Here is a 144179-nt window from a genome sequence, read left to right on the forward strand (position 1 = left end):
GGCCGATGGCGCGGTTAATGGAGGCCGACCTCCTGAGAGGATTTTGCTCTGCCCAGATGGAGGCAGTGACCTTGGCGGCTGTCCTGATGAATAAAGTAGCGCGCGTGAAGATGGAGGTTGAGCCGCTAAGTGCCAAGCTGGAAGGAGTGAAGGCGCAGCTGTAGAAACTAAGAGTTAAGACAACAGGTTGGAAGAAGGCCGCTCGGAGTACATGCACAAAGGGGCTGGAGTGTGTGCAAAGAGCAAAGAAGATGGAAGTATTAGCGGTGGTGCAGAGTTACTCAACAGAGCGTGCTGGTGCCGAGCTTCTCGCGACCAAATTAGAGCTAGAAGTGGAACGCCGCAAGACGATATCGTTAGAGTTCGAGCTGGAGGGCAAGAAGAGGAAGCTAGAGCTAGTTCAATAAGCCTGCACCATCGCCAATGAGAGGTGGGAAAAGGCCCTTACCAACAATGAGGAACTACGTGACCAGTCGATCAAAGACAAAGAAGAGGCAGATCTTCGAATCGCAGAGTTAGAGAAGGCCTTGGCAGAGAAGAGGTCCAAATTGGCATCTGAGTGGGTAGCGTACCCCGACTTATGTATGGCGGCCGTAAAACAATTTAAGGGGTCCGCCGAATTCCAAATGACCATTGATGCTGTGGTCGCCAGGAGCTTGGCGAAAGAGGGGGATGGTGGGGCTGGGCCGTAGAGAGCGGCCGCTGAAGGTAGGAGTGAAGAGGAAGTGATCCAAAGTTTCCAGCGGTCTGACTTCTACAAGCACAAGATGAGCCAGTTCTGGGACAACAGCTGGATGACTTTCAAGTATAAGGCGCAAGAGCTGTTCCCGGACGTGGACTTCAGCCTCGTGAAGGTAGGAGAAGACGACGTTGCCTAGACCCCCCTAGATGAGGGGTTTGAAGAGGAAGATCTCGGGTCGAGCGAAGGAGATTAATTGTATAAAATTATTTGTTTTTGTTTGTTTGTTTTTGTTGTTTTTTTTTTCTTTTTGTAATAGAGGTAGTTTCTGTAATGAATTTGTATAAAAATGCAAGTTTGTTAATCAAACGATGAGTTTTCTTACGTATTGTTGTTGTTATTATTTCTCTAATTTGTAAATTTGGAATGGTGAAAATGGCTGAGCAAAATTCAATAAAAAGTAGGTGTAAAAATGAAACTTGTGCGTAAATTGTGATGTAAAAATGGTCAAAATGAGCAAACAGGCTAACTTGTATGACTAGTGAAAATGGATGGTTATGAACTTGGATTTTAACTAAGTATGGCAACAGCTGAGACTAGCTTTGATTTAGACCGGCTGAATTCTTCATGTTAGTTCTGACTAAGACTTAGAGGGCTCTGTGGAGCTGAAGCTTTAATTAACTCAGTCTGGCTGAGCTCTTCGTGTCCAGTCTGGCTGAGGCTTAAGTTAACTCAGTCTGGCTGAGGCTTAAGTTAACTCAGTTTGGCTGAGCTCTTCGTTCTCAGTCTGACTGAGGCTTAAGTTAACTCAGTCTGGCTGAGTTTTTCGTGCTTAGTCTGGCTGAGGCTTTTATTGACTCAGTCTGGCTGAGCTCTTCGTGCTTAGTCTGGCTGAGGCTTAAGTTAACAAGTTGTTATTGAAATACAATGCAGATAATGGAGATATAAAGTCATTGTCATTTAAGGCACAACCTGTTGATCATAAGTTTACACCATGTATGGGAAGGGCAAAAAATGAACAAGTGAGCAGATCGTCGAAAGGAACATACAACAATTGATCAATACAAAAATAGGAGATGCCATTTTACTGGAAATAACGCTTCAAGTGCTCGACGTTCCATGGATGGGGGAGGTCTCTGCCTTCTATGTCTTGGAGTCGGTAAGTGCCTGGGTGGGGTCTAGCCTTAGCAACGTAAGGTCCTTCCCATTTGGCTGCTAGCCTCGGTGGGATTTTTGGTGGCAAGGGTTGCTTCGCGCAAGACTAGGTCCCCTACTGCGAACTCTCTCGATCGGACTTTGCGGTTGTAATGTGTTCTCATTTTCTACTGATATGACGCCGTCTGACAGCAGTGGTTTCTCGGAGCTCTTCAATCAGGTCCAAGTCAGCCCGATGCAATTCTTAGGTTAGTTATGGATCCAGGTGCAAAACCCTCGGGGTCGGCAGGCTGATTTTCATTGGGATGACCGCCTTAGCGCCGTATGTTAAGTAAAAGGGGGTCTTCCCGGTAGGGTTCGGGCAGTAGTTCGATAAGCCCAAAGTACGTTTGGTAGTTCCTCAGGCCAAAGTCCTTTAGCGACTTCTAACTTAGTCTTGATGATCTTCAAGAGAGAGCGATTGGTGACTTCGACTTGCCCATTGGCTTGGGGATGACCTGGGAAGAGAAACATGGTTTAATGTGGAGCTCTGTACAGAATTTCCTGAACTTGGCATTGTCGAATTGTTTGCCGTTGTCTGAGACGATGGCTTGAGGGATTCCAAATCGGCATACGATCGATTGCCAGATAAACCTGGTTGTGTTCCGCTCAGTGATTGTAGCAAGGGGTTCCACTTCCACCCATTTAGTGAAGTAGTTAATGGCAACTACAACGAACTTGGTTTGGCCCCTTCTGATGGGCAATGGACCAACTAAGTCGATGCCGCACTTGGCAAAGGGGTAGGGAATGTAGAGTGTAATCAGTTCTGTTGGCGGGGCATGAGGGATGTTGATAAAGCACTAGCATATATCACACTTAAGCACAAAATCGGTGGCATCTTGGTGGAGAGTAGGCCAGAAGTAACCGGTGTGGAGGATTTTGTGGGCTAGAGATCTTGCACCCGAATGATTACCACATACGCCCTCGTGGACTTCCCTCATCACATAGGTTGCTTGAGCAGGACTGAGACACCTAAAGTATGGCCGCGAGAATCTGCGTTTGTACAGTAGGCCGTTGATGAGAATGTAATTGAACGATCGGGCTCTGACTTTGGCAGCCTGCTGTTTATCGTCTGGCAACTCCCCACTTGTCAAAAATAGAAGGATGTCTGCAACCCATGGGATAGGTTCGTTTTGGAGGAAGTGAACCTCCTGCTGGTTTGGCGAAGTAGCCGGATGGGCCAGGTATTCAAGGCGGACACCATGGCTAAGGTCTGACTGGTTGGCCGAGGCTAATTAGGCCATTTCATCTACCTTGGAATTTTCTGACCATGTGATGTTTTGATATGGAAAGTATTGAAAAGGCGGACAAGAGGGAGTGCAATGTCCTTGTAAAACCGTATCGTGTCTTCCTTCGCGTCGAATTCCCCTATAATCTGCCTGATGATCAATTGGGAATCACTAAACACTTGGATATGGCTTACACCATTGTCTCTGGCTAGGCGAAGACCTGCTATCAAGGCCTCATATTCGGCTTCATTATTTCTTGCGTCAAACAGGAAATAGAGGGCACACTTGAAATAATTGCCCTCGGGAGCGGTGAGGATGAGACAAGTCCCACTGCCTTCTTTGCGAGATGATCCATTAACATTGAGGGTCCAGGAATGGGGGTTTTCTGCCTCAGTGTTGAATTGCCTTGGCGGAGGGGGCGCGGTTGGAGTCGAATTGGTGAATTCCAAGATAAAATCGGTGACGACCTGTCCTTTGATCGCCGTTCGAGGTTGGTAAGAGATTTCAAATTGGCTGAGCTCGACGGACCATTGCATAAGTCTGCCAGACAACTCTAGCTGTTGTATGACCTTCTTCAAAGGTTGATCAGTGAGGACCATTATGGAGTGAACTTGGAAATAAGGTCGGAGTCGCCTTGAGGCTATGACCAAGGTAAGGGCCATTTTTTCCAACAGAGGGTAGTTTTGTTCTGTCCCCCTGAGAGCTCGACTAATGTAGTAGACTGGACGCTGTACTGAGCTGTCTTCCCTGATGAAGGTCGCACTGACTGCGGTGTTTGATACAGCTAAGTAGAGAAAGAGGGTTTCACCTGGGAGCGCCTGAGAGAGGAGGAGGGGTTGGCCATGCACTGCTTCAATTGTTAAAAGGCCTCTTCAGATTTGGTGGTCCATTCAAAAGCCTGTCGGAGGACTTTAAAAAAGGGAAGGCACTTGTCTGTTGCGCGAAAAATAAAACGGTTGAAGGCGATGACTCTGTCGGTAAGCCGTTGAACCTCTTTGATTGTTCTGGGAGACTGCATTTCTATCAGGGCCTTGATCATTTCGGGGTTGGCCTCGATGCCCCGCTGACTGACCATAAAGCCCAAGAATTTCCCAAATCCTACGTTGAAGGTGCACTTCTCCAGATTTAGCTTCATTTGATACTTGCGTAGGGTTTCGAAGGTCCTTCGCAGGTTTGTCAGATGATCAGAGGAGAGTTTGCTCTTGACAAGTATGTCATTGACGTAGACTTCCATGTTCCGACCTATCTGGTGGTGAAAGACGGCATTGACCAACCGTTGGTAAGTTGCTCCGGCATTTTTCAAGCCGAACGGCATAACACGATAGTGGTAAGTTCCTCTATCTATGATAAATGAGGTGTGTTCCTGGTCAGCCGAGTGCATCAAAATTTGATTGTAGCCAGAGAAGGCGTCCATGAAATTGAGCATTTGATGTCCGGCAGTGGTGTTGACAAGCAAATCTATGCGGGGGAGAGGATAACTATCTTTGGGGCAAGCTCGATTAAGGTCAGAGTAGTCGATGCAGAGCCGCCATTTACCGTTATTTTTACAGACTAGGACCACATTTGACAGCCATCTGGGGTAGTTTACATTCTTGATGAATCGTGCCTCCAGTAGTTTGTCTACCTTTGAGGCAATGAGGGCATTACGTTCCGGTGAAAGACACGCTGCTTCTAGCGGAAAGGTCAGAAGTGGGGCTCGATACTGAGATGATAAGTGATGAATAGGGATCGATACCCGGCATGTCGGAATGGGTCCAGGCAAATACATCATTGTGCTTGGTTATGAGGGCTGTAAAGTCAGCCTTGGCCTGGGGGGATAGTTGGCTGCTGATCTTGGCTGTTTTTGTTGGGTTGGTAGAGTCGATGGGGACTTCAACAAGTTCTTCCACTAGTTCCCCTTTGACGTCATCGTCTCTAATGTCGAGTCCTTCGATGATCATAGCCTCCTTCAGCTTGACCTCTTTGAGTGAAGCGATGTAGCATTCTCTGGCCACCGTTTGCTCTCCCCTCACGGTGCTGACCCCGAGGTCGGTGGGAAATTTCACAGCCAAATGGTATGTGGATGTGACAGCTTGAAAAGCATTAAGGGCTGTGCGGCCGAGGATTATGTTATAAGTAGAGGGACAACTGACGATGAGGAAAGTGAGTAACCTAGTGGTCTATCGTGGAGACTCTTCGATGGTGATGGGGAGATCGATGGAGCCTATGGAGGTCACCCGATCCCTCGTGAAGCCGACCAGCGGGGTTTGGAGAGGGGACAATCTTTTTTCCCCGACCTTGAGCTGGCGATAGGCGTTCAGGAAGATGATGTCTGAAGAGCTGCCGTTGTCGACAAACACCCGTTTGACTTTGTAATTGGATAGGAGAACGGAGATGACGAGGGGGTCGTTATGAGGGTAACAGATACCTGTGCAATCAGCCTCCGTAAATGTGATGGGTTCCATCCACTGTTTGAATTGTTTGAAGGGGCGATCCAATGTTGCGATTTCTTTGTCGGAGCCCTGCCTGATTTTTCTGAGTGCGACTTGCTGGGCCAAACGGGATGGTCCTCCGCATGTAAGCCCGTCAACAACGACTCTGATCTTTCCAACCGGGGGAGCAGGGTTGCCTTATGCTCGGGGTTGTGGTGGGGACTGATCATTGCCTTGCTTAGGTTGTGCGGGTTGTCTGGGTGGGGTGCGTCGGCGGTTGCCCCTTGTAGGTTCGGTCCTTGGTCGTTGATGGGGACTGAGGCGCCCCTGGCGTATCAAGCTCTCTACCTGGGCTTTAAGGTTAATACATTCCTCAGTGTTGTGGCCGTGGTCCTGATGGAAACGGCAGTATTTGGATTGATCTCGTCGGTTGAAAGGAGACCGCGAGGGTTGTGGCCATTTCAAGTTGTAATCTCATTGGATCTGGTTCAAGACTTGTTCCATGGGAGAATTGAGGGGAGTATACCGTTCGAACCGACCGGGTGGTCGGGTAGGTGCCGATCAGTCGGCTCGAGCAGTTTGGTTAGTATACTGAGGGGCTTGCTATGTATATTGGGTGGTTATGGTTTCAGATTCCTTTCTCTTCTCTCTGGGGGTTGGGTTTTTGGTTGTAGAATCTTGGCGGGTGGCCAGAGAATCTTCGGCATTCATATATTTTTCGGCTTTGGAAATGAGGGTTGCCATGGAGGTTGGAGGGTTTTTAGAGAGGGAGAAAAGGAAGTCGGATGATCGTAAACCAGCCATGAAAGCCGTGAGAATAACCTTGTCGTCATTTTCCGCCACCTGCAAGGCCTCGGTATTGAAACGGGTGATGAAGCTACGTACCGATTACCCCTCCGTCTGACGGATATTGAGGAGCTGAGTTGCCTGGCGCCGCTGGCGCTGGGCACCAATGAAATGGCTAAGAAAGGACACTCAGGTGTTGAAAAATAGAGATGGAGTCCGTCGGTAGCTAACTAAACCACAGTCGAGCCGACCCCTTAAGCGTTACGAGAAAAGCCCGACACATGATCTCATCAGGAAAAGCATGGAGGATCATTAGGGTCCTGTAAGTCTCCAAGTGGTCGATTGGGTCCATGGTGTCATCGAAAGAGTCGATCGAGGGCATTTTGAACTTAAGAGGTAGGGGTTTGTCCCTGATAGAGGCGACAAATGGTGAATTGGCTGTTGTGGAGGGTTTATTCTGTATATTCTGCATGACTCCTTGAAGCTGGGGTTTCATGGCTCGGAGTTCCACATTCCAAATAGGAACGTTGTCATCACCAGAATGCAATGGAGGCTGGACACTACTGGCCTTTCCCTCGGGAGTAGGTGTTTGGACTGATGGATGTAGACCCCGAGGTGGTGGGTTCATGTCTTGGGGTGGGGGTCACAAACCCTCCAGGTTGGAGAGATGGGTTTGTTGGAAGGGATGGCTCGGGGTTCGTTCTCAGTTAGGTGGGATATCTTGTGGTGGTGGAGGAGGCACATTGAGGTCTCGCTGAAGCAAAGCATTGATCAAGGCTTGGTTTTGTTCGGCTAAGTGGTTGATGCTGTTGGTGAGTTCTGCGAAATACTGAGGTGGGTTGTTTGGGTTAGGAGGGTCGGCTTGGGGGTCGGCAACGATGTGTTGAGAAATCATGGATCTCGTTGTGACCATCCACCTTGGCGGGTGGCAATGAGGAATTATCGGGAACGGGTCTCTGGCAACAATGAGCACAATTGTCACGCGGAGTGAAAGTTTCCCACAGACAGCGCCAACTGATGATACTACTTGTCCCTGAGGGCGAGTCGGGCTGATCCACGCCTCATACACCGTTGTCCGGTCGCTAGGCCCATTGAGAAACCTGCACAAGAGTCCAACGGGGAACGGGAGTCCCCTAGCGAACCCTCCGACGAGCAAGTTAGAAAAGAGAGACTAATGGAATGCAGAGATAGGGTGGTGATAAAGAACTTAACTTTCTTTTTGTCTTAGAAACCTGTTTATATCCTTTGTTCATCATTTCCTTGTCTACTCCGACTTGTCATGTTGGCTGAAAGTCTATGCTCTAGCTTGCCTTGTTCATGGTGAGGCTGTTCTGTTTGGACGTGAAAGGGTTATCGCATAAAATGCTACAGGGGACCTCATTAATGGCTGATGTGTGGTGCAATAACTCTGCAGGATCTTTGTCTGCTTACGTGGCTGGTTCTTCTCTTGACAAGTGTTTAAATGTCATTGGTTCTTGGTGCAACGTTGGGTTCCAGTAATGTTAGGCTTTAGTGTTTAAATCGTGCATTGGGCTCTAAGTGGTGGGCCAAAAACCCCTATGGGCCCACCTGTGTCACCTTTCTTTGTCCTTGAGAAAGTAGGTTGATTTGTTATTTCACTGAGGCAAAATCTTTTGTATTTGAGTCTTTGACTCATTATTTATGAATTTCATCTTCGTTTTTGAATCACCAGTAAAGTAAAAATAAAAAATTGGAAAATTGAAAAAAAAATTCATTAAAGATAATAAAAAAGTTATAGGGTAGGTTGGCTTACTTGTCAAAATCAAATATAAAATAAATATAATTTGCATCATGTGTTTGTATGTATATTTCACATGCAAGCAACCTTCATGATTTGGTCATAATAGTAAACACCAACATTACAAATACAATTTATTAATTTTTTTTCTTTTCAAAAACAAAAATCCATAAAATATCAACAAGCCGTTTGCTTGATCCCAAAAGAAAAAAAAAAAACCATTTGCAGTAGAAAATATTTTTTATATTTAGTTGTGCCAGAAAAAACGAAAATCATTTTTCAAAAAAATGTTTTCTTCTAAAATAAACTAAGCCTGCATTCATTTTGGGTACGAGATTATCCGATTTTTTTTTTTCCAAAATCTTTATGGTCATTGAATAATAAATCGAGATTTTCACATTTTAAAATTCTTGTAAGATCCAATGAATGTTTCGGAAAAAACAAAAAGATTTGGTTTCATTCAAATATAAGCAATACTATATTGTTGGCTGTATAATTTGTAAAAGCCAATTGCAATTCAACACGTGGCATGAAAAGGGTAATTTAGGGAGTTAATACAAGTTGTCAACTATAGTCAGACACGCGTCAGCCCGTATTGATAATAATGGATCTGCGTAGCACTAGAACAATCGAGGGATATAAGGTGATGTGGCCTAACGGTTACTCACAAAGTTTAAATTCAAAATCAGGAGAGAAGCCTAACTACAAAGGTGGCGTAGTGGGACTGACTGTGAGAGAGCATGTTCAGCAATCATGGGAGGACATTTCGTCGGATAGAAGCCCACTTCAACGGTTATCATTGAGAAGTATAATTAGCAAAGAAGGCCCCAGAATAAAGGATCCGGATTTCGATCAAAAAACCAGTTTATTTACTTTGTAGTTCCTTCCAGTTTTTTTACAGTTCTTTACATTTCTGTTCTTCAATTCTTGTACTGCACTTAATTCCTAGGAGTAGTTTCAAATAGCTTGTTGCTGTAAACCTCTACGAGACTAGGTCAAATCATTATAAGTGTTTCATTTTTACTTAATGAAATTCAGATTCTAGAATTATTCACTTGTTGTTATTTACTAAATTCTCCTAAAACAAGCCACCAGTAAAAGTCCTCTTCATTGAGGCTGAGAGAACTAAAATATAATCGTCTGATAATTAGTTGGCAATTAAATATTTTTTAAGGACTAATTGATCCTTGCGGGCGTGCTTAAAATTACATTATTAACCTTCGAAAGCCAAAAAAGCTAACACATATTTTTGGCACGCCCAGTGGGACACATTGAAATGGCTAGACGTAGGAGACAAGGAGAAAATGAACGCCTAGAAAAAGGTGTGGAGGAGAGGTAGAAGTACCTAATCTAGAGGATGATATGATAACACATCCTATGGAAGCACTTATCTCATCAGAACCTATGGTCTAACAGACTAGTAATTCAGAACATGCACTACATGTTCAAAATATTAGATGAGGCCATGGAATTGGACCATCCACTATTCTATCTACTCAACCAATGAATCCGTGGAGAGGCCTGGTAGATGCCACGGGACAATAGTTAATGAATACAATGGAAAGATGGAAAATATCTTTTACGGATCGGATGAATTCCTATCAACCAATTAACACAAGACATATGGAGGAAAATTCAAATGTTCCTCAGCAAAGATTGGTTAGAGATAAACAACCTATGCAAAGTAATGGACATACTAATGGTCAGACTAGTAATCAAAATTATGAAAGACCATCACCTATACCTCAGTCATGATATGAGCCTCTTTCGAGGTCTATGGTAAATCAAAATGCCTCATTACCTAACAACGAAGCCATACAAATTGGTGGATCTGGGCCAACATAAGAAAATGGCATAAGAATGTTTCCAAATCCCATGTTCGAAGCCATACTTGGCATAAGGGGGTTCACTAATCCTCTCTTCGAATTCATACTTGGGGGGTCGGAAGGGTTTCTTGCGGCTAGGAGAGAAACAACACTTGTTCCTCTTATTGTAGCCCCTTTCACAGCTCCTTTCACAGGACAGGTTTAGAGAGGTCAACCATACCCTCAACAATAGCCAATACCACAGGGACAACCAATCCCAAACATACCTCCATATGGACCAAGAGGACCTCAAGCACAAGGGTTTCCACCAAATCCTGTATTTGTTCCTCTAGTGGTAGTCCAACAAGCACAAAATATGGTTCCTAGGGACCAAATCGCTGATATTGTCAGAGAAATGTGTGAATCTATGGCTCGGGGGTTCAAACTCCTGTGTATAGGAAGCCATACCTAGAATGGGTAGATAGGGTGCATGAATACCCAAGGGGGTTTAAAATACTAGACTTTGCTCTTTTTTATGGAAATGGAAACCAGTCAACAGTAGAACACATTGCTACGTTTGCAGCCCAATGTGGTGAATTTACCAATAATGAATACATGAAGTTAGATTTTTTCCAAATTCTCTAATTGGGGCAGCTTTTGTATGATATATTAACCTTACACCTGGTCTATCCAAACTTGACAGCAAATGGAGGAGGCATTTCATGCCCAATTCATCCAAACAGAGCCAGAAGTTTCCATGGTAGACTTGGCAAGGTTGAGTCAAAGGCCTGATCAGAAGGCTGTTCAATTTATTGCTAGATTTAAAAGAGCACGAAACAAGTGTAAGGTCATTATACCAGAGCCTAAATTTGTGAGATTGGCTCAAAATGGTTTAGAGTTTAGGCTTCGAAAGAAATTCAACTCAACCGAGTTTTGAGACTTGGTGGAATTAACCTACAAGGTGTCTACATATGAATCATTACTTGAGAAAGAACAAGATTGAAGTAATGCATCATACAAGACTTATTATAAAGACCCTAATTACGAGATTGATGCAGTAGAGATCGTAGGGAAATAGCCTGTGATCTGTGAGGCATTAATTCATAAAGACACCACAATAGACTAGCAGTTTAAAAAGAAAGACCTTCATAGAAAATACTCTTTTGATTTAACAAAGTCATATGACATTTTTGATCATTTGCTTGCTGCAAATTTCCTAAAGTTACCAACAGGAGTTAAAATTCCTTCCCCAAAAGAACTTAAAGGGAAAATGTATTGTAAATGGTCACAATTCTTGGTCTCATTTAATTAAAAACTGTATTATTTTTCGGGACAAGATCCAAGAACAGATTCGAAAGGGGAGTTTAAAATACCCAACTAAAGCAGAGAAAGGTATAGGGATAGACACTAATCCATTCCTAGAGATTGGAGAAGTTACAGCCAATGTTGTTGTGCCAGACTTCCAGAACCTATCCTTAAAGGAATTTGAGGAGGTTAATGTGTGGATGTATGTTGCCAACCAGACTACTATCAAGAAAGATACCAAAAGCTCACTAGCGAATGAGCAGAGCTTTGCAGACCAAATGGAGGACTCTAGTGAGAAGGCACTAGATGATGTCTCCCTAGAGGCAGCTATCATGCAAAAGATGTGTCCCAGATGCAGGTAAAGTTATAAATGGTTGAAAGGGCTCCCAATTGATGGGAAACAGTATTACAAGGATATACATAAACATCCTAAACCAACAAGTACCTATAATAAGAGGCCATACCCAACTGGTCCCAGACAGCAGCCATTCTTGGTTGGACCATCAGCCACTAGAGTACATTCCAAGGACAACAGACCTTTACATGAGTTCAGACCTCCCAACTATTACAGGATGGAAGGCAATTATCCTGAGAAGAAGCCTAAAGTGGGCTCAAGTTATGGAATCAAAGCCAAAGATTGGCCTCTAAGGTCAGCCTCAAACAAGATGGAAGGTAACCACTCTGGAAGAAGGCCTGAATTAGGCTCAAGACAGGGGATCAGGGCCAAGCAGTGGCCTCTACATGCAGCTTCAAAGGCAAAAAGAGCTAGTTCAGCAACTGAACTAGTGAGTTCATGGGTACCTGGGGTTCCAGATTGGTTTGTCATGCAGCACAAGCCTAAGGAAATGCCTACCCAGAGAAGTATTTTTGGAGACCAGGGTAGAATGGTTAAACCTCCTTTGGTGGCTCCAAATAATTGCGTGTTACTAAAGCACCCAAAAACAAAGGAACCAAATATGGTTCTAGTAATTTCTAGGTCGCAGAGGAGGAAGATCCAGTGAAGGTACACTCAGTACCAAAAAGATCTGAAGAAAAGTGGAGAGAGTTCTTTATTGGCCCAGCCAAAAGGCCAAACAGAGGAAAAAGAAAGTCCAAAATTGGATCATAGTCCAAAATTTACTCCTCAGAACAAAAGAAGTTTTAGCAAAGAGCAGTTGGCTAAAGTTCACTCTGAACTGAAAGCCAAGGAAAGATCCAGCTTAGCAAGTCTTGAAAAGACCTTGATAGAAAGTGACAATAAGACAGAATAAGAAGTTGACCTAAGCCACAGGAAAGAAATGGCTGAGGATGAGATGTTTGAAGCCTTCATGGCTGAACAGACATTTTTGGTCGAAAAACCAGCAATAACAGACCATTCGAAGAAAGTTACTAGTACTGAAGTGCCAGAATGCAGCATGGAAGACGCTTTTGAAATAACTGAACAAGTTAGCCTGGAAAAGAAACAAGTGCAACCAGTAGTTTAGCTTGGCTCATTTCCTCCAATGTCAGTAAATATGGTGCATATACTACCACAGGAGTTCCAGGCTGAAGATAGAAACCAAGAAGGTCAGGAGATTGACCCTATTCCAGTTTCTAGTGAAGATTCACAGGTCAGCATGGTTCAAGATAAATCTGAAGTGGCCACACCAATGAAAACTGAGGACGAAAGTGAGGAAGTGAGTATTAATCTCTTGTATCCTTTTGAGAATCCTACAACATCCATGACACAACATGTCAAGCCCTTGTATATCAAGGCTTTTTTTGATGGGATACAAATGACTAAGGTATTAGTGGATAATAGGGCAGCAGTGAACCTACTTCTGAAATCCTCTTTGAAGAAACTGGAAAAGAACCCCAGATTAATCCCAACCAGCACAACCATTGCTGGTTTTGCTGGGGATAAGCAAATGACTCAGGGTATTTTGCCCATCAACCTGAGTGTGGGAACTGGAGATTGCATGACGGCATTCTTTGTTATTGAGAGTAATGCTAAGTATAATGCTTTACTTGGCAGGGATTGAATTTACACCAATAAATGTGTGCCTTCCTCTCTACATCAGAAGATAATGATGGCCTTGTGCAATGGAGATACAGAGGAGATCAATGCATATCCTCAACCTTTTATTGCTTATGCTGACTTTGCAGAGGCCAAGTTGTATACTGAAAGAGTGACACCACTCAGTATATTGAGAAAACCTGATGGTTCAGCCAAAGTGATGGCTGATGTGAAAGTAGCACACCTGATGCACTTAGCATAGGAGAGTGCTGATGAAGAATTTGTCATCAAAGATGATAATGATGCCTGGTTGTACAAAAAAAAGATGAAACCCAAGAAGCCAGACCCTTGGCTTTAATTAATTTTTCAATATTGGACATAAAATCAATAGTCCAGAAGGCTCAAGAACAAGAGAAAGAAGCCATGATAATTAGCTGTGAGCAAGAGTAACAACAGGTCAGGTCTTTGACCTTTGATAAATATTGTGCATTAGACATCAAAAAAAAAGTTCAAGAATTATAGGAAAAAGAAGCCTTATGGACAGACTTTTTCTATGAGGAAGAAGACATAGATGTTGAACCAGAGAAAGGGGGAGCAGAACAAAACCAAGAAGTTGCTTCAAAGGGAAATGAAGTCAAGAGAGAAGCATTAGTAAGTGCTCGAGTACAAGACCCCTTGGAAGAAGTCAATTTAGGGGAAGGTTTTGCACAACAACCTACTTATATCAGTCCTTGGTTAAGTTCTTTTGACAAGAACCAGTTATTGGTTGTCTTGAAGAATTATAGGGATTGCTTTGCATGGTCTTATAATGAACTGCCAAGATTGGACAGGTCATTAGTAGAGCACAGGCTCCCTATGAAGCCTAACTTCAGACCACACAAATAGAAACCAAGATGGATGAGCCCTGAGGTGGTTCAGAAAGTGAAGGAAGAAATTCTCAGACTCCTTAAAGCAGACTTCATTAGAACATCCATGTATGTTGAGTGGTTGTCTAATATTGTACCTGTGGTTAAGAAAATGGCAAGATGAGGGTATGCATCAATTTTAAAAACCGGAACTTAGCAACTCCAAAAGATGAGTACCCCATGCCCATAGCAGACTTGTTGGTGGACAGTTCAGCAGGATACAAGATTTTGTCTATGATGGATGGGTATTCTAGTTACAACCAAATTTGCATTGCAGAGGAAGATGTCCATAAGACAACATTCAGATGTCCAGGAAACATTGGCATATTCGAATGGGTCAAAATGCCATTTGGTCTGAAGAATGCTGGGGCTACATATCAAAGGGCAATGAACACTATTTTTCATGATCTCATTGGAGGATATTTGGAGTGTTACATTGATGACATTGTAGTAAAATCTCAGTCCATGGAAGAACACTTGGTTCACTTGAAAGCAGCTTTCAAAAGAATGAGAAAGTTCAAGTTGAAGCTTAATTCTCTCAAATGTGCTTTCGGTGTATCAGCTAGAAACTTCTTGGGCTATATAGTACACAAGAAGGAAATATAGATTGATCAAAATAAAGTCAAAGCCATCACTGAGGCCAAGCCTCCATCAAGTAAGAAAGAAGTACAAAAGTTTCTTGGTCAAGTTAATTTTCTTCGAAGATTTATTTCTAACACTACAGGAAAAACTAAAGTATTTTCTTCTTTATTAAAGTTGAAAAATGAGGAGGAGTTTGTGTGGACAGCAGAGCATCAAACTACTTTCAAAGGAATTAAAGCCTACTTGGCTAAGCCTCCAGTGCTAATACCACCAAAGAGTGACAAGCCCTTGAAGTTGAACATTGATGTAGCAAAAGATTCGTTGGGAGTTTTCTTAGCCTAGGATAATGAAGAAGGCCAGGAGAAAGCAGTTTATTACCTTAATAGGTTTTTAAATTCTTGTGAATGTAAATATTCAGCTGTAAAAAAGTTGTGCCTTGCATTGTATTTTGCTGCAATGACATTAAGGTAATATCTTTTGCCTACAGTTATCTTGGTACTTGCAACCACAAATTTGGTTAAGTATATGTTATCTAGACTTATGTTGAGAGGAAGAATTGGCAAATGGATACTAGCCTTATCGGAATTTCATCTAGAATATGTTCCCAAAAAGTCAATAAAAGGACAAGTTTTATCTAATTTCTTGGCAGATCATCCATGTCAGACAGAAAGCCAAGAGATAATGGGTCTTAGTATGGTTAATATTGAGCCATGGCAAATGTGGTTTGATGGATCAAAAGCCAATGGTCTGATTGAAATTGGTGTGGTGATTTAGTCACCACAGGGGGTAGAAACCACACATGGTTTCAGAGTGGATGAAATTACTTGTTCCAATAATCAAGCTGAATATGAAGCTTTAATAATGGGACTGGAAATGCTTATTGGATTACGAGTTCATGCAGTTGATATATTTGGAGATTCTCAATTGGTGGTCAACCAAGTGAATGAAATTTTCAAATGTCAAAGTGCAAGAATGTTGCCATACTATGTTGCTGCATTGCATTTGCTTTCTCAGTTTCAGATAGCAAATGTGACTTATATCCCAAGGTTCATGAATAACAAAGTCAATGATGTAGCTCAGAAGGTTTCGAATTTCAGAAGAAGGGATGACACTCAAATGAACATAAATCAAGCAACATATCAAAAATTAATACCACCTTTAGCTAAAAGGAATGTGGTGTTAGAAGTCAATCATAATGATTTACAAGATCAAGATTGGAGGCATCTAATAATGCAGTACCTAACTGGCTCATCTTCGAAAGCCAGTAAAAAGATTAAATTACAATCTATGTAGTATATAGTGTATGGTAATGCTCTTTACAAAAGGGGAGCAGATGGGTTGTTATTGGAATGTCTAGGGCCAAAGAAGGCATTGACAGCCATGGTTGAAGTTCATAAAGGTATCTGTGGTGCTTATCAGCCTGGTGTGAAGATGAGATGGCTGTTTCGAAGGCATTCCTACTATTGGCCCACCATCCTTAAAGATTGTATAGAATATGTTAGAGGTTGCCAGGTATGATAAGACATGTGCCAATAACTGATTTGCATGGAATTGTGAAACATTGGCCATTTAGAAGTTGGGCTATGGATATGATAGGAAAAATACATCCACCCTCTTCGAAGCACCATTGTTTCATCTTAGTGGCCACAGACTACTTCACTAAGTGGGTCGAAGCTACACCATATAAGGCTATAGACCAAACTGAAGTTATTGGATTTATTAAAGATCTGATTCACAGGTTTGATATTCCACAGACCATAACTGTGGATAATGGGACTGTATTTGATGGAAAGATGGTAAAGTCTTTTATAGTAGAGTTTAGAATTAGCCTTGTTAATTCTATCCCTTATTATGCACAAACAAATGGTCAGGCAGAATCATTCAATAAGTCTTTGAAAAAAGAAATACAGAGAGTTGTGGAAGACAATCCTAAGGATTGGTATAACTTGTTGTTGGATGTATTGTGAGCTTCTAGGACTTCTCCAAGGTCAAGTACAGGAGTTACTCCTTATGCCATAGTATATGGGCTTGATGCAGTGTTACCTGTAGAGATTAACATTAAGTCATTGAGGGTGAGATGCTAGGACCAGTTAGCTCCTGAGCAGTACCATCAGAACATGTTCTTGGAATTAGAAAATGTGGATGAAGCTAGAATTTTGGCATTAAATAGCATTCTCTTTCAAAAGAAGAAAGCAGCCAAAAACTATAATAAGAAAGTCAAGCACATTAGCTTTGATGAAGGTGATTTGGTATGGAAAACAATACTCCCAATAGGAATTAAAAGTCATAAGTTTGGCAAATGGTCACCTAATCGGGAAGGACCATATCAAGTTCATAGAGTCTTGTTTGGTGGAGCATACCATTTGAGGAATTTGAATGGGTATGTACATTCTAAGAAAATTAATGGCAGGTACTTGAAACCTTATTATCCAACTGTATGGGAAACACAAGGAGTGTAGAAAATGCTAAAACAGAGAAGTATGAAAACACTCAAATAGTAAATAAAGATTCCATTTCATAAGGAGTTAACTATATGCAGCCATAGATTGGCCCAAAAGTCAGTTCAATGTTTCAGCTGTTCTCTTATAATTGATTCTCTACTCCTAAGGGATGTGAACAACTGAATGGCTGTAGCCATGTTCTGCCTTCGATCAGCCAGCCCTTGGTTGGTGATTTGCAACTTTGTAGCAGTTCGATCTAAAGCCAAGTTAACTGCTGATAACTCTTCCTCTAATTGAGCTTTCTTCTCCAAAAGTTGGGTTCGAAATTGAGAAGCAGAAGAATGTTGTCCTTTCAATTCAGACACCTCAGCATGTATATGAGAAATAAATTCCTTGTCTTTCGATAGTTTCTCCTCTGACATAAAAATCTATGGTAGCTGCTGTTTGGGACAAGTGACTTGAAATAGTGATGTTGGATTGCTCAAGGATCTTGCAGCACTGAAGGAAATCATTGATAATAGGTATTTGCAAGGCTTCGAATGGAATCCTTGAGAATAATGTTAGCAATTCCAAATAGATGTCCAAGTCCAGTGAAGGTAAAGAAGCCTTACTGGTTGTGGAAGAGCTCTCAAAGATTTCCAAGAAAGAGTCAGCCAGAACCAATGGCTCAGCTTCATTATTGGCCGATGGGATGGGATGGGATGGCAGAAGGTATGCCAAAAAGGCTAGCTAGCCTAGCTTAAAAAATCTTCATCTCTTCCACTGATATTGGTGGTACAACAAAGGCTCTAGTGGAAGGAAGAGATGGCTGCATAGGGATAGGAGAGGAGAATGAAGTGTCCTTAGTAGTTTTCATAGTCCTGGCCACCAGTAAGTCAAGAGAAGAAGGACTAGAGCTGGATAGTGATGGTGGACAAAGAATTAGTGAGCTACCAGTATCTTCTTTAAGAGTATCAGCTATCACTGAAGATGAAGTGATAACTAGGATCCCTTCATGTGGTGAAGGAGCAGCCAGGATTATAGGAAGAGTAAATTGGGCTGAGGTAAAGGTTAAATGAGGAAGATATGGAGTTAAGCCAAATGATAAGGATATAGGAATACCCTGTCTCAAAAAAGGTATGGAGAATGTAGAGCTGGGGAGTGGAAGTATTGTTTGGATGGGCTCTACATTTAAGAGCATATTAGGATCGACCTTCTTCCTCCTTTTCGAGGCTTCCTCTAATGGTTTTTTAACTTCAAATAAGATTGAGGAAACCTTTGTCGAAGGAGAATGTGGAATAACTGTTGCTGCAAATTAGACAGTAAGAAGCAATGGTAAGTTTTATTGCTAAAACTTTGGCAAAAAGAATTATCAAAACAAGAACAAAAACTGAAGAAAATTACCAGCCTCGAAAGTAGTAGTGATAATGGTTGGAGAATTGCGAAGAGCATAGTATTTAGCAGTTTGTTGCCTCATTGTAGTTTCTCTTTGAAGTGCATCCGCAACAACTGTCTCATTCCTTATTATCTACTGCTGTCTCATTTTCTCGGACCTTTGAAAAATCACCAGTTCTTCGGATTACTCTTTCTCAACTGCCTTGGAAGCCGCTTGATGAGTAGGGTCATCATTGAAATTCGAGAGAGAGATTGTTATTTTTTTCTTCCTCTTAAGTGGTGGTTCTTCAGATATTTCCGCCTCTTTAGATACTTCCTCCTCTTCAGGACTCAGCACAAGTTTTCTTTTCTTTTTTTTTTTTTGCCATTGTTGCTTGTCCTTAAGAATGTTTAGGGCTTGAGCCCTTTGAGGAGAATCTACTAGTGAAGCTCCTGTATGAAAAAGAAAGCCATAAATAAAGGAGTTAAGCACTATAAGGAGAAGAGAAAAGAAAGATAAGGAATACATCTCTTTCTTCGAAGCAGCCCTAGTGACTCTAGGAGAAGGAGGAGAGGCAGAAGGAGCTCTCTTTGTGTCAGCATGAGCAGAAACTGGGATAGTAGGAGCTGTAGAAGGAGTGATGAGCCCAGTTCCCTCAGGCTGGGTCTGAGAAGGCAACTCCAGTCCCACTAACAGGTCTTTGGGAGGTATTGCTAGGAGCACCTCCATGTTTGCTGACCACCAGTTCTAATACCTTTTCAATACAGTGCCTAGTGGGATGAAGTGAATGAACTGAAATTCGATAAAGTCCTGAATGAGTTTGGAGGTTGCCTCCTCTAGCCTGGGTCTTTGTACCTTCAGCTCTCTGGTGGTAAGATTGGGGTTAGTTTGACTGCAGAGAGGAATAGGGATCCCTTGGGTAAGCCCAAATTGCCTGGCAAATTGAGCAGGGTAGTAGGCTTCTGCTAAGCTCTAGGATTTAAAGTGCCAATGAAAAGCTCTCTGGGAATTGAAATAGAAGCCCACATATCCCTGTGCTGAGGCTGGGAACAGTTGTTATCAGGCAAGAAAGTCCTTAACCAGGCTGGGGCAATATTGGCTTCGAAAGAACAGAAGAAGGTGTGAGAAGAAAATGAAGCTGGGAGTTGATAAAAGAAAGTAAAATAGAAGCAAAAGTGGAAGGATAAAGTGAAACTCTGGCATATTTTATTCCATAAGAGGTAGGGTTCGATAGCAAAAATTTCAAACACCTAGAATGCAAAACAGTGAAATAAGCAAAAAGCCAAAGCTGTAATATCCAAAGTGGCTCTCCTTGATTAGTATCTAAAGGTTTTTCACAAAATTGGGAGCATGCTCTATATACATGGCCCAAAACATATGGAGCTAAGGCTATTTTTTCCCCCAAGGCCAAAGCCTTAGCTAGGGGAGCAAACTCAGGCATAATCCTCTAAGAAGAGGTACAAAATAAGAATTTACAAAGCCAATACAAAAGAAAGGAGAAGAACTCTCTGTCTGTCACAGGGTCTTCCTTTGGATTTTCAGACTGTGCAAAATCACTGAAGGAGGAGTTCAAAGGAGGGATGGAAAAGTGCACATTAAGATCGGGATAGTCAGGACCAAAATGAGTGCCAATGGGAGATAAACCTAGAAGATGACATACATCCAGAATGGTTGGCGCCATCATACCGCATCGAAATTGAAAAAAATTAAAAGAAGAATTCCAAAAACATAATGCAGAAAGTATAAGGAAAGGGTCTTCAGGAATAGAAAACCTAGCCAGTCGAAGGGCATCAAGGAGGCAGAGTTCCTGAAGGTCGAGTGTCCTAGCAGGGACAGCTCAATCATACCATTCTTCCTATTCAGGTCACATTAAGGGCTAGCAGTGGTGGGGTCGATTTAACCTCCAGTTTTCTCAATCAAAGCCCCCCTCGTAGAGTAAGCAATGATTCTCTAGACGAGGGTAGAAGGCATGGAGCTGAGCAGGGGCCTTCCTGAAAATAGGTCCAAGTACATACTCTTCTTGAGCATGACGGCGAGAAATAAAAATGCCTCCATCAACAACACCGTTCATCAGCTTTGTACTTTTCATATTCTTCATTGATGAGTCTCCTTAAAGCTACAGAGGGACTCACACACTCAACGGTTTGTACTTTCAGAGAAGCTGTTACTGAAGAGGTGAAAAAGGAAGGTGAGTAAGAAGCGAAAGTTGCAGACAAGTTCAAAAGGGAGAGAAAGGAATTTTTGGGCAAGTAGATAGGTGGAATACGAAGGAAAAGGGTTTTTAAACCTTTTTGTCCAAAAGTTACTTGAACAAGTTGAGTCGGTCAGATGGATCCGAAATGATTATTTTATGATTTGGGTCCATGTGAAATTAAAACCCTTATTTTAAATATGGAGGGTCCCAAATTTAAAATGAAGAAAAGTTTCTAGAGACAAACGTATGTTGAATATCCAGATTGGCTTTGAAAGGCAAGTATTTGGCTTCAAAATTAAGATTTGGCTTTAAAGTTAGACGTCCAACATCTTGCAAAGGCTTCGAAAGCAAGTAGTTGACTTCGAAGCACGTTTCATACCTAAGAGTACAAGAATGCTCAAGTTTTTGTTTGCTTTAAGGGGATTAAAGACTTGCTTTTAGTTTTCTTGTTGAAAATAAAATCCTTCGAAGTAAACTTTGAAATACTCTGCAGCTAGAATTTGTTTGTTTTAGACTTCGAAGTTGTAAAAAACCAATATTTGGTTAAGCAGTGAAAGAACCCAAAGGGACTCACTCTTTAAGAATAAAGCAATGTAATCCCTAAGGGAAGTTTCCATACTTCGAAACACGTAGACTGTTTTTTCGAAGTAAAGATAGTTAATTCGAAGCTATTGATTATGTTAACCATATGATCGAAATGAAAAGACCTAAGGCAAAGATTGTCAATTATACTCCATATGTTAGAGATATTCAAATTACGTTTCAAGTATTCCAATGGAAATGTTCAAATTAGGTTTCGAAGGACAAAATTAGTAAATTCGAAGCTCTGATTTTGTTTGATTTGAGTGAATAGAATGGTCACAAGTATGCAATTGAAATATAAAATCGGGCCATACCAAATAAAGAAAGAAAAACCTAGCTTTATTGATATGAAAATAATTACATTAAAAAGACTTCTTGGCTACAAATTCAATCTCATAAAAACAAGAAACAGAGAGAATAACAAGGTCATGAAATTTGCCCTAACAGTGGTCAATGAATTTATGTTCCTTCTTTATTCTGTTCTCTGTCCTATCCAAGATGGGTTGTTGTAAATGATATGTTCTTATTTGATGGAAAAATTGTTCAGCTTTCATTTCGAACTCCATTTCTTTCAATCCTTGTTCCATCTCATTCATATCTAGATCATCCCAGTATGCAAAATCCTTATTCTTGAAGTCATTATATTTGTCAATGAGATTCTTTGCTTCGTACTGGGTTTGAATTCGATGGGCCGAGATTCTATCTAAAGAATTAGTGGTAGCCAAAGAAATTTGGTACCAATGGAGAAGAAGCGGGAGTTGATCCAAAAATATCTAAAGTTCTACTTGAGCAATGGGGTTGAGAACATGACCTCGAGTCATAATGTCACATGCCTATCGAAAGTTCTTAAGAGGAATATCATCTCTAAGAATATTGAAGGACAAGTGAGAAAAGGCTGCAACTAAAAGTTGAGCTTGGTATCGCTCAAATGTATTGGGAAGATCTAGAGGTTTGTAGGAAGGAAGAAACTGATTCTCGAAGAGAGTAAGTTTTAATTTCTCCATCCAGTGAGGATTTTGAGGAAGATGAGGTATAGGAGAGTTCATCCCAAAGGAAGAAGAGAATTGGGGGTTATTCATACATTCAAACCAGTCAGAAGAGCAAAATTTTTCCTTCTTGGCTAAGAATGACAGATCGTATCCTTATGCTTCCTCTGGACGAGGAGTTGATCGCACTATCTTTGTAGGCATGGAAGATGTGTACCACGCTACAAGTAAGTTGTCGTCCAGACTGCGTCGGCAATCGATGGATACATAGGGGTAAACTGTCACGACCCAAACCCGCCCCTATAGGTTTAGCATCGTAACCGGCTAGTAATCCTTGGATTACCAAAGGCCTCTTGTCAGATTAGCATGTAATAAGGGGCTGCAGAAGCAAATATACAAAATATATGAGGTCCAATGAGCTGTGATGACATACATGAGACAGAATAATTTCAAACCTTTATAATGTGCAAGTGACGACCCAAAAGTAACATATTTACACGTCACCCCCAGAAGTGTAGTGCCAGAAATTCATCCCACCTAAAAAAAAAACAACAGAGTCTAAAAATTACAAAAACAGCCATTAAACTTGACTTCATCCGGAACCTCCTCGGGAGGCACATTGGTTGGCTGACAAAACAGGAACTTAGGCCGTCAACTCTGGGCTTGCTCCCCTACATACATAATATAAATAGTGAGCGGAAGCCTAGTGAATAATAACGGAGTAAAGGGTTTTAATGAACGAGTCCGTACAGATTCAAAAATCATAATTCAGTTTCGTATCAAATTCATATTCTTGTCCAGATCATATACAGAAATCATAAGTCATGCTTAAGTATACATGGTACATCCATTAGCGCTAACAGAACAGATACAGAGCAGATGCAGAACATGTGGGGGTTATAAATAACCAGTTCCATAAAGGAACCTCCGGATTCGGGTAACAGAGAATAAACATCCTGAGCCCCATGATGGAGCCTCCGGTACGGGTAACAGAGTGTAGACATATTAAGTTCCGTAATGGAACCTCCGATACCGGGTAATAGCTAATACATATCACTTGATGCTAAGGATGCCACGAGTACATGTCAGAAATTGGACAATCATTCATTGTACAGAACATATCGTTTTAGAAAATAGATCTTAATTCATCATACAGAAAATAAATAAATTTGAATATAATTTTACTAAGTTATTACTCACAGTTGGCTTCAGGTGCAGACAGACAGAGCAGGCTAATTAAACGGTTTACGGCACGTGACCTACATGACACATAACAGATACACACTTGAAACACACATTCAAATTGCATATAACTTATTTCGTTTGTTCTTAGTGTGTTTCTAGCCTTTAATCCTCAATATGGAGTCTTAAACATGGCCTAGGAATCCCAAGGATGAAATGAGGATGCAAAAATGCATTTGAAAACATTTTTCAAAACTTGCTAAAAATAGGATCCACGCTCGAGCGTGGCTTTCCTCGATCGAGCAGGCATACAGACAATGAAGCTCTGCTCGAGCGTGACTTTCCTCGCTTGAGCGGACTGCAAACTTTTGAAAAAGTACTGGTTGCACGTTTTTCACGCTCGACAGACGCTCGATCCCCGCTCGAGCGTGAGACTCAGAACCTCGCTTAAGTGCGGATTCCCTCACACGAGCGGACTGTAAAACACATGAACTTCTGGACATATGCATTTCACGCTCGAGCGTGACTCACGTCGCTTAAGCGGAAGTGTATGTACTCAGAGTATACGCTCGAGCGTGAAGTCCCTCGCTCGAGCGTGGATCAAATTTCTGGAATTTCCAGTTTTGATCTTCAAGCTCAAACTCAACCTATACACTTCGAAACTCAATTTTTTTGGGCCCAAAACTTGAGGAAATACATGAAAACTCTTAAAACAACACGTTTAAAGGATCATATCAAGAAATCATGGCCCAAAAGCATGCGAATTGTACAAAAATCAATTGAAACTCAAGAATAATTCATGAACATAACATGCATGCAATTCTTTGAACTAAGGCTCCTCAAAACACGATCAAATGCTACCAAATAACATGAAACTCATTGTTGTCCCAAAATTAAAGTGAATTCAAAACATGCATGAGAGAATTCTTTGAAAATTAAACTCAAAACATGGAAATTTATGCATGCATGCATGGATTGATTTAGTTCCCTCCAAACTTAGCTCAAACCTTACATGAATTCATCTAACTCACTAGAATTCTCGCACTAGTAATTTGATTTCATAGTTAAGAGGGTGAATGCCTACCTCAAGTCTTGAATTCTCAAGTGTGGTAGCTTAATCTTCCAAATTCTCTTCAATTTCCTCTAACTTTCAAGCAATTTTCTTGTTGAGTTCAACTCTTCTCTCCCACTCTCTCGTTTGTCTCTCTTGGATGAGCTCAAAATGTGATGGAATGAAAGAAAAGAAGTGAGTGGGCTCAATTGGTGCCTTAAATAGGCTTGGATGCAAGTGTGATTAATTGAGGTTGATTGGTGCACATTAATTTAATCTAATTTAATCGTTCCGAATCGAATTTCGATTGAACCTACGATAAAATTCTAAAAATCCTAATTAACACATAAATCAAGTCAATTTCGTAATCGGATGCCGATAAGGCCTTCAATTCGCAAGCCGAAACTAAAACGTGAACAGATCTTCCTACGCCCAATAGATATAGACACAACCAATGCAACATACACATGCAGCTTAATTCTGAATTTCACCTTAATTGCTAATTAGGCATAATTAATCATGGATTAACGTTAATCAGAGGTCAGGGTTGTTACATAAACCATCGAGCTCTGAGCAAAAGGTGGGATAGACAGAGGATCAGCGAATTCGACGAATCGATGGTGAATTCGCTCTCTTAGTTTGGATTTATCAAGTTCTGGCCAGCTTCCCCAACCAGTAGACCTGGAGAAAGAAAGACCAGCTATGTCCTATGCAGAGGTTTGTGGGGTAGAGGAAGAAGCAGCTGTGCCACATGCAGAAGATGGTGAAGCAGAAGAAGAGTTTCCAAGGTCCATTTTTGCAAATGCTTGATCCAAGGATTTGTAATTGGCAAACTTTGGGTCTAAAGGTTGGTATGTTGCAAAAGCTTCCATAACTTGCATAAATGGAGGCGGATATGTGTACTCAATAAATGCATTGAGATTCTTTCGAGGCCTATATTCATCATCCATAGACTCCTCGTATGCTCGATCAATGTAAGAAAAGGTTTGTTTGGTCATAAGGACTGTATCAGCCTTTTCGAATGCTTAGATAGTGGAAAATGTTCAAGGCGTAGAAGGGAATTTAATGCAGTACAAACATTGCAATGATGGACGTCCGTTGTATTTCTAAGAAGATACAAAACCCATGCACGTCCTAGGACGTGGGTAAAGTGCCTTGATCCACTAATATCATCAAGTATAGGGTATATTAGTGCGGGGGGTAATGTTTGTTGTATAATTTGTAAAAGTCAATCACAATTCAACACGTGACATGAAGAGGGTAATTTAGGAAGTTAATACAAGTTGCCAACCATAGTCAGACACGTGTCAGCCCGTATTGATAATAATGGATCTACGTAGCACTGGAACAATCGAGGGATATAAGGTGATGTAGCCTAACGGTTACTCGCAAAGTTCAAATTCAAAATCAGGAGAGAAGCCTAACTACAAAGGTGGCGTAGTGTGACTGACTGTATGAGAGCATGTTCAGCAATCATGGGAAGACATTTCGACGGATAGAAGCGCACTTCGACGGTTATCGTTGAGAAGTATAAATAGCAGAGAAGGTCCCAGAATGAAAGATCCAGACTCAGATTAAAAAACCAGTTTATTTACTTCTTATTTCCTTCTAGTTTTTTACAGTTCTTTATATTTCTGTACTTCAATTCCTGTACTGCACTTCATTCCTATGAGTAGTTTCAAATAGTTTGTTACTGTAATCCTTTACGAGGCTGGGTCAGATCATTGTTAGTGTTTCATTTTTACTTAGTGAAATTCAGATTCTAGAATTATGCACTTGTTATTTACTAAATTCTCCTAAAACAAGCCACCAGTAAAAATCCTCTTCATTGAGGCTGAGAGAACTAAAATACAATCGTCTAATAATTGGTTGGCAATTAAATACTCTGTAAGGACTGATTAATCCTTGCTGATACGCTTAGAATTACATTATTAACATTCGAAAGCTAAAAAAGCCAACATATACGTAATCACATTTTTTACTTGCCTCTAGAAATAAAAATGAAATTATTAATTAATATTTTTCTTCTTTATGGAACATTATTCTTCTCATAAGAGTGTGGATCCCATCAAGTATAAATAACACTGCATTAATTGCGCATTACTGATTATATAAATTTTATAATCAAAAGTAAATTATACAGAGATACAAAATCTCCAATTTCATTACTTTGTGGTGTGATAATATTTTATGATCTTGTTGTTTTTACAGATCTTAAGTTTGAAGCAGTGATTCCATTCCCAATCAGATTCATGTCATCAGTTACAAGTGGTAGTAATAATGGTAGTTCATTATGGGTTGGGAAGAACAATAAGCAATTAGTGGTATCTGATGAAATTACAAGAGTTGAGCAGATTAAACTACTTGACGCCTCTGAAGATGCCTATGAAGGAGTCATGGTGGACATGAAAGATCCTATGGATTCTGAGTCCTTCGCTTATTTGCTTAGAGCTTCAATATCCCAATGGAGGCTGCAAGTATGCTCTCTCTCTCTCTCCTTTGAGTGATATTGGTATGCTGTGTTTGGTTGGGGGATTTGGGAAAGGATTTGAAAAGGAAAAAGGAAATGGTGTATGAAACTAAGTGAAATATAAGTATATGTTATTCATATTTCACCTACCCTTTCCATTTTTCTTTCCAAACTCTTCCTCAAATCCTCTAAGCAAATAAAGCATTAGAGACTTGTATCAAATCCGCTCCATAAACCGCTGAAGCTTAGGGCGGATGTCTCCAATAAATCTATCATGGCATGAGAGTTATGTCTTGAGTGACCTCGAGGGCTGGCTAAGTCTTTGTCCCATATTTGTTTCTCTGATCTCTCATATTTATATCACTTTCATACAATGATAGATCTGGGGGGTGGATGGGGTGACTGCAGTCCCAAAAATTTGAAAAAAAAAATCGTATTATACTAGAAATTGGTAAGAGACTCAAAATTATAAAACTTACAAATTAACTATATTGAAAAAAAAATTAAAATAATTTTCTCATTGAGCTTTATCAAATATTCGTCTCACCTTTTTTATTTATTTTTATCTTGGGATAAACCCTTTTTGTTTAATATGTGGGTTATTGTATATTATATAATAAGGTTTTTTACATTTTTTATCTCTAAATTATCGTTAAATTGTCTATTTAGTTCTTAAACTATTGATTCAATCTATTTAGTCCCTAATGTATATAAATTAAAGTATCTTTAGTTCTTAAACTATCAATTGACACTACAAGAAATTAAGGTTTTAAAGACAAATTTTTAGAGACAAAAATAATTTGTTTGTAAAAATTATACTTTTAAGGACAAAATAAAAGAATTTTTTAAAAAATATATTTAATCATATTTTTACATTTTCTAGACAAATTTGTTTAGTTGAAAAAGGATCAATCACTTTTCTCTACAATTTTAGTTGGTCTCTAATAAATTCAAATCATATTCCTACAATTTTAATTGGTCCCTAATAAACCCAAATAATATATTATTGTATTTTATATATCAATTTTTGAACTCATATAGTCGGGAACAAAATGAAAAAAAAGGTTTCATCACTCTCTCTCTCTCTCTCCCTCTTTCTCTCTCTATCAAATCCCTAATTTCTTTTCATGCATCTCTTTTCTACGGATTCGATATATGAATTCACTGGTTCTTCTCAACGATCTCGTTGATTGCTTCTGATCTGTGGTTCATCATTGTCTCAAAGCATCTCTGTCCAGGGCTGGATCGCTCCGTTGCCGCCTCATCTCTCCTTGATTCTCCGATTTCCCGGCGTATCTCCGGTAGCGATTCCGATCAGGTACCATATATTATCAACTTATTTGATAATCGACTATCATATTTATGAATCGCCTATCATATATATTATAATCGACTTATGAATGGGAGTTAGAAAATGAAAATGAATATGATAATCGATTATCATGTATGTATCTGTATAATGGATTTGATGTAACAGCAGCCTCTTGGATGCTTTTAACATTCTGAGATTTGAGTGGAAAGTATCTTGGGGTTTCTATTTGCAAATTTAGATTCTCTCCATTACATGGTTTGTTGGAATTGAAGTGAATGGAGATCTCTCTAGTTCAATGCGTGACATATGGATGTAAAATTTGAAGTCAATTTTTTATAATTGTTTTTTTTATCCTGCTCGAATTTGCTTTGAAACGTCATAATCTCTGCAAATCAAGTGCCAAGAAGATACATTAATAGCTGAAAAGAACAATAAACAAAGATATATAACAGTGCATTTGTCTTGGGTTATATACTCGCCAATAACTTGACAATGATAGTTTTGGAGTGACAAATAAATAAGTAAAAATATACTTCAATGTTTAGCAATTTTCTATTGAAAAAGATAGAATCAGATTACAGCAAGGACACGCGATAATGTAAGTTTATAACTTTACAATGAGTTACTTCAAACTTTTTAGAAATCATATAAGTTTCACATAGATGTACAACCATAGAGTCCTACACAGAAGTGTCAATTCATTGGCAAAGCATTGCAAAGAACTCAATATTTCCTGCTGTCTAAGGTAACAAAATCTAAAATTTTGTAGGCCTCAATTAGACAAATCCATTACTTAAATTGAATGATGTATCTGAATTAGGTCCAGAGCTCAAATGTACTTGAAGTGTCAACAGAAATAAGTGGAATGAAAACAGAATATAGCATATAAAATTACGCAGTTTAATATATCACACGCTTAGGACCAAGTTTAAGGTGAAAGGCAGCTGTTAGAGAGCACAAGACAAAATATGTTTTATGCATATTGAGTGATATGAATATATTTGATAACAAGACAAAATCTATTTCTGGTCTGAGGCAACCCACTTGCCTTGGCTTGGTTATTACTTATTATTGCACTCAACTGAAACCCTAAGTTTATTTTTGGGTACTGTCTTATGCTTTTCTTTTACCTTAGTTTCAAGATTTTAGCCATTAAATCAGTTGATTTTCAGGGTTAACAAGTTTCTCATTTGGTCTCTTCTAATCTTTGAAGCACCTAATCTATGAAACCATGGTTTTAAAGACAAAATTTTAGGAACAAAAATTTTTTGTCTATAAAACCTATATTTTTAAGGACAAAATAAAGGACTTTAAAAAAAGAAATACTTTATCATATTATTTTATTTTTAAAACGAAGCTATTTGGTTGCAAAAGTGTTAATGACTTTTTGCAGGCCTCTTTAATTTGATGTTTCTTTTGCTTTGATGATATGGTCTGATCTAATCCTGATTTGTTTGATTTTATTATATTTGTGTTATTTGGAAATGTAGATGCCAATTCGATTGATTGCATTGTTAAATTTATTTTGATTCGCTTGTGTTATTAGAGTCGAAAATTGTAGCATTATGTTTCCTATTTTTTAAGCTTTTACCTTCTTCTTTTTCTTTTCTTTTTTTTCTCTTTCTTCTTTAGTTCTTTTGCACCATGGATAGGAGTTGGATGCAACTTCATAATAGAAGATCACCTCAGTACATTGATGGGGTGAGGGAATTTATCTTGTTTGCTCGTGATCATATGAAACCAGAGACAGATAAGATTTGGTGTCCATGTTATAGATGCAACAACCATATTCAAAAAACCATAGAGGAAGTTGAAATTCATTTGTATGCATATGGGGTGGTCACGAGTTACACTAGGTGGGTGTATCATGGGGAAGGTTTTGAGTTGAATGATAATGATGACTCACAAAATGAAAATGACGAATATCTTGACAATGTGATAGAGAAGTCAAATAGTCCCAATACCGAGGTGCGAGAAGTTATTCATGACATACGAAGTGGAACAACCACATTTGGTTATGTGGGAGAAGCATCTAGTAGTCGTAATCCTGACTTACCAAGTAGTTGTGGTGGAGAAACAAATAAATTTGCAAGATTAATGAGGGATGCGGAGCAAGATTTGTATCCGGATTGCCAACGATTCTCCAAACTATCATTCATGGTTAAATTGCTACATCTAAAGATATTTAATAGATGGAGCAACAAATCACTCACGATGTTGTTGGAATTGTTGAAGGAGGCACTTCCCATTGGTGAAACGCTTCCATGCTCTTACAATGAGGCTAAACAAATAATTCGAGATTTGGGCCTCGACTATCAAAAAATACATGTATGCAAGAACGATTGCGTACTTTTTTGGAAGGAGTATGAAAATGAAGATGAGTGTCCTACTTGTAAAGCGCCAAGATACAAGGTTCGTAAAGGTAAAGGTAAAGGTAAAAAGATCCCTCACAAGGTTCTGCGATACTTTCCTTTAAAACCACGGCTACAAAGGCTATTCATATCCAGGAAGACGGCTATTGATATGAAGTGGCACAAGGATAAACGTGTAGAGGAGGAAAATGTGTTGCGTCATCCGGCTGATTCTGAAGCATGGAAAGACTTTGACAAAAAGCATGAGTCTTTCGCCAAAGATCCGCGTAACGTTAGGCTCGGACTAGCTAGCGATGGTTTTAACCCGTTTGGAAACATGAGTAACTCATATAGCATATGGCCGGTTTTTCTTGTCCCATACAATTTACCACCATGGAAATGTATGAAGGATCCATTTTTTATGATGCCTTTGCTTATTCCTGGGCATAGGGCTCCCGGGTTTGACTTTGATGTGTTTTTACGGCCATTGATAGATGAGTTAAAGGAGTTATGGGAGGTAGGGGTAGAAACATACGATGCATCAAATGGCCAAAGTTTTCAATTACGTGCCGCATTGTTATGGACCATCAACGATTTCCCTGCATATGGTAACTTATCCGGTTGGAGCACCAAAGGGAAATTGGCTTGCCCTTCATGTAATGAGGATGCATCTCACCAATACTTGCATCATTGGAAGAAAACTTGTTACACGGGACATCGTCGTTTTTTGCTGCATAATCATGTTTTACGAAAAAGCAAGGCATTCAATGGTGAGCCAGAGCATAGATCGGAACCCAAGTTGTTGTCTGGGGAGGAGGTTTTGGGACAATTGGAGCATCTTGACTCGACAGTATTTGGGAAGATAGATGAACGTGGGAAGAAGCGAAAACGTTCTCCTCAATATTTAAATTGGACAAGGAGAAGCATCTTCTTTGAGTTACCTTACTGGAAAACCCTCAAAGTTCGCCACAACCTCGATGTTATGCACATTGAAAAGAATGTATGCGATAGTGTGATGGGAACATTGATGAACGTTGATGGAAAAACCAAGGACTCATACAAGGCTCGTCTTGATCTAGTGGCTATGGGTATAAGGCCTGAATTACATCCAAGGCAAGTAGATGGAAAAACCTACCTACCCACTCCTTGCTTCATGCTCTCTCCAACTGAAAAAAGGAGTTTTTGTGAATTCTTGAGTACAATTAAGTTGCCAGATGGCTATGCATCAAACATATCACATTGTGTGAGCACTAGTGATTGTCGAATTACAGGGTTGAAAAGCCATGATTGCCATGTTATCTTGCAAAGATTGCTTCCTGTTGCCCTACGTGGATGTTTGAAAAAGGATGTGAGCAAGGCTTTAATTGAGCTTTGCTTGTTCTTTAAGGAGTTATCGGCAAAAACATTGAGAGTAGATGTCTTAGAACAACTTGAGAAAGATATTGTTTTAATTTTGTGCAAGCTTGAGAAGATATTTCCACCATCTTTTTTCGATATTATGATCCATTTATGCGTACACTTATCACGTGAAGCAATCCTTGCTGGACCGGTGCAATACCGGTGGATGTATGCATTTGAGAGGTACATGCATATTCTTAAGGGCTATGTGCGTAACAAAGCCCGTCCAGAAGGCTCTATTGCTGAAGGTTACATTGATAATGAGGCTCTTACATTTTGCTCTATGTACTTCAACGAAGGTGAGACAAAATTTAATAGACCAGAGCGGAATTATGATGGGCCTATTAAAGCTACACAAGATGGAAATATTTCTGTATTTAAGCAAAAAGTACGTGGAATAGGAGCTGCAGTTAATGATGTGTTGAATTTAAAAGATTTGAAGAAAGCTCGATGGTATGTGTTGAATAATTGTGATGAAGTTCAACCGTATGTGAGGTAAGAAACCACCATATGATTGTATTCACTGCAAAAATTTTCATTGTGAATTCTACTACTTTCACAACTATTTGTGTCAAATAATGTTGTGTAATAATTTATAGGCAATACATGGATGAACTTGAGAGACAAGGTTTGAGAAATGTTCAAGAGAGGCTGGAATCAGAGTTTCATACATGGTTTCTAAAATACGTAAGAGCTGTAAATTTTTAACCTTATTTGTGCATTTAAATAATGTAACTAAGTATATGCTAATACATTTCACATCATAAATGGAATTAGGTCACAAAGCAACAACTTGAAGGGACCATGGACGCTTCCAATCAACTTATGAACCTAGCCCGAGGTCCTGATAGTCGAGTGACACGATACAGTGGTTGCATTATCAATGGGACCAGATTTCACACTCAAGATCGTGACATGAACCGAAAAACTCAAAATAGTGGTGTGGTTGTTAAGGGTGACCATAAAGGAGAAGCTATTGATTTTTATGGAGTTGTTAGAGATATAGTCGAGTTGAAATATCTAGGGAGAAATCGGGTGTTCCTCTTTAAGTGTGATTGGTGGGATGTTGGCAATGAAAAAAATGGAATGAAATTTGATGATTATAAATATGTTAGTGTGAATGTTACAAGAACTTGGTACAAGGATGAACCGTTTGTGCTAGCATGCCAAGCTATACAAGTGTTTTATATGAAAGACATGAAATTTGGCAACAATTATCGAGTTGTACAAAGAATAATACCTCGGGCAATATATGACATTCTAGTGAAAAGGGATGAAGAGGAAGAGAAAGAGGAAGAGGAAGAAAAGGACAATGATGAACCATACCAAGAATTTGAATCATTTGGTCTTGGAAATGCAGTGCACATGGATGATCAACCCATAGAATTATGCAAAGAAGACATGGAAATGATATGTGTTGATATTGATGGCGAATTCCATGAGGAGAATCTTGAAGATGATGAAGTTAATGATGATATGATTGATTATGATAGTGATGATAGTCAATGAAATTTGCTGCTATTTAATTTTCTAAGGCTTTTGAAATTCTGTATATATTGTTTGATTTCGTTGGAAATGCCCCTTTTTTATACTTTCAGTTATATAGGTTGAGTGAAATTAATGTTGTTCTTTTTCTATGTGTTGAAGAGTTCTTGAATTGCCAATATGAATCAGTTATACTTTCAGTTTCAACTTTCAAAGGCTTTTGTGTAATCCTGTGTTCAGTAAGATGAAATCAAACTCTAATAGGTGCTTTCCTTGTCAGACATGGCAATTGGCAAGTTTGAACTCTGACATCTTTGGAGACCACCTTTGAAATCCAGGTTTCTACTGCTCTGGTTTTGTTAACATCTGACTAAGAACGAGTTTGCCGGCGGACCACTGCCACTGGTAGACATTTGGCTTCAATGATGAAGTTTATAAATCCATTGAAAGATGGCTGAATGAGAAAAAAACTTGTTGGTGACTTCAGGTAGTTGGGAGTTAGGATTATTGTTTTGTTAAGTTGAAGTGAGTTGATGACTTAAGAAGGTAGTAAAGTTGATTGGTCTAACTATTTTAGTTGGGCCAAAGCTGTGAGTTTTAGTTCTAGGAGATATATTGATGCGTGTTTTATGAGATAGTCAATCTTTTTCTTTTCTTTGGGAGTCACTTTGCCAAACAAAGGTCTACCAATGGTGAAGGAAGCCATCACAATGGGAACTCTTATGGGGCACTTATCTTAACATTATTGGTTCTAGTATTTTTATTACTAGAAATATTTGATCTTTTTCAGATTGCGTTTGTATGATTTGGTTGAGCTAAAGGTTCAAGGAGATGGTAACTGTCAAGTCAGTTCTTATCCTTCTTAATAATTTATTCTTTTTTTTTTCCTGGTAAATTATTTTAGATGAATCATAAATTATGTGCTCTATTATCTGTGTAATTATGCTTTATTTTGGTGAGATATGAAAGTATTGTGATATAAATATTGCAGTAACTTGAAAGTTTGAAAATCTGTTTTGGATTATGATGTCTTATATTGCATTTTATTTTATGTATGCTTCATGAATATGTCCTACTAATTGCATTGCAGTAGCCTAAACAAGAAACTTTAGCATTTCTCAGTTTGTTCGACTCAATTTCTCACCTGATTTGTGTTCCATTGAGTTGATAGTCAGATAAATCTTTGAGTGGTAGCTGATTGTGCAAGAAGTTGCAACAAGCAATCAGGCTGATTACTGTTACTCATGTGCTTGACCTGTGTTTAATCCTAAGGAATACAAGAATTTATAGCTAGCAGCTACTGCTAGTAATAGATTTAGTTGGTATCTAATGTTAGACCCCGCATAAGTTAGTGTTCCTTTCTATTATTATTATTATTATTATTTTGTTGGTAAGTGAGATTTTATTACCAAAGGAAAAGGATAAGGCTGAAAAGCACTGCCCCAAAGGGAAGATCAGGTTCCTTAGTTTAGCAAAGTATCTCTTACAGCCCAAGAGACTATGCTAAAACAATAAACAATAAACTTCTTAGGTTCTTATCTGCTGCTTACTTTGACTACTCTTTTTATGAATGCAGCTGCATCAGCCAGTGACAGCTGAAGATTTGGAATCCGCTTCTACTACACAAGAAAATTAATAGGCTGACTTGAAATTGAGGGGAGCCTCTTGTTGTCTGCCAGAATTGCAATTCATCTCTCTTGCTTTGGCACATAATAAATTGAAGTTCATAAAATCCGTCTGTGTCCCTCTGCACGTGCTGACACAACCACATGCGTTGAGAAGAAATTTGCTAAAAACCCAACTAAGGTTGAAGAGCTTGTCACCTAAAGGTCTGTGTTGCTCATGTTCTTACTAATATGAGCTTTTAACACCCGATAACATAAAAATGATTAATAGCATCACTCATATCAGTAGTAAACCTAGTAAAATATGACCAATTCTTTACAGCATTGTTATCATTATTATCATTATTTTTATCATCAGGGACGTATTTCCAGCATCATTGGTGATCCTAGTCACTGTTTTTGGCGCCAATAGCCGGCTAAATTTAATTATATATATACATATATTTTTCCAAATTTTGTGTGGATGAACAAACTTTTTAGTTAATATCCATTCCCAAAGTACAAACAAAGAACATATGATAATTGAGATTATGGAATGAGTCATCAGTCCTAAAACGCGCTTTCCGTATATAGTTTTCTCTAACTACTTAAATATCAGAACCTTGTCTTAATTCTATTCCCTCCCATTTGCTCTGGCTAGCTAAGAAAACAGATAGTAAAGTAGAACAAGCCTGTATTGGAGCTGGTTTTTTTTAATTGCTGGTTACTTGTACTAAATCTAATGGTGTATACTGTTTATTAATATATATGCATAAGTATATATGCAGTGTAGCAATATATGATGTATATACCCTCAACTTCTCAACAGGTATGTCCACAAGAGGCAGAGGACGAGCAGGGTATGTACCTAGACCCCATGCACCTACACCCCATGCATCCACTAAATCAGTTCGCTCATCCACTCAATCAACACCTGGACCCCATGCATCCATTAAATCAGTTCGATCATCTACACTGCACCCATTTACATCAGAATCGGTACATGAAGTTACGTCACAAGTTTCACACTCGGATACTTCTAGCACACATTGCAACACTGATGGTTTGTAAATATTTTAAGTTTATGTTTTGTTTTGGTTGGTGGTTCTCGTCTTTTCAATCTATATATTAACATGATACTTTTTCATTGTTTTTAGTAGGCACATCCAAGGGTAAGAGAGGACGTGGGAAGTCACGAAGCCTCAAATTGGCCAAGCTAAAAAATCAAGGGGTACGATTGCCTATTCAGATTTGTAAGGTTAGTGGACGACCATATGGTGAAGCATCTGAAAAATTTACCAGTGAATTAGGGATTGTCACTAGGCAATTTGCCCCACAAAATGTGCCATCGTGGACTGATATTAGTGAAGAGGATAAAGAAACATTGGTTGCATACCTTCAGGTAAGTGGTACAATTGCTGAGATTTAGATTTCCTCTTTGCAAATTATTTTCTGGATAATTATTTTCCTAGTAAATTTCCTCTTCCCACATTATTTCATCAAGCATTTTGATAGCACTATCTGTACCATTTATTTGTTTCTGGCACAATAATTAACACGCACCATAAACAACTTTGAGGGAAGATTTTAATGTGCTTTAATTTTTTCTTGTTTGGTATGACAGGAAGGTTTTAAGTTTACCAATGAACCCTATGCTATCGAATCTATCCTCAATTTGATGCACGACCGGTATAAGAGCTATCGCCATGACCTACGACAACGCTTTAGAAGTTTCCCTACAATGGAATCTGCCCTTGCGGATCCACCCGAAAACATGGAAAAAGAGACGTGGAAGTTTTTGTGCGAAAAGTGGTCTGACAAGGACTATAAGGTAACGTTATCAATCTTGTCTCATTTTTTGTCAAACATGATGGTTTAAATATGAAGTGCCCTAAGCTCCGTGTCATAATATGCTATGGTTTAATAATAAAAGAAACACTTTGTACTCTGACTTATGCATTTAATAATAGGTGAGATGTGGCAAGAATAAGTTGAATCGGGAGAAGTTGAAAGTCCTCCACACTGCTGGCTCAAAGGCCTTCAGAAAAGTGCAATATGATGAGGTATTAATTATAGAATCTATAATTTATGTTTTGTAATTGTAATTGAACAACGTAATCTATATTGAGGTTTAATGTGTGCTATAAATGGCACAGCGAGACCGTGCCACTGGAGAGGAACTTGGACTTGTTGAGTTGTACAAAAAGACGCATTTTAGTGAGAAAAAAGAGGCATGGGTGCATGCTGATGCTGAGATTAGACATGTAAGACATCAATCTTTATGTACTTTCATTCCTTATATCCTTAATAAAATGTGGATGGATACTTAATTTTATCTCAACTAATGAATATTGTAGTACAAGCTTGAAAAGCGGCAAGAGAAAGCTATTGAAGAAGGATCTTGCCCGATGTCTGATGAGCAACTTTCTATTGAGGTATTTGGACAAAAAGTTGGCTACATACGCGGCTTAGGGCGTGGTCGAAAACCAAGTACAACATTATCTGGAAAACTTACCCGTGCCCAACTCGAGAGGGATAATGAGGCTGCTACAAGGGAGGCTGAAGAGCAACGAAGAATCAATGAGGAGCTGGTGGGAAGAATTCAAATCTTGGAGTCTGATCGCACGGAATACAATGCCAAAGTCGACTTCTTGATGCAGCAGATCAGTCGAAGAGTACCCTCTACTGATTCTTCTTCTTAGTAAGTCATCTTTTCAGAATGTTTGAGTAATTGATATTTGTTTCATTCAATAAATCTGATGAATCTTAGGATATTGATATGATTGGATTACATAATGACTATGGGATCTTCCTCATTGAGCTCGTAACAGGGAAGAGTGCCCGCCTTTTTCAGAAGAAAAAGGGTCTGTCCTTAATTGATTGGGTAAGCTGTCTAGGCTCTCTCTCTCTCTCTATATATATATATCAATGGTGATCTCCTAGAAAGAAAGGAAATTCTTTCTTTGGATCTCTCATGTCTTCTTGTCTCAAGGTTTCTCTCTACCATATGATTAGATTAGAGAGAGACATCGTGTAGTAGCGAGGTGCTTTAGAATAAGGAGACAGAACAAATTCCAGACAGAGAATCCAACCTCCCTCATAAGCTTCATGAATAATTACTACAAATTGAATGTTGATACTGAATTTTATACCAATCCCCGGCATTCAACAACCCCCCCACCCAACAATATCATAGAAAGTAGCCAACCAAAAGATTATAAGAAAAAAAAAGTCTTGTTAATAGATATCCTCAGAACATTTGTTATCATGCTTAAAATAGTTGTACATTCCCCCATAAAAGTGAATTATTAAATAATATATAATCATTTAATGTTTGCTAAGAAATGTTCTTAGAACACTTTATGAAGTCATTTGTAGCATTGTTTTTTTCAAAAGAATAATCTCAAAACAAGACTAACCAAGCCAAGCGATGCCACAAATTTGTGTGAATAATATGAAATTTTTTCTATACCCAATTCACTCCTCTGAGATCCTATCCAATGTGGACTAAGGTAAGCATACTTTAATCTCAAAACAAGAATGTGAACAAAAAATATAAAAACAATAACCTGATTATTAAGCTAGAACTTAAATATTGTTCCTAATTACCAGAGTGTTTGAAATTGGCTTTTTTAGTAATTTTTTGATTTTTTTTAAAAACTATTTTTTATATTTTGTAATCAAAGAATCGACTTATTTAGCACATCCGAAAAGTTATAATCACATAGCATTCATTTTGAAGTTGGTATGAGTACCAAGGTTATCAAGTTTGTTTTGACATATTTGTATTTGTGGAACAACAGGCAATTCCATATCTGGAAAATGGTTCACTCAACCAAGTGATGGATCCGAGGTTAATGGAGATGAGTAGTGACTCCGAGGTTGTCAATCACATTGCACCAGCTGCCTTGCTCTGTCTAAACAATAATGCTGGGGCTCACAAATTTTCCATAAGTGAGGTATGTTTTGACTTACTATGGTTTATTATTTGCTTAGTTTACAGGTCTATTTGGTTTTATTCAATATTATACATAAACGGTTTTTTTTTTTTTTTTATGATCATATTTTCATGTCACTAAACACGAACACAGTGAAATTTACATTGGTAAACACGTGAGATTAACTATGGTTACTGAAAAATTGAACGCTGCAAAATTGGATGATAAAAATTTTAGTATTGAATTAAAATAAATTGTTTAATTTTATAATATACAATTTATTATTCGTTATTTTTAATTTTTCTCTTCTAATTTTTATGTTGGTTTGGTTTGGGAAGGTTTGGTAATATTTATATTGTGGTGGTGGTGGTGGTGGTGGTATTCAGTATGGTTACTAAAATTTACATTAATAAATACACAGTGGGATTCTCTTAACTTTGTGTTTTCCCTTATTGAAATCATAAGTGGTTTTAAGAACAAACCCTAGTAGTGGTATCAATTTTAAATCAAGTTGGTAGTTCTAGTGTGATAATAATACCATTGCAGGTTTTAGCTGTGGTAATCAATTTAGAACAATATTCTCCTTTTTGTCTATATATATATTTGCATAATTACACTTTTCATAGGAGTTATTCCTTTTACTTACTGTTCTACAAGGAATTGTTTTCACTGGAGTAATGTTTGTAATTGAACTTCAGATACTACAATCGGCACATTAAATTGTAATTTATTAAATTAATCTATTATTGGATAATTTTTAATTGGTAATCTATTTGAGAGTTTGGCCTATTCTATGCAGGTCCTGCAGGCTTGCGTCGATTTAAAGCTTGGGAGCTCTCTGCTAGATTTTGAATGCCATTTTAACGAAACCATTGAGAAGAAGATGTGATGAGTTGAGTTGAGTTGTTTTGTTATGTAGGTAGATATAATTCTAATAACAATCTGTTCATCGAACAGTTGAATGCTATAAACAATGCTTATAACACTAGCCTTATAAATTGGAAATGATACTTTTGAAATCTCTGTCATATATACAATCAAGATATTACGTACTAATGAATTAGAGCATGGTATTTGTTTGTTATTGAATGCGATGAGCATTTTTTTTTTTTTTTGTGTAGTTGAATTTTAATTTGGAGATGAGTGGATGGTTTGGTAATATATATTTTCTGTTTGGTTGTTGAGAAATCAAGAAAGGAATATAAGTTGATGTTCAAATTAGTATTTTTAGAATAATTGTTACAAAATCAAAAAAAAAAAAAAAAAAAAAACAATTATCAAACTTTTAGAGACCAATTTTAGTTGTCTCAAAAAATATTTAATAAGCTTTTAGCCACTATTTTTATTTGTCCCAAAAATTAGAACTTTTAACCACCATTTCCCTTTGTCCTAAAAAACTAAAACTTTTACAGACCACTACCATTTGTTCCAAAAAATTAAACTTTTAGACACCAATTTGTGTTGTCGCAAAAATTAGTTTCTTTGTCTCCATAACTACCAGTGTTGCCTTGGACTCTAAATAGACTTTTAGAGACAAATTTTGGTTGTTTCAAAATCAAAACTTTTTGCAACCACCTATTTTTGTCTCTAAAAGTCTATTTATAGTGACAAATGCAAAATTTTGTCTCTAAAAGTCATTTTTTGACTTTTCCGGACGGGCCATTTGGGACAAACTTCGCGACGGAGGAAATTGGTTGGCTAAAGTTTTTCCCAACAAATATTACACTTTTAGGGACAAAATAAATTTGTCCCTAAAAAGCTGATTTCTTGTAGTGTGAATCTATTATGTCTCTAAAATATTTAATTTAAATCTATTTAGTTCCTAAAAAGATTACAAAAAAAAAAAAATATAACCCTATAAGTATTACAAATTAGTAAAATACTATATCTAGTTAAAATTTTATTTCAAAAAAACCTTAAATTTTTATACTGTTTAAAAAATTGGAGTAAGTTCTTCAGGTGAATTTTTTTTTATAAGGTAAAAAGAAATTATCTATAGTACTTTCTTACTTATCTTGTACAATGACTATTTGTTTGCCCTTATCAAGTAGTATATACTGGATTTCATTTATAATTTATAATTGATTGTTTTTAATTTTTTCGATAAATTTTGTTTATAACATAATTTTGTGTTATTTTGTTCTATTATAATTTGTAACGAAGTGTTATTATTTAAATTATCTAATTATACTTCTTTAGTATGTCTAATACTTGTATAATTTTATTAGTAAAATTGAGAAACTGGATTCTGATAGTAATTTAAACATATAGTGAAATAAAACACTTTTTAAAAACAAAATACAAACTTAAAATTTTTTTGGAATAAAATTTTAACTTGATAGGATTTTTTTACTAATTATAATACTTATGAGCATATATTTTATTTTTGTAATCATTTCAAGGAATAAATAGGTTTAAATTAAATATTTTAGGGACTTAATAAATTCAATCGATAGTTAAGGGACGTTCACTCAATCAATAGTTCAGGGACTAAGTAAACAATTTGACGATAGTTTAGGGATCGAAAGTGTAATAAACCCTAATATATATTATCCTGTGAATCATCTATTATTGTATTTAAAATTAAATTCAAAGATTTTATTGAAAGAGTCATTTTCACTTAGATTAGCTCATCAATTTTGCTGATCTTTTGTTAAATCTATTTAAAAATACTATAATTTTTTTAAAACGAGCATCTCTCATTAATCGAACAAAAAGACACTTTCAATTATAATCAAAATATTCCTATTAAGAAGAACATCTCTAGTAGCAATTTGCCTTAAAACAACTCTCCAACAAAAGATCTTCATTTGAAGGGAATGCAAATATTTTTCAAATTTTTGCATAAGAGATAGTGTAAAGATTTGAATTTTTATTGTCTTTGTTTTCTGCCACTCTTGTTTTTTGTTCTACGTGTGTTGTATCATTTATATATTTTTTAATATATTGCAACAGCTAATTATTTTTTTTTAAGTTACCGCAACCAATAAAATATACTCAATTGTATCTGTATGATCATATTTTTATACATAATGTTTAGTTAATAATAATATTATTATTATTATTTCCCGAAATTGGTATCGTATTTTAAAATCTTCAACAAAATTTTTGATTAGAAATCATATGCTTTGCCCCCCATAGTCCTAGATTTGTCCTTGTGTCACGGATTGGGCACTTGTCATCCTTTCGAGAAGCCGGTTTCACGAGTGGTACTACATGCCCCGTGAATTATATCCAATGACCAACCCAGGAGATGTGATAGGGATCTACTCTGCCTGCATGTGCTTGCAAAGTCGCATCCCCAATGAGTTGGTACCTGACACCCTGACTCCAAATGCGATTGAGCACTCTTGGGCGGCCAAAGGAATTTGTGAAAAACATGTAGTTTTTATTTTATTCACTCTTTTTTTAAGAACAACACCATCTGGAAGTCAGTACTGCATAGATTACTAATATTGTTTATTGCTATGTCAATTTTTTTCCTTCATAGAAATCACTTTTTATTTTCTTTTAACGGTATGCAAATATTTTATATGGAACAAGAATACTAGATGATTCTCAACGTGTTCATTGTGCTGCTATGCTGCTGTAACATCAAAGAAAAGGAAATTTAAGAAAGAAATTATATCAAAATTCTGTTTTTATGTGTATTTTGCAGGGAAAGAAGGGTGTTTGGATTAAATTGCCTATTGAGCTTGTAAATCTTGTTGAGGCTGCAGTCCAGGTAAGTAAAAAGAACTTTCCACCATAATTTTTTTTAAAAAAATTAATAAATAAAAGTTAGGAGAATATCAAATAAATTAGAAACAAAAAAGTTATCAGCTAATCCAGTAGAGTGCAAATGATGGACAATTATTCAGTAATTCTGAAATATATATTCTATAGTATTGTGATTGGTGGAGAAGGTAGATATGTGAGGTATTGTGTTGGGTGATTGAGGAATATGAGAGGACAGACTACCGTGTCCGATACAACTAAATGCAAAATTTTCAACTATGTTTCCATGGCTAGTTTTAAATATGGAATTAGAACCATTTAAATCTTTTTTTTAATGATTTTTTTTTTTTTTTTTTTTTGGTTGGCAGGAAGGATTTAGGTATCATCATGCAGAACCATCATATTTGATGCTAGTGAAATGGATTTCCAAAACAGAGGATACACTTCCTGCAAATGCTTCGCATCGCATCGCTATTGGCGCTTTCATCATGAATGATATGGGGGAGGTATTTCTTCCAATTCACCTCTCATGCATTTTCATAGTTATATCACAAAAACATCAATCAAGTTATTGCTTGCACAAATCCTCTGTTCTTTGCATATGTGAAATTCTCTGTTCTATTGTACATGTAAAATGTTCTGTTCTTTGGATGCAATAGCCAAAAAAGTAAACCAGAACCAAACAAAGTAGCCTACTTTCTCAAACTTTGTAAATTCATTTTTTAAATACTTGTTAAGCAAAATTATTTCCTGGTGTTAAAACTGTGTGCCCTGTTTGGCTGACTTCATTTTCCTTATTTACACACATTTTTGAAATTAAGTGACTTTGATGCATTGGTTTGGTAGTTTTGTCTTAAGAATTTGCAACCTTTTTTGTTTTGTTAGGTTCTGGTAGTCCAGGAAAAAAATGGAAAATTCAAAGGCACTGGTGTGTGGAATTTTCCTACTGGATTCGTCGACCAGGTGAGAATTTCATTGATTGCATTATTTGAAAAAAAATTAAAAACTGTTTGTATCATTTCCACCATGAATTGAGTGTTTTATTTATTTATTTATTTATTTCACAGGGTGAGGATATATGCACGGCTGCACTGAGAGAAGTGAAAGAAGAGGCAGGAGTAAGTGATTGAGTAGCATCAAGTTCTAAATTTATATAAATAGAGTGCTATTCAAGACGATAGTCAGGTTCAAACTAATTGATGTGTTGAGCACTGATTCAGATTGGTCCATATTCAATATGTTAATAGGTTTATAGTTGACTTTTGAAGCGACATTCGGGTTCCAATTGATTGATATGTCAAGCACTGAATTAGATTGGTCAGTGCTCAACATGTTAGTATGTTTATAGTTGATTATCGACTTGTATTTCATTTTTTTCTATACAAATAGGATAAAAGAAGATATACTTTCAAATTGACAATACGGTTGCTAACGTGTCAAGCATTGATTCAGATTGGCTAGTTCTTGACACGTTTATAGTTTATAGTCGACCGTCAACTTGTGAATATCAATAAGAAATACTTTCAAAACGATTATTGTGTTCAAAATTAGCTGATGTGTTAAGCACTAATTCAAATTGGCAATGCTCTACTCGATAACTTGTATTTTTTTCCCCCTATACAATTAGGATATAAAACATGCTTTTTCAAGATTTGAAAATCCACAGTAAATCTAAGATTGGTTGATTTTTGCTTCAGATTGAGACAGAATTCTTGGAAATTCTTGCATTCAGGTAAGAAATGAGCCCTAGAAATATTCATTTCTTATATTCTTATTAAAAATTCTTGAATTTTCTCAAACTTTCTCACTTGATTAATTGCAGGCAAAGCCACAAATCATTCTTTGGAAAGTCAGATTTGTTCTTTGTTTGCATGCTAAGGCCTCTGTCTTTTGACACTCAGAAACAGGACTCAGAGATTGAAGCAGCAAAAGTAATTTCGTTGCTTTCGATAAGATTGGTTGACTTTCAATTGCTTACTTCCATATATCTTCCTTTTCTATCGTAGTTTTAAATATCGGCCGATACCATATTCTTCTGCCCAATACATATTGATATACTGATGAAAATAAAAATAAAAATTACATGTGTATCGGCCAATTCATGATGTACTAATTAGTTCATAATTGACTCACGACCTGATTCACAAACAATATGGCTGCTCCAAAGTGGCTTTTTTTTTTAAATTTTTTTTTCAGTTCATAAATTTAACAAAATTCACAACTACCTGATTTCAGTTACCGTTACACTGCTAGTGACACCAATTCATGTCCAATACTGCTATTTGAAACCTTAATCCTGATATGGTGCATCAACTCAACGCATCAGAGATGTGAATTTGGTTTTCAAACTCAAAATCTATTGTTGAATTTTTTTTGGTCTTTAAAACTTTTTCATTTCAGTTATTTTTTTAGATGCATCGTTGCATCTAAAAACTAAAATATATTTGTAAAGAAATCTAGAAAAAAAAAATTATTGAAGACAAAAAATAGCACTCTTCTTGTTTTTTGATTTAGTTAATTTTTTTTCAGATTAATTCACAAATATTTTACTTTTTAAGTATATTTAGATTAGTGGAGATCATGGATCCGCCCAAACAGCTCGACCCAACAAACCGATCCAACCCGATTGATTTTGGGCGGATGTGTGTCTTTTGGCGGACAGATACAGATGAAATATTTCAAAATTCATGGATATAGTTCGGATGACGGATCAACCAAACTGCACCCTCATGAACCCAATCCACCTGTGAATGAAGTTAAAAAAAGAAAAAAAGAAACTGTTAACAAGTAACAACATAGAATAAAAATAATAAAATATATATTTTTATGAAAATGAAAAACAATACATTAAAAATATGAATGCATGGTGCCATCACCTAATATAGACAAATGATATATATTTTTTCAAATTACTACTTATTGGAGATTGTAAAAATTATGAATTATAATTCAAAAAAATAACCAAAATTTGTAAAGTCCAAATTGCCAAACTGATCGCATCCATCCGCCAATCTGCACGGCCCGCTCAATCTGTATTTGCCAAACCGGTGGACGAATGCGGATTGACTTTTTCTAATTTGCCTACTTTTAAACAAATGATAAATTAGATACCACCTGACTCAACCCGATCCGAGATCCCCCTAATTTAGATTAGGTGTATATAAACCAAACAACTAGAGATCTCTAATAGTTGTTGAACAACTCTAATGAGGTAGCTCATTGTTTGATATTCTTGATTTTTCCTCAATGAATTTTCAGTGGATGCCCATAAAAGAATATGCCGCCCAACCATTCAACCAGAAACGTGAGCAATTCAATAAGATTGCCAACATATGTTTGGAGAAGAAGAACAACAACTACAGTGGCTTTTCAGCTGCTCCTTCAACTACTGCCTTTTCTTCTAAAAAAAACTACTTGTACTTCAACAACAATGGCAACAACAATCTCAAGCAGTAACTTCTGGTGGCAGAGTCAGGATTTTCATTCAGCAGAACAATATTGGAAAAATCTATCGTAATTCCAAAATTATATAATATAGCTATGCTCGAGTTGATAAATTATTATTTTTTTGTTGTTTTGTTATTAAATCAAACCAAACTAAATTAAGCCTTAAGTCCCATCAAATGGGATCGGCTATATGAATTTTTCTTCTCCACACAACCCTATCAAATGCCATTTCGTTTGTTGTTTTGTTATTATTAATTTATTTTGTTTCTGTTGACTTTTTGGCTTTCGAAAGTTATTATTGTAATTTTAAGCGTGCCAAAAAGGATCAATCAGTCCTTACAAAAGATTAATTGCCAACCAATTATCAGACGATTGTGTTTTAGTTCTTTCAGCCTCAATGAAGAGGACTTTTACTGGTGGCTTTGTTTAGGAGAATTAAGTAAATAACGATAAAATGAAGAACAATTGTAGCATTTCATTAAGTAAAAAATGAAAGACTTACAATAATCCAATTCAGTCTCATAGAGGTTTACAGCAACAAGCTACTTGAAACTACTCTTATGAATGAAGTGCAGTACAGGAATTTGAACTATAGAAATGTAAAAAACAAGAAATGTAAAAACTGGAAGGAAAATAAAGTAAATAAAACTGGTTTTTTGGATCTGAGTCGATGGGTTCTTTCTGGGGCCTTTTCTGCTATTTATACTTCTCAATGACAACCGTTAAAATGCGTTTCTAACCGTCGAACCATCCCTCCATGATCGCTGATCATGTTTCCTCACAGTTAGTTCCACTATGCCATGTCTGCAGTTAGGCTTGCCTCCTGATTTTGAATTTAAATATATGAGTAACCGTTAAAGCCACGTCATTTTGCATCTCTTTATTGACCCAGTGCTATGCAGATCTACAATAAGCAATACTAACTGCCACGTGTATGATTACGATTGAAGATTTGAATTGTCTTCCCGTATTGCCCTCATCCTGCCACGTGTTGAACTGTGATTGGCCTATACAAAATATATAGTCAACATTACCTCCCGCACTAATATACCCAATACTTTGTGATATTAGTGGATCAAGGTATTTTATCCACGTCTTAGAACGTGCATAGGTGTTGCATCTTCAGAAATGCAACCGTCATTCATCAATAAACATTTGTATTAAATTCTCTTATATCCTTTGAACTTTCACACTATCTCAGTATTCGAAAAGACTAGTTCAGCTCTCATGGCCAAGCAAACTTTTTCTTACCTCGATCAAGCATATGAAGAGTTGTTCGATAATGTTGTTCGTCCTCAAAAGAATCTTCATGCATTGATTAGCCACCTTTATCCACCTTCTTATATTCAAGTCATGGAGGCTTTTGTAAACTATCAACCTTTGGATTATGAACCTATTGTCCACAATTCTTTAACCCAAAATTTTGCAAACATGGATATTGGAAGCTCTTCTTCTAACCCAAAACCTTCTGAATGGGATGAGGCTACAGCTTCTTCTTCTTCTTCTGGGGCTTCTGGTTGGAGAAGTTGGCCAGAACCTGAAGAGTCTAAGTTAAGAGAGCGAATCAATCATCATTTTGTCGAATTTGTTGATCCGCCAACTTTTCCTCCCTTTGCTCAGAGTTCGGTGGTTTACCCATATGTATCCATCGACCGCTGACGCCGTTAGGAAGACAACTTACTCGTAGCATGGTACACGTCTTCCATGCCTACGAAGATAGTACAAGCCACTCGTCGTCCAGAAGAGGCTCAAGGATATAGCCCGTTATTCTTAGCCCAGAAGGCAAAACTTTGCTCTTCTGACTGGCTTGATATCGTCAACAACCTCCAATTTCCTCATTCTTTTGAGATGGAAGCTCTTGCACCTCCTCTCCCACAAAATCCTCATTGGATGGAGGAACTGAGACTTACTCTCTTCGAGGACCAGTTTCTCCCCTCCTATAACCCTCCATCTCTCCCTACTAAATATCAGCGACAACAAGCCCAACTTCTACTTGCAGCCTTTTCTCACTTGCCCTTCAATGTTCTTGAGGACGATGTTCCTCTCAAGAACTTTCGATGGGCATGTGATGTTGTAACAACCCTCATTTTGACTTGGCCATACTTGCATACATTTGTGGATGATCTTGTGTTAATATGTGCATTTGCAAATCTTGTCTTGTTTTGCTTGAATAATTGCTTGCACGCTTTTTCCTTGTCTGGTGTGTTGCCGAGGTCATCTTAAGCCTAGACACCTCCGAAACCTTTGTCACTTAGAACTATCCTGGAACCCCGTTGGTTGACGTCCATCTTCACCCTGGCATATTGGCCGAGATGTCACCATCTAGGCCGAGGTGCGCGTCGCCTAGGCCGAGAAGTGCGTCATCTGGGCCGAGATGTTAATATCTAGGCGTTCTAGATCCTTGATCCTTGCATGAGTGATTTTGTTCCTGGAATGGTATGACCTAGACCGAGGTGTGGCACATCTAGGCCAAGGTGTGGCACAGTTTAGTCAAGTGTTGTCCTTCCAAGCCGATGTCCTTGCCCCTTGATTGCCGGAGTCTTGTTGTTAGCCGATGTTGTTACTTGCCGGTGTGTTTTGCCGCCTAGCTTGTTAAGTACGCTTTGTCTTGGTCTTGTCTTGTCAAGTCAGTCACCTTTTTGAGTTGAGCGAATCAGCCGATGCCACGTGTCCCGACATAGGGATTAAGTCAGTGATTGTCGTGAGAAACACATTATTTGTATTAAGTCTTGCCTTTTAGAGAGAGAAACTGAAGGAAGAAGAAGGAGAAGTTTAAGCTAGAGAGAGTGAGCTTCCAAGCTTGATCGTTGGAGCTTGAACCGTTAGATTCGGGCTTTGAGGTTAGAATCGTAACCTATTCTTGTTGTTCTTATTGATCATCTAGCTGCATTGCACGATCAAACGTGTTCCGCACGCTATTCATCGATTTAAAGTTGGTTTTAGAAAGAAAAAATGATTTTCCTGTGTTTTGAAGAAAAGCCTCATTTGATCCAAAGTTTGCATTAAAGCTCATGTTTTTGTGTTTGTTTTGATAAGATCCTTGAGTGTGGGTACCCAGGTCCATGTTTTTGATTTCATAGCATGAAGTCTCAGCTGTTGTAATGGCAAGTTTTGATTTTTGCATTCATCTTCCTCATGTCCATGTTCTTCGAGTTCTTCATGTTCATGTTCTTTATGTTTATCAAGAGGGAAACCCAGATTTTTCCCGACTTCGCTTTTGAATGTGGCCATCGAGGCTACACCTCGGTGAGGGGGTGTGGGACCTCGGCCTAGACCTGGTAGTTGCCCAGCGTGTTTTTCCAAGGATAAGAAACTGTGTTTCAATTTGATTGACTTAATTTTGAAGAATGCCGAGGTCATTTGCATGCAAGCTAGACTTGTTTTGAGTAGTGCATTCAATAGACTTTGCCATGTGTTGTAGGACTTGGACTTGCCTTGACCCCGACGTTTGAAGAACTAGGTGAGTGGTATTTTTAATAAAGTTATGTTATACGTTTTGATAAAGACTTTGCTTTGTCTTGCTTTGAAAGTGTTTGTAAAGCATGAATAATTGTCCCTGTTTTGTATATCAAGTATGAGTTTGTCTTGATGACCTTCTTGGAAAGTCCCTTGTGCTGGAGGACTCTAAACTTTCGCAGCACATCTCGTTTGAAAGTCCCTTGTGCTGGAGGACTCTAAACTTTCGCAGCACAGCTTGTTTTGAAAGTCCCTTGTACTGGAGGACTCTAAACTTTTGCAGCACCCTTGATTTGTACTCTAGTGTTAAAGGGCTACGGGCCTTTGTAACATAGGTCCCTCGTGCTGGAGGACTCTAAACTTTCGCAGCACATCTTGCCTTGAAAGTCCCTTGTACTAGGGGACTCTAAACTTTTGTAGCACCCTTGTTTGAGATGCCTCTTTTGCCTCGTCTTGTTTTGTCACGGACGGTTTACCGCGTGGATACATTGCCGGAATGTTATTATTTGTAATATGTGATGCTAGTATGTGTCCGTTGAAGCTTTGAAGATCCGTTAGATGGACGAGGTCCATTCCTTGTTATATATATAAAGTTTTGTCTTGTATTGTTTTGAAAGGACTTCGGCTATTATTCATGCAAACCCCTTTATTATTTATACCATTCACTGAGTATCCAAGCTCACCCTCTCTATATATATGTAGGTGATGAGCAAGAAGGCGGTGACGCCTAGATGTGAATCTGGAGCTTATTTTGGATTTTAATTATGTCGGCCTAACCTCTAATTACGTCGGCAGTCTTGAAAATTATGCTTCTCGATTTGTAGTACTTGTATGTTGCATACGTCGGCTTGAGAAGCCTTTTGATCAAGATGCGTGTTTTGTATACATGTTATGTCGGTAGTGAGGATGTCGGCAATTCTGAAGTTTTTGCTTCTAGCTGTATTTCTTGTATTTTGTCATGACGGCTTGTGAAGCCCTTTTGTTAATATGAAAGATGTAATTTGTACTTTGTTTCGTTTTGTAATTGAGTTGTAACCTATCTGCAAATGATTGCTCTCTCATTTGACTTATGCACAGCTCTTATGGACTAATCTGTTTGTATAAATCGCTTCCATACTTGTTAGCCCCATATAATTGTACTCTGATTGTGTGTGAATTTTGTAAGTTGGCCTTCGGTAATCTCGGATTACTGGCCATCACGGCACCAAACTACTAGGGGCGGTTTGGGGTCGTGACAGAATGGTATCAGAGCACAAGTTCCTTAGTATATGTTATTCACACACTTTGAGTCCTAAAGAGCATAGGATTTCCCCTTAGAAGGAAGTTAGAATTGCATCATATTGCTTGCTATGTGAACAAGTTGTACATTGTCTCGACGTGCTTAACTGTTACTTGCCTACGTGATCATTTGCTCATTTTGTTTTAAAGCCACATTTTTGCATACCCATAGTATCATGAGGAGAGGTAGACCTCCAGTTGGCCGAGATCAGTCGGAGGACAGAATAGACAGACTGGAGAGGCTAGTTGAAGGTTTGGCCCGCGAGTTAAGGCAGACAAGACAACAGTACGCTAGTGCTACCTATACTTAGGCCGAGCAGACAAACGGCCGGAATGCAATTCCACCTCCACCCCCTCCAGTACCGCAAGTGCCCCCACAGCCAGCTTTATATGGGGACGGCACGGTAGCTTTGATTAGAGAGTTTAAGAAAATGAAACCGCCGAGATTTCAAGGAGGCATAGAACCGATGAAAGCTGAAGCCTGGGTCCTGGAAATGGAAAAGCTATTCGAGATCTTTCCCAGCACCGACACCCAGAAGGTGACATTAGCAGCTTTTACACTAGATGATGACGCCCGCAGATGGTGGATGATGGTTCGAGACAGCAATCCAGACTTGACCTGGACTCGATTTCTAGAATTGTTCTACACCAAGCATTTTCCCTTAAGTGTTCGGAATCGCAAGGCTACCGAGTTTTAGACTTTGACGCAAGGCAATAGAACCGTAGCTGAATATGACCGTGCCTTTACCGAGTTGGCAAGGTACGCACCCCACATGGTCAATGATGAATATATAAAGGCTAGGAAGTTTGAAAGTGGGCTCCGTGGACCGATACAAGACCGCGTTAACATGCTCAACATGCCGACTTATGCCGGAGTATTGGACAAAGCTATTCTGGCTGAAGCTAACTTGAACAGATACCAGGGTTCGGGAGAAAGCCAGAGGAAGAGGCAGAGTTATGACAACCGCCGAGCACAGTTTGGTACCAAGAAGAAAGCGAACGTCGGCAGTTCAAGCAACCCAAGGCAAGAGAGTGGTACTAAGCCGATATGTTCCAGTTATGGGAAGCCACATTTTGGGGTCTATCGTCGGGCGTCTGAGGCTTGTTACGAATGTGGTGAAGTAGGTCACTTTGTGAGGGACTGTCCAAAAACGAAGGCTGGGGAAAGTAAGAAAGATGAGAATACTTCAGGCTCCGTGCAGAAAGGTAACGCTGGGAAAGGACCGGTGAGACAAGGCAGAGTTTTTGTACTAGTGCTAGAGGACACTCAAAATGCTGAAGCGGTGGTGTCAGGTACACTTTCAATTTGCTCTCAAAATGCATATGTATTGATTGACTCGGGTTCTACGCATTCATTCATTTCTGCTAAGTTTGCCAAGAAGATTAATAGGAAACTAGAACCCCTTGCTTATGTATTATCTGTATTTACTCCATCCGGGAGATCTATGAATGTTGCATCCATCTATCGAGCATGTGTTGTTGTGATTGGGAATGTTGAACTGTTAGCTGACTTAATGCCATTGGACATAACTTATTTTGATGTTATTTTGGGAATGGATTGGTTAGTGGCAAACCACGCGTCCATAAATTGTGTTTCAAAGAGTGTTACGTTAAAACCCCCAAACTTAGCCGAGGTCACGTTTCAGGGAAAAGGAGTAGTATCCCCACCTTACTTAATTTCATCCATGAAAGCCTATAGATTGATCCAAAAAGGGTGTCAAGGTTATCTGTGTAGCATATTAAGTAATTTGACTGGAAGCGTTGAGTTAGCCGACGTCCCAGTGGTTGGTGAATTCCCCGATGTCTTTCCAAATGATTTGCCTGGTCACTTAGTTGATAGAGAGGTAGAGTTTACGGTTGACATCATGCCGGGAACCCAGCCCATCTCTAAAACACCCTATAGGATGGCCCCCGGCGAGCTTAAGGAATTGAAACTTCAACTATAAGAGTTGCTAGATAAGGGTTTTATTAGGCCGAGCACTTCACCCTGGGGAGCACCCATCTTGTTTGTTAAGAAGAAGGATGGTACACTTCGTCTTTGTATTGATTACCGGGAACTGAATAAGGTAACCATTAAGAATAAGTACCCGTTGCCGAGGATAGTCGATTTGTTTGACCAGTTGCAAGGAGTACGAGTCTTTTCCAAAATTGACCTTAGGTCGAGTTATCATCAGCTTAAGGTTAAAACCGAGGATGTCGAGAAGACCGCTTTTCGGACGAGGTATGGCCACTACGAGTTTTTAGTGATGCCTTTTGGAGTGACCAATGCCCCTGCAGCCTTTATGGATTTGATGAACAGAGTCTTTAAGCCATATCTAGATAAGTTTGTGGTTGTCTTCATCGATGGCATATTGATCTACTCTAAGAGTAAAGCCGAACACGAGGAGCATTTGAGACTTACCTTACAGACTTTGAGGGATCGGAAATTGTATGCTAAATTTAACAAGTGTGAGTTCTGGCTTTCCACTGTTTCATTTTTGGGTCATGTAATTGATGAAGAGGGTATTTCGGTCGATCCTAGTAAAATTAAAGCCGTGGTGAATTGGCCGAGGCCAACTAATGTGTCCGAGGTTCGTAGTTTTCTGGGATTGGCTGGTTATTACAGAAAATTCGTAAAGGATTTCTCAAGGATTGCAATTTCGTTGACACAACTGACTAAGAAGGGAGTGGCTTACGAATGGACTAAGGATAGAGAAGCAGCCTTCCAGGAGTTGAAGACGAGGTTAGTCGCAGCACCAATTCTTGTATTACCATCAGGTAATGAAGAGTTCCATGTCTACAGTGATGCTTCGCATAAGGGTCTGGGTTGTGTATTAATGCAAAAAGGGAGGGTTATAGCATATGCCTCTCGCCAGTTAAAGCCACATGAAAAGAACTATCCCACCCATGATCTAGAATTAGCAGTCGTGGTATTTGCTTTGAAGATTTGGCGCCATTACTTGTATGGAGCTTCTTGTCAGGTTTTTACGGATCATAAGAGCTTAAAGTACTTGTTCACTCAGAAGGAATTGAATATGAGGCAGAGAAGATGGCTTGAGTTATTGAAAGATTACGATATGCAAATCCAATATCATCCAGGTAAAGCTAACACCGTAGCTGACGCTTTGAGCAGAAAGATGGTTGGAAATTTGGCATGTCTAACCGCAATCTTAGTGGAGCCGACTATTGTTGAGGAAGTAAAGACAAGACAAATGGAGGATGAATTCTTTAAGAAGGTAGCCGATGAGATTATCTCGAAGCCGAGATCAGGATATACCATAGAAAATCAAGTGCTCAAGTTTGAAGGGAGATTGTGTGTGGCCGACATTCCAAAGTTTAAAAGGAAAATTTTATAGGAAGCTCATGGTTCCAAGTTTGCTGTTCACCCCGGGAACACCAAGATGTATCAGGATGTGAAGCAAACGTTTTGGTGGCCGAACATGAAAGGAAAGATAGCCGAGTTCGTGTCGCAGTGTCTGTACTGTCAACAAGTGAAAGCAGAACATCAAAGGCCAGCAGGACTTCTTCAACCTTTACCGATTCTTGAGTGGAAATAGGAGCACATCTCCATGGACTTTGTGGTTGGTTTGCCGAAGACACAAAAAGGTATGGATTCGATTTGGGTTATCGTGGATAGACTAACTAAGTCAACGCACTTCTTGCCTGTTAAGACCACCTTCAATGCCGATAAACTTGCTTTGTTGTATGTGAATGAGATTGTTAGACTTCATGGAGTGCCGATGTCAATTGTGTCAGACCGAGATCTGAAGTTGGTTTCCAGATTTTGGCAGAGCCTACAAAGAGCTTTCGGAGCCGAGTTGCGGTTTAGCACAGCATTTCATCCCCAGACTGATGGGCAAACAAAGAGGACGATTCAGACACTTGAAGATATGCTTAGACTATGTGTATTGGACCTCCAAGGAAGTTGGGGAGTACATTTGCCTTTGGTGGAATTTACTTACAACAACAGCTACCAAGCTAGCATTGGCATGGCGCCATATGAGGCACTGTATGGCAGAAAGTGCAGGTCACCGATATGTTGGACCGAGGTGGGAGACAATGCTCTTCTTGGTCCCGAGTTAATTCAAGTAACAACCGAGAAGATTAAGCTCATTCAGCAAAGAATCAAAACTGCACAGAGTCGGCAGAAGAGTTATGCCGACCAAAGAAGGAGAGAGCTAGAATTTGAAGTCGGGGACCACGTGTTCCTAAGAATTTCGCCAACGAAAGGAGTTACAAGATTTGGGAAGAAGGGTAAGTTAGCACCCCGTTACATTGGGCCTTTTGAAATCCTTGAGAAGATTAACCTCGCTGCCTACAGACTTGCTTTGCCGCCAGGATTGAGCCAAGTCCATAATGTATTTCATGTTTCGATGTTGAGGAAATATATTCGAGATCCGCTACATGTGATCGACTACTTTGGAGTTGTAATTAATGAAGATTTAGGCTACGAAGAGAAGCCGATATGGATTGTCAATAGGCAGGTGAGGCAGTTGAGAAACAAGTCGATACCAATGGTGAAAGTTGAATGGAATGAGCATTACGGGGAGGATGCTACATGGGAAATGGAAGAAGAAATGAAAGTCTGACATCCAGAATTGTTTTTGGAACAAGGTAACTCAAGTTTGGGGACCAAACTTCTTTAAGGGGGGTAGGATGTAACAACCCTCATTTTGACTTGGTCATACTTGCATACATTTGTGGATGATCTTGTGTTAATATGTGCATTTGCAAATCTTATCTTGTTTTGCTTGAATAATTGCTTGCACGTTTTGTTCTTGTCCGGTGTGTTGCCGAGGTCATCTTAAGCCTAGACATCTCCGAAACCTTTGTCACTTAGAACTATCCTGGAACCCCGTTGGTTGACGTCTATCTTCACCCTGGCATATTGGCCGAGATGTCACCATCTAGGCCGAGGTGCGCGTCGCCTAGGCCGAGAAGTGCGTCATCGGGGCCGAGATGTTAATATCTAGGCATTCTAGATCCTTGATCCTTGCATGAGTGATTTTGTTCCTGGAATGGTATGACCTAGACCGAGGTGTGGCACATCTAGGCCAAGGTGTGGCACAGTTTAGTCAAGTGTTGTCCTTCCAAGCCGATGTCCTTGCCCCTTGATTGTCGGAGTCTTGTTGTTAGCCGATGTCGTTACTTGCCGGTGTGTTTTGTCGCCTAGCTTGTTGAGTACGCTTTGTCTTGGTCTTGTCTTGTCAAGTTAGTCACCTTTTTGAGTTGAGCGAATCAGCCGATGCCACGTGTCCCGACATAGGGATTAAGTCAGTGATTGTCGTGAGAAACACATCATTTGTATCAAGTCTTGCCTTTTAGAGAGAGAAATTGAAGGAAGAAGAAGGAGAAGTTTAAGCTAGAGAGAGTGAGCTTCCAAGCTTGATCGTTGGAGCTTGAAACGTTAGATTCGGGCTTTGAGGTTAGAATCGTAACCTATTCTTATTGTTCTTATTGATCATCTAGCTGCATTGCACGATCAAACTTGTTCCGCATGCCATTCATCGATTTAAAGTTGGTTTTAGAAAGAGAAAATGGTTTTCCTGTGTTTTGAAGAAAAGCCTCGTTTGATCCGAAAGTTTGCATTAAAGCTCATGTTTTTGTGTTTGTTTTGATAAGATCCTTGAGTGTGGATTTCATAGCATGAAGTCTCAGCTGTTGTAATGGCAAGTTTTGATTTTTGCATTCATCTTCCTCATGTCCATGTTCTTCGAGTTCTTCATGCTCATGTTCTTTATGTTTATCAAGAGGGAAACCCAGATTTTTCCCGACTTCGCTTTTGAATGTGGCCATCGAGGCTACACCTCGGTGAGGGGGTGTGGGACCTCGGCCTAGACCTGGTAGTTGCCCAGCGTGTTTCTCCAAGGATAAGAAACTGTGTTTCAATTTGATTGACTTAATTTTGAAGAATGCCGAGGTCATTTGCATGCAAGCTAGACTTGTTTTGAGTAGTGCATTCAATAGACTTTGCCATGTGTTGTAGGACTTGGACTTGCCTTGACCCCGACGTTTGAAGAACTAGGTGAGTGGTATTTTTAATAAAGCTATGTTATACATTTTGATAAAGACTTTGCTTTGTCTTGCTTTGAAAGTGTTTGTAAAGCATGAATAATTGTCCCTGTTTTGTATATCAAGTATGAGTTTGTCTTGATGACCTTCTTGGAAAGTCCCTTGTGCTGGAGGACTCTAAACTTTCGCAGCACATCTCGTTTGAAAGTCCCTTGTGCTGGAGGACTCTAAACTTTCGCAGCACATCTTGTTTTGAAAGTCCCTTGTACTGGAGGACTCTAAACTTTCGTAGCACCCTTGATTTGTACTCTAGTGTTAAAGGGCTACGGGCCTTTGTAACATAGGTCCCTCGTGCTGGAGGACTCTAAACTTTCGCAGCACATTTTGCCTTGAAAGTCCCTTGTGCTAGAGGACTCTAAACTTTTGTAGCACCCTTGTTTGAGATGCCTCTTTTGCCTCGTCTTGTTTTGTCACGGACGGTTTACCGCGTGGATACGTTGCTGGAATGTTATTATTTGTAATATGTGATGCTAGTATGTGTCCCTTGAAGCTTTGAAGATCCGTTAGATGGACGAGGTCCATTCCTTGTTATATATATAAAGTTTTGTCTTGTATTGTTTTGAAAGGACTTCGGCTATTATTCATGCAAACCCCTTTATTATTTATACCACTCACTGAGTATCCAAGCTCACCCTCTCTATATATATGTAGGTGATGAGCAAGAAGGCGGTGACGCCTAGATGTGAATCTGGAGCTTATTTTGGATTTTAATTATGTCGGCCTAACCTCTAATTACGTCGGCAGTCTTGAAAATTATGCTTCTCGATTTGTAGTACTTGTATGTTGCATACGTCGGCTTGAGAAGCCTTTTGATCAAGATGCGTGTTTTGTATACATGTTATGTCGGTAGTGAGGATGTCGGCAATTCTGAAGCTTTTGCTTCTAGCTGTATTTCTTGTATTTTGTCATGTCGGCTTGTGAAACCCTTTTGTTAATATGAAAGATGTAATTTGTACTTTGTTTCGTTTTGTAATTGAGTTGTAACCCATCTGCAAATGATTGCTCTCTCATTTGACTTATGCACAGCTCTTATGGACTAATCTGTTTGTATAAATCGCTTCCGTACTTGTTAGCCCCATATAATTGTACTCTAATTATGTGTGAATTTTGTAAGTTGGCCTTCGGTAATCTCGGATTACTGGCCATCACGGCACCAAACTACTAGGGACGGTTTGGGGTCGTGACAGATGTTATGACCCGGGGTCATGTCCTCAACCCTATCGCCCAAGCAGAGCTCCAGATGTTTTTAGACTAACTCTCACTGCTTCTTCATTGGCATCACATTTCTGTGGCCACCACTCGATCTTTGGATCAAATCTCAGCCCGTCGAGTTCATACCTGGTATGAAGCAGAGAACCTCATCGATGAATATGATGATTTCAAGAATAAAGATTTTACATACTGGGATGGTTTGGATATGGATAAGATAGAACAAGGGTTGAAAGAAACAGAGTTTGAAATAAATGCCAAAAAACTTTTTTATTAAAAAAGAGCATATCAAGTTCAGCAGCCTAGACTGGAGAAAATAGAAAATAGAATAAAGAAGGAACAGAAGTTCATTGACCATAGTCGGAACAAGTTCCATGACCTTGTCATTTATTCTATTCCTTATTTTTATGAACTTGAATATGTAGCCAAGGAAGGCTTTTGATGTAATTTCTTTTGTCTTAATAAAGCTAAGATGTTTTCTCTTTATTTGGCATGGTCTGATTTTACCCCATTTGTCAAAGACAAACAAACTTAGGGCTTTGAATTCAACAATTTCATCATTTGAATCTCGATTCGATCATACCCAATGAAATACTGGAAACCCAATTTGAACTTTTTCAATTTATGGAGTGTAATTGACAACTTTTGCCAATTTCCTTTCAAAATCAGAGCTTCGAATTCACCAATGTTGCCCTTCGAAACTTGATTTGATCATATCAAATTCCCCAACATATGGTTACTACAATCGAATAATTTCAAATCAACTAATTTTGCTTCGAACAAACAGTCTATATTTTTCAAAATATGGTAAGGACTGCACTGTTTTATTCTAAAAAAGTGATTTCTTCTGTGTATTACCAAACCAACAATTGGTTTGAAACCTAGAGTAAACAACTTCTAACCATAAGGTATTTCAAATTCTGCTTCGAAGGAATTTAATTTCATCAAGAAACCTAAAAAAAAAAGAGGTCTTTAATCCTTCTGAAGTAAACAAATACTTGGGCATTCCTGCACCCTTAGGTGGGGAATGTGCTTCGAAGTTGACTTCCTATTTTCGAAGCTATTTGTCACTTGATTTTGCGCCAAAACTTGGCTTTGAAGCCAAAAGTTTGATTTCGAAGCCAACATTAATATTTGAGATACATTTCCCTCCCAAACTATCACCATTGAGGGGAACCTTTTGTATCTGTACTTTTAACACTTCTTTATGAATTCAACCCCCTTAAAACGATTGGGTATATTTTTCAGACACAAAGGTTTTAAAACCCTTTTTACTTCGTGCTTTGAATTCACTCGTTTGCCTAATACACAAACCCTTCATCTCTACTAACCCTTCCTTTCTCACTGCTCGTTACCAATGGAGTCTTCTTCCTTGAAAGTACCAACTGGAAAACGTATAAGCCCAACAATGGCTTTGAAAAGATGTATTGAGGAAGAAATTGCTAAATTTAAAGCTGGTGGATCGAGTGTCATTGACGGACGCCTCTTTATTCCTCGCCACAGCAAAAAACAAGAATATGTCGTAGGTCTTATCCTTCCAGAGGTTCCCGCCCAACTTCCCGCTTTGTAGCCTCGTTTGGAGGACCACTTTCTTCTCTATGAAGGGGGACTTGACTGGGGAAATTGGAGGATGAACCGACCTCATCATTGTTGGCCAATATTGAGGGTTGAGTGGGAGGAGCGGTATGACAGGGTTGTGCCTGCAAGAGAATGGAACCTACAAGAGCTCTGCATTCTCGATGCCCTTCGTCTTTCTAGGTTCATCATTCATGAAGACCCTTTTTTGATTCCTGCTGCTCTTTGTTTTTGGAAGATGGCCTTTAACTTTTTTTAGTTTTGGTGTGGTATGATGGCTCCCACCGTTCTTGATATCTGCCATCTCTTAGGGTTTTCACCACTCGGTACTCTCTTTACACCCAGTTATCCAGACCTTTCGGTTAAATTTTCTTTTCCACCTTTGAATTCTTCCTTCAATGACTTCGTAAAGGCTGAGAATAAAAAGGAGGGCCCTGTGAGTGATCGAGAACTCTTCTCCTTTATTTTATATTGGTTGTGTAAATTTCTCTTTTGTACATCATCTCAATGAATCATGTCTGAGTTTGCCCCACTTGCAAAGGCCCTTGTTTTGAAGAAGCGAATAGCCTTGGCCCCTTATCTTTTAGGTCATGTCTATAGAGTCTGCTCCCAATTCTGTGAGAAACCTCTTGATATCAACCAAGGAGGTCCCCTCTGGGTGCTTCAACTCTGGCTCTTTGCATACTTCACTAATTTACATCCCAAGTGCTTAAAGTTCTTAGTTCAAGACCCTAGCACTTATGGAGAAAAGTATGCTAGAATTGCCCTTTATCTTGCTTCTTTTGCCTACTATCTTACTTTTTTTCACCAGCTTCCTATTTCCCCAGCTGCCACCTTCTTTTACCCCTCTGATGCCAATAAAGAACCGACTTGGCTAAGGACATTCTTGGCTGATAGACAGTGTTCCATCCCATCGAACAAAGATATGTGGGCCTCTATTTTGTTGCCAAGGGAACTTTTTATTGGTACTTTAAACCCTCAAGCTTATAAGTGCATATATGGGGTATACTGCCCCTCCAAGTTTGCCAGGCAATTTGGGCTTACCCAAGGAATTCCCATTTCACTCTGTAGTCTCTCAAATATCCATCTTACAACCAGAGACCTGAGAGTACCCAAATCTAAACTAGAGGAGGCAAATTTAAACTGTTGAAAGATTTGAGTGAGTTTAAATTTACCCCCTTTCCTCCCCTCTGGCTTAGTTTTAAAAAGATTTCAAAATTGGTGGACAGCCAATGTGGAAGTGCATCTAGCAATACATCCTCATGGTTTACAAAAAGGGCTAGGTGTGCCTTCTAAGGCTAAACCAAAAGAAATCAGGACCATCCCCTCTCTTTCTACAGTTACCAAGACTATTCCTACAGTCTCACTCCCTCCTTCTAGAGTTACTAGAGCTGTTTCGAAAAAGGGTATGCATTTTTAGGTTTCTTTTCTTTCAGAATTTTTTGTTTGTTTTCTTCATATTCATACTACTTGGTATAGGGTCTCTACAAGAAGAATCTCCTAAGAGAGCTGAAGCTTTGGCTATTCTCAAAGACAAACACTAGCAGAGAAAGAAAAGAAATCTAAAACTCACTCCTGAAGAGTCTGAGTCTCAGATTGAAGAGAAAGAGACAGAGAAAGAGTAGGAAATACCACTGTAAAGAAAAAAGAGAAAGAAGATAACTGTCTCTCCTTTTGACTTGGTCAAAGACCCTACTCATGAGGCAGCTGCCAAAACAGTGGAGAAGGAACACTCTAAAGAAATAATTGTTTTCCAGAGAGCTGAAAAAAGACGGCAGCAGCAACTACTAAGGGATGAAGTTGCTGCTGCTGATACAATCCAAAGGGAAACTGCGAGAAGGCAACACACTGCTGAGCATTATTCCCTTCGTAGTTCTCCCATCATTGCCACCACTTCTGAAACCAATAATTTCCTTTTGTGTCTCCACTTTTCTTTCTCAAATTCTTGATATTGAGACTTAACATTACTTTGTATTTCTTCTTTTGCAGCAATAACTACTCTGCCTTCTCTTTCAATAAGGACTCCTTTAGTTTCATCTGAAGTTGAAAGACCTCAAAATGTGGAGCCAATTCAAATAATACTCCCACTCCCTAGTCCTACATTTTTCATACATTTCTGGAGGCAAAATATTCCTATATCCCTATCTTTTGGCTTAGCTCCATACTTTCCTCATCTATCTTTCAACTCTACTCAATTTGCTCCCCCTTTAAGCCCTGCTGTTCCTTGCTCTCCTGAGGAAATTCCAGCTATTACTTCAGTTACTATTTCATCTCTAGTGATAGTTGATTTCTGTAGAGAAGACACTGGTAGCTCACCAATTCCTTGTCCATGATCTCTACCTAGCTTCAGTCCCTCTTCTCTTGACCTATTGGTAGCTAAGACTATAGATACTAGTAAGGATACTTTATCTTCTCCTCCTATCCATATGCAGCCATCTCTTCCTAATATCAAAGCCCTTTCTGCACCAACCATGTCAGCAAAAGAAGTGGACGTTTTTGAAGCTAGACTAGCTAGCCTTTTTGACGTGCCTTCTACCATTTCAGCAGCTAGTAATGAAACTGAGCCATTAGTTCTAGCTAATTCTCTCTTAGAAATTTTTGAGAGCTCTTACTGCCTACATTAGACTTGGATAGCTGTTTGGAGTTGCTGACATTCTTCTCAAGGATCCCCTTCGAAGCCTTACAAAGGCCTATAATCAAGAATGACTTCTTCCAATGCTGCAAGGTTGTTGAGCAATCCAACATGACTATTTCAAGTCATTTTTCTTAGGCAGCAGCTACCATTGACTTTTACATCAACATTTGCCATGCTGCCAAGGCTACAGAAGAGAAATTACTGAGAGACCAGAGTTTTGTTTCCCAAATACATACTGAAGTGTCAGAATTAAAAGAGCAGCATTCCTCTGTCTCTTGATTTTGAGCTCAACTATTAGAGAAGAAAGCTCAGCTTGAAGAAGAGTTATCAACAGTCAATCAGGCTTTAGATCGAACTGCCACCAAGCTGCAGATCACTAACCAAGGACTGGCTGATCGAAAACAGTAGATGGCTACAGCCATTCAGTTGTTCCCATCTTTTAAGAGTAGAAAGTCTATTGTAAAGGAACAACTGAAACATTGTACTGACTTTTGGGCCAATCTATGGCTGCATGTATTCAACTCATTATGAAATAAAATCCTTATTTATTATTTGAGTGTTTTCATGTTCTTTTCACTTAGCACTTATTACATTCCTTGTGTTTCCTACACGGTTGGATAATAAGCTTTCAAATATCTGCCATTAATTTTTCTTGGGGTATACATATCTATTCAAATTTTTCAAATGATATGCTCCCGAAGGCAAGACTATGTGAATTTGATATGGTCCTTCCCAGTTAGGTGACCATTTTCCAAACTTGTGGCTTTTAATCCCTATTGAGAGTATTGTCTTCCATACCAAATCACTTTCATCAAAGCTAATGTGCTTGACCTTTTTGTTATAGTTTTTGGTTGCTTTCTTCTTTTGGAAAAGAATGCTATTTAATGCCAAGATTCTAGCTTCATCTACGTTCTCTAATTCTAAGCACATACTCTGATAGTACTGCTCAGGAACTAACTAGTCCTGGCCTCTCACCCTTAAAGACTTGATGTTAATTTCTACAGGTAACACTACATCATGCCCATATACTAAGGCATAAGGAGTAACTCCTGTACTTGATCTTGGAGAAGTCCTGTAAGCCCATAATACATCTAACAGTAAGTTATGCCAATCCCTGGGATTGTCCTTCACAACTTTCTGTATTCCTTTCTTCAAAGATTTATTGGATGATTCTGCCTGACCATTGGCTTGTGCATAATAGGGAGTAGAATTAACAAAGCTAATTCCAAACTCTGCCACAAAAGACTTTACCATCTTCCCATCAAATATAGTCTCATTATCAACAGTTATAGTCTGCGGGATGCCAAATCTGTGGATCATATCTTTAATAAATCCAATAACTTCGGTCTAGTCTACAGCCTTATATGGCTTAGCTTCGACTCACTTAGTGAAGTAATCTGTGGGTACTAAGATGAAACAATGATGCTTCGAAGAGGGTTGGTGTATTTTCCCTATCATATCCATAGCTCATCCTCTAAATGGCCAAGGCTTCACAACCACATGCAGATTAGTTATGGGTACATGCCTTATTATGCCATGCTTTTGGCATGCCTGGCAACCTCTAGCATATTCTATGCAATCTTTAAGGATGGTTGGCCAATAGTAGGAATATCTTCGAAGCAGCTATCTCATCTTCACACTAGGCTGATGAGCACCACAGATGCCTTCATGAACCTCAGCCATGGCTATCAATGCTTCCTTTGGACCTAAACACTCAAATAATAACCCGTCTGCCCCCCTTTTGTAGAGAGCATTACCATACATTATATATTGCATGGATTGCAATTTGATTTTTCTGTTGGCTTTCGAAGATGGGCCAGCTAGATACTGCATTATTGGATGCCTCCAATCTTGTTCTTGTAAGTCATTTTGATTAACTTCTAAGACCACATTTCTTTTATTTAAGGATGATATTACCTTTTGATATGCTGTTTGACTTATGTTCATTTGAGTATTATCCTTTCTCCTGAAATTCAAAGCTTTCTGAGCCACATCATTAGCTTTACTATTCAAGAATCTTGGGATATAAGTTACATTTGCTATCTGAAATTGAGACAACAAATGTAATGCAACAACATAGTATGGCAGCATGCTCACACTTTGGCACTTGAAAATTCCTTTCACCTAGTTAACCAACAATTGAGAATATCCAAATATGTCAACTGCATGAGTTTGTAATCCAATAAGTATTTCCAGTCCCATTATTAAAGCTTCATACTCAACTTGATTATTGGAACAAGTAATTTCATCCACTCTGAAACCATGTGTGGTTTCTACCCCTTGTGGTGACTTAATCACCACACCAATTCCAGTTAGACCATTGGCTTTTGATCCATCAAACCACATTTGCCATGGTTCAACACTAACCATATCAAATTCCATTATCTCTTGGCTTTCTGTTTGACATGGATGGTCTACCAAGAAATTAGCTAAAACTTGTTCTTTTACTGCCTTTTGGGGAACATATTCTAGATGAAATTCTGATAAAGCTAGTATTCATTTGCCAATTCTTCCTCTCAACATAAGTCTAGATAACATATATTTAACCAAATCTGTGGTTGTAATTACCAAGACAGTTATAGGCAACAGATAGTATCTTAATTTCATTGCAGCAAAATACAATGCAAGGCACAGCTTTTCTACAGCTGAATATTTACATTCACAAGAATTTAGAAACCTACTAAGGTAATAAACTGCTTACTCTTTGCCTTCTTCATTGTCCTGGGCTAAGAAAACTCCCAGTGAATCTTCTGCCACAGCTATTGTAGACACCTTATTTTTTACCGACCTTAAGACTCAGATGTCATCGATTGAGCGCTCGGTGATAGTGCGTGTTGTGCTCGTTTCGAGTTTTCGGAGTTTTCGGCCGAGTGCCTTACCTCAGGGCCTCTGAACTCTTTGTGCTTTGGCTCGGTTTGTGAACCAAGACTTGTTTCCCTTCCCTGGAAGGAGAAGGAGGTCTGTAGACCACCCTTTTGTGGTCGTAGACCATTTTTCTCACTTGGAGACTAGTTTCCGGTTTTCGAAGCCTTCGGCTGCGCGCCTTGTCTCGGGACCGCTTAACGTTCTCCGTTTGGCTTGGTTTTTGAACCATGCCTTGTTAACCTTGCCTAGAGGGACACTGTGGTCTGGGAGACCACTTTTTGTGGTCGTAGACCACTGTTCCCTCATTGATCGCTTTTGGGGCCCATAGACTAGTTTTCGAGGCTCCCGGCTGCGCGCCTTGCCTCCCGGACTTTTGTCTTGCATCCTTTTTGGTTTGTTTTTGGCACAAACCTTGTTTTCCTTGCTTGGAGGGTGGAATAAGGGTGGGAGACCAGTTCTTCCCCTTGGAGACCACTTTTCTTCCTCACCAGCCAATTTTCTGGTCGACTAACTGGTTTTCTTGGTCTTTGGACCACCAATAGTGGTTGGCCACCACACCACCATCTTGATTTCAGTGTGCAGACCACTCCTCCCCCATGGCCGACCACTTTCTTCCCTGGCCAACCACTTCCACTGGTCGGCCGACCAGTGTAAGTAGCTGACCGACCACTTCAAGTGGTCGGCAGCTTTCCATCACCTTTCTGGAGATCTTTTGGTGCCAGCTGTAACAGCTGGAGGGCACAGAAACCATCCTCCATATGTATGGAGGGATGGATTTAGGCCTTAAGCTTGTTCAGCAAGCTTAACCTTTGGTTCTCTATAAAAGAGAACCTCCCCCTCATGCCTTAGGTTCAGAAAAAGTGCTTGAGCTATACATATACACCTTTGTCTCTATATTGCTCTTCTTCTTCATTTTTGTGCTCAAAAGTGTAGTTTCTTCATACTATTGCACACAAACACACACTCAAACACCATACTCTTGGAGCTGAGGCATCTTGAGGTTGTTTTTGGTGTTTTTGGACTGGTTTTGATCAAAAAAAGCTGCCGGAGTTGTTGCTCTAAAGTTGTTCTACAAGGTGAGCTTCTAACCTCTTAAACCTTTGTTTTTTATTAAGCTTTTGGCCCTATTTGCATGCTTATTTTGGCTTGACTTTCTACTACAAAAAGTTCTGACTTTGTATGCTTGTAATGTTTGTTTGAGGTCTCTTTTGTGTTGGGGGTGGTCTATCCCCTCTTGTGCCTTGTTTGGCTTTGTTTTACACCATCACTTTAGGCCCTTGAGATCACATTCTCTTGGCCTTTTAACCACTGAAATCTAGTGGATTTTTAGTGGTAAAACTTGTGTTTTGAGGTCTTAAATAGGAGAGGGGATGACCCTCTCCTTGTATCTTGGATGCTTGCTTCATTTGCCTCATGTTTGAGCATGTTTGTTAGGCTTATGTTGACTCCATCTTAGCATGTATTTGGGGTTATTTTGACATGGCATACCACTGTTTTGCTTTGGTTTTGTCACCTCATGCATGCTTTATACACTTGTAGTGTAAATTTTGCAAACTAGTTTTGTGTACCTCATGAAGTAGCATGTCTTTCTAACATGTTTTGAGTCCATCTCAGTAGGTTTTTGGTGTTGTTTTAACATGCCTTAGATCTGTTTTGACTTGGTTTGATGGCCCCATGCATGCTCCATGCACTTGTAGTGCAATTCCATTTACTAGCCTAATGTGTATCATGATTTAGACCATAATTCTAACATGATTTTGGCTTAAATCTAAGAAGCTTTTGTTCATGGTTTAGCATTATTAAGCTCTGATTTGTGTTGTTTTGGTCATGCATGCGATGCTTTGTATAGCTATAGTGCATTCTAGCTCACTAGCTTTGTGTGCTGAGTCCATTAGCATGCATTACTTGGATTATTTTCATGATTTGGCATCGTTTGAAATGTGATTTCAGTACATGTAGTGTGGTCATACACTCACATCTTTCACTCTTTTCATGCTTTGGAAGGTTCATACTTTATGCCCTAAACATGAGTCATAGTGTATGCCTTCATGCCTAAGTTTGCGAGATATCATTTCAGTATGTTTTTGGGGTTATTTTTCCATGATATAACTATGATTTTTGTTGGCGAAGCCATCTCATGCTTGGTCTTAGTAGGTGTAATGTAATCATCCCTTTTGGCCTTGCATATTTCATGCTTTATGCTCACCATGCTAGCTTATTTTGGCTTCCTTCCATACATGTTTAAGCATCATTTTGACATGCTCTAGGACTGTATTGGGTTGTAGGTGCCATATGCTTCATGTATTGCATAGTTGTAGTGCACTTGGCCTTGCTAGCTTTCAGTTTTGAGCACCATAGCATGCTTCATTTGTGACATGTGCATGATTTGGCATCATTTAACATGACATTTCAGAGCATATAGGATTGCCATGTTCCCATTTATTTCACCCTTTGAGTGCCTCTAAGGGTTGTGCATTGTTGTCTTGTTTGTGGCCTAGTATGCATGCATGCATGCTTAGGCCTTTGAGCTCCCATCTCAGCTTATTTTGGTCTTTGTTTTGACCTACATGAGCTATGTTTCTGGCTGGTTCATGTATTTGTGCCATGTGTTGCATGGCCCCTTTGTAAGCCTTATGCCATAAGGACTCTAGTATGCTATACTTGTATTGTTTGAGTGATTTGGCATCATTTCATACCTAATTTGAGAGCATGTAGTGTTGTCACACTTCCATGTTTATCACTTCTTCAATGTGTTTGAGGGTTGTGCTCTTAGGCCTAGTTGATGAGCCAATGCATGTGTATGCATGTCTTGTCTTTAGGTGCCTTCATTTCATAGCATGATGGCCACTGTTTTGGCATGACTGAGGTCCGTCCATATTCGGTTTAAGTCCATTGAGCATGTTTTTTTTCATGTTGTTTGCATGCTTATGTTGCATTGCATTGTGTATGCATGCCATTAGCATAGATAAATTGATCATGTTGCATTTCATTATGCCTGCATTGTTGTTTGCTTTGTGTTGAAATGCTTATGTTGCCTTGCATTGTGTATGCATGCCATTAGCATTGTTAGGATGATCATGTCGCATTGCATGTTTGCATGCTTGTTGTTGCTTTGCATTTTGTTTGGATTAAGTGTTAATCGGAGCACGAGAAATGAGGGACGTTTCATACTTGAAGTGATGAAACGTGCCTCAATTCTCGATTGCCGACGCTCTTGATCATGCATGATAGAGTTCAAGGCATTTATGTGTTATGTATGCATTCATTTCACATTGATTCGTGCAATCTTGGCTTCTCGGCCATCATGCATCGAGATGCGTGATTGGTGGCTCGAGGGTTGAGAACCGCACTTCCTTGAGATCATGAAATGATAGGGAGGGTGGTTGTGCACACATATCTTACAAATACATTGCCATGCCCCTTCTTGTTCTCTATTACAGCAAACTGGAGAGGTGCAGCAAAAAGTGGTCGACAGACCAGTAAAAGTGGCTGGCCGACCACTTTTTCTGGTCTGCAGCAAAGATAGGTGGTCGCCTGGTGGTCTCCCCTACGAATAACAGTTCGGCCATGCTCCTGAGGATCCCCAAGGTGAGTTAGAAGCTATTTGGAGCTTGGTGCAAGGTTCTGAGAACAATTGAAAACAGAGGCAAGTTGGGGTATCGCGGTGGATTTTCGAACAAGGCGACCGAGCATGCATGCGCTTCTCGCTCCAAGGCCCTTCTATTTGCTTTACTTAACTGATTAGCTAGTTATGCTTTGGTTGTGTACTTAATTAGTTAATGCGATTAACTATTCAATTTGTGTTGTAATAACTAGTTAGTTAACTTGTTAGTTAATTAGCCTCGTTTTGTGCTTAATTAGTTAGCTTGTTAGTTAATTAATTTTGTGATGTAATATTTAGGTTAATTAGCTTAGATTAGCTAGTTAGCTTCTTATTCGGACACTCCTGCGAGAGGGCACAACTGTTGTAATAAGCGTGTGTGTGTGTGATGCATGTCTTCCAACCTCTATTTCTTTCTTCCTTATACTTAGCCACTTACGATGGTTAGTTTTTGGGCATGTTTCAATTAGCATACTTATGCTTCGCATGCGTGCATCCATTAATCTGTTTTGCATGCATCGGGCTCGGCGCATCATACTAATTGCATTGTATTTCAATACATTTACTTGAATACGTGTTCAACGGCATGTTATCAAGTTGCATTCACATGACATGATTAGAATAGCCGAGCCTATTTTAGTTGCATTTTTGCATGTGTTGCATTAGTCATCTTAACATGAACTATGATCATGCATGATTTCTAACTAGTTCTCTGTTTTGGCTCGGAGTACACTGTGAGTGTTTACGCTTTAGCATACTGCATGAGATGTGTATGTTGCCATGTTAGCATGCTTGTCATGAGGCTAACTGCTTAAGTGATTAACTGCCTGAATGCCTGTGGGTGAATGTTGGATTGCTTGAATTGGAACAATTCATCAAAATCATGTTTTCTAAGCCCACTTGAGGGTGGCAAAATCCACGACTTAGCCTACTTGCGAGTAGCAAACTTTTAAACCATTTTCAAACAAATGAACATGAAATGTTTTGTTCCAACTTAGGCGATCTAGTCTATACTTGTATGCTGTGCGCATCACATAGTAATTCTAGGTTAATAACCGGAATAAGAACACATGTGTTTTCAAAAACAACATATCATGCTTCGTAAAGGCTGATCTTTTGATCGGGCGAGCGGGGGTGCTCATCGCATGACCTTCCCCTCTCGTATCCAAGTTCCCGAGCCGAGGCAACTTTGGTGATGATGGACACATGGCCTTAGGCACGAGTCAGGGTTTCCTAAATTTTCCAAAACAAAACATTTAGGTGGCGACTCTGTATCTGGCAAAGCGGTCCATGTTTGGCACTTCTTTATAAAAATCAGTTTTCCAAAATGATTTGTCGGATTTGGACTCTTTGGTAATTTATCAGTCTTGCATTGCACTTTGCGAGATTAGATTCAGAATCGTGACACGAGTCCGAACTGTAGTAGCTAATGAACAAACGATTCGCGCCATCGCATGCGAAGCCTGAGTTCCGGGACGGTCTATAGTTTCTGGTGACTCTGCTGGGGATTTAGAGAACTTGACTCAAACTCATGATATGTTGTTTTGATTACACTTATGTGTTTTTTTGCATTGCATTTGCATTGGTGCGCCTAGGACACCATGTTTGCCGTATGCTATTCCTGAACGGTTTGCCGGAGGCTTGCTTTGAGAAGCGTGCCATAAGGCTGACCGGTTACGGGTTCTGCCACGACGGGAGCACAAACCTCGATTATTACCGAGGCACCCTTTTTGACCATTCGACCTAGTGCATATCGAAATCCATAATGACTATTCCAAACTAGGACAGGTTGCTTACCCGATTATAGGTTGTTTGAAACTATTACGTGCATAGTGAAACCCTAGCTCCTGACAAGATAGGACAGGGAAACCCTACCCCGCCATAGGGGTGTTTTGGCTTTTACTTGCTTGGTATATGCTGTCAGAGTCCGTCTCTACAGGTTATATGTATCAGTTGCAAGTCTGAGTATCGGCCTGAGGGTATCAGTTTACAGGCAGAATTTTGGGCAGAATTTAGTAGAGAGCACAGTCATTCAGTTGTGCTCAAATCTGTTCTGTTGAAATTGGGCTGAGATGGTGCATGTTTTCTCTTTTTCTAGGATAGTCTTGGAACCATAGCTTCAAAAGGCTCCGACATCCCCCCCGAGTATATTGGACTTGTGTTGATAGACTTTGTCAGGTCAAAGATCCAGTTCAAGGGCAATCAGTGTTCCTTCGCCAGAGGCAGGGTAAATAGGCCAATCAGGCACAGATCACCCGTTCAATAGTCTCCAGTTCAGCGGTCATTATCCACCTCGCCTGTGTGCAGTTGGGCTAAGATATCTACGTCCACCTCAAAAAGGGGATACACACTTGTTCAGTTAGATCAGCAGTTTTTAGTTAATATGGAGGACATGATACGTAAACTCCAAGAGACCATGCAGGCCATGCAGCGGGATACTGCACGCCAGACTGAGGTCGTGGCCCAGCAGGCCGAAATCATCTCCAAGCTTCAATAGCAGCAGCTACAAACACAACAGGGAACAGCTTCTGCGTCCTACCCACCTCCAGTAGAAACTCTTACACCAAGGGCTCATGCCCCTACCGCTAATGCCCAGGAGAATACAGATGTCCCAGTGGACCCCACTCTACCTCGGACTTCCAAAGCGCAGGCCTACCCAATTGAGGCCCCTTTCGAGTTCGAAGTGGATCCAACTGCGTTAAAAGTGAGCAAGCTTGAAAAAATGTTTAAGAAGGCTCAAGGCATGAAATCCATCCCGGACATAGAGGATGGATACACCGATTCGACTGTGATTCTGTCGGACCGGTTCAAGATGCCACATATCGACCGCTTCAATGGCTCTGGAGACCCAATGGTGCACCTCCACCTGTTTTCTGATATCTTGAGGCCAATGGGCTTAACCACAACCCAGAAGCTGTCACTATTCGACCGAACCATGTCTGGGATAGTGGTAATTTGGTATGCGAAGTTGGAGAACTCTGTGAAACAGAACTGGGAAGAGATGGCTGAGGCCTTCATTGCTCAATACTCCTACAACACACAGATCGTGATCTTGAAGTCTTCCACCAAGAGCCAAATGAGGGTTTTTCAGAGTTTGTGATGAGATGGAGAGCAAAGGCCTCGATGGTGACTACAAGGCCTTCCGACAAAGATCAGATAAGGATGGTCGTGCGGAACCTGCAGCCTAAGCTCATGCAAAAGATGATCGTCTTACCCCTCCTTACCTTTGCGGACCTACACGAGATTGGGGTACAAATTGAAGACGCAATGAAACAAGGTCTGATAGACTGCGAAAAGGAGTCACCTAAGAGGATTTTATACATGCAGTTCGAATGCGACCACCAGTGGTGATGTAGCTGCAAGATCTTCAGACGTGGGCATGGTCACCACCACCACCACACCAAAAACAACCACCCCATTCACCGGTGCATCTTGAACCAGCTCACAAACAGCCAAATATCCACCCCGAGGCAAGAGGGTTTTCACCCCACTTTATATGCCTTTGTCAAAAGCTCTAGGGGTCCTACTCAGGAACGGACATCTGAAGCCGTTAGAACAATGGCCTCTACCCGATCCTCTCCCTCCAAAGCATGACTCGGCTAAGTACTGTGCCTACCATCAACAAACAGGTCATGACACTGACAGTTGCTTTCGTCTGCGCCATGATGTACAAGATCTGTTTGACAACAGGGTCATTGTTGCACCAGTCTTGCAAAGTCTATCGGCACTTGATCAGTGAACTTGTGGGGGATAATGTGACCATGTGATCGGGGGATGAACCACCTGCGGATGGCACTCGATTTACTCCAGATGTGATGGATCGCACGCACTGTTTTGAGCATTTGCGAATGCTGTTCACTTTATTTTCTGACTTAGGTATTGGGTCAGTCTTGTTGTTTTGTAGTGAGTCAGTCTTTTTGTACCGAGTCAGTTGAGTCTGTCTTGTTGTATCGAGTCAGTCCTGTTTTGTTAGAGTCGGGTGATTCCGGGGGTGTTACCTCGGACATCACTATCTTGTTTTGTGTTTGTCTTTTTGCTTTCTTTTGAGTCTGTTTCTGCCATGGGGCCAGTTGCACCAGAAGATTTGAATGAAACAGCAGTGATTTTCACACTCTTGTGTTTGCTTCTGCCTTGTGCTAGTTGTGCCAGAAGTTCTGAATAAGATGGCAGTATTTGACTAAAAACTGTGTCTTTTCTGTGCCTTGAAATCATTGCATTGACCTAAGTTTTTCAAAACTTTTTCGAACACTGTGGTAAAAACAAAGAGGAAGGAATTCCTCGGGATTTGTAAAAATTTGATCAATTGATGAGAAAGAGAGGCATGCTAAGCCCTTAATGAATGAGATCATGCTTGTTAACGTGAGTATTGGGAAGGATCCTAGCTTGATGCAGATTAGTTCTACATTGTCATCAGCGCGAGCGACTAGTCGCTTTCTTAAAAGATTTCAAAAAAAATGTTTTGCGTGATCCTACGAATACCTGTGTGGAATCGCTCTTGAGATTGTGCAGCCTAGGATCACTCTCAGCCTCGAGACTCGACCCCTTGCTTTCAAACCTTGAACCTTAATTCAGAATGTTCAAGGGTCAACCATAATGTGAGGCTTGTATGGCCGAATTTGAAGCAGCCTATGAACTAGGGGCAAGAAGGTCAGATATGATCAAAAGAAGCTTGCAAAGTTAGATCAGAAGCAGCCCTTGAATTAGGGGCAAAAAATGTCAAATGTGCTTGAAGAGTCAAGAATTGGGACATTTCTCAAGCTAACAAGGATCGGAAAGAATGCCAAATCCCAGAATGGAGGAAAGAAGAAAGTATTGCTGAAGGACAATCGACTTCCTATCCACAACACTGGTGGTAATTTAGACCCGGTTGGATGGACTCCTACATCATCAGCGAACAACAGCCACTCTCCTGCATTCAGGTAGATTAGAGATTTCAAAACCATTCAACATGGACAAAGTTACAACTTTTACCCTTGAGAAGCTCACGGGGCTGAAAACCCGGAAGGGCAACCCAGGCAAAAGTTAGAGCAAGAAAAAAAACAGAAAAGAAAAAAATACAAAGAATGAAAAAAGAAAAAAATGAAGAAAATGAAAGATGAAAAGAAAAGAAAGTGAAAAAGAAGAAAAGAAAACAAAAGAAGATGAAAAGAAAGAAGAAAAAAGAAAAGAAAAGAAAAACAGAGCTCGCAAGGTTGAAAACCCGGAAGGGCGGCCTTGGCAAAAGTTAGAGCGTAAAAAGAGAGGTTAATACCCGAGTGTACCTTAACCCGGAACTCCGTCAGGCTTGATTCTCATGTTTGGGATACGTAGGCAACTTCTTTCTGAAGTCCAGCCATAAACACTTCCAAATCGACTGTGTCCATCTAATGGTTCTCATCATCTTTGTCTTCTCTGTATCCGAAAGTGCGGTTGTGATTGTCACTATGAGAACTGGTTACAGTGTGCTGCGGTGCTATTCGAACAAGGGGCAACTTTCCGTTGCCGTACAGTGCGATGTGGTGCCATTCAGACAAGGGGCAACTTTCCGTTGCCATGCAGTGCCATTCAAACAAGGGGCAATTTTTCATTGTTTCCGATCTGAGGTTGTGCATCTCAAGAGTAAATTTTGTGTTGGTCGAGCAGTGGCCATTTGCAAAACTAGTTTTTGAGAATTTTTAAAAAGGTTGACTAATTTTCTTAGAAATTATCCCTTTTTTTAAAAAAAAAAAACTGGACCATTTCTTGGACCCAAAAAAGAAAAATTTTCAGTGCTCATAGCCTGACTTGCATGATTTTGAATCAGAAAATCGAACAAGTATGTTAATCTAACTCTTATATTGATCAAAATTGTTTTCGTAGAAAACCAAAACAAAAAAAATGGTCAAAATGATGAACTAGGGGCACAGTTGAGTCAGGCTTCCTGTCTTTTCCCCGTTGTCAACGCATTTTCCAGAAAGGGCACCACACTTGCCAGAAAGGGCACCATAATCGCCAATAAGGGCACAACTGAAGCTAACAACAAAGGGCTGAAAGCTCTCTCATCCTCCAAGCAGCGAGGTATCAAGCTAAGTGCGAAGCACGAACTGGAATGGATCAAGATATTTCATTCCCTCAACTGGACAGGTCTGATCACATCCGAGCTGGCCAAGGGCGTCATCAACCGATGTCAGCTGCAGATTTGCTACACACCCAGTTGTAGCGCAACCCCTCTGTGGGAAAGTTCACTATTGTGAGCAGAAGAAGAAGAATCTAGTAGAATGCTAGGGGCAAGAGCCCGCAACTTCCTGTTTATCGATCAACCACATAGGGGGGATAAAAAAGAAGAGAGATTAAAGAATAGAGAGATGTGTACTGAGAGAAAAAGTGAGAAAAGTGTTTTTCAGAAAAACAAAGCTTGAGGGTTGAATAATGTGAGAATCACAGATAAGGAAGGGTGGGAAACAATACCCGGAGAAACAGGCTCCCTGTGCACATTTAAGTCTTGTGTTTTGTTGTGTTTTGTCTGCCTCGATTCTTGTTTTGAGTCATTTTGGGTGTCTATAGATGTGTTTAAGTTGTTTGATGTTGTCTTTCTCTTTTTGTTGAGTCATTTTGGCTATAGTCAGTCGTAGGCTCAATACCCAGTTAAGAACTCTTCTCTCAATTTCAATTTCAAAAATGAATCATTTTGTGCTCAAAGTGCCGTGCGGTTCTCTACATTTGTGCAAAACAGGATTTGATTTTTTCATAAACTGCAAGGTTCAACCCAGGTCATGTGAAAACAGTAAAACCAGGACCTATCTGAAGCTACATAGGTTCCAAACTGCAAAGCAAAAAAAGAAAGGAAAATCGAAGCATCTAAGTTTGTTTCAGATTCTGGGATTGTACTCCGAATGTAGCCCTTCAGGCCTTGTTAATGCTCCGAAGTACGAGTGTGCCTCCACTCCAAGCTCAAGCCTGTTTCAAAGCCAGAATGGTAATCAGAAGTGCTCTCCCGAATATCATTCCTTGCCAGAGGCATCTTGGTCGTGTTTGCAATGAGTTCCTAGGAGACCAACTGCGATGGTGGAAACTAGAGTTCGAATGGATGTTGCCTAGAACGCAAAGGTTCGGGATTTCCGAGACTAAATTCTGGTTTAAATACCCAAGGGTGTATCCCCGGCTTGAAATTTATATGGAAGCCCCATAGGTTGAGGTAGCGGGTATGCGCCTCAATTATGGATACTGAACCAACCTAGTCTGTCACCCCGTTGGAGATTAGGGAAAGTTGTGAATATGATCAGGAAGGAAAACGACATTTGTCGTTTCTACATGCAAAAGTTGCCCCTTGTTAGCATTTCAGGACCTCTGTACTGTGAGTTGAAGGTAAGTGTTCGAAGAACACAAGGGGAGATCCCCGTCAGGATAGAGCGGTTCATCGCCACTCACCCCATGAGGTGCTTTCTAAAGCGCTGTTATGTCTGTTTATGGCATTCCTTAAGCATCATGCATTGTATTGCATTGTACCTATCAAGTTTTTTTCTCATGTATGCACGGTATTGTATGTACGGTTCATTTGAATCTAGCGCAACCAGGCGATATTGGATGTGCGATTCATTCAGAGAAGTTTCGTTTAAGATTGATTATGTTTTGTGTATCTATCACACTTTGCTCAAACTTTGTGTATCTATCACACACATTGTTCATTTTGTGTATCTATCGCACATATTCTCATTTTGTGTATCTATCACGCTTTGTTCATTTTGTGTATCTATCACACTTTGTTCAAACTTTGTGTATATATCACACATATTGTTCATGCTGTGTATCTATCGCACATATTCTCATTTTGTGTATCTATCACACTTTGTTCATTTTGTGTATCTATCACACTTTGTTCAAACTTTGTGTATCTATCACACACTTTGTTCATTTTGTGTATCTATCGCACATATTCTCATTTTGTGTATCTATCACACTTCGTTCACTTTAGTGTATCTATCACACTTTGTTCACTTTTGTGCATCTATTACAAATGTTCACTATAGTGTATCTATCACACTTCGTTCACCTTTTATGTATCTATCACACGCTCACTTTGTGTATTTGTCACACGTTTGCCTTGTGTATCTATCACACGCTCACTTTGTGTATCTATCACACGTTCGTTTTGTGTATCTATCACACTATGCTCACTTTGTGTATCTATCACACATGTTCACTTAGTGTATCTATCACACTTCGTTCGCTTTGTGTATCTATCACACATGTTTGCTAAGATTGCATAATTTTCTTACATCCTTTCTGCATAAAATGTGGTTCGGTCTGTAATTCCCACAAGTGGCGTGTTTACTTCTTCGCTTGTGTACAAGTTTGCTGTAGCATTTCTTTGCATAACATTTGCATCTAGATGTTTCATTACAGCTCTCTTTGCATGATCATAAGTTACATTTGGCATTGTGCATGTCATTTGCATTTTGCCCCTGCCTGCGGGCACATCTCTTTGTTATCTTGCCTGTTTGTCTAAGTCTTCGGCCTTGTCAAAAGTGGGTCGTCTCTAGGCTTTGACATTCACTCATGTCACTTCTTGACTTTCGAGTTCTGTCAAAGAGGGGCAACAGTAGACACCCCATTTTTGACCGACCTTAAGACTCAGACGTCATCGATTTAGCACTCGGTGATAGTGCGTGTTGTGCTCGTTTCGAGTTTCTAGAGTTTTCGGCTGAGTGCCTTGCCTCAGGGCCTCTGAACTCTTTGAGTTTTGGCTCGGTTTGTGGACCAATCCTTGTTTCCCTTCCCTGGAAGGAGAAGGAGGTTTGTAGACCACCTTTTTGTGGTCGTAGACCATTTTTCTCACTTGGAGACTAATTTCCGGTTTTCAGAGCCTTCGGCCGTGCGCCTTGTCTCGGGACCGCTTAGCGTTCTCCGTTTGGCTTGGTTTTTGAACCATGCCTTGTTGACCTTGCCTAGAGGGACACTGTGGTCTGGGAGACCACTTTTTGTAGTTGTAGACCATTGTTCCCTCGTTGATCGCTTTTGGTGCCCGTAGACTAGTTTTCGAGGCTCCTGGCTACGCGCCTTGCCTCCGGGACTTTTGTCTTGCATCCTTTTTGGTTTGTTTTTCACACAAACCTCGTTTTCCTTACTTGGAGGATGGAATAAGGGTGGGAGACCAGTTCTTCCCCTTGGAGACCACTTTTCTTCCTCGCCAGCCAGTTTTCTGGTCAGCTAGCTGGTTTTCTTGGTCTTTGAACCACCAATAGTGGTCGGCCACCACACCACCACCTTGGTTTCAGTGTGCAGACCACTCCTCCCCCATGGCCGACCAATTTCTTCCCGGGCCAACCACTTCCACTGGTCGGCTGACCAGTGTAAGTAGCTGGCCGACCACTTGAAGTGGTCGGCAGCTTTCCATCACCTTTCTGGAGATCTTTTGGTGCCAGTTGTAACAGCTGGAAGGCACAAAAGCCATTCTCCATACACGTGTATGGAGGGATGGCTTTAGGCCTTAAGCTTGTTCAGCAAGCTTAGCCTTTGGTTCCCTATAAATGAGAACCTCCCCTCTCATGCCTTAGGTTCAGAAAAAGTGCTTGAGCTATACATATACACCTTTGTCTCTATATTGCTCTTCTTCTTCATTTTTGTGCTCAAAAGTGTAGTTTCTTCATACTATTGCACACAAACACACACTCAAACACCATACTCTTGGAGCTGAGGCATCTTGAGGTTGTTTTTGGTGTTTTTGGACTGGTTTTGATAAAAAAAAAAGCTGCTGGAGATGTTGCTCTAAAGTTGTTCTACAAGGGTGAGCTTTTAACCTCTTAAACCTTTGTTTTTTATTAAGCTTTTGGCCCTATTTGCATGCTTATTTTGGCTTGACTTTCTACTACAAAAAGTTCTGATTTTGTATGCTTGTAATGTTTGTTTGAGGTCTCTTTTGTGTTGGGGGTGGTCTACCCCCTCTTGTGCCTTGTTTGGCTTTGTTTTACACCATCACTTTAGGCCCTTCAGATCACATTCTCTTGGCCTTTTAACTACTGAAATCCAGTGGATTTTCAGTGGTAAAACTTGTGTTTTGAGGTCTTAAATAGGAGAGGGTCATCCCCTCTCCTTGTATCTTGGATGCTTGCTTCATTTGCCTCATGTTTGAGCATGTTTGTTAAGCTTATGTTGACTCCATCTTAGCATGTATTTGGGGTTATTTTGACATGGTATACCACTGTTTTGCTTTGGTTTTGTCGCCTCATGCATGCTTTATACACTTGTAGTGTAAATTTTGCAAACTAGTTTTGTGTGCCTCATGAAGTAGCATGTCTTTCTAACATGTTTTGAGTCCATCTCAGTAGGTTTTTGGTGTTGTTTTAACATGCCTTAGATCTGTTTTGACTTGGTTTGATGGCCCCATGCATGCTCCATGCACTTGTAGTGCAATTCCATTTACTAGCCTAATGTGTATCATGATTTAGACCATCATTCTAACATGATTTTGGCTTAACTCAAAGAAGCTTTTGTTCATGGTTTAGCATTCTTAAGCTCTGATTTGTGTTGTTTTGGTCATGCATGCCATGCTTTGTATAGCTATAGTGCATTCTAGCTCACTAGCTTTGTGTGTTGAGTCCATTAGCATGCATTACTTGGATTATTTTCATGATTTGGCATCATTTGAAATGTGATTTCAGTACATGTAGCGTGGTCATACGCTCAGATCTTTCACTCTTTCCATGCTTTAGAAGGTTCATGCTTTATGCCCTAAACATGAGTCATAGTGTATGCCTTCATGCCTAAGTTTGCGAGATATCATTTCAGTATGTTTTTGGGGTTATTTTGCCATGATATAACTATGATTTTTGTTGGCGAAGCCATCTCATGCTTGGTCTTAGTAGGTGTAGTGTAATCATCCCTTTTGGCCTTGCATATTTCATGCTTTCTGCTCACCATGCTAGCTTATTCTGGTTTCCTTCCATACATGTTTTAGCATCATTTTGACATGCTCTAGGACTGTATTGGGTTGTAGGTGCCATATGCTTCATGTATTGCATAGTTGTAGTGCACTTGGCCTTGCTAGCTTTCAGTTTTGAGCACCATAGCATGCTTCATTTGTGACATGTGCATGATTTGGCATCATTTAACATGACATTTCAGAGCATATAGGATTGCCATGTTCCCATTTATTTCACCCTTTGAGTGCCTCTAAGGGTTGTGCATTGTTGCTTTGTTTGTGGCCTAGTGTGCATGCATGCATGCTTAGGCCTTTGAGCTCCCATCTCTGCATATTTTGGTCTTTGTTTTGACCTACATGAGCTATGTTTGTGGCTGGTTCATGCATTTGTGCCATGTATTGCATGGCCCCTTTGTAAGCCTTATGCCTTAAGGACTCTAGTATGCTATACTTGTATTGTTTGAGTGATTTGGCATCATTTCATACCTAATTTGAGAGCATGTAGTGTTGTCACACTTCCATGTTTATCACTTCTTCAATGTGTTTGAGGGTTGTGCTCTTAGGCCTAGTTGATGAGCCAATGCCTCATCAGCCGTCACTTCGACTAATCCATCAGGTTTTCTCAGTATACTGAGTGGTGTCACTCCTTCAATATACAATTTGGCCTCTGCAAAATCTGCACAAGCTATGAAAGGTTGATGGTCTGCATTGATCTCCTCTGTCTCTCCATTGCACAAGGCCGTCATTATCTTCTGATGTAGAGAGGAAGGCACACATTTGTTGGTGTGAATCCAGTCCTTACCAAGTAGAGCATTATACTTAGCATTGCTGTAGATAACGAAGAATGTCGTCATGCAGTCCCTGGTTCCTATACTCAGGTTGATGGGCAAAATGCCCTGAGCCATCTGTTTGTCTCCAGCGAAACCAACAATGGTTGTGCTAGTAGGGATTAATCTGAGGTTCCTCTTTCCTAGTTTCTTCAAAGAAGATTTCAGAAGCAGGTTTACTGCTGCCCCATTATCCACTAATACCCGGTTCATCTGTATCCCATCGGAGAAGGCCTTGATATACAAGGGTTTGACATGCTGTGTCATGGATATCGTGGGATACTCAAAAGGGTATGAGAGGTTAATACTCACCTCTTCCTCACTTTCGTCTCCAGTTTCCATTGGTGTGGCCACTTCGGATTCGTCTTGTACCATACTCACTTGTGAGTCTTCACTAAAAACTAGAATTAGGTCAATCTCCTGACCTTCTTGGTTTTCATCTTCAGCTTGGAATTCCTGTGGTAGTATATGCACCATATTCACTGATACTGGAGGAAACGAGCCAAATTGGACGACTGGTTATGCCTGCTTCTTTTCCTGGCCAACTTGTTCAATTACTTCAGAAGCATCTTCCATGCTGCATTCTGGCACTTCAGTACTAGTAACTTTCTTCGAATGGTTTGTTTCTGTTGGTTTTTCGACCAAAAATGTATGTTCAACCATGAAGGCTTCTAATATTTCCTCCTCAACCATCTCCTTCCTTTGGCCTAGGCCAATTTCTCCTTCTGTCTCGCTATCGCTTTCCATCAAAGCCCTTTCTAATCCTGCTAAACTAGATCTTCTTTGGCTTTTAGTTCGGAGTGAACTTTGGCCAACTACTCTCTACTGCAATTCATTTTGTCTTGAGGAGTCGATTTTGGACTATGATCTAACATTGGACTTTTTTTTCCCTCTATCTAGCCCTTTGACTGGACTAATGAAGAGCTTTCTCCACTTTCTTTCAGGTCCTTCTGGTACTGAGTGTACCTTCGTTGGATCTTCCTCCTTTAGGATCTAGAAATCGCTGGGACCATATTTAGTTCCTTTGTTTTTGGATGCTTTAGTAACACCCAATTATTTGGAGCCACCAAGAGATGTTTGACCATCCTACCCTGGTCTCCAACAACATTTCTTTGGATAGGTATTTCCTTAGGTTTGTTCTGCATAACAAACCAATCTGGAACTCCAGGTACCCATGAGTCCACTAACTTAGTTGTTGAAATATTCATTTCTTCCTTTGAAGCTAGTTCGAAGCTGCCTATGAAGGCCATTGCTTGGCCATGACTCCCTGTTTTGGGCCTAATTCAGGCCTTCCATGATGGTGGCCACTTTCCATTCTGTGTGAGGTTGGTCTAGGAGGCCAATCTCTAACTTTGATCCCATAACTTGAGTCCACTTCAGGCCTTCTTTCAAGATGATTGCCCTCCATTCTGTAATAGTTAGGTGGTCTGAACTCATGTAGAGGTCTCTTGCCCTTGGAGTGCACTCTAGTGGCTACTGAGCCAACTATAAATGGCTGTTGCCTAGGACCAGTTGAATATGGCCTTTTGTTATAGGCATTGGTTGGTTTAGAACGCTTTTGTACATCCTTGTAATATTGCTTCCCATCAATCGGAAGCCCTTTCAACCACTTGTAGCTCAACCTGCACCTGGGACACATTCTTTGCATGACAGCTGCCTCTAAAGAATCATCATCTAGTGCCTCCTCATCAGAATCTTTCCTCTAGTCTGCAAAGCCTTGTCCAACAGCTGGTGAACTTCTAGCATTTTTCTTAACAGTAGTCTGGCTAGCAACATGCATTTGCACATTAACCTCTTCCAATTCCTTTAAGGATAAGTTCTGGAAGTCTGGTACAATAACATTGGCTGCAAGTTCGCCAATTTCTGGGAATGAATTAGTGTCAATCCCCATAGCCTTTTCTGCTTTAGCTGGGAATTTTAAACTCCCCTTCCAAATTTGTTCTTGGATCCTGTCCCAAAAAACAATATAGTTTTTAGTTGAGTGAGACCAAGAATTATGCCATTTACAATACACTTTTCCTTTAAGTTTTTTCGGAGATGGAATTTGACTCATTTTGGTAACTTCAGGAAGTTTGCCGCAAGCAAATGATCAAAAATGTCATCTGCCTTTGTTAAATCGAAAGAGTATTTCCTATGAAGGTCTTTCTTTTTAAACTGCTGGTCTATTATTGTATCTTTATGAATTAATGCCTCACAGATTACAGGTTCTTTTCCTACAATCTATGCTGCATCAATCTCATAATTAGGATCTCTATAATACGTTTTGTATGATGCATTACTTCGTTCTTGTTCTTCATCTAGTAATGCTTCATACCTAGACACCTTATAGGTTAGTTCCACTAAGTCTCTAAACTCAGTTGAGTCAAACTTCTTTCGAAGGCTAAACTCTAAACCATTTTGAGCCAATCTCACGAATTCAGGCTCTGGTAAGATGATCCTACATTTGTTTCGTGCTCTTTTAAATCTGGTAATAAACTGAGCAGCATTCTCATCAGGCCTTTGACTCAACCTTGCCAAGTCTGCCATGAAAACTTCTGGCTCCGTTTGGGAGAATTGGGCATGAAATGCCTCATCCATTTGTTACCAAGTTTGGATAGAATCAGGCGTAAGGTTAATATATCATACAAAGGCTGCCCCAATTAGAGAATTTGGGAACAGTCTTAACTTCATGTAATCATTATTGGTAAATTCACCACATTGAGCAGCGAACCTAGCAATATGCTCTACTACTGACTGGTTTCTATTCCCATAAAAAAGAGCAAAGTCTGGTATCCTAAACCCTCTTGGGTATTCATGTACCCTATCTACCCATTTTGGATATAGTTTATTGTACATAGGAGTTTGAACCCCTCGAGCCATCGGTCCACGCATCTCTCTAACAATATCAGCAATTTGGTCCCTAGTAACCATATTTTGTGCTTGTTAAACCACTACTAGAGGAACAAACATAGTATTTGGTGGACAACCTTGTGCCTGAGGTCCTCTTGGCCCATAAGGCGGTATATTTGAGACTGGTTGTCCCTGTGGTGTTGGCTGCTGTTGAGGGTATGGGTGACCCCTCTGAGTCTGTCCTGCGAAAGGTACTGGAACAGGTGTTGTGTCTCTTCTTGTCGCAGGAAACCCTTCCAACCCCCCAGGTACAAATTCGAACAAAGGATTAATGAACCCCCTTGTGCCAGGTATGGCTTCGAACATGGGATTTGGGAGCATCCTAATGCCGTTTTCTTATGTTGGCCCGGATCCACCAATTTGCATGGTTTCATTATTAAGTAATGAGGCATTTTGATTGGTCACAAGCCTCAAAAGAGGCTCATACAAAGACTGAGGTGATGGTCTTTCATAGTTTTGGTTACTAGTTTGATCATTAGTATGTCCATTACTCTGCATAGGCTGTTTATCTCTAGCCAATCTTTGCTAAGGGACATTTGAAATTTTCTCTATGTGTCTTGCGTTAGTTGATTGATGAGTATTCATTCGATCCAAAAAGGATGTTGCTCATCTTTCCATTGTGTTCATTAACTGTTGTCCCATGGCATCTTAATTGTTGTCCCATGACATCTACTAGGCCTCTCCATAGATTCATTGACTGAGTAGATGGAACAGTGGATAGTCCAATTCTTTGGTTTCGTCCAATATTTTGAACATGTGGTACTTGCTCTGAAGTGCTAGTCTGTTCGACCATAGGTTCAAATAAAATAGGTACTTTCACAGGATATGTTATCACATTATCCTCTGAATTATGTATTTCTATCTCTCATTCCACGCCTTCTTCCAAGCATTCATTTTCTCCTTGTCTCCTACGTCTAGCCATTTCAATTAGTCCCACTGGGCGTGCCAAAAATATATGTTGGCTTTTTGGCTTTCAAAGGTTATTATTGTAATTTTAAGCGTGTCAGTAAGAATTAATCAGTCCTTACAGAAGATTAATTGCCAACCAATTATCAGACAATTGTGTTTTAGTTCTTTCAGTTTCAATGAAGAGAACTTTTACTGGTGGCTTTATTGAGGAGAATTAAGCAAATAACGATTAAATGAAGAACAATTGTAGCATTTCATTAAGTAAAAAATGAAAGACTTACAATAATCCAATTCAGCCTTGTAGAGGTTTACATCAACAAGTTACTTGAAACTACTCCTATGAACGAAGTGCAGTACAGGAATTTGAAGTACAGAAATATAAAGAATAAGAAATGTAAAAACTGGAAGGAAAATAAAGTAAATAAAACTGGTTTTTTGAATTTGAGTCTGGGGGTTCTTTCTGAGGCCTTCTTTCTTATTTATACTTCTCAATGACAACCGTCGAAATGCGTTTCTAACCGTTGAACCATCCCTCCATGATCGCTGATCATGTTTCCTCACAGTTAGCTCCACTATGCCATGTCTGCAGTTAGGCTTCCCTCCTGATTTTAAATTTAAATATATGAGTAACCATTAAAAGCCACGTCATTTTGCATCTCTTTGCTGATCCAGTGCTATGCAGATCTACAATAACCAATCCTAACTGCCATGTGTGTGATTACAATTGAAGATTTGAATTGTCTTTCCGTATTGCCCTCATCCTGCCACGTGTTGAACTGTGATTGGCTTATACAAAATATGTAGCCAACAGTTTTTGTCTTAATTTTTGAATGTATGATGATTAGTATAATTTAAAATGTAATTAGATGTCTTTATAAAAGATGAGAATGAAATAATATCATAGACATATGCACAAAAGAAAAATAGAGATTAGACAAAAACTAAAAAATAAAAAAATAAAAAAAATGAAAAATTGGTGAGACAGTCGATAGATGGCAATTGGTGGTTATACACTGGTAACAGATTATTCTGTGGGCAAATAACTATGAATTGGGAATCAGAAAAATTAATTACAAAAAAAGTATAAGCATTATAAATATTAATAATTATAATTGTATTTTTTCTATTAATGTGTAATTATTTTTCTCTGACTCCACTGCATTGTGTTTTTTTTATTAAAAAAAAAAAAACACGAAAACAAAAATGAAAACGAGACCAAAGAAACAGTGATGGTCGATCCCAAAAAGCAAATCATCCAAGGAGGAAGATTATTTTGGATAAGTTTTTAAGAGTCTAGTAGTTAGGTATTTGGATCCCATGTTCCAGTTGGGTGTCCCAACTCTCTATTCTTGTACTCTTGTAACACTTTCAGTACTAAAAAAACCAATCAACTTGTTTGGTCTAAGTTTTTTGAATTTATTTTTTAAAAAATTAAATTTTTTTATTTTTCATACTTTTTTGTTTTCACTAAATTTTTTTAAAATTTATAAATACACCTAACATAAATACACTTAAAAAGTATAATATTTGTGAAAAAAAATCTTTAAAAAATTCACTAAATACCAAAAATACAAAAAAAATTATAAAAATTCAATACATTTTTCATATTTTTGTATATTTATTAATTTTTTACAAATATTTCAATTTTTAGATACATTTAAGTAAGGTGCATCTAAAAAAGTAAAAAAAAAAATTATTTAAAATTCAAAAAATATTCAGTAAAAATAAAAAAATAAAAAAAAACTCAATTTCTAAAAAATTGAATCTAAAAAAATTAAAACCAAATACATTGAATTCCACTCTGTGTCAACCCTTGTTTCCCACATAAATGAATGGATATTTTGGAAAGTTGGTTAAAAGCTAACTTTTTTACTTTTCTTAAAAAAATGTATAAAAAAATAGAGAGATGATATAACTTACAAAAACCAAAAAACTAAAAAAATGATTTTTAGCCCCAGTTTGGCAATCGTTTTCAGGCTAAAAAATTACATACTGACAAATTTGGCTACAAAATCACAAACTACCAAAAATGATACACGTGAGTTGTGAAGCACGTGAGGAGGATGGACAATTACCAAACTACCCCATATACACCAACACACATCTCTGTGTGGATGCTAGGGTTCCATTTTCTTCACACACAAAGCAGACGGCGACGAAGAAGAATGGAAGAGGGGAAGAAGATTGCACAAGATCGGATGATCGATCCAAGCCAACACCGCTTCCGCAACGCCTCGACCATCCTCTACTCCTAACATTGTTCCATGTTTGCATCACTGGTACGCATAACTTGATTTATTTTGGGGTTTTCCTCTCCTTGCACCAGATCTTGTCTGTTGTGTGTATGTTTAAAATTCGTCGTTGTTCTGTTTGATCAGTGCTAAAATGCTTTTGTTGGTGTAAATGGGGGTTTGAACCCGAATTTCTCTGTATAGATTGTGTGAACTCTGATTATGGGAACGACACACACACACACACATATATATATATATATATATATTTGTAATCACTTTTGTTTTTCTTCTTTACAAACTCAACAAAGAACAGCATACCAACAACCAATACTGTTTTTGTTTTTTATTTATTTATTTTATTTGTTTTTGTTTTAAATCTGTTACCATTTTTCTTTTTTTTAACTCACTGAACCTACTGTCCATAAAATGAGGTTTGCTTCCAAATTGAGGAAATACTTTCTTCTTTTTTATATTCACTTTCGTTTTTTTTCTTGATGAACTCAACGCAAAATAGCATACCAACAACAAATACTGTTTTTATTTTATTTATTTATTTTTATTTGTTTTTGTTTTAAATCTGTAACCAATTTTTTTATTTTTAACTCACTGGACCTACTGTCCATAAAATGGGATTTGCTTCCAAATTGAGGAAATACTTTCTTCTTTTTTGTATTCACTTTCGTTTTTCTTCTTGATGAACTCAACGAAGAACAACATACCAACAACAAATACTGTTTTTTTTTATAAAAAAAATTTGTTACCATTTTTTTTTTTTAAACTTATTGGACCTACTGTCCATAAAATGGTTACTTCCAAATTGAGGAAATACTTTCTTCTTTTCATCAAAATGGATTGGTTGTCAACTTGAGGGAAAAATGACTGGCCCTTGATTTGATTAAAGGATTGGTGATGAATTTTGGCATGTATTGAGAAAAAGTGAACAACAATTCTTCATCAAATTGAATTTGATGAAATTTTGTATCAATCAAATTTACAGAAAAGGGAAATTTAGGATGATGGGGGAATTTTGTACAATGATTTTGATATAAATGTTATGAATGGATTGGAGTGTTTTGGTAAAATCAGTTGGTTCTTGTTTTTTTGTTTAACCCTTATTCTGTATATATCAATCCAGATTGAAATTTTGTAATAAGAACATTTTGGGTTTGTTATTTATTTTCTTACTAACCAACTTTGAATTAATCACTTGTTAATATACACATACATAAAATTTACATGGTGGATGGTGGATGATTTCTTTTGAATTAATGTGTGCTGGGTGATTTGCTTTTGGATGGTAGATGATCTTTTTTTAGAATTTTGTTCCTTCTCTCTATTTACATTTTTATTGGGATTTATACTAGTTGGCTTTATGTTGTATATTTTTGGGGGATGTAACTGTGACACTTATTTTCTTGCCATTGACACATCAAAAACATGGTTTTGGAGATTAATTTATTGCTTCATTGCTGTCCACTCCAAATATCAAATCAATTTATCTATTGTCTCTTCGAGGTTTCTATTTGTAATTGTTTGTGATTGTCGTATTTTTTTTTTCACTTTTGACATTAGTTTGTTCTTACGAGTTCGGAACATTCATACTTTTCTTTACTTTCTGGTTACATTCTTTATGTTTCAAGGTTGTATCTTGATGGATTACATTATAATCAATTTTTCATTTGATAACTTTTCCAACTTGAGGGACATTTTGCGAAAGACAACCACAAATTATCAAATGCTTGAAACCAATGTTACCTTGCACACTTTTATTGAACAACGTTGACAATTAGAAAACCAAAACACATTGTCTTACACTATGTCTCCTTCTTTTATTCTTGTACGGTAAAAAACAAAGTGTTAGGTTTGTATTCTTGGCAATTTTGTTTGACAAAACTCCTTTCAGTTGTACTTATATTTCGCACTTTTTATTTCAGTGAGGCGATGAGTTTTTAGATGCGAATCCAACCCGAATTGTGCCTTGCAGAAAAGGTTGTGATGTTAATACTTTCGAGATTGCCACTTCGCTGATTATGACGGGGATTGAGCTGCCCGGTCAGCTCGCGCGAAGACTGCGTCTGGCAAAAAACCTGAAAGAGTTGAATGTGCGCTCGAGCGAAACCACTAATGGAAAACACGCGTTTTTGGTTCCTCGCTCGAGCGAGAGAGTCTTCGCTCGAGCGAGCTTCGCGATTCAGATTTCTATAAGTACGGGTTTCTGTCAAATTTTAGGATTACTTCTCCAGATCTTCTTCTTGGGTTCTAGGGTTTATATCTAGGGATATTTTGCTAGTTTTTTTTTATGTTTTGATTGAGTATTCAACTCATGGTTTAAAGAGTATACATCAAAGGATTATTTGTTTGTTCTACACAAAATAGAGAGTTGTTCTTCAGTGGATTCTGAAGAATTCGAGCCTGAAGCTTTGGTGGATTCCGGAGTGGCTCATCATCAAGACAATTCCGAGTTGAAGACGGGGTTGGAAGAGGCACATAGAGGTTGGTTCAATTCGGGCGTGGATTCACTAGGTAATTGGGAGTATACTTGTATAATTCCTTTATATCTTCTTAGTGGATTGTTTTGTGGCTGTTGCCCGTGATTTTTTTATCACAATTGGAGGTGTCCAATTGTGATTTTTTCACGTAAAATCGTTATGTCAATTTGTCTTGATTGTTTGATTGGATTGTTGTTTACTGCTTAAAATTGATACATAATCACAAATCAACATCTAGGGGATTTCTAGATTTTTTAATTGGTATCAGAGCGGGTTGCTCGTTTGTTTTTTAAAACTTTTGAGCGAGATCTTGTTTGATTTGTGATAATAGATTCAATTCGTGAGGGAAATTCTATGGTTCGACTACCTCTACTTGACGGATCCAATTATTCTTTTTGGAAAGCTCGGATGAGATCATTTTTGAAATCTATAGATGAAAAAGTTTGGCAATCTGTCATGAATGGATGGACCGAACCAACAATTACCGTTGATGAAGTAACTTTCCCCAAACCAATTGATAAGTGGGACACAATTGATTACCAAAATAGTAGCTAGAATAGTAAAACTATCAATTCTCTCTTTTGCGCTGTCACACCTGAAGAGTTTAGTCGTATTTGTAATTGTGAAGTCGCAAAAGAGGCTTGGGATATCTTACAAACTATTCATGAGGGCACTCATTCTGTTAAACGCTCAAAACTTCAAAGGCTTACGTCTAGTTTCGAAAACCTTTCAATGAAAGATAGTGAGACCTTTGATGAATTTTATGCGAAGTTGAGTGACATTGTAAATTCCAGCTTCAATTTAGGTGAAAAAAATACCAGAATCCAAAGTTGCGGGAAAAATTTTGAGATCCTTGCCCGATCGGTTCCAACCAAAAGTTACGGCTATTGAGGAGGCTCAAGATGTTGACAACCTCAAGCTGGATCACTTGGTTGGAAATCTCCAAACTTATGAAGCACATAGGAATTTCAAAAAGAAACAAAAAGATACTATTGCTTATAGTAGTGCTCATAGAGTTAAAGAGGATTCTGATGAGGATTGTGAGATAGATTCCAAGATTACGGATGCTTTTATAAAACAATTTAAAAAATCTTTTCTGAAAAAGAATCTTAATCTTTTGGACTCTACTCATACTCATAAATCCAAAGGCAAATATAAACTCAAAATTAATTCTATAGTCAAGAAAGAGAAAGGAAAGATATAAGGGAACTCTGAAAAAGTCCAATGCTATGAATGCCAAGGATTTGGCTACTTTGCTCAAGAATGCCCCACTCGGTTGAGGAAGAAGAAAGCCCTTGCTATCACTTGGGATGATGAATCAGAATCTGATAAAGATGAAAGTGATAATGAAGATCAAGGTGAAAAGGGACATAAACAATTCCTCGCTTTCATGGCGGCTTTTGAAACTAAAGGACGATCAGAGTATCCGAAGAGGCCGGTTGAGAATGCCACTGATGATGAATCCTCGGGAAGTGATGATGAAGAGTTTGAGAAAGCTTATGAAAAGTTGTATAAGGAATTTCTTAACTTATCCAAATTGAATGACAAACTCACTATGAAACTCAAAGCATGTGAAAATGAGAATGTCAAATTAAAGAAAGAGATTTCCGAGGCTAGGAATGATGCCCTTAAGATTTCTAATGATCGACAAGCTATTTATGCAAAACTCTTGACTTGTGAGACAGAGAGGAATGAGCTACAACAAATCTATGCAACATATGAAGAAAAAATTGAATCTCTCGAGATGTCTCAAGTTGCTTTGGAAGAACTAATGATCAAAAAAGAGGAAGAGCTCAAGTGTGCTATGGCTACCATTGGTCTTTGGAATAGGGGATCAAAGACTTTGGACAATATCATTGGGTCTCAACAAATTTGTTCTGACAAGAATGGCATTGGCTTTGGTGGTAAAAAAGAGCAAAAACAGAGTGCATCCACATCTCATGATACAAGAACTCAAGGAAAGGGAGAACAAAAAATTCAACATGAGAATGTACTTCTCAATCTTCCTAGAGTTGGTAAGGTCAAAGAAAAGAAGGTACGTCATGTACATCCTGTTTTTATTTGTCATCATTGTGGTATGCATGGTCATATTCACCCTTATTGTTATAAGTTGCATGGGATCTTGTATCATAGAGATGGAAGAAATTCTAACATTTCATGGGGTAGGAGACACTTCATTGGTCGTAAGGAGGTTAAGGGTCATAATAAACTTTGCTATTTTGATTTGCTTGAGACCAAACTTGGAGCGAGTTTGTATTTGCCTAGACCTAGACATAGGAAGTTGGAAACCAAGTCGAGACGGGTTCCCATTGAAGGAAAAGGGGACCGCAACGTCAAGACACCACCCAAGAACTGCAATTCTTATAATTTTTTTCATACTAAAGCGGGTTTGGGTGAGAAAACTCGACTTGTGTTAATTTGTTTATTCTTTTTAGTTTTGGGGTTTTTGTGTGTGTGTGTGTGTTTTTTTTTTTTTTTGAGTCATTTAATGTGTGCTTGTTCGTTTTCTATCTTTCTTTGTTTAGAAAAAGAAAAAATAATAATAAAAAAAAACCAAAAAGATTTTCTTAATATGGTTTTGCAAGCTTAAATTTTTTTGAGTAATCCTTAGTGCATATTGAAATTGTTGAGAATATCCATTACATGTTAATATGTGTGTACTTTCTGTGGTCATTACTCATTTTGGAGTGTGTGTTCTTTGATTCGTATGTCTCATTCTGTACACACTCTTGGATTAGCAAATTTTGGAGTCTTCCGTCTTAGGATTATTTTTTCTCTATGGACTTCTGTCATTGATCTTTTGCATTTCTAGAGAAATTGACCTATACTAGCATATCATGGGTGATGTTGAGTCTCTTAAACCACCTTCTATCTTTTTGCATCTCCACGGCTTTCCTCTCTGTTCTTTGTAGTCCAGGCATGAGGAAAAGGCTACCTCAGAGTCACCAACCAGGCCATCCTTATTATATCCATGCTTCTCTGGTTTGGTTTCCATACTCTTGAGCGTGTCAGCCGCCAATGAGTGTGCAAAAGAAAAAAAAAGGAAAAGAAAAAGAAAAAAAAATATGCAAAAGAAAGAAAAAAATGTGCAGAAGAAAAAAAAAAGGATTCATTGATTGAGGGGGAGCCTCTGCTTTTACTCACCAAATACCCCTTGATTCCTAGTGGTTTGACTTTCCGCAGTTGTGCTTAGATTCTCTTGACGGAGGTTCAGCTATCTGATCACTACTAGGATTTGAATCTAGTATTTGTCGAACTCCAAGAGTCACACACACATTTTTATCATGGGATCTATGCTTTTCACATAATGCATCACTTTCTTTCATGAGGAATCTTCTATAGATTGTGCACATTGTGTTTTCTAGTAATTGTTCTTCTTGGATAATTTTGTGTGTTTCAAGGTACAAATCTGAAATTTCTTGCTTGCTCCACCATTTTATTTTTGTCGTTTTCTTCTTGTTCATTGTTTTTAGTAAGGGAGAATTTGGTTTATCATTACAAGAGTTTGTTAGCATGAACACTTTGTTTTGTTTGGTAAGGGAGATTGGCTATAGTTGTTTTGCATGTTGCTATACACTGTTTATTCATTATTTCCTTCTTGCATGTTCCTGATATTACATCATCATATCATTGCTTATGTGGTTTATGATCTTGCTTTTGTTGTTTGAGCTTTCTTTGTCAATTCGTGACAAAAAAGGGGAGAAAGTTGTTTTTCATGTGTCTTAGGATTTCATGTATTCATGTCATGTGTTTTCATCTATCCATGCTACATGTTCTTAAAATCTCCAAGTCGCATCTATTCATGTTTTCTATCTCATGCTTCAAGATAATCTTGTCATATGTTTATTGTTTTTTTTCTATACTCTTGTGGAACTAATAGTTGTTTTGGAGAGTGTGGCACTAATAGCTGTTTTGCAGATCATGACCTCGAGAAAGAAGTTTGCTTTTGTTGGTTGTAATGGGTTGGGGTGTTTAGGATTTTATTTGTTAGGTGTGTTTTGTCACGGCATTGCCAAAGGGAGAGATTGTTAGGTTTGTATTCTTGGCAATCCCGTTTGACAAAACTCCTTTCAGTTATACTTATTTTTGCACTTTTTATTTAGTGAGGCGATGAGTTTTTAGATGCAAATCCAACCCGAATTGTGCCTTGCAGAGAAGTTTGTAATGTTAATACTTTCAAGATTGCCACCTCGCTGATTATGACGGGGATCGAGCTGCCCGATCAGCTCGTGCGAAGACTGCGTCTAGCAAAAAACCTAAAAGAGATGAATGTGCGCTCGAGCGAAGCTTGCGTAGCTCGAGCAAAGCCACTTATGAAAAACACGCGTTTTTGGTTCCTCGCTCGAGCGAGAGAGTCTTCGCTCAAGCGAGCTTCGTAATTCAGATTTCTATAAGTACGGGTTTCTGTCAGATTTTAGGATTACTTCTCCAGATCTTCTTCTTGGGTTCTAGGGTTTATATCTGGGGATATTTTGCTAGTTTTCTTTGATGCTTTGATTGAGTATTCAACTCATGGTTTAAAGAATATATATCAAAGGATTATTTGTTTGTTCTACACAAAAGACAGAGTTGTTCTTCGGTGGATTCTGAAGAATTCGAGCCATAAGCTTTGGTGGATTCCGGAGTGACTCATCATGAAGACAATTCCGAGGTGAAGACGGGGTTGGAAGAAGCACATAGAGGTTGGTTCAATTCGGGCATGGATTCTCTAGGTAATCGAGAGTATACCTGTGTAATTCCTTTATATCTTCTTAGTGGATTGTTTTGTGGCTGTTGCCCGTTGTTTTTTTATCACAATTGGAGGTGTCCAATTGTGGTTTTTTCACGTAAAATCGTTATGTCAATTTGTCTTGATTGTTTGATTGGGATTGTTGTTTACTGCTTAAAATTGATACATAATCACAAATTAACATCTAGGGGATTTCTAAATTTTTCACAAAGCATGGCTTCTTTTATATCAACTGGCACATCTACTACATGGCCACGTCGAACATGTGCCTGTGGCTATGGTCAATGTCTTGTCAAGATTTCCAGATCTCATAAAAATCTAGGACGTGCTACACTTGTCCGAATCCTGTGGTGAGTACACCTTGGATTTTCAGTTATAAATTTCATTTCATTTAAACCAATTAACTAATATCGTTGTAAATAAATTTCGTTAGCCGTTTAAGTTAGATTGGTTGGTGCAACGAACCTAGGTGACCGAACACTAACTATGACTCCGCCACACACGACATTGTCATGTACTTGCGGGATGATGTCATTCACATTCAACAAACATTGCGTATCTTGAAAACCATTGTTTCCATGCAGTGTCGTTGTAATCTTATTGTTGCATATGTGAAAATGTTCCAAGTGTCTTGTAGCACCTTAACAAAGCTAGTATTGTAATGACTTATGTTTGTTGTGGACGTGATAGCAATAGTTTTGTGCATGACATGTAATGGAATTGTGGTTTGGATCTAGATAAATGTTTCTCTTTACTTTCTTGTAATTTTTTTTTATAGAATGTCATAATGCCTAATCTATTTTATTGCGCAAATTGGTTTGGGTGAGTAATACGCATACATGTATAAGGTACTTACGCTTTAATTTATCAGTTGCATTGTCGTTATGGCTTCCACACGAGCTTCACCACGTATCCCTTCCAAAAATAAAGGGATTGCAAGGGGTGCAGCAATCGTTATTGAGGACACCCAAAATGTTCACAAAGCCGTGTGGGATACTGAATCCACAAGGATTTTCTTAAAGCTTATTGCCGATGAGATTCTTGGGGGAAATCGGCCATTCATGGTTTTGAGTAGCACTGGGTACAATTTGTTGGCAAAGAAGTTTGAAAAAAAAAAAAAAAAAAGGTAGAAAACGTGATGTCAAGCAATTGAAGAACAAGTACACGAGCATGAAACGAGATTGAACTACGTGGATGAAGTTGATGGACCTCCAAAGGAATTACTGGGATTGGATTTGATGCAGAAACAGACATGTTTCAGGCTTCCGATGAATAGTGGGATCAGATGGAACTGGTAAAGTATTTACTCTTTTTTCTTTTTCTTTTTTCTCCATTGATTTCATTTTTATTTGGTAACATATTTTACTAATTGTTTTGTGTTCCCTATGCTGCAAATAAACAACAGTTGTACAAAGTTCAAGAATAAAACTTTAGAGCATCAGGATTTGATGGAGATTGTCTTCATAGGGGCTGTTGTAACCGACAAACATCATTGGCCACTGGGGGAGAGGACTGTCGAAGATAATGAGTGCTCTTCTGATTCAGTTCAGAGCCCTGGCATGCGGCCATTCATAGATCCCATCCATTCAGTTGGTATTGACGTGGAGGCTAATTCCTCAATGGAAAGTGTTGAACCTGGGGTTGAAGCTGGGGCGAAAGGGAAAAGAAATACTCCTGCAAGTTCTAGAAAGTCGCGAAAGTGGACTAGTAGAGCATCTACTATAACCGATAACATAAACAAACTGACCAATGTTGTCCGAAGTCAAAACCAACAAGTTACTGTTAGGCACTTAACTGGCAATGAGTCGTTGTATACCATTTCAGAGTGCATAGAGAAGCCGAAATCCATTCTTGCCCTAGTTGGTACACTGTTGTTCCACTTTGCATCGTCTCTTATGGACAACGCTAATTACCGCGAGGTTATGATGTGCCAGCCCGATGATGACCATATTATCGGATGGCTTACACAGAAACAACTACAAAGCTGTGCTGGAGTTCCATTTGCGAACCTCTTTCGTACACGACGGGTTTGTTGGCTGCTGGGATGGGCCAATGGGTTGAGTAGTTGCTGTTTACTGATGGGAACTTGTCCGTGTTATGTGTTGATGTTTTTATGGGAACTTGTTACTGTGTTGGATTTTAAGGATGTGTTTCAGTTTTTATTTTTGTTTTATGGTTATTATTATTATTTTTTTTGGTTTGTTTTATTTGTAATACTTGGTAGGATGATTTGGTGGAACAATATGAACACTTTCTTTTTTAATTTTTTTTAATAATTTCTTAGTGTGTATGAAATGGATGGTTTATGCATGTTTGGTTTGGCATATTACTTTTCTTTTATCTTGGTTATGCATGGTATGCTGTTGATGTATATATTTATGTTGGTTAAATAGTTGAACAAGTTCAAAGTGACAGTAATGATTTTAACATTAGACATATGTCTTGTAGGCGTCATCGAAGTTGTAGCCATGTCTAACGGGGAAGGTAATAGCAACGATGACTTTGTCGAGCAAATAAATCAAATGGCTATACAAATACAACAATAAAATAATTGGACGTATGTGCAAGCATGTCGGTATGTACAAGAGTATTACAAAAAATACACGTTAAAAACTCCATGTCGAACATCAATATTGATTGGACGTGCATGGATATGTGAATTATACGATGGATACATTAGTCGTTTTGAAGAAAATGTATGTGTGCCAAAAGAATTATTTGGTTTGTTATGTGACACGTTAGTTAGAGAATTTGGTTTATGTGTTAACCAACGCAGCCATGGATCAGCCGTGGAGGAAAGCGTTGCAATGTTCATCCACATGTTGAAAGGGTTTAAGAATAAAGCCATCCAAGAACGGTTTCAACATTCGGGTGAAACCGTATCACGCCACGTTCATAATGTTTTGGCGACGATGAAGAAGTTCACAGTTGTACATTGTAGGCCAACAACAAATCAAAATGTTTAACATCTTCACTTGCTGTCAAAAATGAAATACCTATCATTCAAGGTATAACTTTCATATTTTCAGAACATATTGTTTCTTTACATCAAAGTTTTGGCATATATTGAAATTTGTTTTGCTGTTTAATTTGGAAATTGGGATTGCATCGGCGCAATCGATGGCATGCATGTTGTTGGGAAAGTGATGCGGCCTAATGCAGCAACATATTTTTGATGCAAATGCTGTCACACCCAAAATATCATGGTCGTGGTTAATTTCAAGATGTGTTTTACCTTTGTATCAGTTGGATGGGAAGGCAATATGCATAACAATAGAGTTTTCGCTAAAATAATCAACAATGAAAATGTGTCGTTTCCACACTTGGAGGAAGGTATAAACAATTATTTTTAAAAAATTAGTATGTACAAATATGCACACAAAGCTTATACCGTTATTTGTTTACATCCGGCAGGGAAATATTATCTTGTTGATGCAAGTTATCCTAACCGGAAGGGTTACCTCGTACTGTACAAGGGCTACCGTTATCACCAAGAAGATTTTCAGCGAGGTGCAAGGAACACAACAAACCCAAGGGAATTATTTAACAAGGCACACTTGTCGTTGCGTAGTGTCGTTGAACAAACCTTTGGGGCGTGGAAAAATTGATAGAGGTTTATCGAAAATATGCCTCGTTATGATTTTGTGATTGCGCAGGTGCATTTAATTGGTGTGTTGACGGCATTGCATAACTACATACGTAGAAATACGAGTAATCCAACCATTGTTCAACCCATAATAACAGAGGCCGATGTGGTAACCATAATCAATGACATTCCTTTGCCAGCATATGGGGGCAGATAGACTAATGGTTGGGGATGATGACCCACATATGAAAAGCGTGTGCTGTCTCGTAAGAGACCGTTTGGTCCACATACGCAACCACGGCATGTTGGGAAATATATAGGGGGAATTCGGTAAGTTACATTGAACCCAAGTTCATTTTTCTTATTGTTTGCTTGACATTGTATGGAATTCTAGCACCACGTTTAGTATTTATGGTATTGTGCATATGAACATTATGTAATTAGGTATGTATGTTCCCATTATGGTACGCTCAAGCAATTTGTTATTGTCGGAGAAGTAATTACCAACAAATTGTTCTTATTATATATTAATTGAGGGGAAAATTGTTCGTACAAACCTTTGCTGTGGACTTGAAAATTTTATTTTATTAATGTATTTGACAGATTTGAATATTTTTTTTTTTTTTGGGATTTGTAACAGTGGTTTAGTGGAAATGCCATACTAGAAGTGCAACAAATTTTGCAAAAATTTTCCGTTAATTCCGCACAAGTTTTGTTGACAGAGTGTTTGATTTGTTTTATAGTTTCCCTATTCCAAATCAGCAACCAACCAAAAACAAATTGCATGAAGCAATTTACAAAAAATGTAAAAAAAAGAAAAAGGGGGAAATGGAAAAATAAATAAATAATTGTAATTCCATTGCAAAATCTGTATATAATTGGAGGTATTATTGGATTTGGCCACTTGAGGGAAATTTTGTCATTTCACTTTTGGGAACATCATTTCCAATGCCAAAAAGTCAAAAAGGCCAAATAAGAAAACCAAATAAACAAAAAAGTCTCAGGTTAAAAAAGTCAAAAAAGCTAAAAAACCAACTAAAAAAGTCATTACCAAACGAAGCCTTAATCAACTTGCCAAAAAGGCAGAATTTGGTTCTTTCCACTCCAACCCCTGCTTAACCATTTTTCCTAAAAGTTTTCTTTGTTCTCTGACAAATGTAATCTGATTTGTCGATTGAGTTTCAATCTATTCCATTTCTTAAGTAACTTGTTTCTAGCTTGATTTGGTGATAAACTCTCTCTATCTCTCTTCGTTCTCGGTTTCATTCAATCCAGAGCAGGTAGACATAGATCTGTTCCATCAGGCCTGCTCTCTGGTGACAAACATGGAGGAGAATAGATGTAGATTTGCGTAGCGAGTCCGCAGGTCAAATCCACGCCATGTGAAATTCGATCTTCAGCGACGGATCTTGCAAGGTAAGGTATCATCCTTGTGAACTCAGGTTATATTACCTTCTGTGTCTCTGCATGTGTTTGGACTTGTTTGTGAAGTCTAGTGTCTCTGTTTGTGAAGTCTAGTGTCTCTGTTTGTGAACTCTGTTATCCCTTTTATTATACTATTGGGTTTGGACTTGATTGTGTCAATATTGGGGTTGGTCTTGTTCTTGATTTATGATTTGGAGAAGTCAAGAATAGGGAGATATACAAAGCAATTTCGGCTATGGGATGGAGGAAAGAGTAGTGTCATACGGGATGGAAAAAAGATTCCGAGAGGGTAGAGTTAGTGGAGGTTAGAACTCATTTCTGAGAAGGAAAGAGGATAGCAATATTGGTGTCCAAAATGATAGATTGTTCACTATTTTTGTGGATAACATTCCTGAATCAATGGGTCCAAAGAGCTTGTACATCATGTTCAACAAATTTAGGGCAGTGAAGGATGTGTTCATCCCAGCGAAGAGAAGGATAGTAATAGGTACACGATCTGGCTTCATCAGATTTGATTGTTCGGTAGCAAAAAATTTGGCTGTTCAAAAGGCAAATGGTTTGTGGGTTGAGGATAAGGAGATAAAAGTTAAAAATGCAGTGTTCACCAAGCCTCAATTAAAGCAGCACAGGCCGGAATCAAGTAAACCTTTGAAAATAGATTTACAAAGGCGGTCTAAGCAAGATATAACAATGGTTAGAGGTCAAAAATCTTATGCTAAAGTAGTAAAAAGTGGAGCTACTGATAGGAATGATTATTTAGTGGCTAAAACTTTTGAGTTATATAATGAATGGCTCTCTATGAGTTTGATAGTGAATATCAAAAACTACTTCTCTTTTCCAGCATTCAGAGACTAATTATACAAGAAAGGTTTGGGTGAAATATTAGTCAAAAGAGGAAGAGATAGAAGTGCAGTCCTAACCTTCAACTCATCACAAGGTATGAAGGAGGGATATGACCAACTGAAGGGGTGGATTTATGATTGGTGTGTTTCAGTAACAAAATGGAGAAAATGAGAAAATCTCGATCAAGAGAGATGTGTTTGGCTGTGTTGTTACGGAGTTCCATTTAACTTATGGAATGCTAACACATTCACAAGCATTGGTAGCTTATGGGGTGAGGTAATCCAGTTTGTTGAAGTTAACAATACAGATTCTCTTGAATATGGCAAGGTCAGATTGATAACAAATAGCATGAAGCCTATAAATATGGTGATAAGTTTGGAGTACAAAGGAAACATATACCATGTTAGGATATGTGAAACCTTTGATTTTCATGAAGATGTAGCACTCAAATTTAGTGCAGGGAAAGATCAAATCTCTATCAATGGGGAAAAAATAGTTTGGAGACAAAAAAATTAGTGCTTTTTTCAAATTCAAACAAATCAAATGAGTTATCATCAACTAGCAATTAGTGTGTGAAGAGAAATGGTTTTTATGGAGGATCTGTGCAAAACTTAGTGCAAATGAAACCTCTTAATTTAAAGAGTGTGTTTGGCCCACAACATAAATATGGGCGTATTCATTCATTATTTTGGAGGCCCAAATCCACTGCTGTAGATCTTGGAGTTCCTATTGGAAAAAATGAGATTGTGCAAATATCCTATGAGCCAAGTTCACTTTTCTCTCTTGGGCCAAAAGGAGTTGTGGAAGGGGTTGACGTTCTTGAAAAGTCTTTTATTCCGATAGTGAGTAGCAATTCGGTCAAGATTGAGAAATCTTCTAAGAGACATGAGGGTGAAGGTGCTCATAAGGCCTCATATCCTAACAATGCGAGTCATAGGAATAAAGCAAGGAAAACGAAGTTACTGAAAGTATCAATGGTACTTCCAAATTCAAGAGATAGGGTATTGATTTGAGGTGATTGTTTGTTATGAGGGTCCAAACTGGAAGGGGGTTTTGTTTGGTATGAGGTGTAGATGGATGGACTGTTAAAATCGGTATTTTAGGTGTTGGGAGAGGTTATTATTTCCTTACTTTTTGTTTTGTTCAGTTGGTTTCTCTCCAGCTATGGTGTAGTGCTGGTATTTGATTGGCTTGCTTTCCGGTCCCAACTTAGTTGGAATTATCTAGTTTGCTTTAATGCTCGCTTCTCTTTATTAATATTTGTCTTTATATTATGTACATTTAATTTTTATCAATAATTTTTTTTTACTAAAAAAAAAAAAAAAAAAAAAAAAAAAAACTTCTCAAGATGGCACAAATAAACCTAAATGCCCAATATGTGGCGATTGCATATTTTAGTTAAAAAAAGTCAAAAACAAGTTTTCGAAGGAAGTCTTGTAGTGATTGATTTGGATACGCTGTTTCTAGGTTCTGTGTCCCAACTCTCTGTTCCAATATTCGTCCATTACAATTATGATTAGTACTAAAAAAAAATCAATTCCACTTGATCAGCCTTTGTCTCCCACATAAACGAAGAAATCCAAATCGCATATTTTAACAATTTTTTTTTATTAAAAATTAAAATGTCAACACGTTTTTATTTCATATAAAAACAATTAAGGTCTCGTTTAAAATAAGTTATTTTAATAATTTTTTATAAAAAGATATGCAAAAAAATAAAAAGAGTGATGTAATAGTTTATAGTGACTTTTTAACTTTTTAACTAAAATATATAATTGACAAACGAGACCTAAATATTCTTTCTCATTCACTCTATTTTGTACACATTTTTCTATTAAAAATTAAAAAAAAAAAAAACTTTCTCAAATATTTGATGTTTTTACCTCATATTTTAATTAAAAAAACTATTAAAAAAGGGAAAATTAAAATTTAGGTTTAGTTGTCAAAAATAATTACATATTTATAGAAATATTTATAATTTTAATAATTAGAATTTATTAACTTTGCCATGTAATTGAGGGGTTTTTTTTTTTTTTTTTTCCAACCATCACTAATTGGTTATTTCTCCACTAAAAAATAACTTTCCGAATGGACTCACTCCCACTCAATCGGTCGACTTGGAATACCAACCAAGCAAATGTAAAATTGATGAATAGAATGCACTTATTCGACAATCAGAAAGAAATGTCTAGATAGAAAGCACTCGTACTACTATAGTAGTAGTGAAATTTCATCCACTAACAATGCAATGTTTAGTTTGGGAAATGGTATGAGGAGTTATTTCAAAATATATAATTTTATCATAAAATTTTATAAAATTAATTATAAAATGTATAATCTTGTCATAAATTAGTGTAAAAAAAAAATGTCGTAAACAAGTTATAAATTTTTGTAACATTAACTTCAAAATTTTAGATATTTTGTTACGTCAGTTTGTGACAAAATTTATTATTTTGTAATTGATATTACGAATTTTTATAATAAAATTTTTGTGGTAAGATGCATAAAGGATGCACACCATAGAATTTCCCGTTTAGTTTATAAATTTTTGCACAGATTTGTGGAGAAAAAAATATAAAGAAAAGGTGACAAAAATATAAGTTAATTTTTTGCTACTTTTCCCGTTTCATTTCTTTTGACTCTAAAATTTCTATACAAATTTACTATTCAAATACAATTTTAATGAATCAAACTTACACTATGTTTGGTTAGAGTATTTGAAAAAGAATTTAAAAAGAAAAAGAGAAAAAGTAAGTGAAACGAGAATAAAATATACTTACATTTTACTTAATTTCACACCCCTTTTCCCTTTCTATTTTCAAATTTCTTCTCAAATTTTCCAACCAAACACAATATTAAAGAATGGCCGGGAATATTATTCCATTCTCACAGTTCAAATTTCACTACAGCAAGACTCCAAACTATGACCTCCCATGTACCCCAAAAAAAAAAAGCAATAATAACAACAAAAATAAAATAATAATAATAAACAATGACAATTATAACTACAAAAGATAAAATAGACTATTTTAGCTACGACAAACAAAATATCACATCTAACCCATAATCATTACACTCTTCTATCACAAAAAAAAAATCAAAAAAGTCAAAAAATCAAAAAGTCCTTCCCAAACCAAACTTTTTAGCCTAAACTAAAATAGTTAAAAAAGCCAAAAAATTAAAAAGTCAACCCACTTACCAAACGGAGGCAATATCGGTTTCGAAATGAACTTTTCCATTGCCTATTTTTATGCTAGTATACAGCTAAATGAGTTACCATTTGATTGTGCCAATCATAGACTTACGTTGTGTTTGGTTGGAGAATTTAAAAAGGGATTTGGAAAGGGAAAGGGAAAAGTTTGGTGAAATGTGAATAAAATATACCTGCATTTCACCTAGTTTCACACACCTTTTCCCTTTTCCTTTTTAAATCCCTCCCCAAATCCTTCAACCAAACACAACATAAAAATGAAAATTTTGACAAGTAGAGAAAATATTTCAATAATAGGACAAATCTATAATGTATGCACTTCTCTTAGAACATGTTGGCTTAAAATTATGATCTATCGTATCCAAAAAACAACTCAACTTGGAAGTAACTCAAAATTATAACAATTATGCTCCAAATCATATTATGGTCATGTTTGGTAAGACTTATTTCTAACTTATTTCAGCTTTTCGCTTAATTTAAGCTATTTTAATATGTTTGGTTCAGCTTAACAATACAGCTTATAACTTTTTGGAAGCCTCCTTTTGAGAAGTAAGTTGGCTTTTTGGCTTTTTGGTTATTTTAGCCTGAGCTAAAAAGCTTAGTTTGGGAAGGACTTTTTGACTTTTTAGCTTTTTTGACTTTTTTTGTGAGAGAAGAGAGTAATGATTATGAGTTAGATGTGATGTTTTGTTTTTTGTGGCTAAAATAGCCTATTTTATCTTTTGCGGCTAAAATAGCCAAAAAAATCCCAAACTCTTCTTGCCAAACGAACCCTAAATCAAAAATCAACTTATTCTTTGAGTGGGGGAGGAGAAGCTTATTTTATAAGTCAAAAATCAACTTATGTTCACAGTTATAAGCGATAAACTGTTAGGCTATAAATTATAATCATTTTTCCACAATTCTACCAAACGGGACCTATATCTAAACTCAAAAACCACTCAACTCCAAGTAATTCAAAATTTTGATATGATATGATATATACTGCCTAAAATTATATTTAGATTAAGAACATGAATAGAGATTAAAAAGAGAGGGAAAAAAAAAAAGGAAAAAAGAAAATCACTTTGACAGTGAATTACTTGAATAACAGGTTAAAAGTCACCTTTTCCTTTTGGTCACATCTTTTTTATATTATTTTATATATTTTTTAAAAATATCAATAAAAAAAAATTAAAAAATTAACTTTTAACTACTTTCCAAAACAATAGGGAACTAAGGCAAAAAATGTACAGACAAAAGCATGAAAAATAAATCCCTTTCTTCAAATAAGGCCTCGTTTGGAATAAATTTGTTTAGTAATTTTTTAATTTTTTAATTAAAATATAATGTAAAAAATTAATATATTTGAAATAATTTTTTAATTTTTTTATAAAAACATATACAAAAAATAGATTAAAAAAAATCTTTAACTTTTTAGTATAGATTATTAATTTTTTAATTTTTTTAATGACATTTTGACTTTTAAGTTATAAAGTGATATTACTAAACGAGACCTAAATTTTTTTTATTTCCGACTAAAAAATATCACGTTCAAATCATAATTATTTCATTTTTTAAAAAAAAAATCAAAAAATCAAAAAATTCATCCCAAACAAAATTTTTTAACCCTAAATTAAAATAGTTAAAACTCATATTCCAAACCAACCTTAAATATTGCATAACGAAACCTACCTTAAAAAAAACATTGCATAAATGTACAAAGTACAAAGAATACCTTTTTTTACCATATAAATATATCTCAATTCTAACTCTTCCCCAAATTTTGCAAATCACACAAAGTTCTACTACTAACCAACAAGTTCAAAGGAAAAAAAAAAACAAAAAACAAGAGTTCATACAAACAACCCCTTATCTTCCATTCCATTACATGAATCTTCTTCTTCTTCTTCTTCTTCTTCTTCTTCTGCACTCTCATCAATTACAAATTCTAGCTAATCACTAGTTTGCATTATCATTATCCTCATTTCCTTCTTTCCACAATTACACTTATACCATTTTCAATTTCACAAAATTAACCAAAAAAAAGTAAATAAAAAAAAAATCTTACACATCTCTATAAATTCCACAGGTTAATGATTAAAAAAAAAAAAAAGGCAAAAAATTAAACTAAAAAAAAGTCCTAAAAACAGTTATGAACAGAACAACAACATCAACCACATCATAGGACTGACTACACAGTATAATAATCATCACTACCCACCAAGGATCCTCTAGAGTGAAATTTCCCTAAAGTTTCCTAGAGTGCTCCATTGTGTGGTTGAGATTGACTGGCAAGTCACATCAGAAAAATTGATATGACTTGCCAATAAATCTCAACCACACAATGGAACACTTTAGGAAACTTTAGAAAAAAATCACTCTAGAGGATCCTTACTCATCACTACCTACCTTCTCACAGTGGATGCTCCACCACCACTGCCCGCACTGCCCGCACCACCCTTCCCAATCCCCATCTGATAACCAGAGCCGTACATCTGGCCCTGATGATGATGATGATGGTGCCCCTGCCCCATCATCATCATCGTTGATCCCCCCTGCATCCCACCGTACATTCCTCCTCCGTTAAATCCACCGCCGCCGGGACTAACTCCGCCGCCCGCGGCGGAGCCTCCGCCGCCGGAGGAGCCGTCCTTGTCGCCCTGGCGGCCCATGGTGGTCTTCTCACCCTCCATCTCTCTGTACTTGGCTAAGTAAACCTTGAGAGGCTCTACGTACTCTTCAAACCCTAGCGTGGTCATGGCCCAGAGTAGATCGTCGCCGTTGATCGTCTTACGCTTCTCTCTCTGGCACTTGTCGGAGGCTTCGCCGGTGATGAAACTGATGAACTCCGACACGCACTCTTGCACAGTCTCCTTCGCGTCCTTGGAGATCTTGGCGTTCGCCGGAAGAGCCTTCTTCATGATCCGACTCACGTTGGCGATCGGAAGAAATCGATCTTGTTCTCTGGCCGATAGCTCACTGTTCGCGTTGTTGTGACCCCCCGATTCGTTATCTGAATCCGCCATTAACACACCTCACTGATCGAATAAGGATTTTGGCGGGAAAATTGTAAGGCTAGGGAGGGAATTTTCCGGGAAAATTGCGGAGGACCATGTGAGAAAATTTTGGCTTGCGTTGGATCGGATTGGAGTCTCCGTTTGTGTGGGAGTGATGAGGGGGTGCAGGGTCCGTTGGATCGAAGGTATAATATCGCATCGGGATTGACACGTGGGAATTTTGTGGCCGTTCAATTTGTCGATAAGAATGGATTACGTGGGGATTTGTGGAACGTTGGATGATGTTGTGGGTTCGGGAGATCTGGACCGTTCGAAAGTCTGGCACGTGGTGGTGGGGGGTGGAGGTGGGAGTGTTATTATTGGTTGAGAATCTTGGGCGGCTGCTACGGCTTCGGCTTGTGGCGCAAGCCGAGCTGAAAAGCCGGTTAAAATTATTAGTCATTTATTGGATCAGAATATTACAATTTGTTTATAAATTCTTAAATTTAATTCATAATTTTTTATGTTCTTAAAAAATGAAATAAAATTATAAATCTAGATTCTTAAATGGCTAACTCAAACTTCATGGTTGATACTTCAATTTTTAATTTTTTTATTACGATGCTAATATAATAAATTACAATGAATTAACAATTATAACATAAAATAAGTATTTATAAATATAAGGCTTAAACGTAAGTAGAAGAATCAAACTTGTGACTTTCTATCAGATTCAAGTGTTTTGCTAATGAGATATTGATAAACAGCTTGGAAGTAGAGATAATCAACCACACTTTTAGAGAAAGCAATGTCTGTGCCGATATCCTAAGGAATTCTAACTAATGAAGAAATTCATATTTTCAACATTCTCCTCCTTGTATTTGTAATATAATAGTTGATGATGTTAGACCATCTCTAACGTTGCATCAGACTCAGCATCAAATTTGAATTTGATGAAAAAAATCACCTTTTTCCTCTCCAATGGTTTTACCAAACTGATATCAAATTGAGAATGAAGCAAAAATTTCATCAAACTGAGAATACGCGTAAGGTTTCACCATTTTACTGTGCAGGAACGTTGGAGGTGGGGCCACCGGTCAACCGGCCAGTTGACCCACCAGTCGACCGACTCCTTTCAAATAAGTAGGTTCAAACAAGTTAAAAAAAAAAAAAATCTTTACCTTACCGATCGACCGGCCGATCGTTCTACAGGTTGTCCCCAGCCAGTATTATTTTGATGCAACCATTGGAGGAGGTAATACCAAATTGAGAAAATCACCCTTCTTTTCATCAGATTTGATGAAAAAAAAGGTTCACTGTTGGAGATGCTCTTAGGATGATCTATTATCTTAGAACTTTGTAATCTTTTATTTCTCTATCTATAATATTGCTGCCCTATTATTACCAGAAAAAAAAAATCTCAATAATTGGGAATTAGTGAATTTTTTTATGCATTATTTTCATTCATTGCAAAGTCATCCGTTGATTCACATACCCTTTCATTTGTTAAGAAATGTGTAATTAATGACATATTTTATACCAAGAAAATTTGAGAATCACATCTTGAATTTTGATGATCATTAAATTAGTTACACTTTTTTTAATGAAGCTAACATCAAAGCATTAAAAATGTAATGAAAGCAAACCCTTTTTTCATCATTTTGAATGTAATAGTGGATGAAATCTATCTGAAGCTGTAAGTAGAAAATAATTAATTGTAGGGAAAGTTATAATAAAAAAAAAATCAGAAAATTTGATTCTTACAATAAAATAAACTTAAATTTTTAATTTTGTTAATTTAAATATTAATATTTTGATTTCTTTTCAATTTAAACTATCATACTATTTTCGTTAAGTAAAATTGAAAAAAAATAATATTTTAATCATTAAACTCAATATAAATATATCTAAAATATTACTTAATTATTAAACTCATTATTAGTAACTAGCATATCTACGTTGAGTCCACTTAGTTTTTAATAATAATCAGTGTGTTTGGTTTGAGTTTTCTGAATTAAATTTTTTGAAAATTAACTTTTTTAGTTTTTGTGTTTTTTTACTTTTAGTGAATATTTTTTAAATTTTAAATATTTTTTTTACTTTTTTAGATGCACCTTACTTAGATGTATCTAAAAAGTAAAAAAAATTATAAAAAAATATTTTAAAAAATTAATAAATACATAAAAATATAAAAAATGTATTGAATTCTTGTATTTTTTTATATTTTTGATAGTTAGTGAATTTTTAAAAGATTTTTTTTACAATTTTTTTACTTTTTAAATGTATTAATGTTAAGTGTGTCTAAAAAGTAAAAAAAATTGTTTAAAATATTAAAAAAAATTAATAAAAATATAAAAAATATAAAAAATAAGAAAATAAAATTTTCTAAAAAATATTTTTTAAAAAGTAAAAACAAACAAGGTGAATAATAATAATAATAATAATAATAATAATAATAACTTAGCTTGCATACATAGATAAATGGCTCTTCTGTGAAGCAGAGCATAGGGTTGAGCAGCCACTGAACAATTAGTCATGAATGTCCACTACACCAAATATATACTAATTAATTATGACAAGTAGTTGACACACTTGACAGTGCATAGGTCAAGATGGTAGGGATCCACAAGTCCACTGGCATTATTTGAAGGGCCAGCTCGTCTACGGATTGGACGGGGTGCTGTTAGACCACAGTAGATCCAACTCCGGACCCATCTCGATAATTTAAATATTCAATTTGTAAAAATCGGTGAATTCTTTATTTTTTTGTAAAAAATTAAGTTAATTGGATATCAATAACTACTTAACCTACGTTTGGGAAGAAAATTTTGGGGCTTTTTTGGCTATTTTAGCCACAAAAGACAAAATAGGCTATTTTAGTCACAAAAAACAAAACATCACATCCAACCCATAATCATTACACTCTTCTCTCACAAAAAAAGTCAAAAAAGTCAAAAAGCCAAAAAGCCCTTCCCAAACCAAGCTTTTTAGCCCAGGCTAAAAAAGCCAAAAAGCCAAAAAGCCAACCCACTTCCCAAACGTAGGCTTAATCACTTTACATGTGTCTGCTATTTATTTTTAAAATTATAATTGTTGTTGAAGCAAATATAAACTGATCAAATAACTATCGATATTCAATTAAAATGATTTCTTATAAAGATTATATTCTCGACAAATTTTACACATTAAACAATTTAAATTATAGAAATGAGCCTAAAATTGAGTCCAGCTACACTGTCTAATTAATTTCAGACTAAGGCCAAGTTTGGGAAGACTAAATAAGTGCACTTTTTGTCTTTTTAGACTAAAAAGTTGAGGTTGAAAATATGAATGTTTGGGTTAACTTTTTTACTTTTTATGGAAAAATGTGTAATAAAAAATTGTAAAAATTAGTTTGTAGGAGAAAATTAGAATTGGAAATTGTGCAGCCGTAATTGTTGACTTTGGTGAATAGTAATGACTTTTTAACTTTTTGAGTAACTTTTTGACTTTTTGACTTTTTTTAAACTACCCAAACTTGGCCTAGAGAAGGTGTTGCGTATTTCAAACTTGCTAGGAAGAAGATGGAGGACATTGTGTGAAGAAGTTCATTCAAAAAGAAACCTTTGAGAAGTTTCAAAGAAACAATAATAATAAAACCTTCACTTTCAAGTGGGAAACGAGACATTACTTTCTTTTAATTTATTTTTAACCTTTTCTTTTGAAGTTGGACTTCTCTTCTTCCGTCTATAATTTAACTGAAAGATATTGTTATTAATTTTATTTTGATAATTTAAATTATTTATTTTATAAAATTTTTATATATATTATTTAGAGAAACTTATTTATAAGTCTTTTTTTAGACACTTATGTTAGGTTAAGTCATGTGTAATTTCTTATAGAGTCTCAAGTCCTACATAAACGTAATGTAACGTGACACCTACATAAACGTAATGTAACGTAATACCTATATAAACGTAACGTGACACCTAAATAAACGTAACGTAACACCTACATAAACGTAACGTAACGTGTCACATTACGTTTCGCAAATTTAATGAGTTTTTATTTTTTTAAATTGAATGTGAAAATATTGCTAGTTTATGTTGGTGTCACGTTACGTTTCATATAAATATGATCTATGATAACATTCAATTTCCTATATAGGAAATTGAATGTTGACATAGATCATAAGTGTCACGTTACGTTTATATAGGTGTCACGTTACGTACATGTGCCACGTTTCGTTTATGTAGGTGTCACGTTACGTACAGGTGTCACGTTACGTTGCGTTTATATAGATATGATTTATGCTAACATTCAATTTCCTATATATGATTTTACTATTATTTATGATATTAACAACTAATATTGAGGGTAAATGTGTCAACAAACTTCCCACAGAACTTACGGGAGCATAAGTTTTTTAGTAGGACCATATGTAGCATAAGTCTCCCTAATAGGATTTATAAATAATTTTTCCTATTATTTACACATAAAATTAAATAAATTTGATAATCATAAACTACTAATTTATCACATGTCTAAAAAATATAAAAAAACAAATGTAATTTTAAAATAGACTGAATATATATGTATATATATTGTGACAAACAGAATTAATTGAGCCTATTACAATTATTAAGTCGACTTAATTTTTTTATGAGTAATATACAAGAAGGACCCTACAAAATAAATGTTGGGATCAACAAAACAAAATCCGTAATAAACCTCACAAGTTCGAATAATACCTTCCAATCGAATCCTGCCCTTATTTAAACATTGTTTTGAAAAGGTTTTAAAGCAAAAGAAACCATTCATTTACAGCAAATGATAGTTGGAGCCTTCTTCCACCAGTAAGAACAATGAAATATTCTTTGGAAAGACTGACCTTTTTAAAAATAATAATAATTATTTTGAATCCATTAACTTTGATGTAAAATAATAATCAGTCACTATAGGGTGCAAGTCTTTATAAGTCTGAACTTGGAGTATCAAATATTTGATTCCAAGGCATTGAAGAGTCTAGGACCTTCAAGACAAAGCCTCTGATTCAAACACTTTAAGGTGACTCAATTAATTACCACCACCAAACAACATTCATCAATCTGCAACTTCAACATTAATTTTTGCAACTTCAACAATAATTTTAGTAAGGCATATAAAATTGTACATATTATTTATTTATATTTTTCAAATGGGGTGTTAGATCTAGACCATCACATTATGTGAGTCTCACACCTCATATGAGAAAAAGAGTAAGTATGTAAAATTTTAGTTGTCTCTAATGTTGTTTTAGAGACAACTAAAAAATAAAAAAAAAAAAGTCAACTTATGTTAAAAAAGTTATTTTAGTTGTCTCCTAAATTATTTTAGTTGTCTCTAGTGGTTGATAACACCAAAAAAAAGTCAACTTATGTTAAAAAAAGTTAAATGTTACATAGACTTTTTTCCTCTCATGAAAAATAATTTTTTTTAACAATTTCTCAAATTTATTAAATTAAAAAAAAAGGAAGAAAAAAATTTTAAAACTAAAAAATCACTAAAATAATTTTTCGTATTGGGCTTACAATTACCACCAAGATTTAGGACCCACTCACTATTCTCTCTATGAGTGAGTATTTGTGTGTGAGTGAGTGTGATTGTGGTATTGTTAAAACATATTAGCTAAATAAAAGTAATAGGAAAGATTTGAAGAGGAAATCTTAGCAGTTCAAATACATTTTAAATAAATATCTACTCGGGACTTGAATTAAGGATAAACATGAAATTAAGTCACATAAGAGCAACTTCAACGGTTTAGCAAAATTTTTACTAAATTTGAATAAAAATAAGTTAATTTTCTTGATCTGATACGCGTAGTTCCAATGGTTATGGTTACTGTAGTGTGCATCAAAAAAGGAAAGGAACATCATGTGGGTCGACCGGTTCAAATTTTTTTTGAACCATTTGAACCAATAATTTGAACCATTTGAACCAATTCTCAGGCCAATTTTTTCATGAGCTGGTCGACCGGTTGGTCAACCGGATAGTCAACCAGGGGTCGACCACGCCTCTGTTTGGCAAGTTAGTTTTCAGGCTTTTTTGGCTATTTTAGCCACAAAAAATAAAATAGGCTATTTTAGCCATAACAAACAAAACATCACATCCAACCTATAATCATTACATTCTTCTCTCACAAAAAAAGTCAAAAAAGCCAAAAAGCCAAAAAGCTCTTCCCAAACTAAGCTTTTTAGCCCAGGCTAAAATAGCCAAAAAAACCAAAAAGCCAAAAAGCCAACTTACTTCCCAAACCAAGCCATGTGTAAAATTTTTACAAATTTCTGCTTTAACAGCTATGCACAGTGATTTGATGAAAGGAGCAAGCCGTCCTCAGTTTGGTGAAAAGTTTGATATTTTCTCAATTTGATACTGTTTTGGTGCAACTGTTGGAGCATAAAAAGTAACTTTTTTTTTATTAAATTTAAATTTAATGTTAAATTTAGTGAACCGTTAGAGATGGCCTAAGCAATGTGTCTCTGCAGTACTTGCTCTGAGATGTGAAAGATTTGCTTTCTCATTAGGTCTCAAAATGGGCACATATTTCTGAAAAATGTAAAGTAGTTGCAAAGTTTGAATAGACCTGATATTAAAACTGGCTTTTAAAACATAACTTGAGAGCTGTTTTTTGGGTTTTTTGCCCCATTTTATAAAAATATTTTCTGCACTAACATAAAATTTTTAAAAAAAATTTAAAAAATAAAGGGTTGTTTTTAGACTGAAAACCCATGAAAATTAAAAAACTAAAATTATCTAAAAAATACACAAAAAGACCCAAAAACAAAAATCCTTAAAAAATGGGCTTAAAAGCAAGTTACCAAACAGGGGTCAGGTTAGGCAAAATGGACACATTGAGGTTTCGTTTGAGGAAACCCAATTCTGTCAATGTATGATAATGTAAAATAATGATCAAAGATGGTTACTAGAATTGTCCACGTACTGGTGAGGCATTCCTCCATAATTGAGGATGAAGCAGTATTTTTAAGGATATCCTCTATTCTGTCTGTTCGTGTTTTTTTATCCCTCTCTCCCTCTTCACCATTGTATTGATGTACTTTGAAATAATGAAAAATTAATTGGGATTTTAAAGTAGCACTAGCAAATATATTCATGTCAAATTTAATGCCTTTTGGACAACTATTGAGGATGCTCCTTTTATCGGAGGCTAAAGATTTAAAATGGAAATTTTTAAGGATCCTTTCTGTTATTTTGTTAATGTATATTTTTCAAAGATAAATGACAAAATTATATGATTGTTTTCATTATCAAATCGATTTGATTTGATTTTTATTTTTATAAGTAACTTACATATAAATTTACAAATTAGGTGGTTTAATTTATCAAAATAGAATTCGTTATAAATCTCACATATCTAACAAAATAAAATTAGACTAGAAAAAAGTGGAAATTTTATTAGTAGTGTTTTGAAAAGTTGGTAAAAAGTTAACTTTTTAATTTTTTGATTTTTTGGGCAAAAAATTAAATTATTTTAGATTAAAAAATTGACTTTTTTGACTAAAAAAAATTAAAAAACTGACTTTTTTTTTTTTTTTTTTTAATCTTAATATATCACCTACTTCAACAAAAGTTATGTAGGCTCACAATCCACCTTTAATCATTCTTATAGCCGCCATGTTTTGCGATGGAAGCATGATAGACAAGAGTATATGCAATTAAAAAATTGTACACTAAAGCTTGCAATACCACTAATATTTATCAAGTTAAAATCCAACGGGTCATGTATCAATTTCCCAAAAATAAAATCAAGTAAAATAAAATTTTCTCATAGTAAAATTTTAATACATTAAGAATAAATATAAAACTTTTTCTTGAAAAATTCAATAAATATCACTATACGGAGAGGAAATATTCGTCACTCTTCACACTCCTTGAGTCTAAGCTCTGTGCAGCCTCAAACTAAGTCGTCTAACTTGAGAAAAAAACGACAGTGAACTGCTCGGCGGATGTGCAGCCAGAAAACTCCTTCGACGATCAAGTTAGGAAAAAAAGAAAGGGAGAGAGAGGAGACAAAATGCAGTTAGCTCTAATAACAAGAATTTCAAACCCGTTAAACAGAGGTGCCACACAGTTTATATAGCTTCTGCGCGCATTACTCTACTCGTCTTTTCCTGGACGCGTGGCCATACTGCTATCTCTATTCCTTACACGTATATACATCAATACTGCCAAACAACATTGGCCAAACAGCCAATCGATATTGACGCGTACGGAAAACGAGTTCCTCTCTTCGTGCTCCAATTGGGTCACTTGGCAACCCATGCCAAGCTACCCTTAGCACAGTGCTGCAATCCACCTTTATAACCACGCTATTTGCTAGCTTCTATCAAGTGTCCATGATAGTGTTTCGCCGAACTCTTCAGCTCGGGTTGTCTCATGCTCAGCTGAGTCTAATACAACAAGGACAAGTCCTAACCAAACCAAAAACTTGGTCAAATACAAAACCCCAATTCAACCGAGCTAGAACCTCAGCCTAACCCACTCCAAGCTGTTCTATTCTGGACCTACAAACCTCTAATCTGGCCCAAGCCCAAACTAGCTCGGCCCATATGTTCGGCCCTTGACGTCAGTCAAAACTCCCTTTTCAATCACTATTATCAAAATATTAATTTAAAAATAATATAACTTTTGATATAGATGTCGATTTTTAATAAAATTAATATTTTTAGAATTCTCTTATCAAGATTTATCAAATAAAATTCATATTGACTATGAAATTCTTTTTTTAAAAAATAAATTATTATCATTGAAATTGATGTAAACAGTAACAGTAACATGTTAATCTGGTTCATAGTAACATGTTACTCTGGCAATATTGTCCAAGAAAGAATATATATATATATATATGTGTGTGTGTGTGTGTGTGTGTGTGTGGTGTAATTGGTTTAGGAATACTATATTGTCCAAGACAGATCCTTCTCTCTGTCCTTCTCTCATTTCTTTTATATGGTTTCCCTAGTGATCTTCCAAGGGCCCACTGTTTCCTAATGGGCTTTGGCCCCTTCATGGACCATCTATGTAGCCCATGGGATAATTGGTTCAAACGACCTTTTAAGCCTGGTTTTATTCAGCTTTGGCCCACTAGACTTTATGTAGCCGATTTATCCGTGACCACGGATTCGGCGTGTTCAGTCGACTCACATTGTGCCAGCCCAGGACACGGTTTCATTTATTCGGCTACCACAATTGCCCCCCGAACATCCAATTAACATATGTTATTCAGTGTGGTCGGTTTAATATTTCGACAAATCTTGGAAGTTAGAAATACGACGCACGCGTCTTTTGGTATTGATGTGTCAAATCAGTCGCAATTTGGGGTCATCATTGCTTCTCACCCCTTCGTAATTTGATGTTCATTTAATGCGTTTTTTAAAAATCGTACATATTGAATTTTGGCTCATTCACATTCTTCGTACCATTCTTCCTCCCTCATAACTCTTGTGTTTCTGACTCTGCTTCATATCACTTCTTCACTTTGCTCTCTGGTTCTAACCTGTAAGTCTCTCACTCTCTTCATCTTTTGTTCATATTCCAATCCCTTTGTGCATTGTTATATATCTTCTATCTTGTCTGGAATGACGACTCATTTGAAAGCTCTCCTTTCTGAGGAGCGAGTCGCTGCCTTTCGTCGTCACTTTTCGATTCCTGATGACGTCCACCTGTCCTTTGTGGCAGACAATATGGTTGATATGGAGAGGGCTGATCCAAACACAATAATCTTTCCTCTCCTGTCAATAGCTAAGGGCGGGGTTCGTTTTCCCTTGCACCCCTTCCTCAGGACTATTCTGCGCTACTGGGGTTTAATTCCCTCTCAACCCAATGTGAATTTTTACCGTATAGTCGTGGGTTTAGTGAAACTAAACCACCGACTAGGGCTTAACCTGGGAATTCTGGCGATTCGGCATTGCTATGTCTTGGTGAAGTCAACTGGTTGTTAGGGCCATTATTTTCTTAGAGCCAAGGACATCAATGTCATGACCCGATCTCGCCCCTAAGGATTAAAGTCATAACCGGCCAGTAATCAAGGGATTACCTACAGCCTCAAACAAAATCATACATATTTTATAACAATAATGGGGCCGAACGGAAGCAGACTCAAAAATTTTGTCCAATGAGCTGTGCTTACATGGCAAAATAAACATTCCATAATAACTCACACATATAGACAAATATGTACATCTCATATGTCCAGGAACTTTCAAACATACAGTTAGTCAAACAAAAAGCTTATGTACACGGTAATCCAATATATTCACCAAGGTAACAAAAAGAAAACAAACAAGTCTTATGCGTGAGACGTTCGGGCTAACTTTACAAAAACTTGACTTCTCTCATGTCTTTCACTAAGGCTAGGATTAAACATCTCTTTGCTCACCTACACACATATAAATGAGAGTGAGCGATAGCCCAGTGAATAATATCAAAATAAAGGAGTTACATAAATGAAATTTGTAGCAACATATCAAACGGCCATAGGCCCGTTTAAGTTTCCATCTAATACATCAAATGGCCTTAAGCCCAAATATATTAAACGGCCTCAGGCCTAATTCATTCGTGTCAAACAGCCTTCGGCCCAAACATTCGTGTCAAACTGCCTTTGGTCCAATCATTCATATCAAACGGCTTTTGGCCTAATCATTCGTGTCAAATGGCCTTTGGCCCAATCATTCGTGTCAAACGGTATTTGGCCCAATCATATCAAACGATCTTTGCCCCAACCATTCGTGTCAAATAGCCTTTGCCCTAATCATTCTCGTCAAACGACGTTTGGCCCATCATTCATTTCCATATCCGTATTCATGTGCGTGTGTCATACCCATGATCATAATCACATTTGTATTCAATTAGTCTTATGCAAAAGACTGGCATTTAGACTATTCATCCATAATTCAAAATACAGATCCACAAGGCTCGTACAGAAGTAATGTTGTGGAAAATAACATACTTGAACATATCTTTATTAAGATATTATTTACAGTGATCTGCCGGATGATTTGCCTTTGCCTTTGACCTTACACAATTCAGAACACATTGGGTCACAAGCGATTCAATCCGTTCTTTAATTTATTTATTTCTCTTAGACCTCTTTCTTATCTTCTTAGTCCATTTACAATGCTCAATGCGTGTCTAAGAGTGCTTAGAAATAAAAGAGAACGGAAAACAATTCATAAAACACCTTTTCAAAATTTCTGAAATAGGGCTCTCCGCTCGAGCACAGCTTTGGTCGCTCGAGCAAACCCCTTTGGTCTACAAAAGTTCTGGTTACTTGCAATTTATGCTTGAGCGAGACTATTGACGGTCGAGCGAGGAGTCACGCAAAGCAGGGTACACTTGAGCGCAGATTTGGCTGCTCAAGCCACCGTGCTATTTCTGCAAAACTTCTGAGAGCTACAATTTCATGCTTGAGCGAGGCTTTTCTCGCTCAAGTGGACATGTCGAATTCTGGATTTTCTAAAATTCTGTTTGAAGCTCGAACTTGATATTCAAAGGTCCAAAGCTCTTGTTTTTGGTACAAAAACATGGGAACACATTACATAACATGAGAACATAAGCAATATGAGACCAATTGTTCAAAATTATGGTCCATTTCCAAGAATCATTCCTAATTCCCCTCATTAATTTCAAAACTCATGCATTCAACTTCGTACAAACTTCATATCTTCATCAATCATGCATGCATGTAGCTTATTAACTCAAATTCCATTTCAAATGGTACAAATGATGTTCATACTCATGGAGCTTAACAAAACCATGCTTGCATGTATGATTTAGCACTCAATTTCTCATATTTAACTTGTTACATGCTTGATTATGCAATTTCATGGCAATACTCTACATACATGGTCATATTGATTCCAAATTCATCATAATCAACTTAATTCTTGCTCTTAATTACATATTTTGCTTGAATTCACTCAATTATGAATTTAAATTCATGAATTTGAGTTCAACACCTAGGAGCTCCAATCTTTTAATTTCTAGCTAGTTCTTGAGCCTAGCTTTCCATATCCTCAAGGTTTGAGACAATTTTACAATTTTTCCTCTTCCTCTCTCACTAGAACCGGCCCTCTCTCTCTCTCTAGAGTGTATATCTAGAATTTTGAGCTCACAAATGGTGAGCATAAGTGTAATTAGCTCCTTATATATATTTTTTCCTTAATCAATTTGATTATTGTTAAGTATTTGAGCTTAAATTAATCAATTTAATCTAATTATTTTGATTCGAATCAATTTTTAATCAAATTTCACCGTAGGTTCTAAAAATCATGCTAAGCACAAAAATATAGTCAATTTCGCTTTCTAACGCCTCTACGACCTTCAATTTAAATTCTGTAATAGAAAATCAAATAGATTTTCCTACAGTGAATAAATAAGAATTCAAACACACACATAATCATATAAGTAGCCCTCAAAATCATATTAAACACATAACCACAATCATAATTAAGATTAATTAACTTAACACGGGACAAGGTTATCACAATAGATCACCATTTGGTGACTATGCTCGCTAGCTCCAGAAAAAGAGTCGATAACGTCATGGTCGCTGTTCGAGGCAACTGGGAATTCGGTGAAGGAAAAGATCGCCAAGACCTTGTGTAGAGACGAAAGGGCGAACCAAGTGGCTAATTTTTTTTTTTTAGTTTAGACGTTATATTAGGCTCCAAAAGATTACTAATCTAATTTGTTTTTTGCAGGTAACGACTTAAAAAGAGTCTTTCCGTCGGCAAACCTAGCCGTTCTCAACCAGTTGAAAACGGCTCTTAGATACAAAGGGCGGGCCAATCTACAAGGACAAGGATGCGCGACACACATTCTGTTGAGATATGACCTAACCTACGCAACCTTTTTAGCGACAGATCATATTCCTATATCGAGAGAAGAGCAGCATCTTACAACACTCATATTCCCTAGCTTTAAGAGCTTAAGGGACATCGGTCTTGAGGGTCTGGGCACTGAAGAGGCTAAACCAGAAGGTCGTTTAAAAGAGAAGAGTCCAGACGCGAAAGACGCTGGACAATGGATCCGTTTGGAAAAAGAAGAGCTGAATAGAGAAGTTGAGTTATCTTTTGAGCAACTCGACCAAGGGGGCAGCGGTCAATCCTCTATTTCAGGTCGAGTGGAGATTACTTATCCAGAGGACATTTTTTTCGAATTAGGAGATTTTTCTAGAGCTAACTCTGAAGAAATGGGTGGTGAGTCACTTGCCCAATTTGCCAGGAGAAGAAACCCAGAGAAGATGGTGATACACAGGAGAGCCAGTGGTGGAGGGAACTTAAAAACTTCCTCCCCGGCAGTCATTGTAGCAACTCAAGAATTGATCGTGGTTGACGAAGTCCCCGCTCATCAGCTAATGGAGACTTTGAGCTCTGAACAAATCGATCAAAGGGGCGAAAAGCGCCTTGCTGAATATATTGCCGAATCACCAGAAGAATCGGTTGACAAACGGAAAAGGCTGGAGCCATTTTCTCCGGATTCGGCCAAGCCATTCGTCATCTAGCCAAGGATAAAAAAAATGTGCCGGTTCTATCCAGCGGGTCGGCCATTAAAGATCCCGCTGTGGCCCCTACTGTGGCATCGGCACTTTCACTTCCATCAGAGAAGGCTGCGTTCCATGCCAAGCCCGACGTCATCTCGATTACTTTGGTGGCGTAATCGGCTATACTGGTAAGTGAATTGGGATGAATTTGTTCTGTTGTTTTTATGTTAACTTTTTTTTTATGTGGTTATTGCTTTACTTATTTAGGCGGTGGGCAAGATAGCAAAGATCGGTCGCCGTCACTACGATGTTGTAGAGAGACTCGGCTCAATCAAAGTTCAACTTCAAGATGAAATAAACAAGGCTATGGCTGCGATGGCCGATTTGAAAACAGCAACAGATGAGGCGGAGGCCGAAGCTAGGAGGGCGAAAGATGAGCGGGCAAAGGTTGCAGCAAAAGAAGAGAAAGCCAAGAGCGTCGAGGAAAGGACTGCCAGCATAGACAACGAGTTAAAGTTGGCCAAGGCGGAGAATTTGAGATTGATGGCTGAGTTGGAGGAGGCAAAGAAGGCCCGAGAGTGAGCGGAGGCGGATACAGTAAAAGCGTTTGATGCCGGTGAACTTCAAGCCAAAGGATTATATGCCGACGAAGCATTGAAGTTCAAAAACTGAGGCTTCAAGCATGGTTGGCATAAAGCTTTGGCGGCTGCCAAAGTGACTCTTGATCTGCCAATTCCATACAAGCAGTTGGAGGTTAAACCTCTGGAATCGGACCTAGAGAATTTTGAAGATGTTTAACAAGTGTGTTTATTTTTGCTATTTATTTGTATTTATTATTATAGTATTAGTAATGTTTTTGTATTTAGGGCGGTTTTCATTGATAAAATGATACTTTGCTTGTATTCAGTTTATGAATGAAAAGTGCCCGTTCTAAGAAGTGATGTGTGCATACAAATGAAATTATAGCAATGGTTTGTGTTAGAAATTATTGTATTAATAAAATGATACATTGCTTGTATTCAGTTTATGAATGAAAAAATGCCAGTTCTAAGAAGTGATGCTCAAAACAGAAAATGAACTGCGGCAAATGGTCAAGTGGAGCAGCAGAGTAATTCAACCAAATATGGATGAGCCGAGTCTATGAAATATCTGCCCTTGTCCCAATTGAACATGAAGTTTTAGCCGAGTACAAAACATGGCCTCCATGATCAAGTGGGGCAAAAGAATAATTCGGCCACTTATGGATGAGCCGTGTAGATGAAATATCTGCCTTTGCCCCAATTAAGCATAAAGTTTAAGCTGAGTACAAAACATGGCCTCTATGATCAAGTGGGGCAGAAGAATAATTCAGCCATCTATGGATGAGCCGAGTAGATGAAATATCTACCCTTGCTCCAATTGAGCATGAAGTTTAAGCCAAGTACAAAACATGGCCTCCATGATCAAGTGAGGCAGAAGAATAATTTGGCCACCTATGGATGAGCCGAGTAGATGAAATATCTGCCCTTGCCCTAATTGAGCATGAAATTTAAGCTTAGTACAAAACATGGCCTCCATGATCAAGTGGAGCAGAAGAACAATTCGGTCATCTATGGATGAGCCGAGTATATAAAATATCTGGTGCAATCTGTCCTTGTCCTAATTGAGCATGAAGTTTCAGCCGAATACATAACACAGTCTCCATGATCTAGTGGGGCAACAGAATAATTCGGCCATATAAGATTTAATTTGGCCGATTAACAGTGGCAACGGCGGCGATCGCGAGCGCATCATTAGTGGTGCGCGTTGTAATTAATGAAGGGGGCATCATTAAATAACCCTTGCACAGCCCACGAAAGGGGTATCTAGTCTCAGTGAACAGCGAATCAAGGGGGAGAGGCGAAAGCATCTGCGCAATTACTAGAGTGTGAGCATATGTCTGGCAAATTATTTTTCAACAACAAAGGTGAAGGAAAGAGTTTAGCAGAGCTGGACGCAAAAATGGATCGTGGAATAACTTCTCGTACGAATACTGCAGCGTCGGAGGAACGAAGAAGACGACATTCACCCCATCGACGAAGCAGGTCTCCAAGGAGGAGCAAAGTGGAGAAATCGCCTAGAGACGGGTCTCAACAAAAAGGCAATGGCAAGGCGGCAAGTGCACGGGCGTCCATTCAATAGGAGCCAAGCAAACCACCACGCCCTCTTAGTTTCGCTGTGTTTATTGGCAATAAGCCCATGACTGAAGCAGATTCGATCATTCACGACCCAATGTGGCGGTGGACTTTACTCGTCAAATATTTCCGCCTGAGGTACAATAATCTATGATCTGGCTGAGCGATTATGAGGTGTTTAGAGACGGTGTCCATGAGTCGATCAAGGGACTCTACTGTGCATACGAGATCGGTATACGGCTGCAGGCCGCTCAAAAAGAAATTATTCAAAAAGATAGGCGAATTCGGGATTTGGAACGTCGCGCCGAGAAGGCGGAGAGTGAAATACACAAAGCCAGGGTTGCCGAGAAGATGCCCGCAAGGTCGGCGAGTATGGCTGTCACTGATAGAGTAAACCAGCGTTTGATAGACCATGCAATAGCGGATCAAGACACAGTTGCCGTATTTACCAAAGAAGCCATTCGATCCCGCGTGTATGATGAAGGCTTTTTTGATGATCAGAAAGTCGGTATCGAGAAAACCAAGGAAAAACTAGCCGACGATGTCTGGCATCGTGAGAACTATGGTTTCAAACACGGATGGGTCAGGGCTCTTCGGGCCGCATGTATTGACGACTTTTCGCTGTTGTACCAAAGTTATGAACTTCTGTTCGATGCATATGATGCTAAGAAGACTGATGATGAAGAGGAGGCGAATGATAGGGATGCAGTTAGTATTCTCTTGTAATTTATGTCTTGTGCCGTTTGTTCTAATAAAACTCGAATTACTTTAATACCAAGCATTTGTTTCTTTCGTTTGATATGATGTCACTTGTATTATCTTTTATAATTACTTCGAAAAAATCCAATCGTCCATGACATATTATTCAGCTGATCGTGACGTGCACGAGGGGCGCTCTGAATTCAGAGTCTTTTATATTGGCCAATAGTGCCAAGCACAAAAGATGCTCTGAATTCGGAGGTTTATTTGGCCGATCGTGAATTGCACGAGGGTGCTTCGAATTCGGAGTCTTTTATATTGGCCAATTGTGCCGAGCACAAAGGGTGCTTTGAATTCAGAGGCTTATTTAGCCGATCGTGAACTACATGATGGGCACTTCGAATTCAGAGTCTTTTATATTGGCCAATTGTGCCAAGCACAAAGGGCACTCCAAATTTGGAGGCTTATTCGGCCGATCGTGAACTGCACTAGTGGTGCTCCGAATTCGGAGTCTTTTATTTTGGCTAATTGTGCCAAGCACAAAGGGCACTCTGAATTCGGAACCTTATTAGGCCAATTGTGAATTGCACAAGAGGTGCTCCAAATTTGGAGTCTTTTATATTGGCCAAATGTGCTAAGAACCAAGGGCGCTCCAAATTCAGAGACTTACTCGGCCGATTGTAAACTGCATGAAGGGCACTCCGAATTCGGAGTCTTTTATTTTGGCCAATTATGCCAAGCACAAAGGGCGCTCCGAATTCGGAGGCTTATTCGGCCGATCATGAACTGCACGAGGGGCGCTCCGAATTCAGAATCTTTTATATTGGCCAATTGTGCCAAGCACAAAAGGCGCTCCGAATTCGAAGGCTTATTCGGCCGATCGTGAACTGCACGAGGGGCGCTCCGAATTCAGAGTCTTTTATATTAGCTAATTGTGCCAAGTACAAAGGGCGCTCCGAATTCGGAATTTTATAAAGGTACATCAAACTATAAAGATATATTTGTGGAAAAGACTTGATTCATTGATGAACTGTAAAGATACATTTATGGAAAAGAAACTGAGTCACTACATCATTACAAAAAGCTGGTTCCGAGGCCGCTTAATGGTAGAATTTGCGCAAGTGGGTCGCGTTCCATGGTCAGGGAAGCTTATTGCATACCATATCTGAGAGCCGATATGCTCCTGCCCCAGCAATTGAGTCGACTTGGTAAAGACCGTTTCAGTTGGAGCCCAGTTTTCCGTTTGTCGGATTTTTGGTGACAGGAAGCACCTTCTTAAGAACTAGTTCGCCTGGGGTGTATCAGCGTTGCTGCACGCACTGGTTATACGATTTGGCGAGCTGCTGCTGGTATCGTGGCATATGCACAAGAGCTCAATCACGATGCTCTTCAATCAGATTGAGGTCCAAGGCCAACATCATATCGTTTTGTCCCAAGTCAAATGTCTTTGATCTTAAAGTAGGCAGGCCAATTTCGAGAGAAATAATGGTTTCTGTACCAAAACACAAGGCAAATAGAGTTTCGCTGGTAGGTCGCCTTGGCGTTATGGGATGAGCCCACAATACACTGGGGAGTTCTTCAACCCACTTCCTTTTGGCCTTTTCTAGGTGCTTCTTGATTCCATCTAGGATCACTCTATTGGTGGCCTCAGCCTGGCCGTTACTCTGCGAGTAAGATGGTAAGGAAAACTATGGGTGTATACCGTATGTGCCGCACAATTCGTGATAGACACCGTAGTCTAATTAGGTGCCATTGTCGAAAATAAGTGTTCGCGGTATGCCAAATTGTGTTATAATGTTTCTCCACACGAAGCGTCTTACGTCGTGTCTCGGATATGTGTCAATGGTTCTGCCTGAACCCACTTTGTGAGATAATCCGTTGCAACAATCAGGAACCGTTTATTCCCTGGTGCTCTTGGGAGTAGTCCAACGATATCCAGTCCTCATTGGGCAAAAGGCCAAGGGGTAGTCATAGCATTTAATTCTTTTGCAGGCAAATGAGTCAAGGGGGAGAATTTTTGGCATTGTTCACATTTCTTTACATAATTTTCTACGTCGGTTCGCATGGTGGGCCAATAATACCCCTGGGTTACAGCTGGTTGGGCCAGCGAACGTCCTCCATAATGGGTGCTGCAACTACCCTCATGTATCTCGACTAAAAAATTCTCCACTAGGTCTAGATGCACACACTCCAAATACGGCCCTGAAAGAGACTTCTTGTAGAGCTTCCCATTGGGATCTAAATAATAGCGTAAGGATTTTTTTCGTAGCTTATGAGCCTCTTTCTTATCTGTTGGAAGCCATTCCGAGGATAGAAATACGGCAATGGGGTCCATCCAACTCAACTCCAAATCAATGACGTGAACACTGGCGGGTTTAGGGTGACTGATACTCGGTTTGGGGACGAATCCCATCTCAATGGTTCGTTTGATTTCCGAATTGATGGTGGAGGCCAAGCAAGCAAGAGCATCTGCATGGGTATTTTGATCACGGGTAATCTAATTCAGCTCATGGAAATCGAACTGTACGAGTAGTGAATTTGTTATTTTTACGTAAGCAGCCATTCGGTCGTCTTTAGCTGCATACTCCCCCTTCAGTTAATTGATGACCAGCTTTGAATCGCAGAAGACTTTTAGGCGTTTGGTGCCTAAACGAAGCACGTTACGGAGGCCGACTAGCAGAACCTCGTATTCGACCTCATTATTTGATGCATCAAAACCAAGTTTCACCACTTGCTCGATTATTGTGCCCTCGGGGGTCATAATCACAACTCTCGCCCCGCTACCACGTTGGTTAGAAGAACCATCGTAGTACATCTGCCAAATATCTCTGACATACATTCGCCACTTCTGTTGGGGTTGGACGGCAGGCTGCGCGTTCAAAATCGGCATGACAACCTGTGAACTCGGCAACAAAGTCGGCCAGAGTCTGACCTTTGATAGCCGTTCTAGGAGAGATTTGGATGTTGTATTGGCCGAGTTCTAAGGCCCATTTCGAAACACGCCCTGACGATTCTGCGCTGTGAAGTACTGTCCGGAGAGGGTAATCCGTCAGCCCAGTTACGGTATGGGCTTGGAAGTAGTGCATTAATTTTTTGGCGAATACCACAAGGGCCAGAATCAACTTTTCCAATGGTAAATACAGTGTTTCGGCGACCACTGTGGGAGCCAGAAAAAAAATATATATCAACTTACTAGGCTAACCCAAACAAGGCCTGCCAAGGGCCCAACTATTGGGCTTATTCGGCCCACCCCCGTCTATAAAAGGAGGGGACTTCATAACATACAGGTATGATCTCTTTTCTGCTCCACACAGCATACAAATACACTTTGCTATTCTTGATTCATGGATTCTAACTTCATCATCGGAGTGTCCCCGGCCGGTAACCCCGGTTAGGTGGCATCAACCAAATTTATCTCTTACAGGTTCATAGAGCTGTCTTTGTTAAATCTCACCAACAATCCATATGAGAGGATATTTCATGGTCTCACAATTGGCGCCGTCTGTGGGAACGACTGAATGAGATCAACGAAGAACACAATAAATATACTGCTGTAAGTAAACATATATTGGTTGCTTTGAGGTTAGTGCACTTTCTACAAAAGCAAACTCAATCCCAAGTAATACGGCCCACAGCTGGGTTTTTGGCTTCTTTCATTCTGATTATGTTTTTTTTTTGCTAAAGTTCAGGTATATATATATATACACATATATGTATGTATCTATCTATGATCACAGATTTGATCAAAGCATTGTTGAATATTAATATTGCTTAGAAAGGTTGACAAAACAAGATGAAGTTAGTAGCTGTTTTCTCTCTCTAAAAATGGGTTTCACACCTTTCTTGGTGCAAACATCTTTTCGGCAATTCAATAAAGTTATTCGGCTAAATTCATACGTAGGTCTGTCCATTTATTTATTTATTCTTTGTCTCTTAAAACTTAGCTTAAAGTTGGTCCTTAACATGTATGCACGTATACCTATGCTAAAACTTTCTGTACAATCCAAGGCTGGGTCTTCAATTTTTTCTCTCACTAGAATTAGACCACAATAACTTGGAGTGGATTAAACTTTCTTATTCGGCACCACAATAGTGGCCAATAACACTTTTGCTCATTTCAACTTGCTATATTTATCACAATTATTAATTTAATATGTTTTCCCAAATACTTATAGCCAGTAGTCTTGGAACTTGGGTAATTATTAATTTAGTATACAATAATTCCCGGCAAAAGCCAGAAGGTTACCAAATACTTTCGACAAAGACAAAACTAAATAGACGAGCCGACCAAGTGTTCCGCCATCCAATTTGTTTCGGTAAACCGAATAATTGCCGACTCGCCTATCTCAGCAGAGCAACATTGTCTATACCCGCTAGCTTATTGCTTTGAGTACAACATTGCTAGACAACAGAACAATTTCTTCACTATGAAGAAGTATTCGGCGCTCGACTCCATGCATGTGCAATTCGATAGTACCATAACTAATAAAAAATTGCTCGGCAATGCTTGGTAGTGCCATAGCTCATACAAGGACACTCAGCATCCCTCCAATCCTCGGCATTATTACAGCTCACCCAAGTTGCCCACCATCATTACAACGCAACGCGGCACTAAAAGATCAAATTAGATTCACCAAGTGCACGACCAAAGTGGGGCAACAAAGTGTGACTAATTCGGCAACAAAGAGCAACCAATATGGCAAGTGCGTTCACCGACATACTAAGTAGCTCGCTCACTATTTTGGATCACTGCCAATTTTCCAAACTCGCCAAACGGACTCGTGAAAGGCTGAGAATAAGTTTCGCCGAGCATGTTTTACATCGAAGCTCATTTCGACCACACCAAGGTTCTTTAGGGAGCTCACCTATGTCACTCGGCCATGTCATCATGCAAGAACTATTTCTAGCAATGGCTTTGGCCACTTTGGTCAAAGCTCGGCAATGAAGGATCGGACCGCAACACTTCCATTCTCGGTAATCACCACCCGCTTAAATCATTAACCGCAGCAAGTTTGCCGAGTTACTCACATTGTGCAAACATGCTCACCACTACGCAACATGGCTTATTAACTTTGCAAGTCGGCTTTTCATTTGGCATATTATCCACTGCATATTAACATTGTAAACTCCGGATATTACCAACTCGGTTTCGGCAACCTTATTCGGTCACATTATTTTGCAAATTTCAGTATATAAAAAGTTTACTCGGCACCAAACTTCAAATGCCGATTTCTTGGGCCAGGTAGTTTCTGGCAGTAGAGTAACATTATTCGGCAAACATTTTTGGCAACAATATCCGGCTAATTGCTTACTCGGCAAGACTACTCGGCCACACCTACGTCAACAACGAACATTCTCGGAGCAATAACAATTATTACTTTAACTACCTATTCGGCAAAAATCTCCTGATTTTTCAGAAGTGCAATATTACTCGGCGCTACTATCTCGGCATAGAACTAACATCTCGGCTTGCCAAAATCAACTTCTGAATATACTAGAGGATTCGTATCGGCTCAAAGAGTCCAAACCCACCAACCCGAGAAGTCCAGAAGTAACCAAAGTATGCTGAAAATTGCGATACGGCTCACATTTTTCGACAACTGAAATTTTCAAAGCTGTCAAACTCAAGTTTTGCCCATACCAACATGAAGTACTCATTGAGACAAGTCCAACGCAACAAACCGCGTCAAAATCGGAGCTCAAACGAAGCCATACGGGCCGCTCAAAATTTGCCCAAAAAATGAGTTCTTTCTCTGGAGAAAACGATCCAGCAAGATATAAAGAAATGATCATGTGCTTCGCGGTTGCATTACACCCTATTGATTTGAGCTGTTAGATCCATTTGGGCTATAATTACACCATCAGGAGTCTGCTCACAGCAATCCAATAGTCCTGTCCAACTATCTGACGCATTCCAGGTCCATCCGTACAGTCAGAATTTGCAAATTCAGCTAAAAATATATATATATATATATATATATATTAAATAAATAAATAAATAAAAATACAAATAAATTGCAGATTTGATTCCGATATCACCAAGCACCCTACTTTGTCTCGGCTTCATTCTGATTTCACCACGACACCGAACAGGGGCACGGAATCCGTTTCAAATCATTATCGGCCTACTCGTCAATTTTGGCCTAAGTCAATTTTATTCCTTCTGAATAACAGATCTTATTCAAAAGCAATGGGGCAAATATACGTTGGACAAGAAACTCAACTTCACTAAATTGGCAACAAATATACATTATACAAGAATCTCAACCATTGCCAACCAAGTTCTTAGCAAATCTAACTCTGAAAGAATACCGACACACTGCGAAGCTAAGAAAAGTCGCCGACCAAACGATTAGCACAATCAACGACCCAGGTGTAAACGAACACCAATGTTTTGGCACTAGTTACTCGGCAGTGCATCAACTCTACCCGACAAGATTATTCGACCATTATTAATTCAACACTATGCATGATCATTATTTGGCCGTGCATCAACTTTATTCGGCTAAGCAACATTATTTGTCAACTTTATGCATTGTCAAACTTTATGCAGCAACATTGGCCACAGTATTCAGCAACTTTATTCACCTAATAACATTATTTGGCAAAACAATTGCCCATTGAGATGTCAATCAATTTTCTGCTTTCCATGGGCACATCAGCCGATCATCATCTCGGCACCTTTGACATGCATGCATACTCGGCCAACTTGGTACAAACATTACAACAACGTTTACTTGAGTTACAAACTCCCGCTCCTTTTCACACAACTTGAAGCAAGCGCCCGTTTTGGTACAATACATTACACTTGGCAATCGGCAGTTTGCATATTTTTGCGTGCCGTCATTTTACCAAAGCCGAATCATCCCTGCAACATAGGGCAATGGGAATTTACTTTCCTTCTAACTAACACCTGTCATTCGAAAGCAATGGAGGAAGTCTACATTGGACTGAACGCAAACCGAGCAACTCGGCAATTAAATAGTCTGCCCAATATCTACTTGGCAATTCCATACAAGCAGAGCAATATTATTGGTGATTAACACGTCCACCTTATTCGGTACAGGATACATTATTCAAAGTCCATGGCACATTGGCACTTGGTTGCCACTTAAAATCAGCAAAAGTCTCCGAGTACAACGCAATCTTCGCACTCGGCACAGAGCGCTGTTAGAAAAAGCCTACACCCTTACCCGGGAGTTATAATACCGCAGTTCTACACCCTTACACGGGGGTTATAATACCGCAGGTCTACACCCTCACCCGGGGGTAATAATACCGTGGTCCATTTTTTGGCTGATATATCTACCTTATTTAATCTGTCTTATTTGGTTCAGGCAATCATTTTCGTGCTCGGCATGTAGAAATATTTCTAGCTCGGCATGAAAGTCCAAATTTGGAAGCAATCTTTGCACTCAACAGTATGTTACACCCTTGCCCGGAATTATAATACCGCGACCTACACCCTTACCCGGGGGTTATAATACCGTGGCCGATCTTTATAGAGATAGTATTACTCACTGGGCTTTAGCTCACCTCTCTCCTCTATATACATATATTTGTACATACATTCATACATACATGCATTTATCCAGCCATTCATTCATTTATGTTATTCATTTATCAAATGTATTCTTTGTCAAAGGACCTAACATCTATTTGAACAGCATAACTCGGCAATAAAACTCACATTCCTTCTACCGAAAACAATGAAAGTTTTAGGACAATTGTGGGAGCCAAAAAAATATATATATCAACTTACTAGGCTAACCCAAACAAGGCCTGCCAAGGGCCCAACTATTGGGCTTATTCAGCCCACCCCCGTCTACAAAGGGAAGGGACCTCATAACATATAGGTATGATCTCTTTTCTGCTCTACACAGTATACAAATACACTTTACTATTCTTAATTCATGGATTCTAACTTCATCATCGGAGTGTCCCCGGCCGGTAACCCCGGTTGGGTGGCATCAACTAGATTTATCTCTTGCAGGTTCATGGAGTTGTCTTCGTTGAATCTCACCAACAATCCATGTGAGAGGATATTTCATGGTCTCACAACCACCATTGCCTTGCTAACACAGAAAATAGGCCTTTGCTCACCTAGCTCTTCTTTCAGCAATACGACACTAATCGCCCGATCCAATACTGCGAGGTACATGATGAGTGGGTCGTTCGGTGATGGAGTTGTTAAAAGTAGTGTCGAACGGAGATAGGGTTTCAATCCATTGAGGGCAGTTTGGCATTCGGGGGTCCACTAGAATGCCTTTCCTTGCCGGAGGGTGTGAAAGAATGGTCGACATCGGTCTAAAGAACGGCTGATGAATCTATTGAGGGCTATGGCCATTCCCATTAACTTCTACACTTCTTTGGCCAATCGAGGTGAGTTGAGTTCCATGATTTTCGTAATCTGCTTCGGGTTAGCTTCTATTCCACGGTGGTTCACAATATAGCCAAGAAATGTGCCAGAGCCAATGCCGAATGCACATTTTGAAGTGTTCAGTTTCATCATATATTTCTAAAGAATATCGAAGGTTGTGGACAAGTCGGCCAGGTGGGTATGCTTTGCTTTGGACTTTACCACCATGTCGTCAATATACACTTTCATAGTATGGCTGAGTTGTTCTTTAAACATTGTAGTGACAAGCCTTTGGTAAGTTGCCCCGGTATTCTTCAGGCCGAAGGGCATGACCTTATAGCAATAAGTGCCTCTTGGGGTGAGGAATGCCATTTTTTCCTGGTCGTCGGGATGCATGGCGATTTAGTGATACCTCTATAGGCGTCCAGGAAGCTCATACGTTGATGATAAATAGTTGCGTCGACCAGTTCTCAATTCTGGAGAGGGGGAAACAATCCTTGGGGTAGGCTTTATTGAGGTTCGTGAAATCTACGTAGATACGTCAAGACCCATTTTTTTTCTTGACAACAACTGTATTGGATAGCCAGGTGGGGTAATTCACTTCACAGATTGCACCGGCTTCCAAAAGCTTGTCGACTTCGGCAACAACGGCTAAAGTATGTTCGGCTGTGGATCGGCGGCTCTTCTGGATGACAGGTTTAGCAGTTGGGTCCACATTCAAAAGGTGTTGTGCCACGCTTGGGTCTACACCCGACATCTTGTAAGGTGTCTAGGCGAACACATCAGTAGTACTGAGAATGAATGAAATCAACTCTTGGAGGTCGTCGGCGTTGAGACATGCGCCGATCAAGAAAAACTTGTCTAGTTCATTTGCAAGTCCGATCCGATCAAGATCCTTAGTCGCCTTATCAGCGGGAAGTTTCTCGACGTCCTCAAGGCTTTCTCGATCTGAAATTTTGATCGAATTTACTTCTATTTCCTTTGGTTTTTGGACTGAAGTTGTAAGGTAGTACTCCTTCGTCAACTTCTGAAAGCCACAAATCTGCTCAATGTCGTGTTGCGTTGGGAAGCAAAGTAGCTGATGGTAAATACTTGGTATGACCTGCATTACATGCAACCAAGTTCTTCTCATGATCAAGTTGTATGGCGATGAAAGTTTTATGACTAGAAACTCCACGTCAAGTGTTCTAGTGCCTGCACGCACTGCGATCCTAACCTTGCTCAAAGGGTATTTGGGATTCGCGTTGAAGCCGAACAGGGGGTACTCTACCGACATGAGGTCTGATGCTGTGAAGCCGAGTTTAAGAAAAGTCTTGTCGTAAATTATCTCTGATGTGCTCCCCTGATCTATCAAAATGTTTTTAACAACAAATTTGTTAATGCGTAACTTGATAATGAGAGGGTCGTCATGGGAAAGGACCAACCCTTTGAGATCTGTGTCGTTGAAGCTAATCTTGCCAGTTGAATGAGGTCGTTTGGCTGGTGTGAGTGGCTTAGATAAGCATGGTTGACATTACTGAGACTGAATCACATGGACGCTATTTGGTGATAGAAGAGTATAAATCATATAAATTACTCCCAGTGGTGGTGACTCCAACGTAAGGCTACTGCGTTGGGCGTATTGACCTTTTGTGGGAGGTATTGACCCAGTCGGCCATCCTACACCAACTCTTTGAGATGATCTTTCAAGACGTAGCACCTGTCGATTTCGTGCCCATGATCTTTGTGGTAATCACACCGCCGATCCCTTCGCCTTTGCGTTGGGGGGCCTAATCATCTTGGTCGGCCATTTAAAAAAGGGTAGGTGCTGAACTTTGGGTACTATTTTGCTGATCGGCTTGATCAACTCGGTATATTTTTTGTCACACCGTTTGGGACACCTGCTCTCCACCTGATATTGTTCACTCGATCGACATGAACACTGGTCCCTTGATCGGCGGTTGTCTTGGCAACTTTCTCGTTTTGGCCTACTTCGTGGTTCAGGGCTTGCTTGCGACGGAACTACGCTTATCGACTACACCAGAGTTGGTGCCGCCGTCTCCATGACCTTTTGACTTGCCTTGATGCAGAGTGCATCATCCTCTACGTTGCAGTACTCCTCAACCTTCTTCATCAAGGCCCACACGGTTTTAGAAGGCCGCCTTGTCAATGAGCTCCGGAGCAGACTGTCGAGGTGTAAACCATCTTGAAGGCAATGATGGCCATGGAATCATTGCAGGCGTCGTCAACCAAGTTGAAGCATTCCCAATAACATGCCGAATACTTACGGAAGGTTTCTTCTGGATTGATTTGCATCGCCCAGAGTGAGTTGGCTTGTTTTAATTGAACCTCGTTGGTGATGAACCTTGCTCGGAAGGATTTTTGGAACTGATGAAAACTTTTGACTGAGGCCAGTTTGAGTTTATAATACCTCCGGACCGCCAATGGACCCAGGCTGCTTGGGAACATGCGACACATAAGCATCTCATCGTCAACATGCAATATCATTGCCTGCTTGTAATGGCGAATATGATCCGTAGGATCTGACTTACTGTCGTACAACATAAATGTCAATGCCTTGAATTTTTTAGGCAAGACGGCCCTTGCAATTCGTTGTGTGAAAGGATTATATCTATCTTCTTCGTCCGAATCATTACCTTTTTCTTGTCTGTGCCGCACGTATGGACTCCCTTTAGATGAGCTAGAGGCGCCAATGCACTCATTCTTTCTGGGTTCTTGAGCTGACGAGTCGGAGGCGGTGCTACTTTCATGCCTCCGGTGTCGACGTCGTGGCTCATTCGAGATGCGGTGGGGTCTGCTAAGATTTGGCTAATTCTAGAGCTAGTTCTTTACGTAATCATTCGTTGTCAGCCGCCATCTCTTCCAGTTGTTGTTTGTTTCGTTTTGCCTGGTCCATTATCATCTGCATGGTTTCCTGCATCGAGGTCGAAGGTGAAGACTGAGTTACTGCGTCAAAATTCAAAGCTCTTCTTGCAGTAATGTTCTCCAAACCAAGCATGGTTCTTGGTGTAACATCATCAGCCACCAATGGAGAATTATCTGTTATGTCTGTCATGAACGAGCTCGAGTATTCCCATAGACGGCACCAATTGTGGTGTAATGGGTTTAGGAATACTCTATTGTCCAAGAATAGATCCCTCTCTCTATCTTCCTCTCCTTTCTTTTATATTGTTTCCCTAGTGACCTTCCAAGGGTCCACTGTTTCCTAATGGGCTTTGGCCCCGTTCGTGGACCATCTATGTAGCCCATGGGATAATTGGTTCAAATGACCTTTTTAAGCCTGCTTTTATTCGACTTTGGCCCACTGAACTTTATGTAGCCGATTTATCTGTGACCATGGATTCAGCGTGTTCTGTCAACTCGCATTGTGCCAGCCCAGGACACGGTTTCATGTATTCAGCTACCACAATATATATATTTTACTTTATTCTTATTTAATTATGTATTTTTTTCTTTGGGGTTTATGAAGAAAAATAAATTAGACTTTTCTTTTTACCAAACAAGGGTTCAATGAAAATATTTTGACTAAATTTCAAAAAAAAAAAAAAAAAAAAAACAACAATGGGGACAAATCTGTATTATTTGAAAATATTTTATTTAACACTATGATGAGAGATTTTCGGAATTTGGAGACAATGCTTGTGCTCGTCACCAATGATCCTCTAGAGTGAAATTTTCCTAAAGTTTCCTAGAGTGCTACATTGTGTGGTTGAGATATATTGGCAAGTCACATCAGAAAAATTGATATGACTTACCAGTAAATCTCAACCATACAATATAACACTCTAAGAAACTTTAAGAAAAAATCACTTTAGAGAATCCTTGCTCTGTGCCCGTAGCCGCCCCTCCCCCTATCCATCATTGACCCTGCTAGGGGTGAAATGTTCAATCAATACTATATTCTATTTTGATGGAGACAGGGTACTACTGTGCAGCCCACTGAGGATTTATCTCGTGCCTATTTCAAGAATCTGAACATAGTTATAAAATTCAATTGAAACCCATCTTGATGGCTATGGATGTCATAGAAATTAGGGCTATGAAAATTCAACAAGAACTGAGGAGAATAAGGTTTATAACAGAAAAAGAGAAGGGACTAGGGAGAGTCTGTTTGCTGCAGTCATCTTGACCTCAATGAGGTTTGCAGAAAAAATTTACTAGAAACATAAATTATTTTTTGAGGGTTGCTATATGTCGAATTTTATTTATAAAAAAAAAAAAGAAGATAAATTACACTCATCTCTTTTGAAATTTAGAAAAAATTACAATTAATTCTACAATTTTGACATAATTACACTGGTCTCTGTTGAGGTTTTAATTCATATAATAGTTAGAACATTTTTTTTATTAGTAATTCATTAATTATATGAATGAAAATTGATATTTCATCTGCATTAGTTTTTGTCTTTTAGCCTTATTACAAGAAAATTCAATGTAATTATGTCAAAAGTGTGAGATTGACTATATTTTTCTGAAATCTCTTGAATATATATATATATATATATATATATTTGGGTGTTTTGGGAATGACTTTTTTTTTTTTTTTTTGGGAGGGGGGGGGGTTATTTTAGTCTTTAGTAAATTTTTTAAAAAAAATTCAAGAAGTTTTAAGTTTCTAGATTCAGCTCGATAAGGCGAACCGAAAAATTATAATTTATTTTAAAAAATAAAATAAAATAAAATAAAATAAAATACAAAAATAAGCCAAAATAAAAATAAAAAAATTTGGCTTATTTTCGTCTTTAATGATTTTTTTTTTAGAGTTTTTCAAAAATATATATATTTTTTAGATTTGTCTTGATAAGACAAACCAAAAAAGTAAAAAAATACAACTTAATTTTGATAAAAAAATTACTAAGGACAAAAATATATATATATATATAGAGAGAGAAATATATGACATTTTTTTTGGCCAAAGGTCATGGGACCTGTGAGAATTCAACTATTCAAAAAATAACGATAGATTCCTTTATTTTGTGGATGTAATAGATCTCATTTGTTGTGAGAATCCAAATAAGAGGCCAAAAAAACTGGTCACAAAGCATTAATTTCAAGATTGGATAGTTTGTAAACTTTCATGGATTCACTGCAAATGTACCAATCCAAATGTATAAATCTTACAATCTAATCCATTAATTATAATAGAGTAAATTATATTTTGCCTTTCAAAAATGCTTGGGAGCACTAATTAGTGCTCCCACTAATTAGGTGGCAGTGGGTCCCGCCATTAATGATGTGATGTTTTGGTCTTGGAGTTGTATTTTTTTTTTTTTTATACTTTTTTAATACATTAGTGCTATTAGTGGTGATATTTTTAGTGGGATGAATCATTGTTGTTTGCCTTTTTCTGTTTGATTTTTTTTTTTATTTAGTCTCTTAAAGTTTTTTTTTTTTTCATTTTAATCTTATATGTTTCAAGTTTTTTTTAATTTATTATTAAAGTTAACTTTTGTTCAAAATTAGATAGAAAATGTCATGATAACTATCACATAATATAAAAAAATATATTATATTGAAATTTAAATTTATATCAGATGTGTAAGTTATATATAATAAAATAATTTTATACCATGTGACTGCTAATGTGTTATAATTTATCTACAAAAAATAATTTTAAGAATAAATTGAGAAAAACTTGAAATATGTAAGGTCAAAGTGAAAAAAAAAAAAAAAAACAAATAAATTTTAAAAATCAAAATGAAGAACTGATCAAGCATAAAAGGATAAAGTGTAATTTACACATTATAATAACCAAACATGTGAGTTAGATCTTCAAACTGAATTGTATTATGAGATCCAGTTAATGTCAAGTCTGAAACAGCGAATGAAGCCAAATGGACAACAAAAAAGAAGGATAGTGATGAGGAAATGCAAGTGGAATTCCATGTATTTAGCCATGCCTTTTTAAACTTTCACTACTTTAATATGCATTAAGAGAAAATAAAGGGACATGCCTAGTACTTGTGCTTTTAAGGGTATCCAAAGCTTGAATGAAGGGTCAGGATCTTCTATTCCAAAATTTTTATATCCTGTTTCTATCCAGTTGGAGAGAAATTCAATTCGGTATTATTAGATTTGTGGGATTTATTATTAGTTCCATATCGTTAATTTACTATTCATTTTTTTATAAATAATATGATAAAATTATATAATTATAATTATTCAATCAAATTGATTATTTTTATAGATGATCTATACATAGAAACCTACCAAATGAATAGATACCAAAATGAGCCTCATGGTCCTACAAACATAAGAGTACCGGATTGGAATAAGATTCTTTGTTCTTTTATTTTAATGCATTGACAACCTTATGATATAGAATTTCGAAAATACAATCGTATAACTGGAGTGTATTGAAAATGATAAACAGATAAATTTAAAGATATAAGATCTCATAGCGTATAAAGGCTTATAAGTACAAGGACAATGAAAGAGTAGAAACTTCACAATTCATTGCACCATAGCACAACAAAGTAATGCACATAATGATCCAAATACCCAAACCCTAATCTTAATCAACACCAAATCCACAAAGGATCAAAAACCTTGAACTTGAGAGACTTAAAAAAAAAAAACAGTAAAACTGATCAAGCTTCAATCTCAAACCTTGAGCACTTGATGGAGCCCATGGATATGTCAATCTCAATCAAATTGTCTTCCTCGTTCATCTCATTACCTTCTGCTAACCTCTCCATCGGACTATGCTGCTTGAAAATCAACTCCGGCTGTGCCGACAAATCCGGAAACTTCTGCCCTAAATCACACTTTGAAATTGAATCTTCTTTCTCAAAACCAACATAGTGTCCACTTGGAAGGGCAATCTCAATTAGGCTTTCCTCATCGGAAATCGAGTGATCAGAGCAATCTGGGCTCTGACCCACATTGCCAGAATATGACCAGTCAGCCTCAGAATCTTGATCAGTTGTAGATGAGTACTGATCATCATCAATGCTTTCACTTTCTGAAAATGAATCCAACACTGTTCCCACCACTATGCAGTCATGAGTCTGTGTCTGACCCACTTCACTTTCTTGGACTTTCTTGATCTGTTGTTGTGTGATGGTCTCACTTTCAATCTCTAGTTCTTCTGATTCAATTTCCTCCACTTGATCTGGTGAACATTTTTGATCAATGGTGAGAGACTCATCTTCTTTCACAGATGTTCTTTCCATTTCATCAGGCACTGTTTTGTGTCTTGAGGTAAAGAAAATGGAAGATATGATGATCAAAAATGAAGTTGTGATGAGGATAGGTAAGAACCCAAAACCTAGAAAACAAGCAGAGACTATAACTGGGACAAGAACAGCAATCCATGGTAATGGGTTCTTGAAGAAACATGTGGAACAAGCCATTTGATTCTCAGATGTGTCTTTCACATTCATGGATTATGAAATATGATAAATAAATAAAAGAAAGGAAAAATACTTATTTGATTGAAAGAAATTGAAGTGAGAGCAATGAAGAGAAGCTAAACTACAGATTTGGTAAAGTATATGAAGAAAAGGATATGCAAGGCGGCTTGGGACAACGTTGTCGGATTTACCTTAAAACTGTCAAACGAGTAAAACTCACAGTTATGTTGTGACCTACGCTGAATTTTGGTTAAATTCCTTTCGAAACTACCAAATGAGCAAAATTCACAAACTTTGACATGACCTGCGCTGGATTTTAGTCAAATTCCTTTCGAAAGTGCCAAATAAGCAAAACTCACAACTATGTTGTGACCTAAGCCCCATTTTTGTCAGATTCCATCGTTTAGGCCTTCCACTGAGACAATGATATGGATAGACAAATCAAGTTTGGAGACAAAAGAAGAAGTTTGAAACCTTCAATCTCTAAATCTTTGCTCACAAATTAGGCACATGGGAGAGAAGGAAAAAAAAGGAAAGGTACATAGTGGATTTCAACAGATTCTAAAGATACCCTATAAATATGTATGTGGAAAGGGAATGAACTAGGAGGGAGAAAAGAAAAGGCCCAATTTGAGTTGAAGGTGTATTGTGCTTAGAGATTTGGGAAAACAGATAGAGCTGCACTGGTTTGCAAAGCCAAAAACAAATTAAAAAAAAAAAAGAGAGAGAATGTGACGAAAATATTTGGACGTGGACTCAACTAAATTGTGTTGTCTTTGTTTATTATCAAAGACTCACAGTTCCCAATCCTCCACTGTTTTTAGAAAACTGGGCTTTTGTTATCTAACACAATCTGCTGGTCTTCTTCTGTACGGATTCCATTGAAAAATCCAAAACCCTAGCGTCTCTACATCTGTTTACAGCCTCAAAACTTGGAAACAAGAGAAGCCATGTGCAGACCTCTGAGCTCACCACATGGCACTCCCTCTCCAAACAAACAAAGATAATGTATTTTTCTGAAAAAAACTAGAGAGAAAAAAAATCACAACCAAACAGACCCTAATTCATGATTCACAACAATACCTGAAGAAGCTTTTTCATCAAAGATTTCAAAGATGGAGAAAACCCATTTGTGTACTGATCAGTTGCTTTCAATTCAACCAACCCAATTCACAAAACTGGTGCTTTTATGAAGGGTTGCTTTGAATGAACTCATAAAATAATGACCAAGAGCCCAGAGAAGACAAATCCTTGGTCAAATATTCAGGGACTTTGGTGCAATGACATAAAAAACTTTAACAGTCAGAGAGGTGACTTATCAAGCACCAATAAATATAAATGGTATAATTGCTCAGGTCAGATCCCCATCTCCGTTAAACAAGTAAATTAGATATTTAGATTGCAACAGGTTATTTTAATAATTTTTTATTTTTTTATTAAAAGATGTAAAAAAAAAAAATATGATAATTTATAATAACTTTTTGACATTTTAACTTTTTAACTAAAATATATTGCCCCCAAACGAAGCCTATAGTTTAAAGATATTCAAAATTCACAATTTAAAATTTAAAATTTAATAAGATATTATGTTATCGTTGGTCCTTTTAAAAAATTTAAACATTTTTCATTACATTTTGCACTCTTATTTAATGTGTCTCACTTAAATGCCTCTTTTTCTCCTGAAGTTGTCGGAATTATTCGTAATAAAATATTAGCTACAATTGAAAAGGTCTTATCAATAAAATTTCCATTTATCGGCGATCTAGGCATAGGTAGCAATCCGTTCTACATTTCTTCTCTTTCTTCAACAGGCACGTTGTTAGAGCCCCGGGCTCCTCCCACTGCTTGGGAGCTTACGGTTTCATATTCTATTTCACTTTCCGATTATTTATTGACTTTTTAATTGTGATTTAATTTTTGGATCATGTCACAACGTCGTTAATCTCCACCAAAGAAGTTGACAGAAAATAATATTGTGACAATTGCACATAATCGTCACATGATTATTTACTGTCAATTTCTTAAATAGAAGCAGTCTTGTCACAAATTAACAAAAAATTAAAAGAATTAATTGTCACAGTTGAAAAGAAAAAGAAAAGAAAAGAAAAGTGTAAGATAAATATAATTTAACCATATAAAATAGACGGCAACAAAGAGATTGCAAAATAGAATATACCAAAGAACATGTATGCACCTGACTCATAAATTAAAAATTTTCCTAAAAGTCCAAATTTTCTACATAAATTATACATAAAGAGCATAATATACCATTTAGGCCTCATTTGGGAATATTTTATTTTAGTAATTTTTAAACTTTTTACAAAAAAATATGCAGAAAAGTAGAGAGTGATGTGATAATTTATAATGACTGTTTAATTTTTTGACAAAAATATATAATTAACAAACGAAACCTCAGTTATTTTATTATGTTGGATATATTCGTTCAATCTATATTATATATATATATATATATATATGTATATATATTATCTTTTTAGTTTTTATAAACAAAATAAACAAGATCATGGCAATTTGGAGGGTACCCTTATTAGTTTTGATTATGATCTAATGCTTTTTTTCTTTGGTTTGTGCCTTTAATGATGGCTTTATGTATGCTTTTTAACATGTGGGGTGTGAATGTCTCCACCTACTAGCAATGCTAGCCCCACTGTCACTACTAAGTTGGTGGAAATGCAATTTGTAGCCCCAAAATCATGCCCCCACTACATTTGTTTTTCAAGTCAACCTACACTATACTAGCTTTGATGGGTAAATGTTTTGCATATTGTGAGGGAAGTGTTACCTATTCATCTACCTACTCCATTCCCTATTTTTGTCCATGCTTGCATGAAGTAAATATTAAATAATGAAAATTTTAAGGAACAATTTCAATTCAGTGTATTTTATAAAAAATAATTACAGATATATTAAAAAATTATAATTATAATTATTAATGTTGATATTATTTTTTAAAAAATACGCTAATATGTAATTTTTCCAAAATTTAATATTGATTTAGGCACATTAATTATGATATGAGGATTTGTGAGTTTATTTTGATAATTTAAACTGTTCATATTATAGGGTTCAACGAACATATTATTTATGAAAAAAATCAGATTAATTGAATATCTGTAGCCCCATGATCAAGTATTAATTATTTTAAAAAAATTATCAAAATCATACTAACCATTTATTTTTTGTTTTATTTTATAAATGTGCTCTTGTTGTGTGGTTACAAATTTTCAATTGACTTTTTCTTTTCATAGATGATATACTCGACGAACCTTATAATATATGAACAATTTGTATAATCAAAATAAGTCCAAAACAAATTCCCATTAGGCCGCACAACAGCAACCCTCTATCCGTAGTAAGATTACACTACCAAATATTAAGGTTTTAGAGACCAAAATTAAGGTTTTAGAGTCCAAAATTTAGGGGTAAAACTATTTTTAGAAACAAAATATTTTTATTGCAAAAAGTGTCGTCATTATATTTTTAACAATGAAAATTGAACATTAGTAATGAATTATTATCCTTTTGGAACCAAATTTTTTGTCTCAAAATATAAACCATTTGAAACCAAATTATTTTGTCTCTAAAAGTCTATTTATTACTGACATTTTCAAAATTTTGTCGCTAAAAGTCTTATTTTTTTATTTTTTGCGATGACCTTTTAACGACTATCTGTACGGCGATAAAAATTAGTCTCTAAATGTCTTTTGCAACAAAATTTTTACCTTTAAAGACCAAAAAAATTAGTTTCTAAAACTCTTATATGTTGTAGTGTTAATGAAAAAGAAAAAGCATCTATCTATTTTTGAAGGACAAGAGATCTCTCTTGCTCTTTCTAAAACTTTTCTCTGCCAAACAAATAGCAGTGCGCCGTTTGGGAAGGGAAGGGGGCTCCGACCTCTCTTTGGTCACCTCTCTCCTCTCTCTCTCCCCCTTTTTTCGTTCTACTTTTTTGCAAAATAAGTCTTGGAAGATCATCATTCCCAATCTCTCCCTCCTTGTGAGGTGCTTCTTCTCTCTAGGGTGGAGATTTTTGAGTTTTCTCCTCATTTTCCCTCTTTGTCGGAACTAGATATGTCGCCTCTTCGCCTCGTCTCACCACTTTTTGCCGCCACCACCACATCACAAGTAGATCTGATGCCCATCGAAGCCCATCGCCGCTTCTTGCTACAGACAATACCACTGCCACGCCGCGGCCCATCCTCCACCATACCTGGTTTCTTCCTTCCCAGATCTATGCTTTGGTTTGCTTTTTTGTTTTTGTTTTTGTTTTTGTCTTTGTTCTGTTTTTTTGTTTGTTTGGACTCCATGGATGTAATATTGGTGGCTTACCCTCTGTGGGGTGGAAGCTGTTGTGGTATCTCTGACTAGCCCTAGTGTTGATCTTTTATAATCGCTTCTGCATTGCAGTACGAGTTAGGATCTTGTAGAATCATGTCTTTGATACTATTTCGGCTCTGCCTAAGTGCCTCTTTACTCATTTTTCTTTTGTTTAGTGTAAGCTCTATTTTGTTGGCATGGAATCCATTATAAGTTCCATTTGGCTAATCCTTAATGGATTTAACTCTCCAAAAACAAAAAAGAGTATCTGCCTAATTCTATTTGTGATATTTTATTGGTGAGTAATGCCCTATAAGATGGCGTCACTATGAGCTCAATATTTTTTCATGACATGAACCTCCATGAAGAAAAATAAGAGATCCAGACAAAGAGTAGAATTTGGTGAAAGCAAAAAAGGAAAAAAGAAAAGGAGGTGAAAGGACAAAGAAAGAGATCATGAAATTCCACTTGCTACTTGAGTATGGCAATTTGTTTTCTCTATGGATAATAATGATATCTTAGGCAGTTTCTTCTTATTTCACATTCTAATGCCTTTGCCAAAAAAGTCACCCAAAAATAATAGTAATAATAAAACGAAAAGGAAAAGAAGAAGGAAAAAAAAAGTTCTAATGCATTCATGGGTTTCTATTGCATGTGAAATTATAAGCAAATCAGCTTGGATGGTTTTCCTTTTCCCTTTATCTTCTATGTATTGCTTTGTTTATTATTGTTTTTGTTTTACTTGGTTTTGAAACAAAAATAATAAAACGTTTGAAAATATCAACCATTTTTGTTTATATGCAAAAAAACAGTTTACGAAATGTAAAAAACAACATTTTGGTATTCTAAAAATGGGTTTTTTTTATATATAAAAAAAAATTACTCCAAACAAATTTGATGTGTTTTTGGGAAACTGCCAAATAAAATAAAATAAATGATGTTACTCTCCATGTCAAACGGACCAACTAACAAAAGTGAATTAATAGTTCCAAAAAAAGAAAAATGAAAAAGTGGATTAATTAAAGGGGCTTTAAATATCTGAACTAAGGAATGTTGTCTGGGTTTATGGTGTCCATCACGAGTCATGTTTTAATAATTTGAATCATTTATTTTGATTCTTCGTGTATATTATTTATAAAATAATTAGATTGATCTGATAATCGTAACATATTCAATTTATCTATAAGAAAATGGACGACAAATATATTTTTAAAAATAGATCATCCATTTTTGATAAGATTTCATCTGTAACTGCCTCTGTAACTGAGTAACTGCCTCTGTAACTAACTCTGCATTTCCACAGATCCCTCAGTCCAAGCTTCATCAGTTCACTTAGTCCAAGCCTCATCAGTCACAGCAGTAGTTCAACTGCATCAGAATCAGCATTGATATGTTGTCTATCAGAGTCCTGTATTGATAGCAGTCCTCATTATAATATCTGTAACAGTTGTAAAGTTTGTTAATTAGTTAGAAGTGTTTGTTAGTGAATTAGTTAGTTAGTGTTAGTTAGTTATAAATATCATCTCTGCTGTAATGTAATCATCGAGTGCAGAAAGTAATGAAATAAATCTTCATCTTCCACATGGTATCAGAGCTTGTTAGAGCTCTCACGAGCAGATTCATCCATGGCTGATCCTGTTTCTCTTCCATCTAATCTTACTTCTCTCTTATCAAATTTTAGTTCTCTTGTCACTGTTAAACTTGATGTCAGCAATTTCCTTATATGGCGAAATCAACTTCATAATATTCTTCGAGCCACTGGTTTTTTGGGCTATGTCACTGGAGCAATTCCTTGTCCTTCATCCGAAATTACTGATGCCTCTGGCAAAACAATTCCTAATCCTGCATATGCTCAATAGGAGGCTATTGATGCAAATCTTCTCACATGTCTCATTGCAACTCTTTCTCCTGCTGTATATTCTTCTGTTCTTCATCTACAAACTTGCTCACA

At 38.0% G+C, this 144179-nt stretch overlaps 7 protein-coding genes and 1 long non-coding RNA gene across 11 annotated transcripts; 5 read left to right on the forward strand and 3 right to left on the reverse strand.

Moving 5' to 3' along the window:
* Positions 1-3122: 3122 nt before the first annotated feature.
* LOC145796276 (uncharacterized) lies at positions 3123-3701 on the reverse strand. Its single transcript, XM_082881350.1, has one exon. The coding sequence runs from the start codon at positions 3699-3701 to the stop codon at positions 3123-3125; it is 579 nt and encodes a 192-aa protein (XP_082737476.1).
* A 22830-nt stretch (positions 3702-26531) lies between these two features.
* On the forward strand, positions 26532-46397 carry LOC114318904 (nudix hydrolase 2-like). The gene is made up of 8 exons (XM_082879750.1): positions 26532-26897; positions 42637-42702; positions 43064-43201; positions 43581-43658; positions 43763-43813; positions 44393-44427; positions 44518-44626; positions 45954-46397. Exons 1-8 carry the CDS (start codon positions 26673-26675, stop codon positions 46149-46151), a joined length of 900 nt encoding a protein of 299 aa, XP_082735876.1. The 5' UTR covers positions 26532-26672; the 3' UTR covers positions 46152-46397.
* LOC114309494 (uncharacterized) lies at positions 27834-40062 on the forward strand. Its single transcript, XM_082879747.1, has 10 exons — positions 27834-28208; positions 34227-34281; positions 35013-35265; positions 35870-36103; positions 36198-36442; positions 36665-36871; positions 37011-37103; positions 37197-37304; positions 37398-37741; positions 39778-40062. Coding segments are annotated over exons 4-10 (1230 nt in total). The 5' UTR covers positions 27834-28208; positions 34227-34281; positions 35013-35265; positions 35870-35871; the 3' UTR covers positions 39779-40062.
* Positions 31979-33697, forward strand: LOC114292787 (uncharacterized). The gene is made up of 3 exons (XM_082879748.1): positions 31979-32446; positions 32551-32638; positions 32729-33697. Exons 1-3 carry the CDS (start codon positions 32052-32054, stop codon positions 33458-33460), a joined length of 1215 nt encoding a protein of 404 aa, XP_082735874.1. The 5' UTR covers positions 31979-32051; the 3' UTR covers positions 33461-33697.
* A 40021-nt stretch (positions 46398-86418) lies between the features above and the next one.
* LOC114289879 (uncharacterized) lies at positions 86419-96094 on the forward strand. Of its 2 annotated transcripts, XR_014336382.1 has the most exons (3): positions 86419-86592; positions 94637-95059; positions 95171-96094. XR_014336382.1 is itself a non-coding variant. In XM_082879751.1 (2 exons), exon 2 carries the CDS (start codon positions 90427-90429, stop codon positions 91624-91626), a length of 1200 nt encoding a protein of 399 aa, XP_082735877.1. In that variant the 5' UTR covers positions 86419-86592; positions 88482-90426; the 3' UTR covers positions 91627-93275. The 2 variants fall into 2 exon arrangements, 1 of the variants encoding a protein (XP_082735877.1); XM_082879751.1 differs by lacking the exons at positions 94637-95059; positions 95171-96094 and adding an exon at positions 88482-93275.
* An 8570-nt stretch (positions 96095-104664) lies between these two features.
* Positions 104665-106357, reverse strand: LOC114289881 (nuclear transcription factor Y subunit B-3). Its single transcript, XM_028233713.2, has one exon. It carries the CDS (start codon positions 105836-105838, stop codon positions 105218-105220), a length of 621 nt encoding a protein of 206 aa, XP_028089514.2. The 5' UTR covers positions 105839-106357; the 3' UTR covers positions 104665-105217.
* A 30552-nt stretch (positions 106358-136909) lies between these two features.
* Positions 136910-139256, reverse strand: LOC114289882 (uncharacterized). 3 transcript variants are annotated; one of them, XM_028233716.2, is made up of 2 exons: positions 138974-139256; positions 136910-137732 (listed from the first exon to the last, which is right to left on the reverse strand). In XM_028233716.2, the coding sequence occupies exon 2, from the start codon at positions 137708-137710 to the stop codon at positions 137126-137128; it is 585 nt and encodes a 194-aa protein (XP_028089517.2). In that variant the 5' UTR covers positions 137711-137732; positions 138974-139256; the 3' UTR covers positions 136910-137125. The 3 variants fall into 3 exon arrangements, with proteins under 3 accessions (XP_028089517.2, XP_028089516.2, XP_028089515.2); XM_028233715.2 differs by having other exon boundaries at positions 136910-137805; positions 138974-139236; XM_028233714.2 differs by having other exon boundaries at positions 136910-139250.
* A 2480-nt stretch (positions 139257-141736) lies between these two features.
* Positions 141737-143816, forward strand: LOC145794846 (uncharacterized). The gene is made up of 2 exons (XR_014334795.1): positions 141737-142124; positions 143532-143816. It is a non-coding gene; the product is annotated as an uncharacterized LOC145794846 (long non-coding RNA).
* Positions 143817-144179: the final 363 nt, after the last annotated feature.

This window comes from Camellia sinensis, chromosome 7, assembly GCF_055761805.1.
Source record: "Camellia sinensis isolate YWXY chromosome 7, ASM5576180v1, whole genome shotgun sequence".
NCBI classification, from domain to species: Eukaryota; Viridiplantae; Streptophyta; class Magnoliopsida; order Ericales; family Theaceae; genus Camellia; species Camellia sinensis.

What these genes read in the sequence shown, in the direction of transcription:
- LOC145796276 (XM_082881350.1), bottom strand. Translation starts at nt 3,701, where the DNA reads ATGGTCCTCACTGATCAACCTTTGAAGAAGGTCATACAACAGCTAGAG.
- LOC114318904 (XM_082879750.1), top strand. Translation starts at nt 26,673, where the DNA reads ATGTCATCAGTTACAAGTGGTAGTAATAATGGTAGTTCATTATGGGTT. An exon ending in TATCCCAATGGAGGCTGCAA is followed by an intron (nt 26,898 to 42,636) that starts GTATGCTCTCTC and finishes TGTATTTTGCAG; the next exon opens with GGAAAGAAGGGTGTTTGGAT. An exon ending in TTGGAAATTCTTGCATTCAG is followed by an intron (nt 44,428 to 44,517) that starts GTAAGAAATGAG and finishes GATTAATTGCAG; the next exon opens with GCAAAGCCACAAATCATTCT.
- LOC114289879 (XM_082879751.1), top strand. Translation starts at nt 90,427, where the DNA reads ATGGCGGCTTTTGAAACTAAAGGACGATCAGAGTATCCGAAGAGGCCG.
- LOC114289881 (XM_028233713.2), bottom strand. Translation starts at nt 105,838, where the DNA reads ATGGCGGATTCAGATAACGAATCGGGGGGTCACAACAACGCGAACAGT.
- LOC114309494 (XM_082879747.1), top strand. Translation starts at nt 35,872, where the DNA reads ATGTCCACAAGAGGCAGAGGACGAGCAGGGTATGTACCTAGACCCCAT. An exon ending in GGTCTGACAAGGACTATAAG is followed by an intron (nt 36,872 to 37,010) that starts GTAACGTTATCA and finishes ATTTAATAATAG; the next exon opens with GTGAGATGTGGCAAGAATAA. An exon ending in CTGATGCTGAGATTAGACAT is followed by an intron (nt 37,305 to 37,397) that starts GTAAGACATCAA and finishes TGAATATTGTAG; the next exon opens with TACAAGCTTGAAAAGCGGCA.
- LOC114292787 (XM_082879748.1), top strand. Translation starts at nt 32,052, where the DNA reads ATGATCCATTTATGCGTACACTTATCACGTGAAGCAATCCTTGCTGGA. An exon ending in GAAGTTCAACCGTATGTGAG is followed by an intron (nt 32,447 to 32,550) that starts GTAAGAAACCAC and finishes AATAATTTATAG; the next exon opens with GCAATACATGGATGAACTTG. An exon ending in ATACATGGTTTCTAAAATAC is followed by an intron (nt 32,639 to 32,728) that starts GTAAGAGCTGTA and finishes AAATGGAATTAG; the next exon opens with GTCACAAAGCAACAACTTGA.
- LOC114289882 (XM_028233714.2), bottom strand. Translation starts at nt 137,920, where the DNA reads ATGAATGTGAAAGACACATCTGAGAATCAAATGGCTTGTTCCACATGT.